Genomic DNA, 131,923 nt, shown 5'->3' on the forward strand with positions numbered 1-131,923 from the left:
CCCCCCAAGTTGCTCCTCTACTTTCATCTTGAAAAGGCAGTCTCTCTCTCTTTGTCTCTGTCTGAAATTTAAGGCACACATTTTATAGTGTTTTTCTTGTAACATGTGGTTGGAAAAGGTTGGAAAATAGGGACAGATGATGAAGGTGAGCGCTGGGGAAATGACATTTGTGTTATAATGAAGATGGATGAGTCTGTTTTTACCTGTTTCTAAGAGCAGATAGAGGGGTGTTGATAACTGCTCTAGTGTAGAGAAAACGGAGAGGATGAGAGTGACAGAACAAGTGTTTGAATGTTATTTTATCACCTCTTTCTAGGAAAAATCTGATAACATTCATGAAAGTCCCTCATTGACACTCTCAGGACCAGGTGTGTATAAAACGTGGTCAGATGCTGAATTTTTCATTGATCTGCTGCATGATTTTCAACACATTTGGCTGTTGTATTATCTGCAGCACTCTCTCTGTCCTAGTATTATCCATATCCTTGTGTCTCCTGCTGCTATGACCTAATATCCCCATAGGGATCATTAAAGTTTCATCCAGTGTAATTTAATCTAATTTATGGTAAAATGGAGAGAGAGGAACTCAGCCTGTGTGTCCTGTGGGAAAATCTGAATGGAACAAGTGCAACAACATCATAAGAACAAACCCCAACAACAAAAACATAATTCATTTCAATGACTATATTACCCAAAATGCCATTAGTGTCAATACATTAGCCAGGTGACCATGCGGTAATGGGGTCTATCATGCCATCCATCCAGTTTCTGGGTGCAGTATTTCAGATGCAGAACTAATTTGACAGCTCTCTTATAATAGCCGGTTTAATGAGATGCATGAAGTGAATTATCCACCAGCACACCACTGTTTCAGACAGAGTAGCACAGCAAACCTTTTGGAATCTCATAATAGTATGAAATGAATGAGGACGTGGTTTTTGAGCTTTTTTGGTGATATTGGAGCTGCAGCTGAGTAAAACAAAGAGTCTGTCCCATCCTTGCGACCTGAAATGCTGACAGGCACATATTATTCAACCACCTTTACTCCAGTTTTCGGCTCACATTATAATAGCCCTCTGTGGGAACATTTCTCCCCCACCATACTGGTAGTTTTCCTCTTCCCATTTATCAGGACAAATGGGTAGCGAGTCCAAATGCACAGGTATTCCATGTAGCTCACTGAACCCTTATTCCATATAGTCATGACTTCTTTAATAATGCAGGGGGAGCAAGCTAAGCCTGAGCATTTGAAATGCGTATAGGTGCACAGGGGGAATGGTATATAAACTATAGAGGCATCTCATTTACAATAGGTAATTTATCAAGACAGTGGGCTGCATGCTTGGACCCCAGGAGCCCTCAGCATTAAATACACGCACAGTGGAGCTGATTTACACACGCATACACATAGGTGTAGAGAAGTGCATAGACATGCTCACAATAGATGTACATGCTCTCAGATTTACACATACAAGCTTTAGGTCCTTTAATAGAGCGTAGGGTAATGATTTAGGGTGCTATGCTGTCTGCTTGCTGGCAGCACATAAAGAACTATTATCAATAATCCATATCTATTTCACGAATGGGTCGCCTACAAGCACGCACACACATGCCTATGCATGCACATTAACACTCACACATCTGTGCACACAATGGCAAACTAATGCAACACACACTCTCATACAAAGCTGTTGAGTGTGTCCATCCTGGGAGAAGGATCTCTCCTCTGTCGTTCTCCCAGAGGTTTCTTCCTTTTTTCTCCCTGTTAAAGGGTTTTTTTTAGGGGAGTTTTTCCTGTGCCGATGTGAGGGAAGGACAGAGGATGTCGCATGTGTACAGATTGTAAAGCCCTCTGAGGCTAATTTGTAATTTGTGATTCTGGGCTATACAAAATAAACTGAATTGAATTGAATTGAATATAAATGACTGTGTGTGTGTCTTAAGTATCTTATCTGGACCAAAGACCCACACTCACACATAAGCAACAAAATTTAAAATCTATCCCTACGTTCATATTGACAAGAAGCAGAGATAAGTAGATTTGGGACAAAAAAAAAAGTGCTTTGCTCTATATGTGTTTGTAACAAGGACGCATATCAATGTAATATATTTGCTAGATATCTAGATACATACACACAGTGCAAATAGATAGGAGGTGTCCAGTGGTCTAGTGGTTAAGGCATATTCCATATAATCACAATGTTCAACTTTGTACACTTCATACAGTATATATTTACAATATACCATACATCTGATGAAACAGTAACTCACACAGGCACAGCAAATTTAATTTCTTTGCAGTGTTATAAGTTAAGTGTTCTCTCTCTTTGTCCCCACTGTCCTTCTCCCCTGAATAGTATCTAATAAAAGACAAATGCCCTGAAGGATGATCCAATAATAAAGGAGAAATGTGAATAGCTTAAGGTGGCAGAGCAAAGGGGCAGAGAGAATGAAAATGAATGAGCAAATGATATAAAAAGTAAGAGAACAAAGGGTGAAAGAGAAGGCGGAGGCATTAGGTTAAATGAGGAAAAACTGAGACAGGAGGGTGTGTTTGTTTATTTGTATTTGTCTATGTGGGACCCAGACAACATTGTGCTGCTGGTCCACGAGAGAGTTTATCTGCTGTCTGTCTGCCAATAAGAACACAGACAAATCACACACATACACACACTTGAAATAAACATGAATAAAAAAAATCTCTTTACATAAGTGAACTATGCCATGTTGAAGATAAACGTTGTAGACAGTTAACATAAACTGTCCAAAAGTCACACTTTTTTCAAAATAATAAATCAATAAATATCAGAGAATAAAGGGAGGTTTGACAGTGTTGGAAGTCTTTTGAAAGATTGATGGGTAGTTGGTGAATTGTAAGTACTTCTGAAGCCAAAAACCCATCAGAATACACAAATGAATGGACATTCATTATTCTTAAATAGGAAGCTAAATGTGTGTGGGAAACCAACTCTGGTTTCTCATCTGACCATCTAGAAAGGAAAATGGGCAGAGATTTACTGATGTATACTGTAATGTGTGTGTGTGTGTGTGTGTGTGTGTGTGTGTGTGTGTGTGTGTGTGTGTGTGTGTGTGTGTGTGTGTGTGTGTGTGTGTGTGTGTGTGTGTGTGTGTGTGTGTGTGTGTGTGTGTGCGCGTGTCTTTCTTTCAAAAAAACACAGGCACACACAAAAAACATGTTATTTCCTGCGACTTCAGCAATAAACGTTTTTCATTTCTGTCTCTCATCAGATCTCCCAGATGATCTCTGAGGACTCCAGAGAAGGTTTGACCGAGGCGGCCCTGAACCGCTACAACACACACTCGCCATCACACACCAATTCAACCGCACACACAAACTCGCCCTCTCACACGCCAGCTGTAACCACAACTGCGCCGACCACCACCACGTCTGCTGCCGCGTCCTTCTTTGCAAGGTAAGAAGCATTCAGATCAGAGCACCACACAGGTAACCAATGTGACATGTGATGATGATCACCTGACTTCCTGTTTTATCTGATCTCAGCCACAAAGCACCAGCATGCTGGTCTGTTATTTGGCAATCTTTCTAATATTATTGGTCATGAGGTACAGTATATGCTATTCTGTATTATTTTGGGACTAATCTGAAGTGTCAACTGAGAACTCTACAATTTGAGTGAATGAAACAAAACCAGACTGAAAGGTTTCTAGAGAATCACAACATTGATATGAACACTGTGGCACTGTAGTTTGTTTAATCGTACAAAGGTTATTTTTTCGGATTTAGCTGCATTATGGGGACTAGAATAATCCTTATTACAGAGAATGTTATGCATGATAACTTCAGCAAAAACAAGGGTGTGAGATGTATTTTACCAGGTCCTTTGTGCCAGATTAATCTTTAGGTTTGGTTCATGGACATCCACACAGTCTGGCTGCTCACGCTGATGTCTTTTAAATTGTCTAAGCAAGCAGAAAGAATGAAAGAATGGGAATACAAACTAACAACTACATTGTAAAATGTTGTAAATGAAGTTGTTAGAAAAAATGAAATAGTGTTATATATTGAGCTTAAGCGTACTTACTTATTTTTTAGTGTGTTTATTCATAAATCACCTATCCAGTCAGCGGCCGTTGATGAGCCGTGTAATCGAAACTAGAGAAATGCAGAGTGACACGACATAAATAAGACACGGGTAATCTGGGTAAATTATTGATGAATAAACATGGCAAGCTCGAAATGAATGGGTAAATTATTAATGCGTAACACAAGACTATGAGTGTGTCACAGTGTCTGAAGTATTGCTGAGACGTCATATCTAATGAGCTGCTTTAAATCACATTTTGAATGATATCGTTTTTCCTCCTCACTTTCACACATACACTCTCCTCTCCTCTTCTCTCCTGGTCTGCACATTCCTGTGTTTTGTTCTTGTCTCTGTTCTCCAAATCTGAAGATAACTCAGTGTGTGTTTGATAGATGAGTGATGTGCTTCAGTGTGGCAGACAAAGTGCTGTCTGGCTTAGAAGCACCGGTGACCAGGCGCAACTCGTAAATTATATGGGAACGCACACAAACACTTGTGCGCACACTCTTTCTTTAGCTTTGTTTCTATGACCCCCTGAACTTCCAGGTACAAGGCCATTTCACACACAGACACACACACACACACCCTCCTCCACACATCTGGTTGACATTCCAAACATACAACCAGCTGTCTTTGGGACGATTTATGAGCATTAACCTTCTAAGTGAAAGCCCAGGGTTTCATGGTACAGGTGTCACTGTCTGTGGATATGTGTGTGTGCAATGTGTGTGAGTGTGTATGTGTGTGTGTCTGAGTGGCTGTCAGTCCAACTCTCCTGTTTCAGGCTGTATAATTACTGTAGATCTTCAACACTGTGGTATGTCATTTCCTCGTAAACCCACTTTAAAAAAGTGTCAGTGTGTTTGCTTTGTTTGCTTTTCAAAATTCACATACACAAATGCACAGTTTGTCTGCAATTGTTCTGACATTTGTGTGTGTGTGTGTGTGTATGTAGTGGGATTTCAGTTTAATTGGCAAATGGCAACAATGTACACTCTGTCACCTTTTGTGTGTGTGTTTATGGTCGATGGATTCAGCCATGCAGTGCTGGTAAATCCCATGGCTGTCTTGGTCTTTACTCTCAGACGTGGACTGCATACAGACATTCTTATTACGCACATGCACAATCTCCCTTTTGCTCACCGTCTGCACACAGCGGAATCCCTCTGTCCCCCACATTTCCTCTTACCTGATCCTTTTCTTCCTCCAGATCCTCCTCTTTCTATCCCTTCTCTTGTCTACATCTAATTGCTTTATGTTTTGCTCTCTACTTTCTTATACTCCTCTCCTCCTTCGCTTATATTCTTCTCGTCTCTTTTCCAGCAATTTCTTCGTCTCTACACTGACCTTTTCTTTACCTCTACTAATGTGCATGAGAGTAATATCTAGCATTAGTACCGATCTGTCTGTGAATATGTCACACTCACACGGTAAAGCTCCATTTTCCCTGTGCTGCAGTGGCCCTCTGGGGACGCCGGGCGAGAGGATAGAGACATGCTGTACGTGTGTGTGTGTGTGTGTGTGTGTGTGTGTGTGTGTGTGTGTGTGTGTGTGTGTGTGTGTGTGTGTGTGTGTGTGTGTGTGTGTGTGTGTGTGTGTGTGTGTGTGTGTGTGTGCATGTGTGCATGTGTAGGCTCTCCCTCACTGGGGGATGGGAGTTTCTATCAGTGCCGATTTTTTCCTGCATGCTCCAAGGATTTGATCTTTGGGGGATTTGGCGTGGTGTGTGTGTGTGTGTGTGTGTGTGTGTGTGTGTGTGTGTGTGTGTGTGTGTGTGTGTGTGTGTGTGTGTGTGTGTGTGTGTGTGTGTGTGTGTGTGTGTGTGTGTGTGTGTGTGTGTGTGTGTGTTTACAGAGGTAGCAGAGTAAATTAATATGTCCCAAGTGAATCGGTGGATTGGGAAGGCGTTGTTATTTTTATGGACACAGGGTGGCTGTGAAAATGCTGTCTCGTTCTCTGTTTACCTCTTGCTGCTTTGCTACAAAAATGGTGTACTCCATCAAAATGATAATTGGCCACTAAGGATGCACCACTCATAATGGATGATTGAGGATTTAAATATCAACTGCCCGATCACATCACAACCACATTTATTGTTGTTGTTGTTGTTTTGCTCATTTGTCAAATAAGCAAAAGCAAATTTAACTATTTTATCCATGCAATAAAAGTAAAAATACTGAAAGCTCACAAACTTTAGTTTCTGAAATGAGTAATTAGTTTAGTTAGAAACTGTTTTACACATCACACAAAAGGGGTGGGGCTTTATGCTGTAATGAAACACATTTGGTTCAGTCAGATTAGTGACCCGCTCGGTTATCTACAGTATCGCAGACCAACATGTGTATGTTAGAGCACACATGAGCCAGAAGTATCATGTGGCCATCGTAACCCCCATGTTGAACACAGACATGTATTAATATTTTAGTGCTCAGGCTTTGTGTTCCAGTATAGCATGTCAGATGGCATCTTAATAGGAAGCAGGAAATGTGTAAATTGGAGGCTATATGTGCATGTAGATACATAGATAGTGTCAGTCAAGCCAGTCTTCTGTCCATGCAAGCCTTGTTGACCCCCCACGACAAACACACACACACACAAACAAAGACAAAAACACACACACACCATCCACAAACACACCATTGCTCTCTGTCCCTTCCTATATCTCCCTCCACTGACGGTCTGTTAAATAGAATGTAATTAGCTACTGAGCCAACAATATATTCCAGAGACACCAGTCATAAATCAGCTGTGTGTGTGTTTCGAGTGAGTCTTGTATGTACGTGTCAAGTGAAAGTCTTTGTAGTTGTTTGGAAGGGAGAGTTAAACAAAGCATAAGCATGTTAGTAGCCGGACTGTCTTTGACCTGTGCTGTGTTCTAACAAGAGAGAGACACAGGAAGAGACAGAGGGTAAGAGAGGCGAGGATGGGTGAAGGGATCAATACGTATAAGAACGGCTGAATGGCCGGTGGGATGGATGGGTGGAGAAGAAGGCAAAGGATGAAGGGATAAAAATAATGAGGGGGAGAGGAATAAAATAGAGGGAAAGATAAGGGGATGATTGTTGAGATGGAGGGGGGAGAGTGGAGGAATTAAGGAAGGGAGGCTTGAGGGGACAGTGGAAGAGCTGATGGGTAGAGAGATGGAGAGGACGGATGGAAAACAAGCGCCCTTCACTTTAGGGTTAGATTGGAATAGGTCCACTCGACCAAATCCCAGGCCACTTGTCATTAAACGCTACCAATTAGGTGGCGTTTGTGTGTGTGTGTGTGTGTGTGTGTGTGTGTGTGTGTGTGTGTGTGTGTGTGTGTGTGTTGTGTGTGTGTGTGTGTGTGTGTGTCTACCATGCTTGAATTGTGCCATAGATTACACCAGTCAGGGTGAAAGAACAAAAATAGTAGAATAACAGCTCCCACACACATATGAATATATGCATGTAACGAAATTCATGTAGCTGATGGGTTTGAAGGATCTATCATAAAAACAATCACAAAAAAGCTATTGTTGCCCAGGGAGCAAGTGGGAATCTCCAGAAACAGAGTTACCGTGAAGGAATCCATCATAGTCATGTCTCATCCATCAAGCACCAGCACTGCAGCAGTTACAGCAGCCTGTTGTTTCCATTGTTACATAGAAACCAAATGTAGATTTTAATTCCAGCACATCTTTCTTAAACTTCTTGAGCCATTTTATGATGAAGATGAAGCCACTATTTTGACTCACACCAGTGTAATTTTTAAGATACAGTGAATTTGTGCACCTCATGTATCCTCATGCTACATGGGAGGATTTGAGCATTCAGGTTATACAATAAGAAACCCCGTAACTGCTTTTAATTTGCATTTGATGCAATATGTATGCACACATAGCTGGCACACAATGAAAAACCAATTAGTGGTCTTCTCGTGGAGCTTTGTTTCAAACAGTATGTGCATCCACACACACATCCACAGTCATAAACACGCACCTACACAGATTCACACACACAAATCTCTTGGGAGAGCTAGTCAAATGGTGAAATGCTTCGTCGTTCTCCGGGTCACTGAATCCACTTCTCCTCCCTTCTCCTCCCTTCTCCTCCTCCCTCCACTTGCATTGCCCCTCCCTCACTCTCTCTCACTCTCTCTGCCTTTCGCTGACTCCCCCCCTCACTCTCATTTCTGTAACCTGCTGCAGTTAATTGAAAGCCAATGGTGTGAGAATATGGCTCTTTGACAGAGAGTGTGTCAGGGCGCAAGGTCTTCTCTCTATCTCGCTCTCTTTATAATCAAAGAAATATATGTGAGGATAGATTAAAGTAGAACGGAGCAGAAAATCCTTGCCAGAGCAGTTTTAAAGGTCCTCTATTTCATCACGTCGTCAATACTGCTGCTGCGTGTAACTCGGTTTGTCAGCAAATCTGCTTGTTCGAATTGTGGCTTCATAAATTGTAGAAAAGGAATAACATCGACACATACAAATATTTTTTACTAATGACAATAAATCATGTTAGCTGAATAACTGCCTGCAGATTTACTGTCCCTGGGTTTCCCGCAAGATCACTCCCACTTAATCTTTATTCACCTCTCTGCACAACCATGGTCAATGTGGCCAATGCTTTTGTCAGAATAAAAACAATATATGATAAGCTATGCATCCATACACCTTATTATCTATATATGATTAACTACTCAACTTGGCTGCCTTTTTTAGATGGATTGAACCAAATAATGAAGTTTCCCAGGTTAAAACTGTTAAGTTCAGCAACATCTCTTCTGTCTGTTGCTCCAGTTGATACAGTAAACCTGTCTACCAGGTGTTGTATTTTTTTTTCTTACTGTACTGGTGTACTTTTGTTTTTTTATATTAGTTGGCCCTATTGCTCCATTAATTTGGCCAACAAAAATTTTCAAAGTTGAAGAAATCGGAGTTTCACTGCCATCATGAGAAACGTAAGGTTAACGTATTATTAAATAATTAAAAACAAATATAAAGTTTAGAGAGGAAATGTCTCTTTTGCGGAACTGAAACGTAACAGAGGGCTCCAGACGCTGCTGTTTTGCAACAGGTCACAGGTCTTGAACCATTGGAAAATCTTATACAATGCATTTTATTCAATACCTATATATTTTTAATTTTAAATCATAAACTCAAGATAAATGTAGAGGAGTGATATTTCCCTCTGAATTGAATTGAAATAGAAGCATAAAGTAGCATTAAATTGAAATATGCAAGTCAATTACAGGTACCAAATAAATCCTTAAGTTAAGCACTTGAGTAAATGTGTCTTCCTTCCACAGGTGCTTGGTAATAACTGTCGCCTGTTTACTATTTTTTTTCATTTGAATTCTGTCTATTATATGGATATGCAGGGTTTCTGCAGGGGAAGAGAGTTAAAAAAAGGGAGGAGAAAAAGTTATACACTAGAGATGATGTGAAGTATCTTTGTGCTGAGAGAGGCAGACAGGAAGAAATTGCTGTGTTGAAGTAAGAAATGAGGAAGGAGACAGACGCGAGACAGCGAATAAGGAGAATCTGAATGCAGAATAGATGGAGTATAAATATAATATCTAGTGGCTCTTTTTAAGCTGAATGCCGTAGGGAATTGAGCGGCAAGAAAGCAAAATGAACCACTCCCAATCCAGATGTTGCTACATCTGTAAACAGCAGTGTGTGCATGTGTATGTGTGTGCACATCAGTGTGTTGAAGGGAGTGTAATCGAGCTCAATTCTGCAATTAGCATATTTGCCAATTGCAGTGGTGGTACTGTGGCAAACTATGAGGATGTAATTATAGACCCATGTGTGCATGAAAATGTGCCACCATCCTCCCTGTCCCTCCTCATCTCCTTATATTTCTTTATTTAAACTACTGAGTGTGTGGAGTATTGTTTTACAGTGATAAAGTGCCATATATAGTTTAAACATATTCATTTAATTGACTGGCTTCTCTCCTTTCCTCTTTCTCTCTGCTTTCCTCTCTCAGAGCTGCACAAAAGTTGAACTTAGCATCCAAGAAGAAGAAGCAGAAGACCGCAGCAGTCGTGGCCCCAGTGACATCATCCTCCCCGTCATGTGACCCCCCTATGTTCCCCACCAATTTTAGCTCCGCCCTGTTGATGGCCCCTCCCCCGGCTCCACCCTGCCTTCTCCGTGCAGCCAACAAAATCAAAGATACCCCAGGGCTTGGAAAGGTAAAGGAAAAATACTTCCTTAAAGTCTTCCATAAAACATATAGTTAGTGTTTCTCTATGGTTGTCCAAATCACAGTTATATGTCACTTATTTCAGAAAATGGAGAATTAATATTCATTAGCTTATATATTTTTATCTTTGCTGGTTCGGAATGTAGTTTATTTCATATCACAAGTTGGAGGACAGTTTAACGTTTTAGATTAAATACATTTATTTTCATTTTTGAATTGTTCAGCACATGTCTTTTTTGTTGCCTTATTAGAGATAGATCCATTTTGTTGAGTATGCAGGTACTGGTGCTATGACAAGAAAGTGTTGATTTAGTTTATTAATTTAATTTAAACTATTTGTAAGTAGCCTGGGTTTCAGTGTCAGTACTTGGTGATTTCGTTTTATTCACTGGAAGGTTTAAAAATATTGAGCTGTAGTATCTCATCATGACTTGGCCAGTTTGTCTAAATATATGAACTGGTGTGTGTGTGTGTCCCCTCTGTACTATACTGGAATGCAGGCTAATGGTTACCACGGTAACACATCTCAGGCTGACAAAAGTCATCTGTCACCATTGCCAACGGTTGATGGAACACGCTTGTGTGTGGATGTTGTGGATGTGAGGGGGTTTCATGCTTCTCAAGTGTGTGCAATATTGATCGTCCATGTAATGAGTTTTTAGTGCCCCCTCCTCCACAGTTTGAGTGAGAGGCTCACTGATTCTGTGTGTGTGTGTGTGTGTGTGTGTGTGTGTGTGTGTGTGTGTGTGTGTGTGTGTGTGTGTGTGTGTGTGTGTGTGTGTGTGTGTGTGTGTGTGTGTGTGTGTCACTGCTAGAAAAAGAATGACTATGGAGGACAAAATCAAACAGACATCAAACAGCCGTGTGTCCATTACAGTACACAGAGAGTGAAAGGGACCCCACTGTTCTGTTGTGATTTTGAGTCTGAGTATGAAACTGTGAGAGCGCTTCACAGCTAGTTGTGCATATTGTGTCTGTGAGCCCTGTTGTGTCTATCTGTCTGTATTTGCTTGCATTCATGTGTGACAATGTTGGACTGTTGACAGTGAGGATGAAGACAGAAACCGGGGGAGAAAGAGGGGCACGACATGCAACAAAGGCTTGAATCAACCAGGGAAGTTGCAGTAATGTAGATGTACTGTAACCATTTGGTCTGTGGGGTCGAAAGTACCTTTACCTTACTAACGTACTTAAGTACAATTTTGAGGTACTTGTACTACCTATGAATTTCAATTGTCTGCTCCTTTATACTTCTAAACTTCTACAAGTCAGAGGCAATTATTATACTTATTTATTTGATAATTAAGTTACTAGTTACTGTCCAGATTCTGATAAAGAATAGAAAAATATAATCCACAAATACATCTTGGCATTTGATCCCCAGCTACACATTAGTATATGAAGTAATTTAAACTATGAAATGATATGAATACTTTGAAATTTATCAACTTCAAATTTATCACATTTATCAGCTACAGTGGACTAACTTTTGTTCCAAATCCCTCACAGACACAATAATGTGGGTTATGTCTGACTATAGACTGTCTATATGAAGTGGACGGAGTCACTGTGTCTACACCCATTGGTTTTTTTGCCTGCAGTTTTGAAACATCAAGTTCATAATTTTGGCCGTCTTCATCTTGGCTTTTTGCAACCAGAAGTTACACGGTAAGGTGGAGCTAAGTACAACCCAACACTAAATAAGTGACAAAAAATTCATGGCACTTCCGCAGAGGTTTTCACTTTTTCACCTTTCAGAACTGGAGGTTGATGCCTGGGTCCGACACATGATTGTTGCTACTTGTTTCCCATATTTTATGTCACTCGCCCCTGCCTGTTATCATACATAACATATTTCAGTAATAACAAATAGTCAAAATTCGTTATTTCTAACAATTAATTTATAGTCAAATACATTTTTAAAGTCGCAAAGATAAAGCCCCATTATATATAGACACGATAGCCATGTCGGCAGAAATGCTTTCACATGAGAAACATTTTTTACTTCTAGTCTAGAAATCTCAGTCATATTTAGTTCAGGCTTTTCATATTTTATTTGTATTTTTTGTGCAACTGATTATTTCATTTTTTTGTGGTAAGCTTCATCCCTCCTCAGAGTCTCTATCTCAGTTTCTGTCCATATGGAGGTGACAGATGTCCCCTCAGTTGCCACGGAGACAGATTCACACTCTCACATTTACAAGCACACTCACACACAAAGCAGCCAAATTATACTGACATTATACACCCCTACACTACACGCCCATATACAGTATACATTATAAACCACATACACACAAACCGTCTTCACCGTCTGTCTGTCTTTCATTCTGGCTTCTGTTTCATCCCACTATGATCTTCTGGGATCTTGTGATTGCAGTGATTAGCTTGTCTGGCCGGCCGTGCTGTGTACAAATACCTGCTGCTACTACTGTTTAATTACAACTGTCAGACAGCCCCCTTGTCACAGTCATGTGGACGTCTCACAGTAATCATTCTGGTGTGATCTGTGTTATGGTGAACCTTTGAATAAGGCGTCCAGTTGTTTTAGCTACGTACCCACTCTTCCTGTTGACCTACTGGCAGACGGCTCCTTTCCTAAATCAAATGCGACAAATGGAGAATTACAAAAAAAACAGGATCTGAAGAGCACATGTCTTTATGTCATTGTTAATGGAGGAGCTTTACATTTTGGGAAATGCGCTAATTCACTTTCATGATATGACTTTGCATGACAAGATGGATACTATTTTCATATTTGTCCGATACATATAAAGCAACGCCAAGAGAATGTTAGGTTATAAGAAGAAGCTTAATGAAAAAAGGGAGAAACCTTGGCTCCCATTCAAGAAATGTCTGTAACGTAACCTCCATTAAACCGCCACCTCTTTTTAGTTTTTGTACGGATTAAACAAACAACAAATTACTTGTTCATTTTGGATTCTTAATGCTAATCTTGGCAACGTGTTTTCTGGCCTTAACGTCTTGATTCTGGATATTCTTTTTTTTTTTTTAATAGACTATATTTAACCTGATGTTATCCTTACCAGCAACCATGCAGCAAACGCCTAGTAACAAAAATTTAAAGGGGCTGGACCAAGCTCCTAAACAACTTGCAGTGTTTAGGAGCTTGGATGACTTTTTGGTACGTGCACCATACAAACCAAGCTTTAGCTGGCTCACATTGCTGTGGTTTGGAAAGAAATGGGGAATAAAATAAGGACAGGACATTGTACCAAGTCAAGAAAATATTCTGGTATTTGGAACATAACAAGCCTCTCCTGTGAAATCAATTTTAGCTTGCCAAGACCTAACACACACACACACACACACACACACACACACACACACACACACACACACACACACACACACACACACACACACACACACACACAGACAGACACACAGACACACAGACACACAGACACAGAAAATGGATGTGGTGACATTTCTCCAGTAAAAATGTCACCTGCAGTGGGGGTCGGCTCCCTGCTGAAATGGCATTTGCACACATTCACAGTCACACACACACACACGCTCACAGGCTTGCATGCTCACCAATTTATAGGATTAGAGTGTACAATGAAAGATGTCAAGGAAGCGGCAAAGCCCCTGGTGGAAGAGTGTACGATACATCCTGCAGAATACATGGGCTTGTCTGCCAGTGTGATGGGGGTTTAGTGTTCTCCCAGATGTTAATATGGCAGAAAACAGATTGAGACATCACATGTAAAGCCAGGGGAAATCAACCTGCACAGGTCAGATGTACTGGCTGTGTCTGTGTGTGTTACAGAGAGAGAGAGAGAGAGAGAAAGAGAGGGATCAGCGTAGGATGTATGCCTCACTGGACCTCTCTGACTGGCGTCTGTATCTCAAACTCCCCTCTGTTATTTCTATACACAGTGCTTCTGTACATGTGTTGTTGGTAAGCTCGGTTTCACTTTAATCAAGTCAACCAGCTGGGAGCCTTCCATTCAGACCCCTGACTGCTGGGGGAGATTTGTATCAGTCGAGGAAATTAAGCTGTGTATATATTATCACTTAGAAAACCAACTGCAGAGTTACATACAGCAGAGACTGCAAATGACACTTTTTTTGAGCTGTCAGATGAAAACAAAATATATGAAAAATACAGAGGATGTCGAAAGATTGAATAAAGCCAATCCTTATCTGTAATTAAGAAAGACATCTCATTTTCTTTATGCTTTCAATGCATCTTTATCAGCTTTGGGCTTCAGCAAAGTTTGCAAACAGAATAAGTGAGTGTAATTTAGCAGCAATTGAGAGACTGGGGCGTTAGTGCATACTGTGTATGACTGCTGAACTTTGGAGTTATTATTTTTCCCTGTCCAAACTGCATTCACTGTCATTTAACTTTACAGAAAATATCTCTCTATGTCAGTCTGCCTGTCGGTCGGTTCACCACCGGTCCAGACTGATTCTCAATCTCGAATCCAATACATCTCATCAACTATTGGATGGATTATCATTCAATTTGGAAAATACATTTATGTCCCTTCAGGATTAATTGTAGTAACTCTGGTGATCCCTTAATTTAATCTAGGGCCATTGTAAGGTCAAATTTTCTATTTGTCAAATACTTGGTTTATGACAAAGTAGCTGCAAAAGGTGAATATGGGTATTGCTTTTAGCCAACTATTGAACAGATTGACATTTGAATGCCATTTATGTTCTCCACAGGTCAAATTATATATATATTAATTTATATTTGTATTATTTATTTATTTATATATTAAATACCACTTATGAGTGTTTAACTTAACCTCCAGCAACATCATCAGGTCAAATTCATCCAGTTCTTAGTTTTATGGCCAAATGCATGCAAAACCAATGACACTACCAGGGAGTTTCTGCTGTTCTTTATGTTTAGTGCTAATTGGCAAATATTAACACGTTAACATGTTAAATAGTTAATATTACCTGCTACACATTAGGTTGTTAACATTGTATTTATCAACACGCTAAACTAATGGTGGGTGAGTTGTTATCCTGAAGTCAGTATTTAATTCAAGGTTTCTTTCTTATTGTAAATCCATGAGAAAAACTGACCCAGAAGTTGTGATTCCACAGTTTGGCCACTATGTAAAATTTGCATCAAAGCCTGGCACTTTTCCAGGGGGCCTGCTGCAGCCTCACAGAGGCGCTGGCATGTCTTGTTCAAGGCTGGATCACAAATACATGAGCCATGTCACAGTTGCCCCGGGGCTTTCAAAGTCATCTGTAAGCTCTTTGCTGCACTTCACCCTCAGTTCTGTATCATCACTGATTTACATACAGTTTAAATATCTGAAAAAGGATGAGAAATATGATCAAAATGTAAAGAAAGCTAATATGGGGAGATCTGTCTTCTCTTCTCTCCCCTCATCTCTCCTATCTATGGTTAAGTCTTATCTTTTCCCTTTCCATCCCTTTATCCCCACCCTCTCTGCTCTTCTCCATATCTGAATGAGACTGTGGGAGATTTTTTCCAGCTCTTTTATCCCTGCAGCCAACATTTTTCTCACACACACACACACACACACACACACACACACACACACACACACACACACACACACACACACACACACACACACACACACACACACACACACACACACACACACACACACCACACACACCACACACCACACACAGACACACACACACTGCGACTTGACCTTGGGGGAAAATGATGCCATGACAGCTAATCAATTTTTAATAGCAGCAACGATCCCTCTCAGGCCACAAGCTGTGTGCATCTGTGTCGTGAGTGAGCATGTGCAAGTGCTTTTTCCACAGGCATTTGTGTGTCTTCATGCCTATTTGGGTGTCTGTGTGTCTTGTATCTAAATGAGGGAGTGAGTCTGTTATGGGTATCCAGTAGCCACTTTGTCCCACCTTGTAGCTGAAATATTAATGCTGTCAGCATTACACACCCACACACGCACAGACTTCACTGTTTCCTACTGTATTCTCTGTGTTTGCGTTGGTGTGTGTTAGTCTGTAAATGTAGGCGTATGTTGCTCACAATGCTGAAATTGTAAAGCCTTCTGAGATAAAGTTTTGATATATATAATAAAGGCTATTTATATTAAATGGACGTGAAATAGATTTCAATTTCTTTCTTCAATCAAAACAATAATTTGCTATGAAATGCTTTTGCCATTAACCATATTAAAAGACTGCAGGGGCGTAAAATAAGTTTGGTTTCAGAAGTGGGGGGACTATGTAAAAAAAGGAAAATATAAGTAAATAGCATATATTTAGGATTTAGTTTGTGGTGGTGTTGAACAGTATTGTGTTATACAGAGATAAGTTTCTGTTATTTAGCCTACCCTCACTGATATAAATAGAATATGAGAACAACGTTCAGAGAGACTTTATAGTCCAGTAATGACAATCAGCTTCCTTATTAAATTACTATAATGTACCAACAACATTGTGGACAATAATTTCAACTATTTGTCTCAGCCCTGGTTATGCTACTCCTGTGCCTCCCATCCCTCCAGCGGGATCAGCAATACGACCTCTGTCTCCAGCAACGTGGTGTTGGCTCCCATGGCAAGCATTAAGAATAACTATACAGAAATAGATGATCTTCTCGCTGATGGTCTTATTACTAATCATATAGAGGCATCAGTATTTCATTTAGACCAGTTATAAGGTCCTCACAGTAACCTAACAGCGATTGTCCAGCGAGATGTTATCCAAAATAACAAGGCTATGTTTTTTCACTATTTCCGTATAAAAGAGGCCTTTTAGGTGATATAGTGGCTCATCTTTGTTGAACTATACCATAATTCAAACCTCAGAGCTGTAAGATCTATGCAGTACTTCCATCTGAGGATACTGTTTTCTGAGCTGGAATGAATAAATTGCTTAAAATTAGAATTGATCTGAAGCCTAAACGTGCAATTCCCATATGGTATTTGTATCCATCTCTCTGTACATGTGTGTTTTCACAAATGTGTGTTTCTGCAGTCTTTTGGAACCAATTAGAGCTCAGTCTCAGTCTCTTATTGATTTTCCAGCCAATAGTAATGAAGCACCGCTGTGAGGGACTATTGAACAATCTTCTCTCAGCTCGGCCTTGTTTGTTGCTGTTTAGCTGAATTCCTTTACTTAAATTGGCTCAAAGACTTCATTGTGTCCGAGTGTGGTGTATAAAGTGGAGGAACAGGAAGTTATATCCAAGAGAGTGTATTAAGGGGTCAGGTTAGTTTCTCAGGGAAATAAAATAAGACTCCCTGGCTCAACATCTGTCATAGAATGTAACCTTTAGCATGGAAATGAACCTACAAGCAGTTCTAGGTGGGATCAGCAGACCTTTATGTCAGACACAGTGGTATAGTAGTTTAAAACACACACGCCTACACTTTAGTATGCTGAACACAGTAATCTTACCTGCTTAGCGCACATTACAGCAGAACAGAGATATCGATCGTTTCCCAAAAGCAAATGGAAGTTCAATATTCACACAGAGATTTGGGGAAAAAGTCAAAGAAAAACTCACTTCTCAAGCATCTCATCCTCAGCCCTTGTTTTTCTTGGTCTTCATTTCTGCAGCTCACCGCCCTTCATCAGTATTCACTGCAGCATGAAGTGTGAGAGAAGAGAGGAAAGTATAGAACGGAGAAAAAAAGGAGGCTGTGATACGTCTTGTCATTTGTTCTGAAGGGCAGGGAGGAAAAGAGAGACGGAGAGAGGAGGGAGATGAGACAAAGAGAGAACGGAGGGAGCAGTGGGAATGGAGTGGGTGGACAGTGCTATCGAGCGACACAAAGTTTCTCATACATAAAGAGAGACTGAAGAAGGGGAAGGTGTTTAGGTGTTGTGGAAGTGGGAGTTAGGGAGAGCAGCGACAACAAGAGAGGGATGAAGGTATCAGGGATCACACACTGTTAGTGTTGTGTTAGTATCTGGAGAGTTATGAGTGACCCATTTTTCATTTTAGTGTCATCTTTGGCTGTGTTCATGTAGGTGTTATCATTGTACTTTATTGTATTTAATGCAGGCAGGTGCTATTAGCCCCCATGTGTCCAAAGCCATCAATTTTATTTGCTCCAAACCCGGGCACACATTAGGTGGTATATGTGTGTATGTAGCCAACTGAAGGCTATGTATATTTTTGTTAAAACTAACCAAGTAGTTTTGTTGACTAACCTTACCAAACTGCCACTGAAACTGAAAATAATAATAATATTGAAAAAAACAGTAAATAATAAGTCAACTAAATTTAGGGTTCTCATAGGATTAGAACCCCAATCAGGTGACAAACTTAGCCTGACCTTTTCATAAGCCTTAACTTACTCCCTTCACATTGTTTGTCACTATTCAAAAAAGTATTACTGTTACTACTACTGCAACTACTACTAAATCTGTCAGTATTTCAGCTAGCTAACTATTGTTAAATTAAGTAGCACATTCAACGTGTACGGGTATAAATAGCCGAATGGCTGCCTTGCAACTGTTCTCACCTGGGTGTAAATAGACACTTTGTTTAAATAGACACTTTGTATCTGGGTGCAATGAATATTTAAGTTCCTTCCAGGGATTAATAAAGTCAACTATATCTATCTCTCAATATTGTCCTTTATCTTGCTTTTCTGAAACAAACACCACTAACTCCTTCTCTCTCTTCCGTTTTTTTCATTAGAAGAACAAAGAGTCCATTATCTTTGTGTTCCTCCTGCGTGTGTGTGCCTGTACGTCATAGTGGCTGCAGCACTTTGCCACATGTATTGATTCACCAGTGCATCGAGGCCAAAGGATCCTCTGATAATGTTGCTAATGTGGGTTTAATCACACTTGCAGACACACAATTGCACAATTGGGCTAAACTCAGGTTAAAACTTCCAGTTTGAACGTTCCAATGAAAAGCTGATTTTTTTTCTTCTGAAGACCAAAGGCAGTTTTCATAGCCAGAACAAGAAATTACATCTTAGTGCCAAAATTGTGCCGATGAATCAGTTTCCCAGATGTTGTTTGGTTGGTAATCACCTCATAGCTTTGATAGTTTGAAAAACAGCATAATATAAGTTTATGGACCCTTGAATTGGCCCCCCTTAATACTTTAAGAAGTGGATATGGAATTACATTATAGAGGCCATGATGTTATTTCTTGTCCATGTCAACATTTATACCTGAAACACACACACAAACACACACAAACACACACACACACACACACACACACACACACACACACACACACACACACACACACACACACACACACACACACACACACACACACACACACACACACACACACACACACACACACACACACACAACCCTCTTACCTTTCACACTCTTAGACATGAGGAGGAAATGGGCTCTCAGGGGGGATGACTTTATGAGTTACGCCTTGTAAAGTGTGCAACGGCAAAATCCTTCCCCCCAGGCTCAAACTGATGTGAAGGGCTCTTTTATTGGGGTCAGGAGGGGGCGTAGCACTGAATCTAAGTGCGAGTGTGTGAGTGTAAGTGTTTGTGTTATTCATGTGTGTGTTTTGGGAAATGCTCTTGACCTGACATTAATCCTTAGTATCCTAGGTTTCCCAGGTCACCGAGGTTACACATTTATTACATTCGGGTGCCATCTCAGTTTATCTTACAACTCATCTATGGACACACTTTTAAATTAGAAATTACCTTCATCTGAGAAAGACTTCAACACAAACACTCTCTAATACATTCTCACTCACACAATTTATTGAACCACCTCTCTTAAATGGCCTATGGTCATTAAATGATGCAACCAAAGGAAAGCCTGTTAATGTGCAATATTAGGGGTGTGTGTGTGTGTGTGTGTGTGTGTGTGTGTGTGTGTGTGTGTGTGTGTGTGTGTGTGTGTGTGTGTGTGTGTGTGTGTGTGTGTGTGTTAGTGTATGTGTGTGTTGCAAAAAGAGAGAGAGAAATGTGCATAAAAACAGCAACATTGTAAGAGCTCTTAGAATGTAATTTGCCTCTGTGCTTTATATATGGCAATATATTAGTTACCAGAAGGATTTTATGCTTACATTTTTTATAAAACACGTATCCTTCGAGGTGCGTTTGTTCAGTATAACATGACCTTGTTCTGGTTGCCTTTTTCTCTTTGCTCCAGTGCCATTAAATAAATGATAGCAAATAATTGGTACCAATTTTTTATCTCTTTTGTAGAAAATTGCTTCATATTAGTGATGTTATCTAGCAGAGTAATGCAGTGGAGGTTAATTAATTAATAGTCCAATTTATTTCAGAATGGGTCAGGCACAAACTGATGAATATATGAATGAATATACTATGCTGTACATTTTCCAACATTTGACAGACATTATATGATCCAAAGACTCAGCTAATGGGTCTGTAAGTAAAATGTATAGTTTAACTCACTGACTGTTCTCCGTTTATTCTGTGAATGCTTTAACTCAGAGTGCAGAGGGGTTGGAAGTGTTTTGGGATTACTGTGTGATGCGTTTACCCACGGTGCTGTTTAACTGGAAACGCAGTGTAGAATCACACTTCAGACGATGATTCATCTGTACTAACAAGCACAAACAGACGGAAGATCTCTCCTCCTCTCTTTCCTACCCTCTTAGGAGCCACATAAACACAGTTGTCTCTTTTCATCTGCCCTGCACCTCTGAGCCCTGTCGACGAAATCCTACCTAGTTTAGAAAACACTTGGTAAAATAAGATTAGAAAAAGATTTCATTTATTTTTTTAATTTGTCACAATGTATTATTAGGTAAGGTCACACAGCACACATTTACTAATGTAACAATTTAATAGAACTGAGAGTATCCTGTGTAATCTCAATCTATGATTCATGTCAGGAATTTTACTCCTGCAGACATATTTGAATATTATTATCCATCCAACCTTTGGTTTTTCTAAACCATATTATCCTTGTCTCTAGTCTACCCCACCCTGCACTGACAGGCAGGTACACAAAGATGCTGAATCCTCATTCATAGTTAGGATCTTTTGAAGCATGTAGTCCCAAAAATAATGTTATTTTGCAGTTTAGAGGGCCAACTGAACCTGCAATGCTTCCCAAAATGAAACAGTCTAGTCTCTATGAGGCCAAAACTAATGATGCATTCATTCAGTTTCACGACATCGAGAGTGTAAGGATGAGAAATTGCATATCTTCTGACTGTCTGTCTGTGTATTGTATACTGTCAGCTGACCCCCCACACACTTCATAATCCATCCACTGTAAATATCAAACATATTTGATGATCAGTCTCTGAGACAGTTGGTGTGATTAAGACTGAATCCATAAAGATGTCATTGCATCTGGCACTCTGCACCATACTTCTGCTTTAACCAAGCCTCTTTCCCAATTGTTAGAAGGGAAAATCTGAGGTAAATCTCATGGATAATCATGTAGCATGTTGCAGGAAGAAAAATTTAGTGACAAACATAGAGGGAAAAAAACCAGCTGTACTGATTCAGAGAGTATTATAGGCAGTGAGGATCAAAAGAGTGTGAGAGAGAAGTCTAATTCACCCAGATGAGCTAGAGGAGGATCAAGAGAGCAAAAATAAACTGCTAGAAAGTACCTCGAACTTTAAAACATCTTTAACTCACAGAGAAAAGGTTGTTTATATGGTAAAATGTTCTGGAGCTCACTCAGATTGGATGACGCAGCATTTTGCTTCCTCTGATGTCAAAGAAAACAACAGCAGCTGTCAGGCGGTAAATTGTGGCTGCTAACAGTTTATGACAGCAGTGGGAGGAAAGAAGAGTGTGAGGAGGAGAGAAAGCTAAAACCGGAATCTTGCACTTCAGGCTTTTGATATGTGGCATCAAGCTGAAGCTAGACAGGAGGGCTGAGGAGAAAAGGACAGGATTTAGAATAGAGGGAGACAGAGATAACGAAAGAGTGACAGGTAAAGGAGGGGTAGGTAGAAGAAGCACTTTGTGTGAATAAGGTGATAAGAGAACATGTACATAATTATGTAAGTCTTAAAAGAACCCAAAAGCTGCTCAAATCTGTTCATAGTTTCCAGTTTCGTAGGTTTTTTCTTTCAGTGCCCTGAAAGTGTTAGTGAGTAAGCAACACTTTCAATGTGGCTGAAGTGACAAAGAAAACCATCAGAAACAAAATCTTTTTCCCAGAGAAGCTCCACTCAGTAACACATTGATAGATGAGCTTAATCTAAAGGCATCACCAAAGTTTTAAAAAGGAAACATTTTGCTTGCTACAACTTTAAGCGCTCACTTCTCCTTTATTCTTTGTATTTTTGAATGTGTGCCATGTGCCTTTTGATTACAGTCTTATTTCACTGGTTTGTAAATAATCAGACCAGAAATTATTTCATTTTGAAGAAAATGACAAATCCAACCAATGCTACAGTGAAGGTTGCTTGAATAATTTTACAGGTAGGATTCTCTTTAACTTCTGTATCTGTATTGGGTTTTTGTGAGGGATAACGTTGCAGTTGTCTTTGTCCTTTTTTAATCTATAATAAGTATGTTTTCTGTGTCTTACCCTCAGGTGAAGGTCATGGTTCGTGTGTGCCCAGTGTCTCAGTCGGACGCAGCTGAATCCAGTTCTTTCCTTAAAGTGGATCCCAGAAAGAAACAAATCACCATCATGGACCCCTCAGCCAATCAGACACCAAGCGCTGCCTCCCAGAAAAAGGCGGGAGCCAATCAGGTCCCTCCAAAGATGTTCACCTTTGATGCTGCGTTCCCTCCTGATGCATCGCAGGTAAGAGAAAAGATTATGAGCTTAAAAATAAAAGGATTTGGATGTGATTTTTATAGAAAACCTGCCATGACCCTCACACAAAGACAGCTTTTAATAAAAATAATTAAAAATATACACAAAATGCTGGACCCCACATTGATGTCATACTAAGTGGCTGATTGGATTAGCCCTCAAGGTGTAGTTACAAGCAAGATATATTTGAAATTTCTGACTCTAAAATAGCTTACTTGGCTAAACAATCCCCAGAAGTGTCAACAGACTAGTACAAACTGGCTGCAAAGCCACCATCAGTGGCACTTCCATCTAAATAAAATCCAATATTGATGGAGCAGTTTTCCTTTTGGGGAATACACTTATTGACTCTCTTGTCGATAGTTAGATGAGAATATCGATAGGCTACCTCTCTCGTGTGTGTGAGCTAAGTATGAAGTTACAGCCTGTAGATGGTTAGCCTGGCTTTGCAGTTTCAAAGAAGGGGCAAACAGCAAATAGCTCTTTCCAAAGTTAAAGAAAATCCAGTTACCAGCACCAGGAAGACTGCGTTTCCAGCATGCAACATCCTGTTAAACCACAAGCTGTTGTTCTTACATTACTATTTGTTTACAGCTTAAACAAACAAGATGTGTAAGCTTCACTTGTGCTGATAGGTGTATTTTTGAAAGTTGGGTAGAGCCAGGCTAGCTAATTTTCCTCCCTGCTTCCAATTTTATGCTAACCTAAGCTAACTGTCAAATAAACATATTCACTAAAATATCAAACTATTTATTAAGGAGCTGAACAGTGTTTGTTGTATCTGGTTTCAATGGTCAATCAACTTTCACAAATGTGAAATGAAAATAGATATTTTTGGTTTAATAGTAATGTATGTGGTGTTAATAAAATGCTATCAGTAGGAGTAACTTGTATCTTGGAAAAAATGCACAAATGCTCACAAGTCCAAATAACAGAAGTCTTTCCTTCCCCATCTTTTATCCATTCAGGTATTTATATATTTTTTGACCCTCTTCCTTCATATCTCTTCTGTCTTCCTGTTGCTAGGCGGAGGTGTGCGCGGGAACGGTTGCCGAGGTGATTCAGTCGGTGGTGAACGGAGCAGATGGCTGTGTCTTCTGCTTTGGACACTCCAAACTGGGTAACTATCACACACATGCATATAGACTACAAAATCAGAGCATGTGTGGCTTGTGAGTCATCTTTAGTGTGTGTGTGTGTGTGTGTGTGTGTGTGTGTGTGTGTGTGTGTGTGTGTGTGTGTGTGTGTGTGTGTGTGTGTGTGTGTGTGTGTGTGTGTGTGTGTGTGTGTGTGTGTCTGACCGTCAGTGTGTCAGTCTTTCATTTGGCTGTCTCTCCACTCGTTCTCATCTATCAGAGAGAGAAGGAAGAGGATTAGTGTCTGCTGAAGCTGAAAGCATTCTCAGTCTGCGTGTCTGTGTTTCTGTCTTCTTTTCTCTCTCTGTAATCCTTCTGAAGCTGTTTTTTAGAGAAGTTGTCTTAAAAAGGTTCAGGACCCCTTACTGCGAACTGCAACATGCCTGAACACACACACATGCACTGGCACAAGCAAAGACCCACCACACACACACACACAGATGTTCTTCAAACCCTGGGTCAACCCCTTGTTGTGCTTATCCCTGTACATGCAAGCAGCATTACCCTTCTTGGCTTGTGATCTTCATACAGCCAGTTGGAGTCCCTAAGTCCTCTTGAACTGCTGGCAGAAGAAGAAAGCCAAGCATTTAAATGCTGCAGGCCAGCAGGGAACACTTCTCTGTTAACGACCAGCCATTTCCTGAAACAGACAGTAATGAATTTCTTCGTAAAAAACAACATGCAAACCGCTGTGTTTCCTCATTGTGCTGCAGGGATTTCATCCCTTGCCAAATCAGTTGTAAAAGTAAACTCATTTATAAATTAGTTATGAAGAAGTATTTTGGTAGTTAGTTGTAGATATTTGCATCATTAGAGTAGAAAGGGACCATGGAAACGAGTCCAATGGGGCAAGAAGCATGAGCAGTCAGACAGGATGTAAAAAAAAAAAGCCAGCAGTTTAGATAGATTAACTAGAGTTTAGATAACACCTCAGTTTTTCATCCAAACTAATTATTTTTATATTCTGAACCCCTTAATCAGGAGGTAAAACTGAAAGTGAAGTGAGAGCAAAATGTCACAAGGTACTACAATACTAAATGCAGCCACTATGCCAATATCACCTCACGACCCAGCGCTGTTCCTTGGAGCATGGTACACTGTAAAAAATAATAAAAAAGACAATAAAAAAGGCTTTAAACATATTTGTAATGTAGCCAACAAGGTAATTCAAAGCTTAACTAGGAATAATAAAGATGGCCACATATGAAAATAGGACATAAGTTGTAATAAATATATATGTAATAAATAGGTATTCTCCTTTAAATCAGGCTTCACGTATTTTTTGGCCTCATACATTTTAATACAAGAATGCTAAAGAGTGGGCAGAGAGCAGAACCTGCCCTTTTCTCCCCCAAAGAGGACAGATCAAACAAACAGATGCACACATAATCACCACAGCTCTCCCAAGACACTAACCCAACATGGCGTACACATCAGACAGCCTGTCTCGATCAATGTTATGCATCTCTCCATGTTTACATGTTGTCATTAAGCTCCTTAAATATTGACACGTGGAAATGTCTGTCATGATTCATGATGATGATTCATAGCATGTAAAATGACTGCTACCAATATGCCTAACACATCCCAAAGCAGACCTTTTACTGTCAGTGTATGATTGTGTTAGATGATAGGCATAACTGAATATTCTGGCTTTTGTGCTGGACGTGCTTTTATATGATCCATCACAGACTGTTTGCTCTTTCAATAAATTTTACTGTTATATTTATGCTGCAGAGAGGCTCTGACATTGCTGGTTTTGGCTTAAACGGTTGCTGTAGCAGCAGATGAGATAAGTCTTGGAGATAGAGCTCACCTATGAGGCCATAGATCTTAATGAGTCTGCATTATAACGGCATTACCTTCCCCCCCCCCATAAACAGGGAAAGTAACACAACAAGCATTTATCTTCGGTCCTGTGGCCCTTGGCTGTAGACACATATGGGTACTCAGACACACACAAGTCTACTCATCTACACACATGCACACTTTTAAAAAGAGGAACAAGGTTTTCATTGAAAAGGGAAAATTATACTGAATTAAATGGATGAACTTCAGGAATATAATTAAATCCTCTGATGGATTATGGTATTGGTAATGTGATTATTGGCTTTGGATGGCTCATCTTTGACTAATGAGGAGTGTGTATGTGTGTGTGCATGTGTGTTTGTAAGCTCAAGTGTGCAAGTCTTTGAATTGATGATACAGTCCTTCTCTCACACTTTCTCACACTGTTCACTTTCTCTCTGACAGCATCAGTAGCTCTGTTTGATGAGACCAATTGCAGGGGATATACATCAACTTCACAGACACACACACACACACACACACACACACACACACACACACACACACACACACACACACACACACACACACACACACACACACACACACACACACACACACACACACACACACACACACACACACACACACACACACACACACACACACACACACACACACACACACAGCTTCATCCCTTGTAGCATAGAGTCACTATGTTGCAGTGTTAGTCAGTGGAACAGTCCTGAAAGGCAAAAAAGGAGGTGCTTTGCAGTTATGTAGTGGTACTACATAGAGCCATCATGACTGAGGGAGTCAGATCTGTTAAATCAAAATAAATCAACTGGTAAATCGGTTAAATCAAAGTAAATTACACAGTGTTGCTATTCTGATACAGCTGAATTTAATGCAGTCTTTAACAATTCTTTAACAGCATTTTAAAGCTTTATCTAGAAGAGTCTTTCAATGTGCTTTAGGGAACTTAATAGGATTTAATTCAACACCATGTAAACAATACTATGGTACAACCCTTTTTGTTGATCATGTCAACTACTATTTTCTTCACCAGTTCTCCAAACATTTTCGTGACAAATCATGAAATGCATCTTCGTTTTGACAGTAAGTTTAAACGCTCCAGGAGACATTGAGGCTGAACAATGTTAAATTACAGTGTAGCTGACAGCCGACCCACATCGCTATCTCCATCGTGATCTGAGGACATTTGTTTCTCTACCCTGCATCACAATAGTCAGGTTTTTGATGTCTTCTATTTTTGTGTAAATGTTAGCGTCGGTGTGATTGTTAGCTGTGACATATGGCTTTGTTTAGGTGTGTGTTTGATCTCCAACTCCTGACAGTCAGAGCAGGTGTGTGTGTTTGTGTATGTGTGTGTGTGTGTGTGTGTGTGGAGCGGGAGTAATCATCGTCTTGCTGCTCAAAGGGACAGATCTGGAGGCTCTGTGTTCACATGCATGTTCAGGCACTCAAACACACACTCATCTTTTCAAACAAAGCACCTTTCTCCCTGGGAAGCCTTTTTGATTATGTCCTTTTTGATGTATCCACCTTTTTTCCATTCACCTGTCACCTGTTTTGTCTTTCTGTCCGTCTCTTCAAGGTAAATCCTACACCATGATTGGCCGTGATGACTCTCTCCAGACTCTGGGTATAATCCCCTGTGCCATCTCCTGGTTGTTTAAACTCATCAATGAGAGGAAGGAGAAAACAGGAGCACGCTTCTCTGTTCGTGTCTCTGCAGTCGAGGTCAGTGTTACTGGCAAGACCTCAATTTACGACATTGTTTTCAGTGTTTCACAGGTGCCATTACTGATACAGACATTTGGGAAAGGAGGTTACTAACAGTTTGTGGTAGTGGCAATAGATGGGGTGCTGACAGTGTTGTATCAACAGTTGGCTAAATTCTGTATTTTTAACTATTGATTTGCCATTATAAGTAAAGACTTCTTTCTGACAATGATTTAATAAAGACCGAACTCTCCTCGTTTAAATTTTTCTGACCAAACTTAGTCAAAATTAACTTGGGAAAGGATTTTGTGTGAAAATATAAAGACAATGTGATGTAAATGTGTGTGTGTGTGTGTGTGTGTGTGTGTGTGTGTGTGTGTGTGTGTGTGTGTGTGTGTGTGTGTGTGTGTGTGTGTGTGTGTGTGTGTGTGTGTGTGTGTGTGTGTTTGTGTGTGCAGGTTTATGGAAAAGAGGAGAACCTTAAGGACTTGCTGTCTGAAGTAGCCACAGGCAGTTTACAGGATGGACAGTCACCTGGAGTCTACCTTTTTGAGGACCCCATCTGTGGTATGCAGGTAATGAACGGACACACACGCACATAAAACATGCACACATTTAAACATTCTGCAGCTGACGGTAGCATTCGTATATGCAACGTGTCTGCTGTACATTCAATTCTGCAAGTGTTTATATGAACAGCCTTGGGCCTTGCTATCAATATGCTTTACTATGTTTTTTTTTTGCCTCAGCCATTTCTCTGTTGTCTGAGCTACTGTGGCTTGTGCACGCTTACTCATGCACACACTCACTTTAGAGCAGCAGATACATTACATTACATTACATTACATTACATTACAGTCATTTAGCAGACGCTTTTATCCAAAGCGACTTACAATCAGTAGTATATATATTACATATCATTCACCCATTCACACACTGATGACAGGGCTACCATGCAAGGTGCCACCATCAGACTTTAACTAACATTCATGCAACATCCAGTCCACACCGATGGCAAGCCTTCGGGAGCAACTTGGGGTTAAGTGTCTTGCCCAAGGACACATCGACTGCTGAAGCCGGGTATTGAACCACCGATCCTCTGATTGGAGAACTACCTTGCTCACAATACAATATGAGAGCTTAATAATTCTATTTCAGTCAAAATAAACCAGGCATCTTTGAAAACATCAGGATCAAAAATAGCTTTTTTGCTTAAAATAGGGTTACACTCTGACAGAATCAAAGATGAACAAGTGCAAAAGACTCAAGGAAGAACTTTTTTCTTAAATTGATTTTGCTTTTAGTGACATTTTTGAATTTACTGATTGCTAAACAATCCATTTGATGAGCGTGATTCAGACAACAAAAAGTTACTTACATGGCACTTAATCTTATTACCATTATGATTAATGTCATTGTTGTTCATTTTAAATTAGTAACTACATAGCAGTCTGAATAGTGTGTGTATGTAGAAGAGCGCCAAAAACAACTGAGTGACAGAGGGTGATCTGTGTGTGTGTGTGTGTGTGTGTGTGTGTGTGTGTGTGTGTGTGTGTGTGTGTGTGTGTGTGTGTGTGTGTGTGTGTGCACCTGCGTGCGTGTGTGTGTTGGGCTGTAGTTTTATGTTTATAGGATCATAGGGTCTGATCCAAGAACATCTGTGTAATCCTTAACTAATCTGACATAATCTCATCGGTAATGATATCCTGCAGTACCACACACACACAGACACAAACACACACTCTCCCTCTCTCTTACTCACCTCTGCATTCCCTCTGTCTCTGTCTCCCATACCTACTGACAAATTAGAAAATTCTTTATTGGAATATACCAATCAATCAGTGTATCAGTGTTATCAGTGTTTGGACACTTCTTGGTAGGTAAATTGTGCCTCAGCTAAGATTAAATTGTACGTTCCCTCTTGTCTGGCTCTTGGTCCTTTTTTATATTCAGACAACCTTTCTCCTCCCACACATCTTCCAGCTCCAGAACCAGTCTGAGCTGCGTGCTCCGACCCCTGAGAAGGCAGCCTGGTTTCTGGATGCAGCCATAGCAGCTCGCCACAGTAGCCCCAACACCACTGAAGAAGAAATCAGAAACTCACACATGCTGTTTACATTACACATATACCAGTACCGCATGGAAAAGACAGGCAAAGGAGGAAGTAAGTTCCATTTTGTTCTAATAATTGTTATTTGAATTCATATTATTAACATGAATACAACATTAAAACAACAAACAAACAAGCGCTACTTCTACTGCTGTAGATACTACAATATTTGTATTATTCAAATTACATCACACGTTGTCTGCTGTGAGTCCTACATCTGAAAATCATATCAGAATGAAAGCAGCCGCAAACATGCTGTTTACTATTGTAATATTGCTTCACATGTGTATACATCACACACAGGCAATGATGATGAAATAAACCACTAATGTGAGAACACAACATGTCTTCAGCTATGTTCATATACTTATTTTTTCACTGAATTAACCTTTAGAGAAAAAAGTTTTTACATTATATTGCTTCAGATTTAAGGGAAAAAAACAACACAAGCTACAACCGTTGGTCATGTTAGTACACATTATTGGGATTGTGAATAGTTTCACACTTTCAAACCAGTCTATACTCCTGAAAATACCAATACAGAAATTGTAGGTTGTTGATGCTATAGATAGGGGTAATATAGTTTTGTATCCGTAACTCTTACCCTCCTCAGTCTTTCCTCTTCCATTTTTGACTCATTTTCTCACTTTGCTAGTGTCAGGAGGTCGCAGTCGCCTCCACCTGCTGGACTTGGGCAGTTGTGACCTCAAAGTACTTGGAGGAGGAGGAGGAGGAGGAGGAGGAGGAGGAGGAGGAGGAGGAGGAGGAGGAGGAGGAGGAGGAGGAGGAGGAGTAGGAGGTGGAGGTGGAGGTGGGAAAAGCAGGGAGAGCTCTTTGCCCAGTTCTGCCCCTCTGTGCCTCTCTCTATCTGCTCTCGGCAACGTGATCCTGGCCCTGGTCAACGGGAGCAAGCACATCCCATACAAGTAAGGTGGTGTGTGCATGTGTATGTATGTGTGAGCTTATAATATATGTGATGCTTTTAATAAAGTAAGGAGAAGAAATTTAGGTAGAAAACAAAGAAGAGAATACAAGAGGACCAGTTAACAAAGTAGTGTGGAGAAGTGAAATGAGGAGAAAAGCAGGATATTTTGGTAAGGAAAGGTAGAGAGGAATGTAGACGAGGGATCTCTTAAGTTGCTTCAGGATTTGGGGACTTAATGCTATAAACAACAACAGCTGCTGTTGCATATTCATCATATTCATTTTGCTGGTTAACTGACTGCCAATGAGAGCAAAGGAGAGAAAGAGAGAGAGAGATAAGAGATGGAGAGATAGCACAGACAAAGACTGTAGCCAGACTAAAACATTAATAGAATAACAATACGTGTAACAGGGGAACAAAATCATAATGGCTGTAGTAACGTTTGGTATGCCCAGGCAGTGTACAGGTAATGGACCAAACTGTAAATGTCCTCATTTTACCTTTTCTTCCCACCTTTCCTGGTTCTCTTCTACTCTCCTTAAGGGCTTTGTAGCTCCGTGTCTTGCTGGGTTAATTAAATCACAAGCTTTTGCATTTACATTGCAAAACAACCTGCTACCTAACACTGAAGCTGCAAGCAAAGCTGTGCTGAGTCTGGTTTGGCACTGATGGCTCGAATGTTGTTGGATTGTCAGGGGATTTGGACTGGTTTAGCAATGCATGCAGTGTTACTGTCACCTTTCTAGAACCAAGGATCGTCAACATAATGTTCACCACAGAATCACAAATGACTTAGCAAAGGCTCTGGAGCACAAGCTAACGTGGATGTCAGTGGAGATCGTGGATATCTGTACCAAATTTCATGGCAATCCATCCGGTAGTTAGTAGCAACCAAAAACGCCAAGGATCACCAAAGTCAAAGGTTTTTAAACATCTGGCGATCATGAATGTCTTTTCAGAATTTCACGGTGATCCCTCTAATGGTTGCTGAGATATTTCTGTCTGGACCAAAGAAATGGGCCAATCAACTGACCAGCTGACTATCCGTCTGACAGTTACAAACAGTCTGTCTTGTGGTGTGACAATATTGGAAGATATGACAAAACTAAAAATGTGCCTAAGTCTAGTTTGACTCCAAGAAATCTGCTCCAATCCTTTCATCACAGTTACAGGCTGAGCACGTCTCCCAGTGCTTCATTACTTTTGGAATAAGGTCCCATCCCGTTCTTATAACGGGATGGGACTGTTCCAGTGCTGTTGCTAGGTAACCGCTGATTCCATCCCAGTTGATCATTAGACATTGTCATGTGTATATAGCTTCCCAGTTCAATTAAAAAGGGGAAAGACAGTTGTCTGTTATCACAAAATCAAGACTTTGGCTCTTGTCCAGACATGAATCCAAGCGTCTCAGCATGATGCCAGACAGACAGCGTTTCATGCTCATGTAGATTTAGAGGCTCTTCACACATTCACTAAATTTAAACCTTTCTCATCAGGGACCGTATACAGCTCCTTGTCCAAAATTGGACACTTCCATCTGGTTTGCTGTATCTCTCTCCTGGCAAAGAACCCCTTCAGTCATATAGCTCCCTAAATCCTTCCACTGAAACTCCCACTCTGTTTGGAGTCTATAAAGGCACTGCAGAAACACAGTCAGTTGTTCTATAATCCAATATCTCGTTTGACCATTGCAATAGCTAATATTGCCCATCTAAGCATAGAAATTCCAACATACTTCAGGAAAGTCTAGATTGCCTTAATTTATTAGCTCAGTCATTCATAAGTATAAAGCTGTGAGGGAACGTGTTTGCAATGTGGCTTCTTTATTTGTGCTGATTAATATAAGTTTCTTGTAAAAATGGTGATATGGGAATTTAGATGCTGCTTTCATTATAGGCTAGATTTCAATCAAAGGGAGCATCACGTTACATACAGTAGTCGCCCCTGGTAAAAAAAAAAGGGTAATATATTTAGCACAGCCTGAGATGTTAGATTTAATCCAAAGTCCCCACCACTTAACATGAATTAACATGCAAATGAAAACTTCATGAGTCATGAATTTACTTACATTAATCTCAGGGAGCGATATCGAGAGATAGATCTAGGCGGGAGAGAGACGAAGGTTTGTTGAAGCCTGAGGCAGCAAACATAGAAAGGAGAACAGAGAGGAGAGAGGAAAGGGGAGAGGAGAGGAGAGGAGAAGAACGTCAACGAGAAAGAGGAGGTCAAGATCGGAGTGTATACATACTTTAGTGTGTCTCTGCGTATCTGTGAAGAAGTGAGTGTACACATACGTGTGTGAGACATGCCTGCAGGCTGTGTTTCTAGAGAAAGGGGACAGCAGCGTGAGGTATTAGGCCACAGAGGAGCTTTACTCACCGTCAGCCTGCAGGCCTCCACACACACACACACGCACACACACACACACACACACAAGGCAATGAATGATTGCAGTAGCCCACCCAGGAGAAAGTCTTTTCTTAAACACACAGCCTACTTTTCCTCTCCCATCTGCTAGCATCATCTCTCTGGGAGATAGATCATCTCCCAATATTAGACTACATAAAACCCTGAGAGATTCTTTTTAGACTGTGTTAGCCTTAGCCTTGAATAGCAAACTTTCATGTGTTTAAGCAGCGCTGATCAATAGGCATAATCAATATGCACCATTAACTTTGCCTTTTGAATCACCACATCCTTTATATCAATATGCTAGCCTTGTGTTGCGTCTTTATTTCATAGACTGTAACAAAGCTGAGCTATTAAGAATCCTTTCTCAAGTGTCTTTCGTTTGTGGGTGTCTGTAAGAAAATCGACCAGTTTTGTCACATGTTTCAGTGACTGTGTGCATTTCCAACGTGCATTTAGTGCTCACATCCTGGCATATGTCTGTTACTAGGGACAGCAAGCTGACCATGTTGCTAAGGGAGTCGCTAGGCAACATGAACTGCCGGACCACCATGATTGCTCACATCTCTGCCTCACCCAGAGATTTCTCGGAAACCCTTTCAACCATCCAGATTGCTTCCCGTGTCCTCCGCATGAAAAAGAAGAAAACTAAAGTCACAGTGGTGAGTTTTAATCAAACCTTAACTCTTCATAAAAAATGGGAGATAATGTCTCTTAATCTCATAAAACTAAAACTTTAGGTACATTAAGTTCAAGATAAAGACAACAACGGTAACTGGCAGGATGCTTTAAACAGACAAAACATAACTGTCAATCAGTGTCCATGTCAATCTTACAATGAAACCCTGCTCACAATTCTGACATTGCACTGCTTAATGTTTTATTTATGGAGTTCATGTGCATTTTATCACCTCCTCTCGCTTTCCAACACATGCACCAGATGTGCTGCTGTAACCCTCTCTCACCTTTCACTTTCCATTCTCACTTATTTCAAAATGATTCAGCTAAAGAAAAAGGGATGAGGGTTTTAGAGCTCTACAAATATAAATTAAACTGAAGTAAGTAAATACATGCAATTGCCAGTCTGTGATAGAAACAGGAATAATTGAATACAATTAAAGTTCTTATCTGAAAATCTGTCCAGGATCCGAGTGGATGTCATCCTTTTCTCTCTCTTCTCCATCTTTCCCGTCTCTCTCCAGTGTGAACTGTCAATTAAAGGGAAAAAAAATAAATCATGCTCTGCAAATCTAAAAAGGGAACATTTCTCTCTCACCACCAACTCTGCCTCCTACTTGCTTATCTCTCTCCCTCTTCAGCAATACACGTCTAGCTCGTCTGGAGGAGAGAGCTCTTGTGAGGAGGGTCGCATGCGTCGTCCGACCCATCTGCGACCTTTCCATAACCGTGGTGACACTGACTCTGACCTTCCGTTGCTGCGACTGTCCAGTGACCCTGACGAATATTCGAGCAGCGAGCAGTCATGTGACACGGTGATCTATGTGGGCCCAAATGGGGCTGCGGTGTCAGATAGAGAGCTGACGGACAATGAGGGACCACCAGAATTTGTACCGATTATTCCTGCTTTGCTTCGAGGTAAAACGTCAGAGCAGCATCAACCACAAAGTCAAAGTCAGGCTGCTGGAGTCCAGAACAAGGTAATTTGAATATATTTACATTTTAGTGTAAATATAATATTTTGTTTAGACAATTAGCAGTATTCAGAATAATCTTCATGATTTCTGTTCCAACAGGTGCAGTGTCAGCCAGAGGACCCACTCAGCGTCTCCTCTCAGCCTCTGCCTCCGCCCTCTCAGTCACTGCTTGGGCAGCCGTTGGCCCCCGTCCCAGAGGAAGGAGCCGAGTGCCTGAAATGCAACACCTTTGCTGAGCTGCAGGAGAGACTGGACTGCATTGATGGCAGCGAGGAGGTGACGAGTTGTGTTTTCTGTCATTTGTTTTGTTATTATAAAAAAACCCAACCAAATATAGAGAAAAATATGCTGTTTTAAAGTTTGATGGGTTGTTTGACAAGTAAAACACATTCTATTCAAATGGTAAAAGGGTCTTGTTTGTATATGCTTGGTAATTCTGCATGTACAGTATCTGCATAACATTTTGCTTGCTGTCACAGCTTTTGTTTGTGGGGGTAGTTTTCTGTCCCTTTCAAAAGCTATATGCTTCCAACTGTGTTACAAAATAAGGCATTTGAAAAGGCATTACTTCACCTTATTGTTTAAGTATTTTGTACAGAAGACGGTTCTACTTCTCATTTTCATCAGCTCTGTCCTTTGATCAGGTGGCAAAGTTCCCATTTGAAGAAGTTCCAGCAAACAAACAAGGTGCCAAACAAGAGCCATGTCCATCCTCAGCTGTCCCAACCTCATCTCCTTCTGCTCCTGGCACTGCTGCTGCACTGGATATAGAAACTAAAACAGGTCAATTCATTGCCTACATATGCTGTATATAAATGTTGTACAACAGTGTCTTTTTCTTTTGGGACAAAAATAATTTGTGACCAAAAACTGTCTTTGAGGACTTCAGTAAACTCAGAATCAGGTCAAGTCCCATTTTATAGTGTCAGGGATTTAGAAAACATTGTTCTGTCCAACATCCTACAGACTCTGCATGTGCAGGAGGAGGTGCATTGCAGTTCTCCCCCTCAGCATCAGCAGCCTCCAGGAGGAGGACCAATGACCAGCAGCTGCAGGAGATCAAGGAGGTGGTGGAAGAGGCAGAGCTGGCTCATACAATGATCCATAACCTGGCTCAGAGTTCTGGTTCCCCCATAGTTACTAGTACCAGGAGCGTTACTGGAAGCAGCAGCATCACCTCTAATCCCCTGCACAGGGCAAGGAGCTCCATGAATGACGGGTGAGAAAAGGAGAAGTAAAGTATGATTGGTGTTAATTTTACTTTCATATGTTGCTATTAGCCATTGGAAAGGATCTGACTTTAATTAAGAAGATGTCTCCTTTATTGTCTCTCCAAACAGCCGTGAGGGTCTGAATGGCAACAGTAACACTGAGGGGAAGGCCCGCCCATTAGGATCACCACGCCTCGGCATCGCCAGCCTGACCAAAACCTCAGACTACAGGTGAAGTACTGTATGTGTGATCAATAATGTTGACTGTGAACCTTAGTTTTAGTGAAAACAACTTTTGGAAGATATCTAAAAAAGTTATATTTTTACTACATCAAACGTAAGCAGCAGTTAGATTTGGGTTAATAAACAGTCTAAATGTGTAAGAACACAGCAGCGCAAAAGACCAGCTCCATCATGTGCAATCCTTTTATTCCTCCTCAGGCCTCCGTCCTCCCCGTCCCAGCGGTGTAAAGTGTACACCCAGAAGTGTGTGATGCCGGCAACGCCCCCCTTGTCCTCACACACTCTGGCTCAAGACGGACAGGCCACAGAGGCTTTGACCTCAGACAGTATGCTTCTTTCTACATGTTTATGATTTAGAATGGAGTACTGTTATTGTACTGTACTGCTAGAGTCTTAATGTTGTATGAACGTTGTTGATAATGTTGTTATCATCATCATCTCCCTCTGGCAGGTTGTTGTTGCAGATATAGTCAATAACAGAGTCTACATGAATGCCTAATGCATTTCAAATATAGCCACATACTCACACCACAACATAGTCTATCAGTAAAATAACCAATGGTTCCAAATTGGCATCATAGAGTGAATCCAATTTCCTTGTATTCTGCACTTGGAAAACAAAATGATTTACAACGCCAAATGTTTCTGATTCTACAGACAGTTTGGCTGCAGACAGCGGACGATCTTCCACAGACTCCCTGCTGTCCAGGACTTCTCCGGTGGGCATGAGCCCACAAGTCCGAGAGCCAGCTCAGTCTCTGTCTGCCAGCCTTGGATCAGCAGAGACACTCTGTGACGATGATGTCCCACCGATTCCCCTGGACACGCACAGGGATTGTGAGTTGAACTAACACATTGCTATTTTTACACAAGGAAATGGGGTTGAGATGCAGGTCATATGAGTCATACACAAAGAAAGAGAATTACGATTCAATTCAATTCAGTTTATTTTGTATGGCCCAGAATCACAAATTACAAATTTGCCTCAGAGGGCTTTACAATCTGTGCACATGCGACATCCTCTGTCCTTCCCTCACATTGGCACAGGAAAAACTCCCCTAAAAACCCCTTTAACAGGGAGAAAAAAAGGAAGAAATCTCTGGGAGAGTGACAGAGGAGGGATCCTTCTCCCAGGATGGACAGAATGCAATAGATGTCATGTGTACAGAATGAACAGCATAACAGAGATACAACACATTCAATGTATATGACATAAATTATTCATATAATAAGACTACTTATAATAACAGCAGCAATTATTACAGTAGAATGAAAATAGATTATAGTTATGAAAATAGATTATTATGAGGACGAATATAAACATCTAGGAAATGAACAACAATTCCACAAATGTGGTAACCTGGTTCTCATACTCCACTTGCAGCCTCAGGACCAGCAGCATCTGTAGGAACAGTAGGACCTCTCTCGCTTGGGGAGGATGAACCAGTGTACACTGTAGCTTCTGGAGGTGAGGAGGACCTTGATGTTACAGCTCTTATGGAGACTCAAGGCCTCACCTGTCGTCCAACCAGCATCGTCAGCGTAAAAAGGGACTGTTGCTCCATCACTGCCCTTGCTTCAGGTTCTCAGGCAGCCTGCTTCATCAATACTGCCGAGGATGGAGCTGTGGAGGATTATCACATGCCTGCAAGTCCTGCAACAACCTCAGGGGTTACGGATGTGGCAGCCATGGCAGAGGTTAGTGTGACTGACTCACTTTGCATTTACAGTCATTAAGATAATTTGGCATGCGCAAATGTGTCCCCAAACTAAAGCAAATGTTCACACAAATGATGCTGATTTGATATTATTTGAGCCAAAACCAAATACAGGACAATAACCACCATAAGAAAGGCTGAGTCCATTATCACATGTAAACCTTTGATTGAAAGTTTTGATTAAAATCCCAACATGATTTACAGTAATTATTATCGTCGATAATACTTCATATGACAAAATAATCTTTTGCTGCCACCATTTGCAAAAAATATAATGGAGACGGAAGTCTTTTTTTACTACTTTACCAGCGCCTAACTCTTGTGTATTTAATTGTTCACAATTCATAGTGTAATCATTATGTAAATCATTGTTTTTGGAATTTCAAGATGACATACCCAATTGAATTGTGTCCTGTTGTAGGTGGCCATGGCCAAGCTGCGGATAGAAGGTGAAGCCTTTTCCACAGTGATGTCCAACTGTGGTTCGCCCATCTCCTCCTGGGTGAGTGATCTGAGCCTGGGCAGTGAAGCTGACCATTCTCTCCACAGCTTCAGTCAGTCCCAGAGCCAGCAAGGGGAGGCCCTGGCTGAACCTGAACCCAACCAGAGCCTTTCGTTCGGATCGGATGGTCTGGGTGGTTATGAGTGCGGTGGCAGAAGAGGGAGTCTGGAAGGAGATGTGGTGCTGTCAGAAAACGGAGGACATAAGGCTACTGCATCCAAAGACAGGCTGAGGAAAATGCCTCCCTCCATGGCTAAAACTAACATCCAAATCCTGGCAGGACCTGGTAACCTCTCTCCCTACAAGACCACCATCAGTATGCACCCATGTATGGTGGTCAAACCCATGGTTATACAGGAACCAACCATCCTCTCTTCACCTACCAAGACCAGCCTAATGAAAGACCCAGGCAAATTTAATGCACCGCTTTTAGCTTCCATTTCCAGTGAGATGAGGTTTGAAGACCCCTGGTTGAAGCGCGGCGTGGATGAGGGGAGGTCCAGGGAGCTTGTGTGTGAAGTGAAGCCGGAGATGAGGGACGTAGAGCATTCAAAAAGTCAGGCCGGAGGTGCGACCGGAGACCACTGGAGCTTCTGCAGGGATGGTAAGCGGGGTTGGACTGGGTTAATAAATCAGACCGTGAATCCTAAAGTCAGGCCAGGCAAATTTCAACAAATTCACAACAGACCAAGTATACTGTAACTGCTTTGTTGAAATATTTTTACTTTCTGACAGTAACATATCTTTTAACTTTATTAATAACCAATAATAGTGCCTTAAAAAAAGCCAAATGTCTTCAGTTTCAAGAGTTTGGGACTTCCATAATTAATGCTACAAGAATTAGTAGTTTTGAGCACTTATTTGTGTGTATTTTCTCAGAGTTTAACTGGACTTCTGTTGATCATCATGAATCTCTTGTTGCTCTGAGTAAGAGGGGGTATATCCACCTGACAGAACAGAGCAGGTCTTTATTATCAATATCTAAAAGCATAGACTCAACCTTGGAAGGGTATTTCTGCTTTTAAAACACTGACACTTCAGGCCAATCAGGCCAGTAAAAGTCTTTGTAAGAAACAGGGAAAATTCTTAAATTTATTCACTGTTCTTTTTTGTATTTGCTTTTCTTTCATCATCAGGTGGGGACCATGGAAGCTCTAGTTCAGGTGGTGAGATTGTGTCTTCTCCAGATTCCTTTAAGAGAGTGGTGGATGGCTGTGAGATGGTGGCCATTGTTGTCCAGGGAGAATGTCTGACGAGTATCTACAACCCAGATATCCACCGTACCGCCAGTCTTCCTCGCGGCTGGCACCGTCTCAACCGCCACGACGGCTTGGACAATGGAAACGAGTACCGGAATCTTGGCGTCACCTCTTCAACTCCCTGCAGTCCTCGAGCCACCCTTGACCGCCGGGGATCAACTGGAAAACTGGGCTTTTTCTCTCACAAGAAGGGGGGAATCCCACCTCTGCCACCGATACGGAAGTCCAGCCTTGACCAGCGGAACAGGGCAGCCAGCCTTCTCCACCAACCCAGCCACGGAGTGTCATTGCTGGGCATCTCGACAGATGATGCAGGGCTCGCCAGACAACGAGGCTCCAGCATAGACAGCAGCAGGCTCTTCAGCGCCAAGTTGGAACAGCTCGCAAACAGGACCAACTCTCTGGGTCGGGTCCATAGCTCCAACGGTGGTTCCCACCACTACGACTGCTTCTCTCTGGAGAGAGGGGGAGCCTGAAAGGTGGAGGAGGAGGAGTTAGGGGGGACAGCACCATGCCTCGAACTGGACGCAGCCTCACCCGTGCTGGATCAGTATCTTCTCCCACTGGAAATATCAGCCCTGGTTTCAGTGCCAGTCCCGGTCCAAGCAGCGCTCCACAGTCACCTGTCAAAACCAGCGGCCAGTCAAAGATCTCAGCAGTCAGTAAGCTGCTGATGACCAGCAGTCCCAAGTCCAGGAGTCTGTCTGCATCCAGCACCAAGACTCTGAGCTTCTCCACCAAGTCTTTAAGCCAAGCTTCCAGCCGCAGCTCCAGCCTTCCTCCTAATGGAAAGGTAGGAACAAATATTTCTTCAGTGTAAATGAACTAACTTTTAACAGAAGTAAACTACATGACTCAGCTCATCAGACAAAACTAGATAGACCACCCAGTTTCAACAATGACTCCGAGACCATCGTCACATTAGTCAATATACGTTAATGCAAGTAATTTAAGTCATCATGGCCTCCGTTTTCTGCTTACATCCACCTAAGCAATTCATCTGTTTCCTCAGCCCCAGACCTCAGTCCAGGGCCCTCTGCCGCAGCAGCAGGGACCCTCGCCTGGTTCATGGTCTACCCAGTCTTTGAGCCGCAGTCGAGGGGGAAGCCTGGCCGCCAAGCTGCCTCTCCGGGCTGTCAACGGTCGAATCTCAGAGCTCCTCCAGGGAAGTGCAGGCTCCCGTTCCAGAGGTCATGCCCAGGGAGGTGGAACAGATCCAGCAGAGGAAAGAGGAGTCGGAGGGGCAAGGTTAGTTAGTTTTTTTATTATTTAATTTTTACATTTCAGGCATTTAATAGGACATCCTAAACAAAGAGGACTATATATGAATTGAGTTCATTACATGACAATAAATACGATACGCCAGTAACAGTTTCTAGGCAGCAGTAGTACAGACACCATTCATTTGATATGTAGGCATATCATCAATAACAGCATGTATAACAAAATCCTGATGGTCTAAGATGCATCTTGCTAAATCTGCAGTTCAACTTCCATCAGGGCCGTCATTCCCTCTGCCTTACTGTGCATTATTAACTAAAACAGCCAAAATGGCATTCAAAAAATAATTTGTTCATTGGTTAATCCCTTTATCCTATTTTTCTGTTCTCAGTAGCGGAGCAACTGGAGCAGGTAGTGGTGGTGGTGGTAGTGGAGGTGGTAGTGGAGGTGGAAGTGGAGGTAGTAGTGGAGGTGGAAGTGGAGGTGGTAGTGGAGGTGGTTCGGGTGAGGAGAAGACAGCAGTGGTCCAAACGCTGCCTTCACCCTACAGCAAGATCACAGCTCCCAGAAAACCACATCGCTGCAGCAGCGGCCATGCTAGTGACAACAGGTATGATCTCAATTTCACTTGAGATTTTGAAATGTCAAAATCTAAATTTTTGCTGCTTAAAAATATTACATTTTTTGATTTTACCTTCAACTGTGATCTCATTCTGCCTCTAACAGCAGCGTACTGAGTGGCGAGCTCCCCCCAGCCATGGGGAAGACAGCCCTGTTTTACCACAGTGGAGGCAGCAGTGGCTATGAGAGCATGCTAAGAGACAGCAGCGAGAACACAGGAAGCACCTCCTCCGCTCAGGACTCCCTCAGTGAGCACAGCTCAGCCACCACCTCCTCCAGACGGAGCTCCAAGAGCAGCAAGAAGAGCAGGAGCAACACAGGTCACAGTCAAATTTATTTTCTAAATCCTGCTTAAATTATGTTTGAATGTAATTAGATTATGACAAAGCTATGAGTGTGATCTAATTTACACTTGTGAAAGTCATGAACCCACAAACATCCTGTGGCAACAAGAGCGCAAAGTCTACAAAAATCAAATGAGAAATGCATTGCCGTGAATGAATAATTAACTTCTCAATCACATAACATAATCCAACTATTTTTTGTATTATGAAATCTATAGAGATGAAAGCTTTGATAAAATGTGAGCAGAAGACTGCTAAATCTTTTCAAAAACAAAGCAAAAAGCTAAGAAATGAAGTATCGACATTAACAACAAGAAAGACCTAATTGAGGAGAATCCATTGGTGAAAAAGCAAAATGAGAAAGCAATGAACAGGGCAGGGGAAAGTGAAGGAAATTGAGGCTGCAGAAGGAGTTAGCAGGTAGGAAAGGTGACCCTGACCACCCATCTGTGAAATGGTAAAGGGAATCTGCTGGTGTGGGCTGTAATGAATATATATTCACCAGAACAGCACACAGAGAGGCTGCTAATGTGCCCGCCAAATTACACTCTACTGGTTCACCCCAAGGATGGATATGTGAATAAAATCAGATTGGACAGAGGCAGCTCTTCCTGGTGTGTCTCTGATTAATAATTCAAATTGGGGTAACCCTTTCCATACATGAGTATGTATGAGTATGCTACGCAGCATAAAGTCTGGATTTAATCTAATTTGCCTTAAACCACAAATTGATTCTGTGCTTCAAAGAGAGCATTCGCTGTCAAACTGTCACAAGAAGACTGAAAAAAATATCTGTGTTTGATGCACATGTTCAAGATGGATACAACAATTAAGTCCAAATTCGGGTGGACAGAATAAAAATACTAAGAACAGACAGATGTGCCATCTAAAAAGAATGTCTTACATGTCATTACCTCACCTCGTCTTTTTTATCTATTCCTCTATCAAAAAAAAACCCTGCACCTTCTCCATCCTGCAGACCCTTTTTCTTTCTCTGTCCTCTTATAGTCCGCTTCCTACTACGTAATGAAATACTAATGTCTCTGCTTGACCTTCCTGTGCCACAATGAGACCAAAAGACATCTGCAACCTTATTAAAATCACCACTCTCTCCCTCCTCCGTCTGTCACACACTTTATCTCTCAGTTCCTATGGAATCAGATAACGCTCATTCCTACATGGCTGGCAATTTCTATGCAAAGCGTGTGTGCATGTATGAATATGTGTATTCATTCTAGCGTAGTGTGCAGATTAGAGAGTGACCTGCTGCTTGTATCTGTGAGCCTCATGAACAGAGAAAGAACTTTTATCTGACACACTCCATTATCTGTTTCTAGTTCCCTTTCTGCTTTTTCAATCACTCAATACTTTTCCTCTGTCCTTTCATTTCTGCCTCTCTCCAGTTGTTCATCCATATCTCTCTCTTTCCTTTACCACCCATGATCTCTTTCCTCATCTTACACTATTATACTTTTATATCCATGCCCTATCTTCCTGTTTTCATCTGTGAGTGACTCACTCTGATGCAAATCAAATGGTAAAGAGTGAACAAGAAGGGTTCCCTGTTGAGTACAAGGACACTTTAGTTGTGCTGTATCTACTGTATGGCTGTAATAGATTTATTGATACATTCGCTGCTGAAAACATGTTTTTTTTGTGTGTTTACATTTTCATACTGAGTGGTCCTTTGTAACCACTAAGCCATGTAAGCCTCCTGTTAAATTAAAGGTATACTTTGACATTTTGCAAAATAAGCTCCCTTGCAGAGGGTTAGATGAGAGGATCAATAACACTCTCATATCTGTCGGTTCAATTTAAGGCAATAGCCAGCAGCCGTTAGCTTAGCTTAGCATAAAGACTGGCAACAGCTAGCCTGGCTCTGTCCAAAGACTGCAGCCTACGAGCAGCTTTAAAGGTTATTGATTAAGACGCTATATCCCATTTGATTAATCAGAACTGAAATGTAAAAATGTTGATTTGTTGTTTCACTGGAGGATATGTGAGTATATTTTGGCTGGGCACAAACTTATTCTGGAATAAGTTTGATTGTTTCATCAAATTTAAAGTTTAAATTTGATGAAGACTAACCATTGACAAAATCCACAACTTTCTACAATGCATCACTTGTAGAAACATTTAAGAGAGACACATTTTTTGACATGTATAGAGCATTGTTGGAATAAGCATTGAAAAATACTCAATAAATTAATAAAGAGCTTTATGATAAACTCTGGTGGTTTGTAACACTCTTTTTTGTCCTCCTCTTATGTTTCTTTCAGGCCTGCAGCGTCGTCGTCTGATCCCGGCACTGACCTTGGACTCCTCCTCATCCTCACCTTCTCACCGCTCCTCCAAACAGGCAACCACCTCCTCTTCCTCCTCCTCCTCCAGCCCAGGTGCATGCTGGGTAGATGGTCCACTGGGGCCCCCGACTCCCTCAAACCTCCGTGGAGCGACTGCAACGACAGAAACCTTTGAGATCAAGGTGTATGAGATAGATGATGTGGAGCGACTGCAGAAGAGGAGAGACAAAGGAGGGGGCAAGGTGAGAGAGAGATGGGAGGAGAAACAAACCTGAGCCACATGGCGGCTTCATTGATTATGGTGCAATTTAACAATATCAAGTTTCAACTGGAACACAATTAGGATTTTAGGGTTGAGTTTGTAAAGTGCTTCAAGTGCATTCATCCTATAAAAATAGAGGTAAAATTATAACATTCCCCTTGAAATATATTTTACACCATACCTTTCCCAACAATATTGTGGATGCCAATGGCTCTAGATTACCTGAAATTGTTTTCACCAGCTGTACAGGTAAAGGAGGATGTGACTCTTGGAGAATTTTAAATAAGGCGGGTACAGATTGAAATTCCCCAATCTCCACAGGTAAAATAATCTCATTAACATACAGTGGGGAAAGAGGGAGAAAGAGAGAGTAACAGTGTAGAAGTGTTTTTGGAAACAAGGGATCAAAGAAAGCAGGTAAGGGTTAAAAAAAAGTGTGTGAGGAGAATATACTGTATGGTTGTAGGGTGAAGGAGAATGAGGAATGGATGTGGGGAGAGAACTAAAGAAGGTGGAGAGCCAAAGATCAGAGAAAGAGGCCCAGAGGGCAGAAGACATATTGCACTTGATGTCAAATAAATTGATTTGATGAATAATACGTGCGGGACACATTAAAAAGTGTTCTTCTGTTGGACACTGCTGCTGGAGGAGAACGAGAGGAAGAAGCCATAAGTTACTGTATTGTACGTATTGAGGAGGAAAGGGACTTGAAAAAACAAGTAAGGATTTTTACAAAATGAATTAATCAACATTAGCACTACGTTCTGTATGAACAGTGAGCTTTTCTTTTAAATACATCTACTGTTTCTATCTGTGTTACTTCATTTAAGAATGTATTAAAAATTCCACAGATTTAGCAGAGTACAGAGTTTTACTGTGAAACTCATGAAATTGATGCAAATTAATGCATGGCGCAGGTTTTTAGGTTTCTACTCTTAAACCTTTATGTATTTAGGGAATGAAGCATTGTGAGCTTTGGAAGCGAGGGTTGGAGAGAAAACCATGAAATATAGATTTTCCCTACAGCAGAGCCTTAAGAAAGCCACTTAACCCCCGACTGCTCCAGTGAAGCTGCTCAGTGTCCGAAAGCACTCGGCTGTGTTCACACTGACGGGTCGATGAGGTGTGAATGTATGCAACTGTGTGAATGTTAAGCAGGCTGCTGCTGAAAGAGAGCCACATGTGTTTCACAACAGAGACCTCCAGATAAATAAAAGGTGAATAAAATCTGTATCTGCCTCTCTGTCCTCTGTGTGTGTGTGTGTGTGTGTGTGTGTGTGTGTGTGTGTGTGTGTGTGTGTGTGTGTGTGTGTGTGTGTGTGTGTGTGTGTGTGTGTGTGTGTGTGTGTGTGTGTGTGTGTGTTAGGAGGTGGTGTATGTCAGCGCCAAGCTCCGTCTGTTGGAAAACCGTCAGCAGAGAATCAGTGAAGTCAGAGCCAAGTACCAGTGTCTGAAGAAGGAGCTGGAACAAACCAAACAACACCTAATGCTGGAGCCACACAAATGGACCGCCGAGTGTAAGTACGACTCAACACATCAGGGAGTGTTTATGTGTGTGTGTGTTTTGCCTGATCATGTATTCTACACTTAATGTTCTCAACAGGTTAGACAATTATTTTTATGAGATAATTGACTGGATATGCTTTAATCCATATCATAAGTTATCAAGCATTTTAGCTCTGAGGTCTCATGCCTGTTGAAATTCAAGAGCACTCACATATTTAAGTGAGCGAGTGTATAGGCAATTTCATCCAAAGGCTTTCTTCCTGTTTGTTCATTTCTTCAAAAAGAATTAAGAATAATTGTTCACATCCATTCCTTAAGTACATGATTTGCTGTTTAAAAATAAGATATCTTAAGGTGAAGTGTGTAGGATTTGCCAAGCGTGTCTACGAGAACTATGTTGGCCGAAGCTAAAACATGAAAACGCAACTGGCCAATCAAGAGCCAGTGTTTGGTTTGCCTGTTCTGTGCTACTGTAGAAACATGGCGGCTGGTTCCATATGCAGATATAAATGGCTCATTCTAAGCTGATGAAAAACCCAATTCTTATTTTTAATTGATTGTACACTAAAGACGACATGCTTCTTAAAATTGTATTCCATTTCTGCAAATAGATCCCTTTAAATGCTATACACTGGTCGTTTAAAGAAAAGCAGGGCTCTAGACAAACATTTCTTTGGATTCATAATGTCACATCCTTAGTAGGATGAATGAATCGCTGGTTTTTGGTCTTTTAATGGAATTTGTATAGAAACATATTTTTCATTGTGTTTTATCCTGATAAACAAATGACATAGAATATTGTTTTAGCAAAGTGTGTGATCTTTATATCTGCCTGTCTGTCCATTTTCAGTTGAGCTACAACAGGCCTATGAAGTAGACTCACTGGAGTACCTGGAGGCTCTGGAGACAGTGACAGACAAACTGGAGACCCGAGTGAACTTCTGCAAAGCCCACCTCATGATGATCACCTGCTTCGATGTGTCCTCGAGACATCGGTAGACAGATTGAGGGATGGAGAGCTGGAGGAGAGAGAGGCCGACACACAGCTGGACTCAATTAGATGCCGACCTTTGGACCATATGCCCACCGATTAATCAAACACTTTTACAAAATATCTCCTAAACAAATACATCACATCAGATGACTGCAAGGAGGGATACAGGGATGACTGGCCACTCGATCCTGCATGTCATCCTCATGTCCCCTCCAGATGTAAGTAGGCAGAAGGACATGTGGACAGAGAGATGGAGGGATAAAATGGAGAATGGAGATATATTAACAGGCAAAGACGAGTCCTTATTTTTTTCTTGGGGCTTGGAAACAGCTTGAGAAAGAGATATTGAACAGCGTCTAATGAACGGGCCACTTTGAATCAGAAGAACATGGCTGCTCAAAGAGGCAGACAGACGATTTTGAGTCGGAAAAGAAACATCAAACATAACCAAGACACTGGTTTCCAGAGATTCAGAATAATTACACCGCTGAAACAACTCTTAGACTGAGTCAAACATTTAGGTATGTGGAGAAGAAAGGAGTGGAAAGCTGTCCATTTTTTAAACAAAGGTTAAAGGATAAAGTAGAGGTGCAAGAGAGGAGATGAACAATTTCTCATCTCCCATCATTTTAGAAAAGCACTTTTTAGAGTTTAAATACAGAGTGCTGACTACAGAATGGCCTGGTATTGTTGTGCAGTTAGTAAAAGAGACTGACCAAGAGAAAGACAGGAGGACAAAGAAAAAATGATTTAGATAAGTGCCTTTTGAACATTTCAACAATACCCAGACCAATTCTCTTTCTCTCTGAATTTGTGTACATTGCAGTAAGTATGGTGCTAGCATAGAACAAAAAAAGAAAACCACAAAAGATCAGTGTCCTTGGGAAATCTTTGAATTTATAGCCATTTCTGACTGTGATGTTTTACTGTGGGTCAATGTTTCACTATATCATAAACAAACTAATACTGTATGTTTGAATGGTCTTTGGTACACTGATGAGATGAGACTAGATTTAAAGTAAATAAAAAAAAGTTTAAGAAGACCCACAGAACATGGAACAACAAGTCCTCTGTAAAACAACAAAAATGTTGCAAGGACCAAATATCAATTTATAAAAAGGTACATGATTTTCAAGAAAACAAGACTAAAATGTGCTTTAACAAAGAAAAAAAATGGTGGTGATGATTTTGACTCTTCCCACAAACTGAATTTTGACCCTCTGGGGCATACATACAGCATGTTTCTCCTGATACAGATGTGATGGCTTTTTCATGTTCTCAAAGCAATGAAGCGTCTCAGTCTCACAGGAGTGGAAATGAAAATGTGTTTTCTCTGATCCATCGATTGACTTGACTGTCAGACTGACTGACAGGAAGACTGTCTGTTATTTGTATCCGTGTTGTTCTGCTCTATTCTAAAAGAAACTGAATGGTTTGTCAATGTGTGTGTTTTATATTAAGGTATCCTTTTTTATTTGAGTGCAATGGGACCATGTAGAGACTATGTATGATAGTAAGGGAATGGAAAAAGGTTGAAGTCATGTTTAAGAGTAAATTGTGAGGAACACACAAAACACAGGCACAAGATAAGCACATTGATATACAGTGTTAAATGTCCTTTTTTAAAAGGCCTGTATTATTTGAACAAAGTAGTGAATTTAGACTGGAAATACTTAACATGGGACTACAATTATAGTTATTTTATTAAAGGACATATACATGATAAAGGAAAAATTTAAAAGAAATATAAAGGAATGAAAGAGAACGAAAGAAATTAAAGGATGATGGCCAAATTAAGAGGCATAGATCTCTGCCTGGTTCCATTTTTGTTTTGGACAGATAGCAACACTTAAGATTTGTTAATATTATCAATGGTGCTTGAGATGTTTATGATCTAAATGTTTGTAAAAATATAAATATATGAAAGAGCCTGTTTCCCTCTGAATTACAGAACAATACCCTTTGAATGCTTCTTCTACATCGCGTCTGTCGTTCACCACCCTCCCCTCTGAATGTCTTCTACCCAGCAAGCAGAGAGCATTATGGGAGATCATGTTTGTTGTCTGAGAGGTAAAAGCAGGAATAGACACCGACTGTAATGATATTGGTATGATTTGTCAAAAGCGTCGAAGTGATAAATGTATCTTTATCCTAATAGAGCAAACTCAGTTTCATCTTTTCCACTTGACTGACACAAAAACAGGAATTTACTTTACATGTTTTGATCTTCTCATGTCTGTGTTAAGAGGTAACAGTCATTAATACCATGTGGTGTACACCTGCAGTGACAGCAACAAGATCATCTAGAAGGAAACTGAGATGCTTTTGACAGACTGGACCTAAGAAGTGTTTTCACAGTAGCAGTAGCTCTGCAACGCTTCCTGCTTTTATCTCCCAGGTCACCGTGCCAGTCATGAATGAAGGTTTATTTATTTGAGCTCCGGAGAGCAGAGTCAATTATTAATGTTCTTATTTATTTACAACTTATGATCTTAAAAAGTTACTATGCATTTAAGGAAAATAAAAAAATAACTGTACATATTTTGCTGAGCCCATGTCATATATAAATATATATACTGTACACATATCATATATACGCTCATTTTTATTTTATATATTTTCTGTTGATTTGGTTTGCTCCTGTTGTTCCTGTTGGAGATTTTAATGGGCTTTGGGTTTCCTAAAACATTCACTTCCAGGGTAGTTATGTGGCTCCAGATCAGAACTTAAAAATGATGGCTAATTTTTTTACATCTGAAATGAAAACAGTGTTGTTTTAAGTGAAATACCCTTTTATTCTACAGTACTAACTACAGCCTGGTGTCAATAGCAGTGGATGTTTTGGGAACCCCAACCTATGGATGAGCTAAATGGCCTGTACTTGTTTCCAGATGTAAGATGCTATGTGTGAGGTTTTGTCCTTGATGTGTCACTGCCAAATCTATTGTGGTAGCGCTTTATAATTCTAGCAATAATTGTGACAAAGACTTGAGGTTCTGATTGACCCTATTGTTTATAGCTAACATCATAGTCCATGTGAGCTAAATAAAGATACCTTTTTCATCAGAGGCAGCCATGCTAAAAGAGATGCACTTATTGTCAGGTGCTTTAAATACAATTATTCACAAAAATGACAGGTTGCAGAACAGAACAAACACACAGTCTAATGGACAAATTGACGAGTGTTCAAGAATTATAACGTGTTATCTGGAAATCTGACACATAGCATCTTTAGGTTCTTAAGCAGTATTATGTGTTGAAGTCTCAGACCACATGTTCAGAAACTGATTTTATCTGTAGCAGTAGGACAATTTGAATTCTCAACAGTTTTAAGGCAGCGGGTTGAAAAATCTCTATACAACTGATTAAAACCAGTTTGTGTGTCAGTTTAAAGTGCCAAGAAGGAGTCATTTCCTATTAGAATAACCTCGCAGTGTTAAGACACATGCTCAGTGTAAACCGGTAAAGATTTCACCGTGTGTCGTTTACATGTTTCAAAACTGAGATCATAATGTCCTCTGCGGATTAATTGTTTTTGAGAAATGTGGTCTGACACATTGTGTTAATGGAAGAGCAAGATGGAGGGATGTAAATAAAGAAATGTATCGAATGAGTTTCACATCTGAGTCTTCATTCATTGAACATAGTATAGTCAAAGGCATGCGGTCTTTAACATACACATGAAATGCCCACATTTTGCGTTATGACTCTAAAACACTATACATTTAAAAAGATCACGACGAACCAGCTGTCTGCAGAATATGGAGGCTCTATGCTCAGAGGATTTATTGCCAACTTCACAATTTCTGCTGGAAAACATCATGAGGTTTTATTACATTTATTTTCATCAAAATTTTGGTAATTTTTTCTACATCATATATTCTTTGTTTTTGCTTCCTCTGTGCATGTGCAGCAGCTAAAATGGATATGAGACTAACAAGAAGTCAGTGTTCATGTTGATAACTAGAACGTCAGTGGTTCAATTGTGTATTTCGGGATTTTTTAAATTTGTGATGATCCAGTTATTTCTACCAGATCAAGAAGAACCCTGTTGCTCCTGTGTTTTCGACAGAATTGGAAGAAAGACTGATCAGCTCAGAGAAACCATTTACACTGCAGCATCTTGCCTCAGTCAGCTGTCTCAGAGGCTAACAAGTGTGTGTGTGTGAGTGTGTATTTGTGTTTGTGTGTGCGTACCTTCACTAGCCTCTAGGCAGCTTCCTAGGTGACATATTGCCCTGTTGAGCCTGCTTTGATCAGTCACGCACAGCAGGGAACAGGAAGGAGGTTAAGGAAGGAATGAGGGAGAGCGGGAGAGAATAGATAGAGAGGAGAATAAAGGAAGCAAAAGGAAATGCAGGGCAAGAGGGAGACGTGAGAGAGATTTGGAGTAAAGGATTACCTTTAAGAAGAGTAGGAGAGGAGAGAGACGGTGAAGAAGAGCTGAAAAGGTGCAGGAGTAATAAGATGTGTGAGGTTAGGCAGGACAAAATACAGGGATAAGTGGATTGCTGGAATTTCAGAAAAACAAACAAAAAACATTCAATTTAGAAAATATATTAAGAGACTGATCTCCTGGGTAATTTTGGATAAATAATCTTACAATCATCGATCACCAAATGGTTTATTACTTTATTTTCTTAACTCACCTATCCACCGGCTGGAGTTAAGAGTTTAAATTCCTGCCTGAGATAGCGGGAGAAATTCTAATGCTAAATTATTCAATGTTGTTAGTGTTGCTGAGATTGGTGTCTACCTAACTGATAAGTAATGGATTTCAAAAGTATTTTTAAAAATGTAAACTCCAGCTAACTTGGTGAGTAAATGCTCTTCACCAGAAATACGTTGTAACTAAGCTTTTTTTATTAAGATGAAGATAATTGCAAAAAGCATTTTGAACCACTCTAATAAAAAGACCAGCTCTGTGAGGCGGTACAGCTGTGATAAATGCCAAGATCGGCATTGCCACATTTACCATTTCAGTTGTGTTCTTTAGATTGCTAATGTTGACTTATTAAAGTATATAAAGTGCTGCTGATATGGTAGAGCCGATGGAACTATTACGTGAAAAAACCAGACCTGATGATGGAGCTGGATGACAATTGAAGAGATAACGAATGTGATTACATTCATGCAGAGGGGAACGGTAATGTCATCATAGACATTTCACTTAAAACCACAAATGTCAACCACAATGTGACGTGAGATGTAAAGTTTGGGAAGAATCAAAGTCAGTATAGGGGTCATTTTCTGGGAACCATTAATGTCCAAATTAACAAATGTCATGGTAATCAACCAGTCTGGAGGAGTGTTGGACGGACTGACCGACCAACATCCCTAGAGACATGCCGCTATCATGGCTAAACTCACTACAGGAGAAAAAAGCGACTTTCAGTCCAACAAGAACTCATAGTAAAGTATAAATGTGTCCAGGAAGCTGCAATAGAGGCAGTACCCTTCAGCTCAACAGTCCTCTGGTTTTAAGAGCATTCTCTGATTATGAAGAAGCCCAATCAAAGATGAAAGATGTAGAGGTGATGAGGACATGGTAAAGATGTGGGGTTCACGTGGAGCTTTTTCATCTCTTTCTTAGGTGAGATTACTCATGAATATAAGGTAAAAATCCATCAACTCCTTATCACAGAACGCTGAAACATAATAAGATAACCGAGAAGTGATACCGGCGATAAAATCTACCGGCTCTGGCTGTTAATATACCTTGAAACAGCGACATCTCTTTGGAACAAGCAGATGAGAGGGGAGACGAAAAAGTCGACTGTCAACCATATTAAAGGCTCAATTTGTTATTTTATGAAGTGGCATTTTCATCCGTAACATTTAACATACAGATATTTTACAAAACCTTAAACAGAGTGAGCGAGATTTCGCTGTCATCTAATGTAAATCCTTTATGAAACCTGACAATCGATTTGGGAGTAACGGCAGGTTCAAATCATGTGTCTTAAATGTTTGGTGGTTGATTTACATTTGAACTAAAGATAGTAGAACTTAATAAGAATGGGCAGAGAAGTCGTAAAGATACAGAAGGTGCGAGAGGGAAAAAAAGAGATGATAGCAGGGAGAGTAAAGATAGCACAAAGGTGAGTTGGTGCAGGGGGAGACACTGTGAGAGTGAGTGTCTGAAATGAGAATGAAAATTGAAAATGGGGGAGAGCAAATGGCAGGAGGGTGAGTGAATGAAGATGGGTTAAAACCACTGGGTGTCCTTTTTGTGATTGGCTCCGGCTGCCTGCAGAGATGTGCAGCAAAAGAGAGAGAGATGCTGACGAATAGTGAATTTAATTTGAAAGCCTTCAGGGAGTGAGAGAGACGGAAAAAATGGGGGGGAGAGACAATGAGTGACAGAGAGGGAGAGACAGAGGGTTATGGTTAAGCAATAGTAAATCTAATTTAATGGCCGTTAAGATGTGCGAGTGGAGAAAGGGAGAGGGTGAGAGACGGAAAGCAGCAGAGCCAATGAAGTGAGTAATGGAGGAAGGAACAGCAGTATTGTTCAGCAGCACAGACTCTAACACAGACCATTCAGTCCACTAGTTTCAATATCACTCCATTCAATCTTCACTTTCATTTCATTTAGTCTCTTCAAGAGAAGAAATTTACTTTTGTCAATATTTAATTATTGTCAATTACAAAACAGAAAAACTAAATGGTTTTATACTGAATAACAGTGAACAGAGTAGAGTTTACTGCTGACTAACCCAGGACGGATGAAGGATTTGGGGTTTGTAACATGTTGACTAATCTAGTGCTGAGAGAGCAAGTTATAGAAAAGCAGAAACCTTTTAGAAACATAAATATCAAAACAAATTTCTAGACCCCCATAACCTGAGACACACACACACACACGGTTTCCCTCTCAGCGGAAATGCTGTCATCAGTTTGCAATGAGTAGTCTTTAGGGATTAAACTTGGGAAGTGTATGAGTGTGTGTGTGTGTGTTAGAGAGAGAAACCCACCACCACATTCCATCACACACACAGGGCTCAACTTTTAACACACAAAAACAGGGATTAACATGGGAAGTGTGTGTGATGGATATATATATAGAGGAAAGATGTCTGTTTTTTTTACTTTACTAACACACACACACACACCTAGATGGTATGTGAAGATTAAACGCAGGAGACAGAGGTCTACAAGTCTCCATTCGCTCTCTAACACACAAACAAACACACATAGGACCGCTTACTTTGTATTTAAATAAACTTGAACCGATATAAATAGGAAACGTTTTTATGTATCTTTAGGTTCAGATTAATTAATTAGTGAGTGGTAGATGTAGTTTTTAACTATGGACAGAGCTGTTTCCACCTACTTCGGTCTTTATGGCATGCTAAGCTTGGTTTATCGCCTCCCAGTTCTAACTCTGTAGTATTTACTCATCTCACTCTTAAAGCAAATAACCTCATTCACAAAATATTGAACTCATCCTTTAAAGGGATTTCCAGTGGGGGATTTATACATTGCTCCCTGTTAATGACCCTGGATCGTAATACTCCAATCCAAATATAATGACATTCCCATCATCCTCAGCTTTACTCTGTGTTAAGTACTTATCGCCACATATTAGCATGCTAAACTAGCTCATAGTTCAAAGCCCCGCTGTGACTGAGTACAGACTCACAGAGCCGCATTGCAGCAGACTTTGGTCTTGTTAATCTGAGTATAACAAATGTTAACTAATTTCACTCAGTTTTTACAAAATGAGGGGACAAAGCATTTTTCAACAAGACAATTTCTGATAAACAATGTAAGAAAATGAAAAAACAGACGGCAAACATACGGATTTCAATGTTTGACAAACATCAGATATTATTTACAGTGTATGTAAAAATTTAATCAAGACTTTAAGAAATTAAGACAGAAAGTGAAGTTAGTAAACTAAATGAAATGTACATGAGTCCATCATAGTTTATTTTCATTTGTTTAATATTAACTGGCTGCTTCTCAGTGACTGCTGGATGATTGTTGAACCATCTCAGTGCGACATTCCTCCATCTTCATCAGTAGATCGGTGGTCATCGGGTGATCGTCGCCGTGGGTGAGCTTTATGATCTGATAGGCCTGGAAAAGAGAAATGAACATGTTGAAAGAGTGCATTAGCTGTAATTTCTGCTGTTGCTATAGAACAATATGGGATAGTAATGTGCTGAAGTTGAAATTTGAGTCAGGATGTAGCTCTGCTAAATCTAATAAATCTTTAAAAAGGAAACTTGTGAACAAAAGTTACATTCAAATAATTACCCAACCCGTCTGATTACCTCTTTTGTTACATGTTTCCAGGCCGCGCCAATCAACTCAGTGAGGAAAATCTTATAACTGATAGGAGTGATGGACAAAACTATAAAAAGTAGATTATCGCTGTACAAAAGAGCTCTACGCTTTTTTCTTTTTTTTTACGCTTATTTCATCCCTCACACCTGTTTGAATGTCTCCAGTGCGTCCTCAATATGTTCCAGGTAGTGCTGCAGCTTTCCGACTCTCATCAGCTGGACCCCATGGACCGGATGAGGATCGGGGTAGTATTTGCTTTAGAGAGAAGAGAGAGAGGGAGGATGGAGAGACATCGGTGAAAGATGTTTTCTGTTGACTTGGTGCAACCTTTACACAGGCAAAACATTGTTTTTCATGCACTATTTTGCTTCCATAACATGTACGCACAATACGCATGCAAGTGTTTATTTTACTAAACTTTGCCTAATTGCGTCTGAACTCTTTTTTCTAAATTTACCAAAAGTTAACATTATATAATGTGTCATTTGCATACTTAAACTAAAATAAGTTTTGTGGCTATACCTATTGTGTGGTGACATCTCTTAATTTGAATAAATAATATTGTATTTAGTCCTTTTATGCTTTTTGTTCTTCTGGCATCTGCTTTGTTATTACAATTTTAATTCCCCTGTGCATACAACATACTATATATATACTGTTAATAAAAAAAAAATGTTCTGAGCTCATTCAAGTTGTTAATGCTTCTTGTAAAACCAAATTAATTATAAATGACAAACTATTGCAATACATCAGACTATCTTATTTTAGTGACTGTACTGTATTATCTATCAATTGTGCCATTCATTTTCTGACACTTATCCAGGCCCAGGTCATGGGGTGTCAGTAGGTATCCTTTCCTCGAGCACCTTCTTCCAGCTCCCCTGGAAGATCTATCATGATTTACTGCCAAAATGCATCCCTGCCTCTGGTTTTACACCACTGGAAGGCTTCTCCGCAAGTATCCTCAAAAGAGTAAAGACCTGGCTTGATGTTGCATGACCAGGTTATGAATTCCATTATACTCCTCATGAATCTGAGATTCAACAATCGTCCTTAATATCGTAACGAACACCTCAACATAAACTTTCCAGAGGAAGCTGAGCAGGGTGATGCCACGATAACTGGAGCACACTGTCTGGTGCTATTTTAAAAAATCAAGAACCCCCACAGGCAACGTACATGAACTCCACATGACATCGAAACGTTTTCTAGGCAGCCATAGAAAGCCAGTCAAAGCAAGGTACAGCATGCCTTATTTGATTACGTTTGATCAAGTCCACTTTTAAATGAAAGTGTGTATGATAAACTACTAAGGCAAGGTAGTTTAGCCTTTATTTCCCTGAAAGCTCATCCTCATGTGACAGAACAGGATGTGTATCCATGGTGACAGACAGAGTTCTGATCAGCCTAATCAATGACTTTGACACCAAGACACTCCCACAACCATCATAGACAGGACACACAAACCACACACACACACACACACACACACACACACACACACACACACACACACACACACACACACACACACACACACACACACACACATAATGTAAGACATTTTTATCAATCAATCCGTAATATATTTAGCCAGTTTTAAATTAGTTAATCAAAAATGATAATTAATGAGATAACTGAATTTGTATCCATTTGTATGCATTGATGAATGCAAAGGGAAACGCATTGATGCTTATTGATACACACTGATGTTTAATGATCTTTGTTGCGCACAGTGCACCCCACATACATGTATAGACACACATGCTTTTCAGACAGTTCACACACTAAGAGCTGGGACCGTCTTAGTCCTACAAAGATAAATACAGAGCAGGGACCTGCAGCTTTGTTGTCGGTAAACACCGGAGTTTTCAAAACACTCATTTACCTGACTCCACTTGTCATTTATCCTCTTTTCTTCTCCATCCTTCTGCCTTAATCTCTCCTTCCTTTTCCTATTTCCCATCCCTTTTGCTCTGCTCCTACTTGTTTATATTTGTGCTTTGTGCTCCGCTAGCTGCAGGGATTAAAGTCGGTGTCATCGCTCGGTCGGTTTCTTCCTCCTCTCTCCTCTACAGCACAAAATGTTTTTTTAAATCTTATATAACTGCATTAAGTTGGCATTTAAATGCTCGCTGACAAAGCACATTGAAACTAATTTACATTTCTTGACTGGCTCATTCTCTTTCTCTGACACTCACTCTCACACACACACACACACAAACAAACAAACAAACAAACGTACAAAGAGACCTGTAAGTAAACACAGACACATGAGTACACACACACGCACGCCAGCATTAATGTATGAGCATGCATGCACACTAAGATTAGGTCAATTTGAATCCACTTCACTCTGTTTAACCTGGTGTATTTCACAGATTTCACTTCTCTCCAGAGTAAACACACAACAACAGGGTTCAGTACGCTTTCAATTAATTTACATTTAAATAAATAACACTGCATCTATTAACAGAGCATTAATCTTAATTATTTCTTTATAGACTAAACCGAGCATATTTCTGACAGCAAAAGTTTTTTTCCTCTTTGATTTAAAAGGAAAATCTGTTATCTGAAGTGAGTGAAATCAAAGTTAATTAACTTGTAGTGGCCACAGCCCAAGTCATTTAAAACTCGATAGCTTCTTTTATAATTTTCCATCAGAGTTTTCACTCGCAATGCTAATTGCCCGTTTGTTCATACCTTCAAGCCTAATAACTAAACTACTAACTGGAAAGCCAACCAATTACAGTGATGGTCCACATTCTTGTGGTTAGAATTGAATCATCAAATAGGAAGTTCAAACAATAAACCAACAGCATTAGTCCTCCATGAATAACAGCAAGTTACAACATTGATTTAATTACAAAGCCAGTGATTCAAGCTTCTATGACATGCAAACACACACATCAACACCAAACTCCAATTATATTTCCTCTTTGCATATAGAACCACACAGCAATTAAAATAATTTCATTAACTTGCTGTCTCTTGAATTCTCCCCTCCTTTTTTCCCCCGGGGAGAGTCAATTGAAGGGAAAGACGGTCTTGCCGTATGCAGCTAGTTAGAAAGCCATAGCTCTGGGCTATGGGTAAGAGAAAGGGCAAGAAGGATAAATTAATAGTTGCGGAAAAGTCTAGCATTTCCATGCAAATGCAGTGGAACTAATGAGGCTCTCGTTTGGAACAAAAGATCCATGGCCTGCTGTTAGTGAGAAGGAAACATGGATTATCTTACTAAGTAGAAAATTGAAGGAGAACGAAAACATGGAGGAAAGATTAGCTGTGAGTTTTCTCCTTAATTGTATTTTGTTTTCGGTCCAATGGCAACAGTAATTTCGGTCCTACATTTCCACAGTTTAGCAAACTTAGTACCGCTGCGCATCTGCTGCTAAAACAAAGAACATCTACATAAGCTTTAAATCACAGTTTAACTACAGTGTTTAGTCGACCTTTCTTTACAGAGAAATGCGGATACACTTACTGTTCCTGAAATCCAGATAAAACCTTTTAACTGCAGGAGAGTGTCTCGAGGCACTGGTCAACCTTAACACAGTAATCAACAACAGCGGCTCTTTAACTTTATGGTTCATGCAAGGTTGCATATGTCTATGAGCTCTGAGCACTCCAACCAAAGAGTGATGGTCACCTCTCACATTGTTTCATTCTAATGATTTAAGGGTAAATATATCAAGACTTGAGAAAAGTCAGAATTTCTGTTATTGGAAATATATTTCTTCAGTATATTTCATAAACTGTCAATCATCTGGCAACCCTTTTGATCTACATTTTCAATGGCAATTTTGAAATCCAAACATAAGCAGATTACACCTCCGGGGCATTCTGCTACCAGACCCCTGGCATTACATATACGCTTACATGGTTCATCAGTTTGTGCTTTTCAAAGCAGTACTGGATATCGACTTCAGTCAGTAATTTACCCATAATACTTTGGTCTTCCTCAGAGAATGGTGTATGGTACTTAAAAGACTTTGTATTCTACACCACCAACAGATCCATGAAGACTGACAGCGTGGGTTCACTTCACTGGTCCTGCGTGGCCACTGTCTCTGCAGAAATCTTATACAACAAATTTCTCTCTACAAAAACTGCTGAATAGATGCAAATCGGAAATCCTTGCTTGCTGATTTCATGGGACTGACCAAAAAATGTAAATTAATGGAAGCTGAACATCATAGAAAAGTTGTAGCTGCTACTCTCTAGGAGTGCTGCCCTGCAAATCTCAATATTGAGAAACATCTTCTATGTTTCTGCAATTACTCAAAGAAATAAGTTAAGAAAACAACACACTGGACTCAACTAAATGTGTGTAAGCGGCCCCAGAATACACTTATTGATGTGCATACATGAACACAGGAACGTTCATGCATTCACGTATGTGTGTGTGAGCATGTGTCTATCAGTAAAATATGTGCAGCAAACCCTCTATACATCACAAACTGAATAGAGAAACTGAAAAAAGACCTGCAGAGAGTGAAAGAAGAAAGGAATACAGAATGAGGGGAAGGACAGAGAGAGAGAGAGAGAACTCCTGCAGCTATCTTTCTTCTCTGCCATCTGAAGAGCCCAGAGGAAGATAGGAGATGAATATGGAAGATCTTCCTCCTACTCTCTCTCTCTCTCACTGTTTTCTCCTGAACGCTTTTCTCTCCTTCCCTTTCATTCTCTCTTTCATGTTGTCTGCCTTCCTTCCCAGACTAATGCTCACTCCATTCCTCTAGTCCTCTTTTGGTCTCACGGACTCATTTTACACCTAACTTTTTCCAGTTTTTTCTATTTCACACCACTTTTTCCCCTCTCCCTTGTGATTCCGTCCCGTTTTACTCCCCCGCACCCCTCTCCCCCTCTCTCCTTTAACATTTATCACCTGCTTACATCCTCTCTCTCACTTCCATCCTCACTACCATGTCACCACTCTTTCATCCACTTCTCCTCATTACCATCTCTCTCTCTATGTGCTGCTCTGTGTTTGGTTATTTATTGATAGACTGTCCTACTGTTTCTCTCCTGCAGATAATTTGTCCTGTGTGTGTGTGTGTGTGTGTGTGTGTGTGTGTGTGTGTGTGTGTGTGTGTGTGTGTGTGTCAGAGAGAGAGAGAGTTTGGATATGCCACTAGAGCTCTGCCCTTCACACAAGATCATTAGTCTCACACAAACACACAGAAAAGTTGACGGGAATTATGTTGAGTTTGAGAGATAGAAAAACAAACTGCAGAGAAGAGGAGGTCAGGATGTGTGAGGGCTGGAGGACCTCATCTAGAAGACAATTAAAACTGTTGATGCAATTTATTGTAATCTGAAAACTTTGGATTTATTTTGATCTAGATTAAATCTTTTTTCAGTAACTTCCCTTTTTATTAAAACAACATATTTTGGAGATTTTTTATGTCTGCTAATTACAAGTGCTCTTATGGTCTCCCTTTCACCTACTCCTCTTCCCATGTATTTTCTTGTCTTCTTTTTCTTTGTACCTTTTAGTTTGCTGCATATTTTCTTCTTCACTCTATTTATACATCTTCTCCCTGTGTAACATCACTGCTTTGAATACTCCTCTCTATTCTTTCCCCCCTTTCCCACCACATCATAATCAAATCTTGTACTTTTAAACGTAAAATATTTCAGGTCCTGACTTAATCTGGAAGGCAATTAAACGAAATGATGTTGGCTTTCAATTACAGGTATCACATTGCATCTGGAGTTTTGAAGACATTGGCTTAAGAATAAAGCTCAATTTAAAGATTGTGTTTTCCAAATTCCACAAATAACACATGACACAAAACACGATGATCATGTATCTCTAAACAAACCCTGTTAAGTGTGTTTCCCCTCCACAGGAAATCCTAGAATGTAATCTTTGCCACTTTCATCAAGTCAAAGAGCCAAATCCAGCACACTGTGACATCTCTTCACTGTTGAGTCTTTCAACACTCAGTCGCTACTTTCAGTGGTAATTCTCGAGTTCAAACTCAAAAACAAGCCAAGGATGCCTTTATCTTAACAGGTTGGTATTTTCACATTATATTCTACGCTTGAAGTGCATCTTCCAAATGCATCAGTCTGAGAATCTGCCCTTCTCTTTCAGAGTGGTGAAAACGATGGAGCTAGGTCTAAAATACCATAAAATGCTGTGTGGAAGCCTTGTGATGACTATGAAGGCATCAAGGATAGAGTAGCAGCCAAATATTTGAAGTAGTAACTTTACAGTAATCTACATTGGTAAAGTTGGTTATGCATGTGAGCCTTAACTAAGGGAGTTGCCTTTCAGATGCACTCAGGATGAGTCACTCTTGTCCTTTTTGCACATTACTATTCAGACTGGAATCAGGAAGGAAAATACCCTCAATCCATGTAGTGGTTATCCAGATTTAAAGGCAGATGATGTTTTTTTTAGCCTTTAAATCTTATAACAATAAAGCCACCCTCTGGTAAAACAAACACACTCACCTATATATTGACTCACCTGTATACTGGAAGTGTTTTCTCTCCGTATCCCACAGCCTCCTCCCAGTGGCCCAGGTGAATGGAAGCATCTACAGCCATGTCTGTCATTCTGAGTTTATACAGATTCTCATCGGGCACGTCACCACCAACAGTCGATAACAGATGACTACAGCCCTCCAGTAACGCTTGCCAATCTGGAGGGTCATTAAGGAAAAGCAACAATTATACTGGAAGCCCCCAAATAAAAGTAAAAAAATTAACACTTGAAAATTAACAATAATGTATTTATATAGACTACTTTATAAGGCCTCGATTTATTTAATCATCATCCCACTATACAGTACATGATGGATTATGACAATGCTCAGTGTCCATTGGCTGTAGTGGATCTTGAAGGTAAAGGATACCTGATTCTGCTTTCAGTCCTTCCAGTCTGGGTAGAGCCTCCTTCAGCAGGCGCCATTTTGCTTCGTTCCCTGACAGCATGAGTCCGTCCTAGGGAAGAGTGGAGAGGGACCACCTGAAGATCCACACTGAACAAGTACACATTGATGTCTAAATAAACACACTCATGTACATACTTGACCTACAAACAGGCACACAAAAACACACACACACAGGCAAACAGAGCACCATTGTGAGGAGTGGATAGAGTGAGCATCAAAAGTGGATAGAATGGAGTGAGTTTATAAAAATGAATACAAATTTCCTGGCTGTTCTTTGTGTATCTCACCCAAGAGGACTGACAGCTGATGGCAAGACGATATTTATTACAGCACAGCCTGCTGCGTGTTTGAGAGCATTTGTGTGATGAAACATGGAAATTGCAACACACACAGAATACAGTGATGCTCATAAAAACTGCACCCAGTTCTTAAGTCAAGCAGCAAACTTGATTGAAGATGTTTACATGCCTGCAGAAAACAATTTTAAACTAAAGAAATATTTATTTATCAATGAAAACCCTTGTATTTCACACGTATGCACAGGGGGAGAAAAACAACACACAAACAAAATGTCCTGTGTTTGAAGTCAATGTCATTTGTCGCCATGACTACTTTAGGTCACAGCCCAGCAGCCTGTCATCATCATCTGAAGATTAAAGAGAAAGAAGGGGAACGACTGAAATTGTGTGTGCGTGTTGCTTGCAGAACAAAGGTGGATTGAATAAAATCAATGCAATTGTTCCAGAAAATCAACTGAGTGCTCTCTCTTACCTTATCTCAAACACACACACACACATTTCTGAGTGCCGCTGTGTTGTGCTAGAGTACGAACAAAGTGTCATATATGGAAAACAAAGCTGGAGGCAGAAGTGACGGCAGAAAAAAAAGAGAAGGAAAGAGAGGGAAATGAAAACGTACGGAGCGAGACAGCGAGATACTGAGAGAGTGAATTAAGATGGATGGAAAAGAAAACTGCAGCTGAAAGACAAGATAATATTTCTCATTTGTCAGTAGGTGGTCAGACAGAGAGAGAGAGATAGCGAGAGACAGAGGGAGCGAGAGAGAGAGAGACAGAGTGTGTGAAGAGGTGAAGCGTGGCAGAGTGACGGAGAGGACAGTAGGAGATAAGAGGGAGAGAGAAGGACGGAAAAGGAGGAGAAGAGGACAGGAAAGGGTAAACTGAAACACGTTATGCACAGATACACAGCCTGCAAACAGTGGCATGGCAGAAGAGAGTGTGTGTGTGTGTGTGTGTGTGTGTGTGTGTGTGTGTGTGTGTGTGTGTGTGTGTGTGAACGCTTTACCTGTCTTGTGGGGACATAAATGTGATTACACAGTCAAAACGTGGGGACTTGCCCTCTTTTTGGGGAAAAATCATTATATTTGAAGGTGAAGACTTGGTTTGAGGTTATGTAAGGTAAGGGCAGGTTAAAGTTAAAGTTACTGTTAAGTCTCCAGCCAATTAATAAAATGCAATGTCATGTCCCCAAAAGTCATGAAAACCCAACTACATGTTTGTGTTGTGTGTGTGTGTGTACATATGAGAAAGAGAGAATGTCTGTGTGTGTTTCAATGTAAACATTTCAAGCAAAAAACGTTTTTACAAAGTTGAAATATTAAAAAATGTGGTTAAGGTTTGGATTAGGGAATAACTAATTGTGCATGGGTGTGTGTGACTAACTGGGTTTTTGTGTAACCTGGGAGTGTAAAACCTATGATTGTTCAGGTCGAACAATCATAGGTCCAGGTAGTAATGCAGGAGAGTTTTCGTACAGTACGCTTCTCCACTGTGTCACATCTATTTTGTCAATTTGGAGAAGTGTATTCAGACATTCCTGGACTGTGCTCAACAACAAAAAGAAGATTGGGGAACATTGATGGGATAGTGGATGAGAAACATCTAAAATCAGATAAATGCCTTACTCTGAATATTACCCTAGGATCATCATTTTCATGAAAATGTAGAGATTCGCATAGTTTGTGTTTGGAAATGAAAGACAATTATGTAAGTAATTGAAACCCAGAAAAATCAGCAATGACTGCGACCATGTAATTTGTGTTCATGTTACTTTGTCTTGGGAGTCACAATGCTGGCAGTGGCACGTAAAATGGTATTGGTCCTCCAGCTGTCTCTGTCGATCTTCAGTCAGCGACAACGTCTCAATGTAACTTATAGTCAGCTGAAAACAGAGAGAACAGTTTAGTTTGCCTTTTTTTAATACTATAAATCATAGTTAAATGCAGTTTTGTGCAGGAGGATAAATCATTTTAAATCTAAATTGTGTAGATTGCTTTTGATGGAAAGAGATCGTGTAGGAGTAAAGTGTGCGTGTTTATCTTCCAGATGGCGTGAATGCATCTCATTACATAGTCAGGAGGGATGGTGAAGTATGGAAAATGAGGGAAGACAATGCCAAGTTAGGATGTGTCGCCTTGCTTGTGTTGCATTGATATTTCACTTGGATACAATTTTGAGGAATCCTCTAATAACATTAGGCTTATTGTTTTTCCGTCAATATGTTTTATTACTTCTACAATAAAATTCACACATAACCACAGTGATTTTATGACCATGTAAAATATGGTTTCAAGATTGTGTATCATTCCAAACAGCCTTGGGCATTTGCTGCTCCATCAATAACAGCAGCAAATAAAAACATTCAATAAATGTTGCTCACAATGAACATGAACATAAAATCAGAAGAAACATCACAGTCGATAAAATCAGAGTCATATTCCATGTTGTGAATGTTGTGAAGGTGAAGTGTGAGAATTTTTTCATGCAGTACCTCCTCTTCAGGGTTGATTTCCCGAATAGCTCTGAGCTGCAGTTCTGTTCCCACAAACACCATCACACAGTTTGGCCTACAGTCATGGTTTAGCAGAGATAAACTGGGAGATGGAGGGAGAGAGAGAATGGGAGGAAAAAACAGAGGGAGAATTGTTTCTGTGATTTAATTATTAACTTCCTGGCAAACAAAAAGACAGAGAGAACATGATAAAGGTTGAGAAAAGACAACTAGAGCCCAATCCTGCTGAGCCACCAACTGCCACATGTCCAACTGTTGAGGGGTTTGTCAAATCATTGAGACCGATGTTGGCTGAAATGGTAACTTGTTCCAACATATTCATGCGAGAGAAAACACATGCTGAGTGACACATCTCCCTCTAGATCAGCATCCATCTATCAGCCAGTTTGGTGTGACAGCTGCAGGATACCATATGTCTCTCATCCCGGTATCCAAGGTGCTGTTAGGGGGTTAAATATCATCTGGCAGCTTCTCATAATGGGAATCCGGCACATAGAAGTAAAGACTGAGTTGCTCAAATGAACCTCAGACAGAAAGTTACACACACGTGGACACACACACACACACACACACACACACACACACACACACACACACACACACACACACACACACACACACACACACACACACACACACACACACACACACACACACACACACACACACACACACACACAAACACAGATAATTCCCTGCACAGTGACAAAATGAGTACTCTGCTTCTGTCATAACAAATGTCATTCTTCATTTCTTTCTGAAGCTCCATCGGCCTCAGACACATATACGCAAATAGAAAATAAAACGATGGGTACTCCACTTCTGTCACAACAAAGACTAATTTCCTAATTTTCAAAACAGATACAGCCAATCCTCCTACTCATCCACAGGCACACTAACTGACAGTGTCGCCATCATAATACTGGTGCCACATATTATTGTTTTTATTTACACGTTGATTGAAAGCATGAAGAGCTTTTCCCTTGCGCTTAATAGTACCAGTAATATCTTCCTGGGTTTTATTAAAATCATAAAGAAGCAGCATTTTAAACAATATTAGAAAACACGTGTAAGCAGGGGTTAAATCGGGATTTATTATACGGCGGAGCTCGCTGGTTTCAGTAAAAGGGGTCTGAGGGGATCCTCCACTGAGATTTTTTAATAAACGTTAACCTTAATCATGAATTATGATGTATTATTATAGATTTTGGAATACTTCTTCCTGCACCATATGTTAACATTAGTTTATTGAAATGTTAAAAGGTTTTAGAAGAATGGGTGTAAGTATGATGTGTTTCCGAAATGATACTTCATTGTTGGGGCAGGATGTACTGCAACACAAGGAGGAATCATTTATCTGTAAAGGAGATTTAATGGGAGAGAGGTTGGATTCATCAAAATCAGTTTTATGTTGGCACAACATGACCTAATGAGTAAAATAGGTTAATTATTTGATATTCAATGAATGATGTCTTTGACTTATAGTACTGTAAAAAATAAGTATCCATGTATAAGATAGACTAACTACTACAAACACTTCTTAGTTCAACAGCACCACAGACCACAGCCTCCAACATGAACTAAACTAAGACCCCTGAACATTATGAACTCAATGAAAGCAGGATGTATGCAGGACTGTTGCATTAGACTGCATCAGTTTTAGCTAGGTGTGAGTAACTGTCATATAATTGACTTATATGTGCTCTTTGCTTCATGAATTTAAAAAAAGACCAAGGCTTAAAAACATAAAGAATGTTATTATATTGAATACTGGTGATTTGACTCGATTTTAAAGTCTTTGCTTGATGTGCTTTCCCATGCTGAGACTGTAATTGTTGATTCTTTTTTTAATTTAATAATTTCAAATCCTCCCTGACTCATAAAAGACATTAACTGTCACTGCGCACATGGCATGGAAAAAATACTGAAGAGGTTTGTCTGTTTTTATGATACCCTCCATTACCGCTGTTCTCGTTTATCATATTCATAGAACAAAACAATGGATGCAGAGATAAAGAGTGTGTGTGTGTGTGTGTGTGTGTGTGTGTGTGTGTGTGTGTGTGTGTGTGTGTGTGTGTGTGTGTGTGTGTGTGTGTGTGTGTGTGTGTGTTGTGTTAAGCCTTTGTAAAACAGTAACCCCCTGGCTTTGCTCTACAGTAGAGAAGTTGCGGGTTGAATATCAACTAAGAATCAAGCCCTCCAAACGATGCTTTTATCTGATGGAGAGCAGCTCATTAGCATACTAATTAGATAAATTAACTAAACCGCATCTCACATTAACAATATCTGCTCACAATAACAGAAACTAACTGTTGCTGAGTGCAGCAGGATAGAGAGCCAAATATTACTGAGACAGTAGATCTAATACTCACTTATTTTTCTTACTGTTTCCTGCAACTTTATTATTCAGAGACACTTTATCTCTGACTCTTTGTTGTGCAGAAGTGGTTCATTACTTCGATTCTGCTTCCAATTGACTTTTTGCATGTGTTGACTCCAGGGAAGTGAAATATAGTTAGATTGTAAAGTGTAGTGAGGTAAATGAGCCACTGTCAGCCCGCTCAAATTTACTAATATTGAACGTTTCACATGTCAAAATTGCACCAAATTCTACAAGGTGCTCCCCTAGTCCCTTAAATAAACACTCACTAAGTGTGAAGTAGATTGGATGAGCAGTTCTCATGATAATGCATGGACACACAGAGACACAGATAGACAGAGATTCCTTGCTTTAGAGTAAGACATTGTCCGCTCATCTCTTCTTCCTGTTGTCATTTCAGTGCATCTCCGTGAGGATTTGGCTGTGGCTACACATGGGTAGTTACTCTGAGTTGATATGAAGTGCAACCGTTATTAATTCTACTGTGAATCAATTTGCTCCCAATAAAGACCTCAGAAGATGGGATTTTTACATCATATTTTTAAATTGATTGATTAGCAAAGAGGGAGACAGAGAGAGAGAGAGAGATGATCTTAGAGGAGAAAAGAGGAGAGAGATGAGAAAGTCACCAAATGAGGAAAAAAGTTTTTGACGTACAGTAGAGAGATACAAATGAACAGAGGTGAACAGAGGTGTAGCCTCAGCAGAGCAATCCCCCTCTCTTCAGCTAACCCAGCTGTTGCTAGGCAACCCAAAATATGAATAGGCAGGGGACCATCCTGCGAACGGGCCCATCATTTATGGATGAGCTACGGTACAAATCGCAGACACACACTGACACAGGCACACGCGGTTTGGCTGAGCTTTGGTAAAGCCACTGTGACCATCTGACATTTCAACACGGGCCAGATAAACCGGCTGAGATACCTGGAGTGTGCGTGTGTGTGTGTGTGTGTGTGTGTGTGTGTGTGTGTGTGTGTGTGTGTGTGTGTGTGTGTGTGTGTGTGTGTAGCTCTAACTCTAACAACATGTGAACCACAGGCCAAATCCCAGCCTATTCACCCAGGACTCAATACAGGGATTACAGTGCATACCGCCTAGCTCTGTGCCTGTATTCTAGTGTGTGTGTGTGTGTGTGTGTGTGTGTGTGTGTGTGTTTCACTCACATATGCCAGACTAGAATCACAACACATCAGTTGTAGTCACCCCCGTGTTTCTCCATGCGTTCTCGCTTCTCTCTGCGTCCCCCCAGTCTTCCCAGAACAGCTTCATAATATTCTGTCAGAATTCATTTTCAAGTTTTCACCTCAAAACAAAAAGAAAATTACTTCCCCTTCCTCCCTTCTTCCTCGTACTTCAAAGAACTGTCAAGAAAATAGCGAGGGGGTTGGGGGGGGCTTTGGAAGTGAGCGGGTAAAGGATGGGTGGGGTTGGTTTGGGCGCGGTGATCTGGCAGGTATAACTCGAATTTTGTGGCATTTTTATTTTACAACTGAGAGAGAGGCACCATCGAACACTGATTATGAGCTAGATTGATATTAATGATGCTTTTTAGAGGTGTATGCTTCACACATTGCCCTTTGAGTCTGTGTGTGTGTGTGTGGGTGTGTGTGTGTGTGTTACCTAGGATACAGCCCAACTCCAATCTCTTGCAGCTCTCCGTCACTGATGGTGAAACAATTACATGTCACCTAAAGGAGAGAAAGAGGATATAAAGGGGAGACGAGAGAGAGAGATGATTTGTTAAATTGCCTCAGGGAACCCACAACACCTTTCATCATATGCTCTGAACATTTTTTCATATCTTTTGCACCTGCAAAACCCCACCGGCACTGCAACTGAAACATGACATGCAAGGTTTTTGCTTTGAGATGCAAGGGATTTGAATGTGTAAAATTACCACCTGGTTATGTTAGAGCCAGGGAAATTATTTCTTTGAGAGGAAAATAAAATATATATTTTTAAATAAAATACATGTCTGTAATATTTTTCATCAACTGAGTAAACACAGTGTTGTATCGTGTCAGGTGGTTTTAAATAGAGAACAAGTGGAATGTTTTTGTTTCCTTCAGGGCCTGCCAAAATAAGAAAGAGAAAACATTTGAGAGTAAATGTTTAAAGATCGTATTCCTTGAAAACTGCACTGAATAGACAGTCAAAAGAAGGAAACAACTAGCAATTCCTTTGGAAAAGAGCTGAAAGTAATTTACCACCTTCAACTTGATCAATGTTTGAGAGATGAAAGACTGGAGAAAAAAAAGTGTATCAGATTAAAAAACAACAACTGATGGAACATTGTAGACTGTAAAGCTAGTGACTGTTTAGATAAACTACTTTAAGGTATGAACATAACTTAAACTCTGTGCTAATCTGCATTAATTATTTTCTGTTAGCATAATTAAATAATAAAATACTTTTATTTCCTTTTTAAAAACATACAGATACACTGTATCCATGTATGAGTGTTTGTGTGTGTGAGCCTATGAGTGTATGTGTGTCTGTATGTATTTATGTGTGTGTGTGTGTGTGTGTGTGTATAAGTTTATGAGTGTATGTGTATATGTATGTCTATGTTGGTATCTATGTATGAGTTTATATGTATGAGTGTATGTGTGTCTGTATGTATTTGTGTGTGTGTGTGTGTGTGTGTGTGTGTGTGTGTGTGTGTGTGTGTGTGTGTGTGTGTGTGTGTGTGTGTGTGTGTGTATGTATATTTGTATGTAGTTGAATGTGATTACATCTTATAAACCTCCTTTTCATTAGCAGAAATTGATCAAATGGTACAAATTGTTGCCAAAATGATCACAACGTGCCCCAAAGTATAAAGATTCAGCGAGATGTTAGGTTATCAAATTAAGTTCATATACATATAAGTATATATATATATATATGTGTTTTAAACACAATCCTTACCAAAAAAAACAAATAGTCAACAGTGAGAAAACTACAAGCCAAAACTCAAACTTAGATCTATTTTCACTTTATTGTAAATCTTAATACTGAATATGCTTTAAAACTTATGTGTTTCAACCTCCCACAATGCAACTGGGTGGTCTGCATGATTTAAAGGACACATTTCAGAAACAAATTAATGAAAGAGTCCCAGCACTCAGGAGACAAAAGAGAGATTTCAAACGAGGGAGAGAGACGGTTTGTTTCTTTCATCTAACAGAGTTGGCGCAGAGAAGGTTTGAATAACAAAATGCTTGAAGAAGTTGTTTAAAAGAGAGGAACGATAAAAGGGAAAAAGCAATAAACACTAAAACATAAAATAAGTTAACAAAGAAGAGAAAGATTAAAAAAAAGAAACAATGGAGAAAAGGTCTTTGATGTGTCAATTACTGAGCTAGTGCTGGTAAACAAGTGTGTTTGTGTGTGCTGGTGGTCGTGGTGTGCATGTCTGCATGGGGTCAAAGCCAGTAAATAAATAATTTTAACTCTAGTAACATTAGTATTCAGACTGCCAGATAAAGAGGCAGACAGAGGTGTGCAGAGACAGAGTGTGGGATTTAAAGACAGCCACAGGCCATGTCCACACTACTACGTTTCCATTTTAAAACACATATCTTTTGCTACGTTTACACTGAGCGTCCACACTAGGCCGGAGTTTTAGAGCACCGTAAACAGATACGTTTAAAAAGGCTCCCGAGGACGGATGAGTTTGAAAACTCCTGGGCTACCTCCTAGTGTGGACAGCCGTGACAGCATAAGTTTTAAAACGATGACATAGACACCCGCGTTGGCTACTTGACTGGGTCTTAGCAGTAACGATGTGTCATTTCCTGATTCGTCACGGCCCTTTAACGTGACCCTTTTCAGGAATAAAACAAACAGCAGCAGCCTTGATTATCGATCGACTTCCAGTGGTTAATTCAACATGGATAAAAAAAAAAAACAATGCTGAAACGCCTGTGTGGATGGAGATCGTTTTAGTTTTAAAACCCCGGTATTAAACAAAAACGCATTAGTTTAGATGTACCCATAGTGATGTTACCCACAATAAAATTCTCAAAAATGATTAGATTTGAGTCTACATGGTATTAAACCCCATAAGTGTCGGGCCTCATGGGAAATCAAGCTTTTTACTCAACTTATTCATTATTAAGCCGACAGGAGAAAACGTGATTACATAGAAAAAACACACACAGATCGTTCTTTCTTCATCTCCCACACACTTCATAGTTATTTAGTTGTTCTCACGATCATCAATCATCTGTTCCATAAATCATACATTAAAGTGGGAGAGAAAAACCAAAACCAAAATCATTTAATAGAGCAATATATTATATATGAATTACAATAAAATTATATATATAAAAAGCACTTAAAGTATAACTCTGGTATTTTTTCAACAGGACCATATTTTCCCACGTTTATGTGTCTTGACTAATGGGGACAACATTCTCTGAAGTTGGTCCAGTACTGAGGGAGAACGCCACAAGTGACAGGCTCCGATTGTCATCAGAAGTGCCTGACAACATTATGGAAGGACCCTCCAGAGAAATAATACATTTTTCTTACCTTTAGCTTTCTGTTTGTTATTGGGTCATGTGACTCTTTGCAGGAATACAACAGGGAAATGTGAATAAGAGTTTTGTTGTGTTGAAGTACATAAAGTGTAGTTATCTAAAAAAAATTCAATGTCATGGCTGAGTGCAAAGAGTGGCAATTAAAGTTTAAAGAATGCAAATGAAACTGCAACTGCTGAAGCTTAAGGATTTTTTTTGTCATTTATTTATTTATTTTGACCACATCATACACCTGTCTCCTCTCAAGTAGTATTTGAGTCCACCGCAGTTTTCCCCTCACTAGTGAAAGGCATCATTGGTTAGTGACAGCGGGGATGAAGGGACGGCCGTGCAGAGAGAACAGAAAGGATGGTTTTGAGAGGAGGGATGGGGGTGATGAAGTGCAGAGGAAATCTAAACAAACAGTGGTAGGGCACTGAGCTGGGCATAGATCTCACTCTGTCACACACACAGCAACTCTCTCTCAGGGGATGAGAATCAATCTAGCAGAACATCCACATCTGCAGAGCTGGCTGGTGGACACCTTCTGCATCTCAAATACACACACACACACACACACACACACACACACACACACACACACACACACACACACACACACACACACACACACACACACACACACACACACACACACACACAGTACACACAAAGTAGGCCTTGCTGCTTTACACAAATGGTACACAAAAATGAACCTCATTCCTGTATGTTTCTTTTTGTCTCGTACAGCTTCCTCTCCTCTCTCCCTTACTCTCCTTCCTATTTTCTTCTGCCTCGTATTTTCTGGATGAAAGTAAAATGAAAATAATATTTCTACTGACTCAGGGCAGATCACATCAGCAAACGTAAAATGTGATCAGTTGCAGCTGGTGTCACCACGTTGAAAAATGTCCCTAGAAATTGTCAACAGACACATTAAACTGCTCTTTAATCTCAAGTCGCAGTAGTAGTATATATGCCTGGTGTGCACGAGAGGTACATGCACCAGGCTGCAGAAGTATAAATCAAGCATTACTGTGCTACAAGCCAGTCCAGTGTAGGTGTGACTACACTCTATTCAAACAATAATTCAGAAGTATAATATTAATCTTTTATCTTTGACTGTTTTTTGTTAGGGAGACAAGTGGATCAGCCAGAGCTAACAGCTTTCTTAAAAATATCTACCTGCCCATGGACCAGAGATGCAAATTAGCTATATCGTTAAATCTGGCTCATCCATTGTGTTGTGCCCTTGTTAAATAAACTAATAAACTAAAGATGAATCTGCAACAATCTATTGGATTGATTGCTTAAGTATTTTTAAGCAAAAGATATCTGGTTCAAGATCCTCATATGTAAAAATGCACAGTTTTTTTCTGGTCTTTTATCATAGTAAACTGAATATCTTCTGGACAGGAGTTTCAATATGTCACCTTCAGCTCAGGGAAATTATAATTCACTATTTTATTAAAACGATTGAGAGAACATTTTTGGCAGAATATTAGTAAAGATAGTGAAGTAGTCATTGTTTGCAGCACTACTTTAGATACACCTACAGAATGTGTGGTGAGGGTTAAACTTTTATTCAAAGTTTTTAAAACATGGACTCAAAAGTGTTTTTCCTTTAGGAAAAGCTTGCTGGTTTCAAGGCTTCATATCCATTTTAGGAGCAAATAATACAACGCCATATCTGGGCATCACCGAACATGTCATCCATCAGTAACCATGGTGACGGCTGTTTTCTTCATTGATGAGAGATGTTAAGAGTCTCCCACAGTTGACCTGTTTATTTATAACCTTCCCATTAATAAAGAGAGCCCTCCACAGCTTCGAGTGTGGGTTCAGATGAGGAGGGACCAGTTGTATGGAAAGCCAGAGAGCGATGTTACAGAGCCTGGAGGGCTACTTTCTTTCCTTCTTGAGTGAATGAGCTCCAGCAAAAAATAAAGCAGAAATTCTTAACAGCAGGTTCTTAATGGGGATTACAAGCCTGATATGATTCAGCTGCTGCCATTCCCACTGTGGAGAATTAAACAATTACTGCATCTCTACAAAAGATATCGAAGCGTGCATTTTGTCTAGAAGGCTTTTCTTCAGGATGGTGCAGAAAATGTCCGTCCCCGAATCCATTCACTTGTTTGCTCATTTATTTTTCTGCCTGTCACACACAATATTTCTGCTGATTAGATTTGGATGAAAAGTGTAGAAATGATGAATGTGGGACAGAGGAACAGAGGAAAAGACAGGCGAATGAGTGAAGGGTGTGGTGAACAGCCTGTGATGTGGAAAAAAAAAAAAAGATCAAAAAATATCATTTTCTTGGGGGAATAAAATACGAAAAATGTCACTTTTTCCCCACTCATGATACATTTTGGATGTCATACTGTCAGTTCGGAAAACACAATTGTAAGGTTTAGGGTAATACACAAAAAAAACCAAATACATGTTATTGCAAAGATACAGCGATAAGTACTACACTGAATTAACAGTATTCAACTAACAAAGCCCTCTAGTGACCATTATTGTTTTTTTGTTTAAACTTGGTGTTCTGTGTCTGTTAACCTTGATGCTACAAGCATGCACAAAATGTGCTTATGCTCAATGTGCTGTTCGTTGCATTATTCTAATAAACGTCAGAGGGCAGACAAACAAAATGTACGGTGAAGAAGCAAGAAGTCAACGAGTGTTAATGGCAAAACACCAAAAACAGGATGCCGAGGACGAATTGTAATTAAGTGTAAATGAGTTGTTTTTGTTCACTGATGATGTCACAGTTCAGATATAGTGCCCTAACCCTAACCATAACCCACGGCGAGTATATATCTAAAAATGATATGTACAATGTCTCCTTCATGCCAAGAACACAGTAGGCAGAACAATGATAGAGAAAAAGAAAGAACATTTTCAGACCGCTGGCTACAGGTCCTGACGGATGAGGTTCAAAAGCATTCATCAAAATTTCAGTCAAGGAATTTAAACGTGACTGAGAGAAACTATATTTGGGATTTAATATCCCAATCGGTCAGTATCATGCCCTTCAGTTACAGAACCACCAACTCTCTGACAACAGTAATAATTTCACTGTAACTGCATGTGGCTAATAGTGCTGATCTTTGTGGGCTGACTGTTTTTGCAATGAGGTTCATTTGCATATAGAAAAGATACAATTTTGCACCAAATGTACACATATTACCTATTTTAAATATGTGCATATAGAACAGGACCACCGAGACGCTTGGCAGTGCGGTCACGGGTGCATTTCACCCTTTGTGGGTGCTGTGAGAATTACATGGTCTCTGTCTCTGTCAATTTTTGGGTGAATTTACTGCTGAGACGGGTAAACTAACCCAAGTGGTAAACACAGCACTGTGCTGTGAATGCCTGTGCTCTCATTAGGTATTCAGCGAGGGAGGGGCAGATCAAAATGATTTCAGTGACATTTTGGAAACATACGGGTGGCACATCTCTAAGTGGATGGATGGGGGTTTGGGAGCTGGAGGTCCTGTCGTCTCGTATCAAAGGAATTGGATTGGTTTGCTTTGGCCCATCATGTCAGTTCAAAAAAAACTTGTGACTGGATGGTTTATGTCTTTAATGTTGCTGGAATTGGTTCAATTACTGTCACTCTGGAAAACACTACAAAGGCCATCAGACACAATCAAAGGCTGCATCTGTGTGTGGAATGTGTGCACTATTAATGCTTTGATAAAGTATTTATGACCTAACCATGGTTCTTTCATCTCTCAATAGACAAGTAGGCAACCAGACAGAATTACTGAGGAAATATAAGAAAAAATACAAGGCTAAACGTACACACGTACACACACACACTGTTGAATGCACGTACACAAATTCTTTCTTCATCTTTAATCATCATTACTAAGATATCTCTCTCTGTCTCTCTACCATTTTTGTAGACGTTCGTTTTACAAAATGTGCACATGATCACAATTAAGCCAAAAGTGAATAATGGACTTACATTCATCAACTGGCCAGAAACATGACAAAAAAAATGCTAATGTTGCTCCATATTTGCCGGTTAGGTAATATTTTGCCAGAGCAAAATTTTGACTACTTTGACAAAGATCTCTTTATTTGTCCTCCTTTTTGCCAGCATTGTTTTTCTCACAGTCTATGTGTATAAGAGTATGTATAAGAGCAAGCACGATAAGGAGGGCTACAAAGAGATGTAGTGTACATGAGTCAGTTCAAGTAGTTACAGCCCTAATATCTAAATAACACTGACGTGACCTAAACAAAACACTGATAGCAATCCCATTAAAGGACATTTTTATACCACTGATGGCTTACAATGCTTAACATCATACAGTGAACATAGCACACATGTATATAAATGTCTTAAACACTCTCTGTAATTAGGATGCATACACAGACATTTCATAAAGATGAAATGTATCTGTATTGGACTCTAAACTTCCATATATGCGGTAAACAGGGAGACATGACCTGCTGGTGCTGTTCCCTTCTGAATAAAAGGCTGCCTCACTTCAGTGCTGCAAACTGGTTGGCCTGTAGCTGACAGAGGTTATGTCCTGATGAGATGACCCCTCAGGAGCAGTCAACTAACTGTCCTGTGTGCACCTGCTGCCACAGAGTGCACCATGCATGTGCGGAAAGGCTGTTGGATGTGTGACACGGCAGGCAACAGCGACAGTAAATCCACAACATTATTTTATAGCCGGAGGCTTGAGCTTGAGCCACAGTACCATCTGAAGGACATTCTCAAACTAAATCAGTGTCCTACTCCACTTCTGACTGGACCGCTGACAGTGCAGTTTATCTTATCATCATCACAGAGCTCTGCCCTACACCTGTAGTACTAACTACATGCTCTCATTCAAGATTAAGTCAATGTATTTCTTTTTAATGTCATCCAGTTTGTGCATTTATGCTGTCACAAATTGGTAGCTTCATTATTTAACTGCAAGGCTTTTGTTTAGTTGTTGTCACTGTGGGGTGGGTATGTTTGCTGCATATCATTGCTTCTTTCTCTCTCCCCTCATTTTCTGTCACCTCTCAAATGTTAACTCACAAATAAAGACACAAAATAATAATTTGAAAGTTTTCTTCTAACTTCAAACAACAAATAATGATTCTTCTGCGTGGACACTCGTCATATACCTGCTTTCGGCTTTGTTTCAACCTTGTCCAACCTTCCCACCCCAAGACATGGATATAAATGTATGTATGAATTTATTATTTATATTATTGCTCTTCAAATTAAATGACCTGAGAATCAAGCAAATGTCACATGAAAATGACATTCCAATGCCAATCTAAGAACTGAAGAAAGGAGAAGAGCATAGCAGAGGAGAGGGACTCCCTTCGATACTTGAGTGTTTTTATGTTCTGTTTGATAAGAGAACAACACAAGGTACCCTTCTGTTTTTTTATTTATCTATATCCTCCCTTATTTTTCATTTCTTGCCACACACCCCAAGAGTCCGTCACTGTTTAAACAAGCGTAAAACAGCCAAACCCTCTCAGGGGGGATAAGAGGGAGAGTGCAAGAGGAAGACATGATCAGGGGGAAGAAAGGGAAGGAAAAGGTAGGAGAGGTAAGGAAGGAATAAGATGGGAAGATAAGGCTTGATAGAGGAGAGGGAGGGAAGGAGAGAGGAGCAGAAATGTGTTTAAACTCGTTAGTAAACTTGTTAGTGAAGTTGCTGAGCGTGAACGAGAGCTGGCGGGCTGAATTAGAGAGGTGCACCCTGGGAAAACATCGAGCAGAATATTGAGTGGAAGGCCACAGAAGGAGCAACAGCTAAAGCAACCGCTTTGAAAAGTGCAGCCCCGAAGCCAAGATTTTTCAGACTGAAATCTTTCAGGGGTTACACCTAGATTTTACCGTGACCAATCAGTGACGACAAAACGGACATCAAGATCTGTGTCGGTAGAAGACTGCTGCTACAACGCTCCAAGCTAACATGTTTTTCATTTCTTTGATTTGACATCAATCTGTGCAAATGACAGACAATACATTCAGAACAGTAGTGTGGTTCACTGGTGTGGTCAGAGACGTAAATACACCACAAACACTCAAATACACCTTCAAACCATTCACACACACACATATGCAGTGTTTGTGTCTATTCATACCAACGCACAGGTGTGTGTGTGTGTGTGTGTGTGTGTGTGTGTGTGTGTGTGTGTGTGTGTGTGTGTGTGTGTGTGTGTGTGTACACAATCACAAGCAAATGTTATGCTGCAAACTGAACTCAGATTTCTCATGCTCATACAGGCAGACACACACACACAAACACACACACACCATTAGCCCCGGGGGTTGTGTGTCTGTGTGTATGTAATCGAACACAAGATTGCCTCTTGCTCTCTAATGACTAATTTCCATGTTGATACCCAATCATCTCTGAGAGAAATATGAAAAGAAAGTCCACATGTGTTTTTGTCAAGTTGGCACATTTTCAGCTCATGAGCTGCTGGACCCATATGTTCACACACACACACACACACACACACACACACACACACACACACACACACACACACACACACACACACACACACACACACACACACACACACACACACACACACACACACACACACACACACACACACACACACTATACTCCTCCCAGACAAACTGTACACCACAAGCATGCATATAACGAGGCAGATTTATGGAACATACTGTAAATCGTTCACTCTCTCACAAACACAAACGCACGCACGAGCACGCGCACACGCACACACGAGTTGCATGTTTTGAATATGTTTAAATCATATCTGTAGATACAATCCCACAGTAAGCGCCTGGTCTAGTAAAGGTTGAATTTTAAATATCATGTGAAGCAGGTCTTTGATCAGTGAGCTATAAAGGTTACACACAACATTGATTTTCAACACAACATGCATGCAATCTCAAACGCATGCAGAGATAGCGGTGTTTATACAGTAAATCATAGCTGAGTATGGACTACAGCTGCAGCACATTCAGTATCACTGCTGCTTACGTACAGACATGACCGAGAGGTCGACTTAGTTTCTCTTTCCTTCCCCTCATCTCTTGCTTTTTCTGTTTCTCTCTCTACTTAGTTTCTGCATAGCAACAAAAAAAGAAAGAAAGAAAGAAAGAAAGAAAGAAAGAAAGAAAGAAAGAAAGAAAGACAGTTAAATAAAAAGGAAAACACAAAAAGAAGAGCAAAGTTTTGCAGAGTCTGTGCAGGTTAAACCAATAGAATAAGGTTTGGTAGATATGAAAAGAGCAGGTTATTGTTTTCAGAGCAGTATTCTTTATAGGAAATCGTTTTTTACTGCTTGACTGCTCTGCTGTAGTTTGATTCAAAGGGTGTTTCCCAGGGGAAAAGCTTTTCCTCCTCCCACTCGGAGCTCTGAATTTCTTTCTTTTTTTTCTGCGCATTTGCAGCATCCATAACATTCATCTCACAACTAAGACAACCTTTTCATGCTTAACCCTGGGTGACACAAAGGCAATAGCAAGATACTGAGCACAAACTGTCACCCATCCATCCCAGCATTTCAATGTTGTGTTGGATTTGATTGTGGCTGAGTTATGAAATATAAACACTAGTCTTAATTTATTCATTTATGCACAGTATAATACACACTCCTCTCCTTTTGCTTTTAAATTGTGCTCCCATGAAGCACCTGCATATTCACTGGATTTTGAGTAAATTGTTTATTTTCTCAATCATAAAAGATGCAAGTTGCAAAAACAACCCACTGCACATATGTGTGTCTTTGAACTTGGGCTGCCCCCTTTTAGGAGATAAATCGATTTATTGGTCGTTTTGGTTTTAGACGATTAGTCCTTTTTAGGGCTTTTTCATGCTTAAAGACCTGTTTCAAAGAAACTAACACCTTGGTAAACGCAAGCTTTAAATTGGACTATTTAGCATAGTTCTTTGTTGAGAAACTCAGTTTTATAAATGTCGATTAAATCAATTCATTGATTAATTGACAAAACGTATGAGATTAAGCATTCAACTAAGAATTTCTTTGTTTGAGGACTGTCCTACTTTGAACACACATAATGCAAAAAGTATGCGTAAGTTGGATGAGAGTTTAAAGATCGCTAAAGAACACACGTGTCTCTGTGTGATGAATACTAAACTGTGTGTGAGGTAAGTACTTTTGTTCTGAAAAGAAAATTTGTAATATATTATATTTCAAAAATTTGAATGGCAACATTGAACATAAAACATGGCAACAAATATGGAAAATCACAATTTTTGTTAAAAATCTGAGCAAAAACAAAAAAAGCACTATATTTATGTTGGTTTTGGAAAAGTAAGGTGAAGAGATCAAGCAATATTCTGCACTACATCTTTTCAAATCAAAAACTGATTCATGTTTCAATCTATGCACCATCTCTTCCCTCTCTTGAAACTGGTAAATGGAGAACTATGAGTGCTGTTACTTTGGGATGTTTGATTGACATGTGTGGCCTCAGGAGACTCTGACACTCGTGACAGAGATGTTAGCAGTGCACTGGGATTCAGCTGTATTTTCCAGAGAGTAAGCCCCAAGGTATACAAATGGTGAGTTTGGACACGGTTTTGGGGGCAAACATTCATTCCGGCACTCTGGTGGTTGCCAAGTAACGGATGATCCCCACTCATACATTTTCAGTACCTCTTATCAGTCAAGGTCGCGGGGCAATTGAGGAACTGCTGATCTCATCCCAATTAATTTTCAACTACTGGCAAATTCATAATGACATGGTACACTGACACAACTGCCCATGACTTGGTGTAACTTTAATTCTTTAAGCCAGAATCTTTTACTTTCTTCACATCATCACTGTATTTTTATATATATTGTAAGGTCTTCTGTCGAGGCCTGCTGTTTAATTGTCTCAGCACAGTCAGGTGCCACAGGGCTCATGCTTGTTTTTAACTTGAGAAAATAACAACATGCTTCCCTTTAATTTTCAGAGCAGACCTTAATTGCATTGTCAGGCAGGACAGATGTACAGAGAGCATCTCCATGGCAACTACAGTAATCTGGCCTGTGTTTTTTGATATGTTACCACACAAATGGCTTTTATTAATGATTTATAATTAGATTTTTTGAATATCTGAGATACCAGATACAAGATACATTTTTACTATTAATTTAACTATTATTGCTATGAATGCCTCTCTCTTCCTTTCTTACTTACTTCCTAAAGACATAATATAGTCTTCTCTCTAGATAACCCTGTATCATTACAGGCACGCATGCCGATGAGTGTTTTAACACACATAATCCTCTTCCATCGATGGGTTTTATTCTCTCACACACACACATAATCCCTGAGGTTGTAAAACGACAATTATCTCCCACTCCAGGAAGACCGTCAGGTTAAAGGTCAAAAGCTTCATCCAATTATCTGTGTGCAAAGACCTCTGTGTGTGTGTGTGTGTGTGTGTGTGTGTGTGTGTGTGTGTGTGTGTGTGTGTGTGTGTGTGTGTGTGTGTGTGTGTGTGTGTGTGTGTGTGTGTTGTATGTTTATGAGTTTAGGCATGTCTAAATGCTTACACATTACAATCATACCCTCATAAGCGTGTACATTTATAGGCTACATGTGTGTTCCTGCATGTTTTGAGCGAACCATGTTGTCATGATAATGGTGTTTTAATGGCAGAGATACTGTTTAATCAATACTCATTCTCTTCTTATAATGACACCATGCCCATTACAACTGTGTTTAAGAGGGAGATAAATTCCAGTTTTCTGAGTGCAGGCATGAAAACCTAGAACCAAAAAACATCAACAAACAATTGGTCTCCTTAGTTTTATATCTTCTCAGCAGACAGTGTTTTTGGCTTCACTTATGAATAAATAAATAAAAGAAAATGGGCTTTCAGGCATTACCTGTGCTTAGCAACTCTTTGATACAGAAGGTCTTTTCAATCCTTGTGTTTATCTGAAAGTATCTTTAATCTAGCATGAAATCCTTGTTCACACTATACATATGCTGAATAAATATGCCATCAACACAGAAATATATATTCTGTGCCAACCCAAAATGCACACTGCAGTTCTCACTTTTCTACTGTGAACATGAAAACCTGCCATGATAAGTTTACCATTATTTACGTTTACTGCAGAGGCCAAAGCAAAGAGGTAACTAGATACATCATGCTAACAACATGTAAATGCGGTTTAATGTAACAGTGTGTGATATTTAGGGGGATTAATTGGCAGCAATGGAATATAATATTAATTAACTATGTTTTAATCAGAGTATAATAACCCAAATTTAAGTTTTCCTTTGCTTAGAAAAAGCCATTTATATCTACACAGGGAGCAGGTCATCTTCCACGGAGTCCGCCATGTTGCACTGCCATGTATCGACAGCAGCCCATAAAGGACTCTAGTGAGAGCCTTTTGGTGTATTTTACGTCATCTGAAGGTAGGGATGGGTTCCGAAACCCGGTATTAAATGGGCCTGGTGCTAAATATTTAAATAATGTAGTATTGATAAGCCCCAACGTTGTGGTTTTTATCATTACTTTTTAATTTTTTGGTGTCATTCATATTCCAGCTGCATCACCCATCTGCTCTGCTATCTCTGTCGGGCTGAGCTCCTCCAACTACACACACACATAGACAAAAAAACAAACCACACATGCAGATAGGCCGCTGTGGTGAAGTGAACCAGGTGACCACGACGATTACATAAATCATATGACAAACAACAACTTTTATGTAAAATGTCAAATTCCAATGTGTGCTTGTGCATGTGAATGCCAGACTACATATATCAGCATGTGCATGACATGTATAGGGGTTTAATGCAATCTGCTTTTGATTTAAAACCCCATGTTTATTTCTTATAGTGATAAAATAGTGCCTTAGGCTGTGCAGTATGTGTGTGTGCGTGTACATTATTGTGATAAAGTAGTGCCTTGGTCAATGGAAATTACCCTCATCCATCTCCTACAGTGAACATGCATGTGTGCGCACACACACACGCACACAAACACAGAACAAGACAGACAACAGAATGAGGAGACGAGGAGACACTGATATATTGGTATTCACTGAATGGAGAAGAGCACTTTGAAAGATTCCTGGTGGATTAAAAGGCCTCTAAAACAACACGTTCAGCATGAATTTAAGCTATCAACTGAAACACTAATGAAGCTCATTGAGACAACATTTAACACACATGTCACAGAAGCTCTGCATGTTAAACCAGTGCAGATAAAACTACTGTAAATGTCAAAGCCTGTGTTTGTATTAATTAAGATGAACACAACACAAAAACAATAAATCTAACTATAAAGTAAGAGTTCTCTGTCTGTCTGTCTATGTGTTCTTTGGATATCTGGCTCCTTTAATCTACTTCATATTTGGTGGGTTTATTGCAACAATGATTTTTTTTATCAATATATATCTTGATTATTTCCTCATTTAATCACATCCAGGTAAAAATGAGTCCAAACACAAGAGATGTTGGTGACAAGACACATCAGAGTGAGCAGATTATGATTATTGGGTGAACTTTTCCTTGAGGTTGCAAAAACCTTAACATTTAAGTTCATGCTTTACATATAAAAACAGTAACAGTCCCTTTAAATTTTCCTAAACTTGTCCTGAAATTGTCCACAGTCATTGAAATACTTTTCTTTGCTCCCTAGATGAACCACAGGCCTATTTATTTTTCTATTTTTCGACTTATTGTTGTGTAACTATGGAGTTAAGCAACAGTTAATTATTCATTCACCGTGTGTGTTGTCTATAGAAACACTGTCCCATTGATAATTCATATTATTCAATAATTCATTTATTTATTCCCATTTATTTATTAAACTCCAAAGAACAAATACAACAAATAGAACTAACCTCTTACTGATTGTTACCCTGGGAAAGAGAGAGAGAGTCACGTCAGCACAACACACGCACTCACACACAAACACACACACACTTGAAGTAGTTCATTAGCGAAACTCAATGGGTGATATTTTTGTCTCAGGAACAAACCAAGAGCCCCAAGGGCAGAGAAGAGAGTTGGGGTAGACAGAGAATATTACAAAAGAAAGATGTGGGGAGAGAAGAAAAAACAGGCATCGATGAGAGAGCAGAGAGAACGAAGTGTGGGAAACTGCACCGAACGATTTATTCATGAAACAGAGTTCTCAGAGCTTTGTGAACCATTTTCTGAACATTGAAGGGCTCTGCTCACCCACACTGCCCAAAAGCCATCAATCTGCACACAAGTCTGGTCATGGTAACCACATCGTAAATCAACATGAACACTAAACTAACCACACAAACACTAGAACCTTCATTACATAAATGCACAACCAAAACACGAATCGATCATTATCAACATACACTAACAGGCACAGGCCATAATACAGTCCCATGAGCCTATGCAGGCCTTCAGCATGATACAGTTTATAATAGAGACTGATGCCCAGAAAGGAAAGCAGCACGAGTAACAGTAAAGAGGAAAAACTTAATAATCAAAGAAAGAAAAAGAAGGAGGAGGATTGCAGAGGTAGGAAATGAAAGTGGAGCAGAAGTTTTGCTGGATATCTTTAGCCAATAATTGATTGCTGAGTTTAACAAGGATAACATTTATCTAATGATTCTCATTTTTAAACAAGACTTTGCTTACATTAAATAGTAACTCTCAAAATAAAGGATACATTTTCCATCGGTAAAGGATTTATTCCACTTTGAGTGTCAGCTTCTCTTAAGCAAATGATTAACCAGCTACAGAAAAAAAAAAAATACAAATGAAAAAAAAACATGTTGTGCTACTTGTTCACTTTTCAAGAAGGTATACCACATTTTCAAAAAGTAACTGCTTAAAGAATATCCAACCCATCAACTACACCATAAATATAGTGTAAAAAGGGTCACCAATGCTGGCAAACTTTATCAACTCAAAATACATTTCTGCTTGAGACATATATCAACAAAAACGGCCTTGCTATCGTGAACATTTACTTTATGAGTCCATCACTCAACAAAGGCAGCTGCAGAAACGTGGGCATCGCTAGAGGGAGAGATGAAGGAGACACACAGAAAGAGAAGATAGAGTGACTAGAGAGGGAAACAGGAAGTGAAAGGGGAAAGACAAAGAAAAATTCAAAGAATGAACACGCACGCACGCACACACACACACACACACACACACACACACAAAAAGGTCTGTGGGTAGAAGTCAACAACAGCAGGTGACTGTCTGGAGGCTAGCTTCTACCAGCAGCTTCAAACAGCATGATGGAAATATGACACACACACACACACACACACACACACACACACACACACACACACACACACACACACACACACACACACACACACACACACACACACACACACACACACACACACACACACACACACACAGTCATTTCTGCAGGGAGGGTTGGGTCTACACCTTTCACTCGCAGTGGTCAGACAAATAACCCTTCAGTCTCAGCATCACAGTCGCAGCTTCCATCCTCTTTCAGAAAATAAGGCTATACATCTCTCCCTCCCTAGCATGGAGAGAGTTGTTTAGGCGAGTTATGTAGAAGCCTATTATGTCAGAAAATATATGATTTATAATTATTGACCTCCCCCACCCCCCAAACCTCTCAAACCTCAACAGCAAAGCCATTAAACGCAGAGCACACACTATAGCACATGACTTCAGGCTCCCCCTCAACCCATTCTTCACACCGCTTCCATCTGGTTGTAGATACAGATCCATGGACGCTGTGGCACGAGTTTTATCCGCTCTGCCATAGTATCACTCATCCAAACACCTCAGTAATGTTGCATTCACATGGAATCAGGCACACGGCAAACCGGATATCATTTTAGTAGACGAGGGCATGACGGTCATATTTGGTTGGCTGTGAGAGAATACTAGCAACAGTAATGGTAGACGGCTTCTTTTTGTCTTTTTGTCGTCCTCCGTGACGTAATTTACAATCAGATGTCCGTAAGTCCCTCACACAAGAAGAGAGCTTTAAATATAATATCAAGAGAAGCTGCATTTTGTTGCTACATGCATTATTAAAATAATTACATGATATAGTAGAGACAAAATAATTCAATATAATTAATATATAGCAGCATATCATCATGCGTCTTTCATTTTGCATTCCGGCAATTCAGTCACACTGTTGTTTTTCCCGTGCCTTACAGAAGATGTTGTCTGTCTATTGCCTGCCTGATACCATGTGAATGCAACATATCTGGCATGAGTGTAGGTGCTTTAAGCATAGGTATGTGTGCATGCATCTTTTTGATGTCTTTCTTGTAGTTGTGTTGTGGTGTGTAACATATCTTTCGTTCTATAATAATAATAACAATATGTATATCTATAATGCACTGTCTGCTGTGTTATTGGCTAAGTTTCACAGTGCAGAGTTCCTAGAAATAGAAAACACAGAGGAGCCTGTCAGCATTGGAGCAACCAGTGTGTGTGTGTGTGTGTGTGTGTGTGTGTGTGTGTGTGTGTGTGTGTGTGTGTGTGTGTGTTGTGCAGTGTCCTGGAAGAGCTTTTTTCTGCTTAGTGGAGCTCACACACACCAGCTGTACATGACACTGAGGTAGCGGCTCTGGCTAACTCTGTCATTACTAGTGATGTTGGGAAAGCGTGTGTGTGTGTGTGTGTGTGTGTGTGTGTGTGTGTGTGTGTGTGTGTGTGTGCAATCTTATTGATTCATAGATCCCCTAAAGGTATAGGATATTAATGATGACCTCCACAGAAAAGGAGACAGGAAGAGAAAAATAGTGCATGGGAAATGAAGGAGTATGTGTGGAGGAGATATAGCTTGATGGATTATGAGAGGTTGAGACAAACCCACCTAATATTTATATACTCAATGCCAACGCAATAAGTATAAAGCACCATTCCTGCTCCACAACGTCACAATGGACGTACTCAAATGCAAAACATGTAAGCTTACTACGGGGGGCTGAAATTTGAAAATGGACCATGTGGACAGTTAGGAAATAGAAACGTAGAAAATGTTAGTTATCATTAAGTGCAGAATCACAATAATTGTGGATTTTTTAATTACACTTCCATCAAACAAAAAGACAAGACAGAATGGAATGATGGAGGGAAAACAAGCGAGAAGACAGTTTCTAAATTTAGGTTTTATGATTTCCTGTTCCAACTTTACAAACGAGAAAGATTTGGGAAATATGGAGTGAGGGAGAGGTGAAGGAAGGGGCAGACATATTCAAAGTAGTGAATACAAGGTGGAAAAAATAACCAGCGGCCTCTGTATCATGTTGGATTCATGTCTGAAAGTGTCTGAAAAAAATATACAAAGCAGGAAAAGAGAAGGCCGGATGTCAAGTGAGAGGAGTAGCAGTGGTAGATAAAGGTTTGGAAGCTACAATTGTAAATGATTTATACAACTTAGAAAAAATACTTTAAAAACTGACTTTTTTACGGTCCTAACCTCTCCCCTTCTGTCTCCCCCCTTCCTAAATCTAATCATGTTATATTTCTCTCATCTTCCTCATTCTCCTTCTTCTCCTCCCTCCTTCCTTGTTCTTTACTCTCCTCTCCCCATCCCTTTTTCCTCTGCTCTTCATTAGCTCATTGCCCATTCCTTCAGAGAGGTGTAGGCCTACAGTAAGTGCTATCTGATGGTACAACCATGGGATGATGAAAGGATGAGGGAGTAAAGAGGAGATGGGGGTGGAAACATAAAAAAAAGGGTGTGGTGAGCAGAGATTTTGATGTGGAATCACAGATCAAAAACTTCTAATATCTGAAATGTCAGCTAAATGGGGGGATGGGGGAAACCCACCCACTGACACAGAGATGGGGAGCTCTTTTTTCACACCGACTATGAGGGAATTTTATCCCGCAGGTTTAGAACTGGTTTTAATGATGTCCAGCGTTACAGATATTCTAATACTGCATTTAAATCAGGAAAGAAGTCAGCAAAGACAATTATCTGTTCGTTTGTTTGTGTGCAAAATCTTGGATACTGATTCGACAATCAATTTCCTTGATTGGCCCAAGCAGGGGTTACTCTGACTGTTTGCCCATCTGTTACAGCTGAAAGTAGGACGCTCATTTCAGCTCAACAGCAAGGTGGCTAATTTGTAAGTGATTGGCCCATATGGGAATTTATTATTTGTATGATATGTTATTTTCTCCTCTTCCTCCTACTCTTTCTTTTCACCTACCACCCTCTTCTTCTTTCCCCTGCCCTCTTACTCTCTACCATGCTCTTTTTTTTTCATCCCTCGCAGAAATAGTCTGTGTTCCCTCACCTGTGAAACTAGAGGATGTCCTTGACTTACAAGGACAATACTGCACCATGTGTGTGTGTGTGTGTGTGTGTGTGTACATGAAAAACAGTACAACACACCTTTGTCTCCTTCTCTCATGTCGCTCACAATCTCTCAGACCAATCAGTCAATATCAGTGTGAATGTCATTATGAGGCATCTTTGCCGTGTGTTAAAATTGGATTACAAGTGGCCTGAAGCTAATGACATTTAAACGACTGATGAATGCACTTGAATACCACACACACACACACACACACACACACACACACACACACACACACACACACACACACACACACACACACACACACACACACACACACACACACACACACACTGCTTGTTTTCTTTCTTTTTTACATCTTGTTGTCCATATAGATGGTCACTACACCTTCAGTTTTTCTCACATGGCACTCACTACCCATACATTGTTCTCCATTTTCCTGCAATATGTAAAACTAGTGGCAACTTTATTTCCTTAAATTTGAAAAGCCTCACACACACGTTGCACAAACTGGAATAATAGTTAAATCAGAATTAAATATGAAATCAGAACAGGGTTAAGGGTTTGAAATAATCCAAAATGGACGCGGACACCAAATTTTGATGTCAAAATGTACATCGCATGGACCCGTGCAGCCTTCAGGTTAGGGGGAGACAAGTCAGGCTGAACTAAATCAAATATACAAAGTGTGACCAAATACTAAACCAGGTTTCGCTATTTCATTAATATACAGAAAATAGAATACCTTTAAGGAGGAGAGCTGTATGAAAATTACTTCACAAAATATATTCTCATAGCAATAAACATGACATTGTTTATTAAAGCATTTCTCTCTATGACATACATACACACAAACACAAACACACACACACACACACACACACACACACACACACACACACACACACACACACACACACACACACACAGGGGGTTTGCAGTAGGAGTCAATTAATGGAGATCCCCATTGTAATTACACTGTGTTGGATACACTGGCCTATTGGGACATTAGTGTTTGTATGTTTGTCCTTCCTCCTTCTGTCATCTTCCCCTCCCACTCTTTTACTCTCTTTAAACTCTACCTGGGGGTGTTTCCAGGGAGGGGCTCATTAAATCCTCAATCCCCCTTTTGTCTTCCTAACTGAGAGGTGAAATATAGGCATCGTTATATCGCTATGATCCTTTTAAGTGCGCTAGAAATAAAATGAGTGAATGTAGAACAAAAGAAAAAAAATCTCTGAAGTAGACCCACTATAAAGGAGACCAAGCAGAGGAAATAATTTAAGTAATTTATCATATTAACCAGTCATGGTTATCATGTGTGCTCTGAAACATGAAGGAAAAAACTGTTCGAACGCTAACCATGCACCTCCTCTCCATCCATCTGTCTCATCCTCTGCTTGTCTCATCTCCTTATTATCCTGTTCACTTTGGGTCAGAAAAAACTCCTGACACGACAAAACCTGCCAGATTCAATCAATACAAGAGCACTATTTCACACCCACATACACACACAGAAACACATGGAGACTGGGAAAGAGAGTGCTGATTGACAGATGTTTTTATGTGTTAGCTTTGGTACCCGAGAAGCAATTCCTACAGGGTTACAGGGTTGAAGTGGAAAGTTAGGACAGTTAAGGAAAGCCTTAGGTGTTAATAAGTGCTGGATAGCAGCTGTAGTTTGGTATAGAGGTGACCTGTGATGACCAAATTCAGTCCATCAAAATATATAATTAATTTATCACATTCATTCACATCTCTCACTGACCCTCCAGCCTCTTTCTTTTGCACAGTTTTGATGCTTATGTTGCATTATGTATCAGCGCTTCTTCTTTACTCATCGGTGGTCAGCCCACACATGCTGCTTTTCACAAAGTGCAAAATAAAAGGGAAAATTTCTTAGGTCATGGACAATCTAAATGGGCCTCTTTTTATTTTGAAGTGAGATATAAGGATATACTTTGCTTGCTATATTCACTCTTCAACATATCTATAGCAACAGACTGTTCTCTCTTGATTTATTAATTATTAATTCAAGCGAAGCAATTTGTGAGGGTGTATTAGCGATATTGCGGCAAAAAAAGAAGTAATTAGGGAGCTGGGGGAGAGGAAAAAATACGAATTTCAAAGATTAATGTCCTTAATTAATTAGAAAAAGACCCCTGATATTCTCTGAGATTTAAGTGGCAAATTTAGGAGAAAACACTCACAAAGTTGCAAAATTATAAAGTAATATACATATAACTCTCTCTCTATATATATAGAGATATATAGAGTTTGGTTTTTTTAAACTACAATAGCCCGATACACTGTTGTAGAATTAACACATTTTTCAGTAAGAAAGGCTTTAAGACAACCTGAACTGAAGTTTGATGGTTAACAGGTACTGTTCCATCTCCATGGTAACACTGGCTAGCAGCCAACGTGAGATGAGCCAAGAGAGCACTTGTTCAACCTTCATATGGTGAGTTTTGTGTTATTGTTGAGGCAAACACACACACTAATACACTATATTACTGTACACAAACAAATACATACATGTAGGGAGGTTATCATTTATAGAGCAATATAATACCCACAAATGAAAAATGTACATAATAAACATTCTTTCCAGAAACTTTTTTTTTTTTTTTTTTTTTTTTTTAAATTGTATGAATGTTGTTTTACCAATCAATCTTCCAAAAAGTAACATGGTAGTATCAATAAATTATTAGTATTCTGCTCAAGCTAAATGGGTAACTCATTATTTCAGCAATCATATGATTACATTCAACTCAGTTACATTCAACAACTACAGCTTCCATGAGTCTTTTGCACAAGTGAGTTGTTACATCTCATGAAAGCTTGTAGAACTTGAAAACCCCCAAAAAGATAGAAAAAAGCTCTATTTCAAAATAGGTAATACATTAATTAGCACAAGAAAAGCTATGTATTACATTAGTTTTGAATATTAAGAAAATATCTTAGCAACAAAGACAGCTTTTCAATTGAGGGTAGAAGAGAGGCAGAGAGTGAGGACGGTGAGCAGTAATGATGACAAATTTTTTGACATTACAGAGAACAGCAAACGTGCAGTTTCCACACCGAGGCTGACTGAGTGTGTTTGCTTTTTCTATCTCTTTTTTGTTCTCTTCACACCACTTTGCTACATTTCCATCTTTCTGAATTATCAAAAGCTGACATTTTTCATTCATTGCATAAAATTGACAGAAACTATAAAATTTCATTAAAGGAATGCTTTGCCGATTTTCAACCAGCTTTGTATGATTTCAATGTGAGCAGAACATGAACAACCCTCCATGTTGTCAGCACCCAAAGGCGCCCTCTCATTTTACAGCTACAGTTTGTTCAAACTACAGATTGTACTTCTGCATTTTTTGTATGCTCACCCCCACTGCTCTTAACTGCTTTTTAATCAAATCAACCACTGGAAGACTATGGCAGAAGGCAATTTTCCTGTAGATATGGAAGACAGCGATTATAATATTGTAATGCTGGAATTGGACATTTGGGGCTACTTTGGCTAGATGAGCCAGAATACAGTGTGGAGGAATTACTGCGTTTGGAGGAGGAAGACGCCCAGGCCGTTTCTTTTGGGATGAAGTTGCTGAATCCATCGTTACAGAGGAAGGAGCACAAGACTGTGTAACCTTACAGCCAAGCTTTGGGCCACATATGGACAGGGAAGTGCTGGAGACACATTTCAGGATCCCAAAAAGAAACAACCTAAACCAGCGGGGAAAAACTAACGACTGAGCAGAGAGTGAGTGCAATTGGAAGTGAGTGGAAGTAACAGAATCACTGAAAATAGTATTGCATTTTGTCTACTAGATCGCCCTTATTAAAGATGTTATAAGGGTGCAATACCTTTCTGGAATATTTTCATCACCATGAGGTTGGTAGGCAACCAGCACAGTAGGTACCTAGTCCAAACCAAGAAAAAGTTCAGCAGGTAACACCCCCTGTAAAAAAAAAATTGCCTATTTTTATACTTGGTTGTTGTAGAAATTAAACAAATTAGATATAAGAAGCTGATTTTCAACCTTTTAAATGTGCTGATAGATTGTTTTTTTTAAATTAAAGATTACTATACAATTAATCTTTTTTGGGGGGTCTTTACAGGGGGCAAGGAAATTACGTAATGGAGAGAGTTAACGTGTGTGTGTGTGTGTGTGTGTGTGTGTGTGTGTGTGTGTGTGTGTGTGTGTGTGTGTGTGTGTGTGTGTGTGTGTGTTTATGCACCAACATTCACACAGTCTAATTTGTGTTCCTGATGAGCTGCTGATGTTTAACAAGAGCACGCACAGCATGGATGCCCATTAAGAAGGGAAGAGCTGAAACCACAACTACGAAACACAACTGAGCTCTCATCTCTGCAGCCACTGCGGGACAATAATTTAACGTACATAGAACTCAAGCAGACACACTAAACTTGTGCTGGACTCTAATAATAATCCTCTTTATAATGAGGTGCAGCAAATAAGCACTTTGGGTTTCCAAGTTTTGTGAGAACTTTAAACGATGGCAAAAACACAAATGTCGCAAATTCACAACTTGAAAGCCGGCAAGGTGTGTCTCACTGTCCCTGAATAGAACTGAGGGTTCAGTGTTTGGCTGTGGTTTAGGAAGAGGAGACGGAGAGAGGAAGATGAGAGACAGATGAAGGGGAGAACGAGGGTGTGAAGCCTGAGGAAACTCATTTATATTCAGGATGGAAATAAAAGGATTGATGGTTAAGCATCTCTCAGCTGAATACTTTACAGCCTTCAGTGTCTTTGTTTCACGAGGCAGCATTCATGGAAGCTTTACATAACTCGTTAATGACCCACAGAGACAGACAGGAGGACACTGAGAGGAGATGTGTGGGTGAACGAGTGCACACTTGAACCTGTGATAACATGGACACCTTTTCTGTAGCTCATTGAGGCTCTGAGACTGACAGCCAAGCTAACTCTTTTTAAAACCTCAGACTCAGATCCTGTGTTCTGACCTCACTGTGGAAGAAAGGCAAAAAAAAAATGTCACTCAAAGTATCACATTACTGCGACTTGCATTTGTCAAGGACATTATCTAGTATATCATTACTGGCTTATAATGTTAAGCACAGTGAAGGGTAATTTTGTTCCTCCTTATCAGGCAAATTAAACACTGAAAAAACATCTGTTCTGTAAAACGTTCAGTGAAATAATTTAGAAAAATATGTACACATGCCAAACTTTGTGTTTAACTGGAATGTGCGCACACACACACACACACACACACACACACACACACACACACACACACACACACACACACACACACACACACACACACACACACACACACACACACACACACACACACACACACACACACACAATCAGGCTCCACTGTAAGATTTTAAGGTGCAGCATGTATTGAAAACAAATGTATCTTGAGACATGCATCATCAGCATAAACAATTTAAACCAACACTAACAGAATGGAATTTCTTTTCCAGCATCTTTGCTGCATTTTTCAATTTCTGAGGGTCAGATTTCATGGGAAATATTCTTTAGGCTTATGCTTACAAGGTTGATAAAGTGACTTTCCTGGAGCCAATAGTAGGGCAATGGGCAAATACATTTTTTTTGTGTTTTGTTTCTTTGGAGTGAGCATACTGCAGGGATTTCTGCAAGAATAAACAGCACACTGTGTTTGTTTTGCTCTTGTTTGGAGTTCCAAACAGACTACAAGATGAAAAAAACAGTCTGGTAATTATTCTGGTAATATATAATCATACAGGGAAAAAAAGGATAAATCTCAGCTGATAAAGGAACACCTGCATCATAGATATCTAGTTATACTGTCCAATACAAAAAAAGAATGGACATATGCAAATCCACCCATACAAAGGGTTAAGAAGACCTTTAATCTAGGTCAACAATAAAATCTTAACGGCCAAAGCGAGTTTAACAGCAAAACATATGCATTTTTGCCTCTGCACAGTAAATGCAGAAATGCCCATGCAAAAAACAACATTAGCGTGTGAACAATATTCAAGCAAAAACCAAATCATAAGCTGTGAAATATAACAAATAAGTGCTGCTATCAGAGGCAGGCTGGCCATCTGGAGTAAGTGCACTTTTCCCAATGGGCCAGTCTAACTGTTAAAAGATTAAAAAATGTCCCATGCTGTTTGATCTTGCATTAGTCTGGCCAGCCGGCTCCAGACAGGTGTGCGTGCATGTGTGTGTGTGTGTGTGTGTGTGTTGCAAGGATACAAACTCATAACATCTCATGAGTCCATCTCTCCACCCAGTGCAGATTTAAAATATGCATGTTGGTAATAACTTAATTACAATTTTAGCGAGCATTATAAAAAATGGAATGAATAAGGGCACAGGCAGAATTTGTATATTGGAAATATGTACATGCTGGAAACCTTCCTTTTCAATGCTCTTAGAAAACATTGTGTTTTATACAGGAGTGACAATATAATGTGAGCAAATATATGTATGTCTAAAAGGTAAGAACTATTACAGAGCTGTTTAAATAGATTATCCAAGATATTGTTTCCATCTCTCTACCTGTAGTGGTATCTGTAGGTTTATATTGTAAGAATTTGAACCTTTGGATTTGTATAACTACCTAATTAAAATTCAAGATGTCAAATGTGAATGAAAATAATTAACCTCTTAAAGCATAATTTGTGTGACATCAGTATTTGCAATGGAAAGGGTAATATGGTCCTTCATTCACTGTGAGCCGGAGCCTTAATTCCACAGCCCTTTATTTGTCCTTTGTGAGCAGACTGATAAGAGGATCATGGGGACAGCAGCTGATAACCCACAGGGCTGAGAAATGATAAACTCGATGGCTAATATGGCAGGTGAGTGAGCGACCAATGCAAGCAAGAAACACTGGAGATTCAACATTGTGGGCGATGCAGATGAAATGCTGTGACTTAATTGGATTTCTTTATTTTATCTCGACAACTTGTTAGTAGTTAATGGGAAAACAAACACTCCATAATTATGTTTAAATATCTTTTCAATTAAAGGGTGGACCGTTTAATGTATGACTCAGAAGGCAAAATCCACAGTCAGTATCTCCTATACAGTCACAGTAAATCTATAATAATCCTACTGTTGCTACAAGGGCCATGTTAAACCCTTTATCAGCTGAGCAGTTTTTAGGCTCTTGTTTTTGTTAAGGTTCATGATCAAAGATTGGAACACATGTGCAGACCGTTTCACCCAAACAGCAGAGAGCACATCTTTCCCCGGTCATAAAGTCGGGGTGAAGTAAATTTGTTAGATAAAACTGGTTTAGGAATTTCAATTTCTGCGACATCCCTCTGGAGGACATTCAGGAAATTAGACAAAATACGCAAACACTCGGCTATGTTATCAGCCTCCATCCCGGTTTCCATCCCTCTGAACCACCAAAGAACAGTAATTACTGTAAATGTTGGAGCAAAAGAGGAGAGAGAGCAGAGAGAGCAGAGGGAGCGCGAGGGAGGATAAAGGAGACGACAGAGATAGTGGCTGTCGCAGCTGGAGCCAAAAGCTGTTCATTAAGCCAACCCAACCCCCAACACACATACATACACACACATACACACACCACTAAGTAATACACATCAGAACATACTAACAACACGCATAAAGGCTGTATATGCCTATCTCCGGCAACATATTGCTGCTCAAATCACTTTCACAGAATTAAACGACGAATCCAGATTGGTATTCAAAATTATTCTAATTTTCAGCCGCTCCTCCTCCAAACTCTTCTGCGCCAAACCTTTCCGAGGTTTCTTTTTTCCTGCCATCTCGCTATCCCCTCTTCTTTTCTCACTCATGTCCTTCTCTGGTCTTGGTAACCTCCTGTCATTTCCATCTCTTTCAGTTCCTTCCTCACTTCTCTCCTCCTCTCTCTCTATACCTCCCACTGAGCCCACACACATGCAGCCAATATAAGCCAATTAAACAAATGCTTTTATTCCCTCTTCCTATTACACTGTCTGTGACTCCATTCATGATAGACTTAAAGTCATTACACTAAGCTGTGTGATTGTGTGTGTGTGTGTGTGTGTGTGTGTGTGTGTGTGTGTGTGTGTGTGTGTGTGTGTGTGTGTGTGTGTGTGTGTGTGTGTGTCTGTGTGATTTTGCAAAGCTTAAGCTAATTAGGTAGCGCCCATGGCACTGCCAGTGACAATGGCAGACCAGTGAAATGTTAGAGAGATAAGGCTGAACATACTAACACATACACACAAGGATTATAGTAATGGCTTAACACACCACTGACAGGCAAACACACATGCTCCAAGATGCAGGAACATGCTAATGTAGGAGGGCAAAACATGCAACCACAACATATTTTGTACTTGATCTCATTGAAATCTTTAGATTATATTTATAAATCTTTATTCAAAAACTTTGCCTTAATTTCCTATCTCCCTCTTTCTTTGACTTCTTCCCTTATTCAGAAAAATATGATGGACTTTCTGCTACATAACAAAGTTAGAAGTTGATAACTTTTACATTCGTTAAGGTACGCTAGTTTGACGGTGTCTGCATCTCGTTTAGCTGCTCAACAGATGGCCAATAAATATAAGGAAAGTAAAGCCATGAGAATAAATTACTCCTACACACAAACAAGAAGTTACACTCACACATCCACAACACACATCTGTACACACAGAGAATCACACCTACACACAGATATACACAAGTTATATTACAACAAGCCCGACACACACTAACACACAGAAAATTATAACAACCACAAAATGAGAGTCAACACACACACACACACACACACAGACAGACACACACACACACACACAGAAAATTACACCTACACACACTCATTTCTGCTCGCGTAATTGAAGCCAAAACTGTTTTCAGCAGGGGTGTAAATTTATTGGCTGCACCATCACACATGACATCACGAAGTGTGTGTGTGTGTGTGTGTGTGTGTGTGTGTGTCTGAGTGCAGCCTATCTGTGATAAATCGTCTCTATACATAGGTAATAAACAATACAACATACTTTTCCATAGGGAGTCGCCTAGCTTCCAGCATGCTCAGATGAGAGGTGTAAGTGTGTGTGTGTAAGTGTGTGTGTGTGAATGTGTACGTGTGTGTGTGTGTGTGTGTGTGTGTGTGTGTGTGTGTGTGTGTGTTTCCCAAGAGCCCCTTACAGCCTCATACAAACAGAACCATAAATACAGCTACTTCAAACCTTTTATTGAGCAGAGTATGTACTCCCTGTTCCTTCATCCACTTGTTTCTTCACTCTTTTACTGCATCCTCTATTTCTCTGCTATTGTCCATTTTCCATCTTTGGCCTTTATTCTTCCCCTAACCCCTCTGTGTCTCTGATTTTACCTTCTGTCCTCCGTTGTGAGACTTTTCCCTCTGCACTCCCTCATCCATTTTCTCTTATCATCCCTCTCCTCTTCCCTCTTGTCTTCTGCTTCTCCTACTTTCTGTTACTCCACATCTCAGCCTGTTCCTCCCACAACACTTTCTGTCAAGCCATTTCTTCCTACAGACTTTATGCAAAACATTTTTGCATTTTATGATGCATAGCCTCTCAATCTATCCTTCTTCCAGGCTTCTCTTCGTCCTTCAATCCCGCATCTCTTCTCCTCTCCACTCTAAAGTTAAATGTTCTGCCAACAAAAACTATAATAATCAATTGGTTGCAGTAAGCTTGCAGAGTCATATTTATTTTTGATTAATTAAGAACCAACATTCAGCCTGTTTTACATATCAGGCATTCGAGATAACTTCAAAAAAATACTGTAATTAGCACTTCAAGAAGTTTTCATTTATAAATAAATTGTACAGTGCGATTTTGGGACCTGTCCCAGGCTCAGAAAAACACAGCTAGAGACAAAGACAGTGTTTCCTCTCAGATAAGACTTAACAGTTGAGATTTTATGCAAAGTCATAAAAACGTCTTTTTCCTGAACTGTACCTATTTCGTTCTATCACAGACATTATCTGGAACCATTGTTCATGTCTTGATGAGTTCTCAGATAGAAAAAATCTGAGTCACAATGAACATCTCGTTGGGTTCTGTACTGTAGATGAGGCATGTTATTTAGCTCAAGTGGCAGCCCTGCTTTCAGCTTCTTGATTTGCTTTTATGTTTTTTTTTCTTCTTTTTCTTTAAAAAGCCCACTCTGTTACATTCTCAAACTGTTTATCTACTAACTACTTGCCATAGCATAAAAGTACGCAGGAGCTTTCTACAGTATGGATTTTATGAAACAGTATATCACCATCTTACAGTACATACCGTGTTATAAAATTCAAATTCTGACATTGGCCTGTCATAAAACTACGTCCTTCAGGTATCTCTAAAAAGCTATATTTATAACTCTCATATCAAAAGCTTCAGTTTAAGAGACTTGTACTCAGAGTGAATGAGAAGAGGGGATGTCAGTGAAGTAGAGAAGTGATAGTCAGGCAGGAGAGAGAAAATGAAGGAGGCTGAGAGAGCGAGAACAAGACACAGTGGAGCAGGTTTAGAGCAGATAGTGAGGTGTGTGTGTGTGTGTGTGTAAGTGTGTGTTTAATTGGGTAACATGACATGTAAGGGGTGTTGGTGAGAAATGGGTCTCAATGCAGCAAGGGCATGATTCAAGTTTTCACATGCACTCGCAGGCTGATAAGTTCATACAAACACACACAAACACAGAAAAATATACATACAGTGATGATATGATAGGAAGGACCAATACACTGTTTGTAATTGGACATTAACATGCTGGCTTAAAGGTGCACTGTGTCAGCTCAGGCCACATGCTCCAAACAAATAATGGGCAGCATTTCAACTCCATAAATTGTAAATGTATAGGCATCGGTTATTTAAAAAAATGTCAAATACTAACTAACAGCAGGGCAAGAATACGCAAATTCTAATAAAATTGCTGCATTGCCGTGCAGGGAGCATGAGGCGGCTCCAGGAGAAAGATCTTCAGTTAGCAGTTGTGGCGACTCGGATTCAGCCGGGGAAAAAAACAGCACCAGAGTCACAGCGGGATGGTGGAGCATTGGATCTAATCTGTGTAACGACATCAGCAGAAAGTTTACTGATCCAGCGGACTAGGCAGTCTCCAAGGATCAGACTGCCAGTGCACTTCTGGCTGAATTCAAGCTGACTGCTAAAGAAAATCTGTCTGTTTCCCCTAGCTGCAGCCCCCTTGACTACCGGCAGACTAGTCTCATAACGGCAAATAAAAAGAGGTGTGAGCCATTTTTTATATTTTTTGCCACTTTGGATTTAATTAAATAAACAAACTACCACACCACGCGCAGACCATGGATATGCAGCTCTACTTCTTCGTCCTCTCATGTTGGACTGAGGGCAGTGACTCACTATCGCCTCTCGAGGATCAAATGGTTTTACAAGCTGTTTAGCATTGCAGTAGATATCTCTGCATAGGAAATGCATCGACACTTATGACATAACGTTAACACGGTAAGCTCTTCACATTAGGTTGATAATGTTAGTACTCTTTAACTTTTTCAACAAAAATGCCATCCAGATCTTATGCATTGCATCTCTAAACTAATGTACACACCCAAACACACACACACACACACACACACACACACACACACACACACAGTCCCCCAAGAGAGGGGAAGTTGCTCGAGGGAAGCAATAAAATGTGCTGCAGCCAACTCTCATCTGACCGTAACCTGGTGCCGGAACACACACACACACCCCACCGCAGTCTATCTGCTTCACATAGCTACATGCACACACACACACACACACACACACACACACACACACACACACACACACACACACACACACACACACACACACACACACACACACACACACAGTGCGTGATAGGTCATAATACACACAAACCTACACACTCCCTCCTTCGTTGCATCCCTTGGGTATATTAAGAGCAGTAATGATACTGTGCCATGACTTCATTGTGTGTGTCTGTGTGCATGCATGTATGTGTAACACCATTAGTGATCTGTGAAGGGAGTAGTTATTAGCATAAAGGATGGCTTTATATAGCACCAAAAACTCCCCCACTGTGAAAGACCCCCAGCACGTGCACGTCACGTACACGAACACACACTTATAGTAATGACCTATATTGTTAAGCACACCGAACATTCCAAGTACACAATAATAAACTCCTAATTTGTTATATACTGGATACATTTAGGGGGGACATAAGGGGAGGAGGAGAGAGAGGAGAAAGAAAGAGGGAAGAAGAAAAAGAGCCGCATACGTAGAGAAAAACTAATGAGGAGAGAAACATGGAACGAGATTTAAGGCCAGACAGAGACACACAAGGACAAAGGACAGAGAGGCTCATGGACAGTTAAAGCAGATGAGGGAGAAACAGAAAACAATACAGATCACCAGAAACAGAGAAGAGACAAGAGGATAAAGACAGAGAGGAAGCGACAAGAAGGAGTTCTCCACTCCTGTACAGCCAATACAGGATGCTGTCCATGAAATCACAGTGCCCCCTATTGGTTGTCTAGGAAACAACATTCTGGATACTGGCATTTTTATTTGCGTTTTATTTTGTGTTTTGTGTGTGTGTGTGTGTGTGTGTGTGTGTGTGTGTGTGTGTGTGTGTGTGTGTGTGTGTGTGTGTGTGTGTGTGTGTGTGTGTGTGTGTCTGATAACAGCACACTATCAGATACATGTAAATACTGCTTTCTGTGTCATCTCTTTCTCATTTGATACACAGTTCATAATGTAACGTATTAGGAAGGTGGTTGCTGTTTCTGAATATAGGAGTTAACCAGATCCTTACACACTTCAATCACATATGCTCACATCACAACATGTGTGAAATAATACACCCGCAAGGTGCAATGTTTTAATGCCTCAGATGTAGCACCGAGGTAAACAGGTGTTCACCAGAAGGACTCATATGAGAACCACTACCTTCACAAACAAGCTGAAATTGTAAACACACATCCATGCATATGACAAAAAACATGGCTTCAGTGTAATACGTGACTGTGGTATGTGGGTGAAATGTAAAGCGGGATTTGCTTCTTTGTCATGGTGTTCCTGCATAATAGATTATTCCATTATGGGAGATAATTCATAGCTCACCTAAACTGCAGCTGCAGATTTATAAATGTAAAGTGTGGTATGTGGATTGTATGTTACAGATAATATTTCACATATGAATATAGTCATTTAATAGCTCTGACCCAGAATCAGAGACAGGTTTTAAAGTGTTTTCTCAACCAAATCACCTAATGAATGCTTATTGACATTTATTAATTCTAAATGTGTCACATTATTTTTGTTAAAGGTTGATTTACTGTTAGAATAGCCCAATTTTAAACTACAATTGAAAGTTCTTTACAGCCAAGTAAAATCCACCAAGACTCTTCTGTTAAGGAAGCAAAGCACAACTACTGCTGCTGAATAAATAAATCAATAAATGAATAAGAGAACCAGTCACACTTCTTGCGGTCTCCGCGTTGCCTTTCCATAGCAGCTGAAGTGAAATGGTTCTTTCACTATAAGCTCAAAATGGGATTTGAAGGGTTTAAACCAAAATCTATGATAAACATCAATACAATAAAAAACAGGACAGCGTGAAACAGAGTGAAAGAGGAAGAGACAGAATCAGATGGTGAGTTGGAAACCCATGGTGTGCCATCAGCTTAAACATAATTTCCGAGTCACTACATCGTCTAGTATTTTATACACAAACACAAACACACACCAGTCTAACAGTAATATATTCCGTATAAACACTGCAGACAAGTTGTTTCTGATAGGTATCACCCAGTGACAATTCATGACAACTGACAAATTCATTTTCAGAGTGACTTTCATAAAGTGGCTTAATCAGCCCTCCAATTTCTGTTTACGTTTCATGTTCTGCTACACTTTCTACATTTCCTGCTCCCTTAAAGTCTCATTATCTGTGTTACTTCCTCCTCTCTTCTTCCTCCCTCATCTCTCACTGGTCCGTTCTCATTTTTCTCTCATACTCTTTGTCCCTCTCTACTTCTCTCCGATCCACACAGTGTTGTTCGCTCTTCACCTCCTTCAGATTGGAGCAGAATTCCCATCGGAATCCTGAACTGCATTTAATCAGCAGCTTTCCAGTTTTCCAGGCTTCACAATCCAATCTCAATCCCCCGCACGCAAACACACACATTCCTCTCTCATTTAAGATATTACTCTCTCTCGCTTACTTCCTCACTCCACCAACTCCATAATTCTTAATAAATTATGCACAAACACACACACACACAAATATGTGAGTGTGTTTGAGAAATGAAATTCTCCAGAACTGCAGAGATTCTGCTGTCACATAAAAGAGTCTACAGCAACGCAAGCAGCTCTGTGAGGCTGCGATGTCCACTGTAAAGCACATTGTAAGTGCCAAAGTTTGTGGTTTATCCTCAGCAGTTGTGGTGAAGAAAATGTTAAAATTGTAGCATTTGAAATTGCAGTGGCTCTCAGTCTTACACTCTTGAAATTACCTTGATAAAATGCTGATGCTATCAAATATTGTATAACTGTAAATGTTGATATTTTGTAGGTGTTTGATCATAAACCAAAGTAATACACACATTTTGACCCAATGATGATGGTTGAAAAATCAGGGGATCACCAAAGTTCTTATTACACTTCATCCTGTGGGGAACATGAATGTCTGTACCAAGATTCATGGCAATAACTCCAGTGTTTATTGAAATATTTTAGCGTGGATCAAAACCTTGTCATCAGGGAGGCTGAAAAACATATAACATCATTTTGTAAAATTTTACTCTGTATAACGATCTTTTTGAATGCCGAAACTAAAGTCAAGAGAAAATTACATTTTGGATGTTGAAAAATCATTAGATGAAACAAGCAGCTCTGAGTGTAGAACATCCATGTAACCTAGTGTACGGGTGCTGGCTGCTTTTCATTAATACTCTCACATACTCATACAATTATTGTGATGGGACGAACAAAATTAACACACCCCCTCACACACACACACACACACACACACACACACACACACACACACACACACACACACACACACACACACACACACACACACACACACACACACACACACACACACACACACACACACACACACACTGGAATTCAAACACCTTGGAGCAATCTCAAAGAGGAGTCATACAACAGATGACAGAGGTAGGGTAAAATCCAGACATCCTTGCATACATAATGATTTGCGGTTTAAATTCTAGTGAAGGCAGATGGTGTGTTTTAATGGAATAAGACCTGAGGTTGTTCTGGGAACACACACATACACACACACACACACACACATTCACACACATACATACAAAAGGACATAATCACAGATGCTGGGAAGATCATAGACATATGTTGGGGTCCATCCAAACGCAGCAGGGGACGCTAGAAGCATCAAACAGTTGCTTGTATTTGTCTTTTTGTGCACGGGTCAAGTAGGCCTGTTTGTACTTGTCTGTGCATGAAAGTGCCAATGTGTGTGTGTAACTACGTACTATAAACAAATGCAAACGTAATTATATATCAATATAATAAAGTGTTAAATGCATTTAGCCCACCTTTGCAATAAGGCTGAAGGGATCTCGGCAGGAAGGCGGCAGTGCTGATGTCACTTCCTGTGCCATGTCCGGTACTTCCTGTTGTAGATACAGCTCTAACATGGATGCCAGCTGAGACAGACCTTCTTTCTTGTGCTCAGACATGGAATTCAGATCTGTAAAAAAAATGTTTATAAAAAAACAAGAATTAGAGTCGTATACCTCAATCAAGCAGTCAAAATGTCTTCACTTCATCAATTTATCTATTTTGACTTTTGTGTGAAATTGGCATAATTGGCATTTGAATTCTTGAGTTATGGCCCAAAATGTGTTTTGTGAGGTTTTGACCACCAAATTCTAACAGGTCATCCTTGAGTCCAGGTCAGTGTTTGTGCCATATTCTCAGGCAGACAACCCGCAGACATTATGCCTCCGACCACAGCTGTTCTCGGCGTTGATGCATAAAAAAAAACATCTCTCTGTCCCTGCACGCACACACACACACACACACACACACACACACACACACACACACTCTTGGAGGAGAGACTTACGTGATTCATGCTCCTCCAAAGTGTAGAGCTCCTCACTCCTGCTCTTAGATGGACTTAACTAGAAAGAGAAAGAAGAGTGGGTATTAGTTATTATAGTTTTACAGAAGTATTTTTCTGCAATTGTTACACATTATAAGTGGCACTCACTGAAGCATATTGTTGCTGTTGAATAAAGCAGCTTTGTTTTGTTGCACAGCTTTTTTTTAATCTATGCATTGATTTTCAAGGAGAGCAAGAGCAAGTGGAATTTCCCTAAACCAACTTCGGTGCTTTTAATACGTTAGCGGTAGTAAACACATGACTAACCTGATAAATAAATCTTAAGTTAAAAGTTTTCATAATAAAGGAGTAACGTACAGTACCAATCAAAAGTTTGGACACACCTTCTCATTCAACTACTTTGAAGAATCTAAAATATAAAACATATTCTGGTTTGTTGAGCATTTGTTTGTTTACCACATAATTCCATGTGTGTTCCTTCATAGTTTGGATGTCTTCAATATTAATCTACAATGTAGAAAAAAAGAAAGAAAGAAAGAAAGAAAAACAATTGAATGAGAAGGTGTGTCCAAACTTTTGACTGGTACTGTACATTCCACCACTACTATCAAAAGTAGAAGTACAACTAGCCATTTTTGTATCTTTCGTCAACAGTGAGAAACATACCAAGGAAAAGATGAGTCTAGCAGCCAGACGGACTGAGTCAGTGGGAACTCTGGGTAGGAGGCTTTGCAGACATTTACACTCTCTCTTATGGCCAGACCATGCTTGTTTCTGTGGGAGGAGGGAATTTCAACAAATTGAATAACAAACCCACACACACACACACACACACACACACACACACACACACACACACACACACACACACACACACACACACACACACACACACACACACACACACACACACACACACACACACACACACACTTACTTTTGATATGCACACATACCTGGCAAGTGATATTGCAGTAGCGAGCCATCTTGCACTGGGAACACCGCAACAAGGTCTCACGTCTAGACAGAAGCAGAAAAAAAACCATTAGTAAATTCTTCACAGATATTCAACTGAGCTTCCACAAAGAGAAACCTGTCTGTCACTACAGCATCAAAGAAAACAAAATGATTCAAAAGCTGATTCCCTGTTAGGCCGGAGGTAGAAACATGTTAAAGCTTCTCTCAACGAAAGAAAGACTCAGTGAGCTGGAATGGGACCAGCACTTTGGATTTCAAAGAATCACTGATGTCAAAATTTCATTGCTGTTACACCATTTTTGAGTTTGGATAAAAACTGTTCCACTGCTCAGTTTCGTTCATATTTGATCTGCTACACTACCAAACATATGCACATATCTGCTCAAGCATCCTTTATGTTCCTGCCATTTTCTTGACCTTTTCCCAACAACATTTGCCTTTTATAACCACCTTTTATATTTGCTGTATCAAGATGACCGTATGCATCCATTATCTAGTTTATCTACCTACCCATCTTCTTTTAGATTGTCTCAGATCAATACATTAGCATACACTCTCCTCACTGTCGCAGCCTGTTAGTATCACAGCACTTGCATACGTCTGAGCGCCTGTGTGAGTTTTGCTGTGTGTGTCCACTTGTGGTGTTTGTGTCCGTTTTTGTGAGTGAGTGTATGTGTGTGTTTCCTGCCTCCGAGGTCTGCTGTGTTTCTCGGAGTGACACTACTGTCCTTTCCAGTCTGCTTGTCAGACTGATAACAAGCCGTAGCACAGCAGTGACTGTCTGCTTCACACAGCCAATTACAGTCAGCAGTGAAAGCAACACTAAGAACGCACACACAAGACACAATGTGAGTCAGGGGAACTCTTCAGTGAGTTTGAGTGTGTTTGCACATGGGTCGATATGATCCATACAGATTATATACATAAGTATTGCACTCGCAAAACATAATAATAATGTAGCAGTGGGTTTTTTTGACAATTAGATGGGGAGAGAGAGAGAGAGAGAGAGAGAGAGAGAGAGAGAGAGAGAGGAGAAATAGAGAGAGGGAGAGACAGAGACAGAAAGAGAGAGGGAGAGAGAGAGTGAGAGAGAAAGAGAGAGAGAGAGAGAAAGAGAGAAATAGAGAGGGGAAGGAAAAGAGGGAGAAAGAGAGACAGGGGAGAAGGAGAGAGAGGGGAGAAAGAGAGAGAGAGACAGAGAGAAAGAGAGAGAGAGAGAGAGCACCTTGTCCAAATCCCTTTGACATTTGTAATAACACTAATAATATGACAGCAAGATATCAGGCATGAAACATGCAGACTGAGGGTGGATGACATGAAATATAAGCGCAAGCTGAAATCAAACCAGGAACGTTGCATGATCTGCCTCTGCGACCACCAGATGACAAAGACGGCCCATGTAGCAGGTTTCTCCAAGACAATAACCTCTAATCTCCCCTCCGTAACAACAGATTTTTGGACCGTGTGTGTCTGCGCAGCTTGATAATCTAATTTTTCATGGTGTTTCTGGGCCTCAGTGAGGTACAGCTGCCAGATGCTCGGTCTCACTACTATGATTTCATGTTATTAAACACACTCATTTTGGAAGTCTCTGCAATTTACACGCACAACTACTGACGACTGGCAACCCAGAATGCTTGGCATCTTGCATTCAATTTTGTGTGTGTGAAGGATTTCTCTGCATTACTAGTGTCATTCCAACATTGGAGCAAAAGCGCAGGGGAGCCGGGGCTCAGCAGAGGAGCCTGAGGCTCGTTTGGCATGAGCTGACATACAGTAAGAAGTCGCTCTGTGTGGTTTATCACATGATGAGAGAGAGGGAGAGAAAATGATAAAATTCAGCTAATTAGATCTGACAATGGATGGTATTATGAGCTAACCCACACAAAATGAGGTAATGGAGAACATGCTATGATGGATTATAATACATTAGCCCAGGGCTTATCGTACTGAATATGGGACATTTGATTAGATTGGACATACTTATGAATGCCGTAGATGACATTATGAGGACCTTAAAGGCAAAGTCAGACCCATAATATGAACACACACTCACTCACACAGCGCGTGTCTGACAGAAGGCTGTTGCCTGTTAATGTTAGCGTCAAAAGTTAAGTGTTTCCTCGGACCGTTTATCAGTGCGCCACCAGATTAGACTGTTGTATTTGGCTCAGGGCCCCCATTCAACAAGTTTCAAAAACACCATTTTTTTATTTTGTTCTCTCCTCCTCGCCCTTTTAGTTTCTGTGATTAAAAGCTTTCCTCTCCATCAGTCTTCTGCTTTACCGCTTCTTACCCTGCTCTTGTTGAGCTGATGTGTCTTATTTGAAATGACCTTTTCAGCCTGGGACCCAATGGTTAAATTTATAGTGTCGCCCTGGTACAGAGGTTCATGAAACAAAGTTATTCTTGTCACGTTAAGACTTACCAGAAACATGGAAGCCACCCACAGTTTAAGAAACACATGCCTGCAGTATGAGACACAATGCATAACAACAGATAGGGGCAGGCCAGACCTAAACACAGCCAGGTTCTGTGCAGCTTCAACAGATGAACTGAGAACACAACTCAGACACTAAGAGTTCGGTCACATCACAAGCTGCCAACCGCAGGAAGTCCATCCATCTTCATGAACCCAAACAGCAAGGCTGACGCTGACCATGACACCATTCTTAGTTATCAACTTGTTCTCTGCAGCTTAACTTTGTGGGAAATGTTGCCCTTAAGAAGGCAATCACATGCTGAAAGAGTTATACCGTGTTCATGTATAGGTCGTTTTGATATCAGATACAGTAGATTCCCATTACTTTTACTATGCGGTAAACCTTTTAAAACCTGTATAATAACATCATAAACATGGAATCCTTCAGAAATTCCATTATAATTTATTGGAAAAGCATATCTTTCGATATGTCAAAGAGCTAAAATTCTCACCTACTGTAATGATGCTTGACTTTAACATTCATAAACATATGATCTGTGGGGATCGATGCTGATTTAGTGGTTGTAAATAATGTTCTGAAGTAAAAAAAAAAGAGCTGGAAACAACACAACTTTAAACACAGTGCAGCTTAAATCCATGTCTGTCAAAATGGGCACCTGTGGATATATGCCAAAAGATGATGGAAATGTTATTCTACTAAACTGTATATAATAATGGACTTAACCCCAGGCCACTGTAGGAAATGTTCAATGTTGAAATCAATGAGCAGGACAGTTTTTTGGCAACTTTGAGTGCTTCTGTGTCAGTGCGATGAAGTAACTTGATTTGACAGATATCCATTTCACTGGATCGGTCAAAAAAAGGCTGTCCCATATGGTTATTTTATTTGTATAATTTCTCAAATTGAGTTACCAGAAAATGTACTATATCAAGATATGGATATCAATACCATTGTCATTTCTGATATTATTGAAATACAGATGCAACAACTAAGTCACTGAGAGGAGAGAGAGAGAGAGAGAGAGAGAGAGAGACACGGAATATCAGTCAAATACTGTATATGTAGTTACTGAGCCACATTAATGCACAGTTGCACCGCAGCAACTGTTGTTATGGTGACCGCCTCCAAGCTGATAAGCTCTCAGCATTTTCAAGGTATCCACTTAGAGACAGACTCGCGTAGTATATGCGTACATAACTGTATAGATATCGGTCACATGATTCAGGTATATCAGGTTGTATCTTGGCTAAACATAATTGAATATTTCCTGTATTCTTTCCTGACACTCATGAAAACAGATATTTTTGCATTTTTCTCATTTCAAGTGGGAGAGTGGGACAACAGAAATGTATTTGCTGTTGACTCTCTCTGAGATTCTCTCCAATTGCCAATGTGATTTCCATCTGAAATATTGAATTTTAGCTCCATCATAAGTACGCAAGATGATATCGGCACGTCATTTCCTCCGATATGACAGAGAAAGAAGACGCCGTAGTGCTCGGCAGGACGGCCGACAACTCCTCGGGACGGGCAAGTTCGAATAAGCGTACTAGAAAATATCAAAGGTTTGGGCAGGCGGGTTTATCCCTAAACAATATCGCCAATAAAAAAAATGTTTTTTATAGTAACATCTTGTAGTTCAACAGTTCAGCCAACTGTTCTTCCAAATGACACCCACGTACATTCTGTACAATTCACACACATTATTCCTTGATTCAAATACACAGAGACGACTCTGTTCTGGCCTCGAGGCGATCACCAACAAGAACATACGCTGCTACATACAGTACAAACAGTATGATACGCACACTGATTCGACGCAGTCCAAATATAGATGCGGATAATGACAACAGAACAAGACGGATCAAAATAAACTGGAAAAGACGGCAAGAAAAGTATAAACATCCTTATATAGTTCCTGTCAGTTCATTAGTATTCAACGGAGCCATGCCTTCTTAATAAGAAGAATCATTTTCATACTGAGATTATGATTTCTACCATGAAGCACATCGGCCTCCTCCTCAGCCATATTCTCTCATTATGTTCTCCATTTCCCTCTATCATCTCCTTCCCTCTCTTCATCCCTTTCTTCCCACTGCCTTTTCTCTGGCCCTTCTTCTTCCTGCATGTCAGATGTTGTGTGAAGTGATGGTGTTGTGGATGGCAGGTCCATGGTTGGACTGCAGGAAGAGTAGGAAAACTCATGAATAACATTAGATGGGTTTCATGAGGAACATGTAGAAGACTGAATTAAAAAGTAGACGCCTACCCTCTCTCTGCAGCCCCTCCTCATCTCAATGTAATACTCTCTTATTTTGTTCCTCATTCCTTCATTAACATAATAATTGTGTCGTTCTCTCTGCCATGCCTCATTTTATTGCTCATAAACTACACACTAAGGGTGTGATACTAACAAACTTGTGTTATCAGACCACCACAAACTATTTAAAATATTAATTAATGACTTAAGTTGTGTACCTAGCAAAAATGGACCTGCTGCTTTATTCTGTTTTATACAGTACCAGTCAAAAGTTTGGACACACCTTCTCATTCAACTACTTTGAAGAAACATATTCTGGTTTGTTGAGCATTTGTTTGTTTACCATATAATTCCATATGTGTTCTTTCATAGTTTGGATGTCTTCAATATTAATCTACAATGCAGAATTTAAAAAATAAAGAACAAACCATTGAATGAGAAGGTGTGTCCAAACCTTTGACGGGTATTGTATGATTTTAAACGTAGTATCTTGGATCGTTGACTGTTGTTTGGACAAAACAATAACTATGAACATGTCACCTTGGGTTCCAGAATAATTGTCATATAAATTGGCAAAAGGTTTTAAGGAAGACAACTAAGATAGGCAAGTCACTGAAGTAATAAGACAATCCATATGTATTCATTTGTATATATCATATAGTATGTATATTGTGCCTGCTTTATTCATGTTTTCCTACTCAAAACAACAGCAGTATATTTTTTTGACCTTGCAAATTAGCCAATTCTGAAGTTGTGCAAGATGTCCAACATGCAGTCATCATCAACTCCTGAAAAGTAGATTGTTTGCAAACAGGGCAGGGACACAGAGAGGAAAGACACACAAAAAGAATGAAGGATATACATCTGTCCCCGGACAGTAGAGGAAGTGACTGAAAAATGCTGGTTTTCCTCATTGATATTCAACAGCATAGTTGTGTGCACCCACATGTGTGTATATGTTGTCAATTTTGTTAAATCTATGCTATCAGACACCTAATTAGGCCTACCTCAGCATGTCTCTGTTGGTGTGTGTGTGTGTGTGTAGCATGGTAATTAATTTCCCATGAGTATTGGCTGCTGTGTTGCAGTCATGAGAGAGATTTAGTCCGTTGTTGTGTTCGTGGGTGCGTGCTTGTGTATGTTAATAATTAGCGGGGTCCTCTTCTCTGGGCTGTCCGGCCGTGCCTGAGTGAATTTTCTCATTTCCAGGCTGGGTGGCCAACACAGATTGGTATGACTCACTCCCCCACATGACAGGTAGTGGTGTGCGAGTGTATGAATGAAGGTAAATGACTCACAAATATGAACATATATCAGCAACTATCCAGATGCATTCAAAGTGGTTGAAGAATATTAGAAAACTAGAACATTACGTCATGTTTTACATTCAGAAACCTGGCTCTGGTCTGCTTGAGCCTGTCTTGTTTATTTGATAGTGGAGAAGATTGACTTGATTGAGCTCTTCCTCATGCAGCAAAATCAATCCTCCCTTTGCCAGCACTTCTTCTGCCGTAGATTCTAAAAGCAAATGTGAGAGAATGTAAGCATGAGAATTTAACAAATGAGCTTCCTGAATGGACACTACTGCCATCCAGTGTCGCCTCTGTGCTACGATAGTCCAGCCTACACGGATGTGAACCACTCAGTACACTGCAGGCATCCACAGCTCAGCTACACATCAACACATCAGTTTAGTGTAGACTGGTGACTGGCTGGCATGTAAAGCACTGCTGCCAGTGTGTGTGTGTGTGTGTGTGTGTGTGTGTGTGTTTTTGAGAGGGAGAGACGCCAAATGTGTTGCATCCACAGCATCCTGGAGCCTTGCTGGGTTTTTAATGGTTATTTAGAGGTTGATTCATTGACACCAGAGGGGACTCTTATGAGACGAGACTCCTCATGGCTTTATTGTCGTGATGATGAGAGAGCATATGCATGTACACACATGCAAACGCCCACAAAATATGGCCTTAAGGGAACCTTATTCTTTTTGTTAAAGTACTTTTTGTGTTTTTGTACAGCCTTAAGACCTAAAAGGTTAGGAAATGTCTTTGGTAGGTAGCTAATCCAATGTAACAATGTGCTGAAGGTGATAACAAGAAATGTATAAGCTTTTCTAAAACATACTACAAGCCGGAGTAAAGAAAGAGAATACACCTGGAGAATATGAGCACTGATTTGGTTTGATCACAGTTAAAAGCCTGACAGTTGAATTTCTGAACAACCAGAATTTAAATATGAGTTATGTAGGTAAAAAGGGGATTAATCGTCTGAGTCGGCTGTGAAAAAGGCATGAATTACTTGTGTGATATGCTGATTGAACTGCAAACAAAAATCTTATTAATCAATATCTTATCAATATTTAACTGAGGGGAAAAACCTCCAGATTGGTCACGGAAAACAGCAAATTATAGTGAAAAATCTTGTTGATACTTTTGTCCCAGACGTCATTCAGAAAACGTATCCTTTCCACAGAGAGCTTAAATTATGTTTTCTTTTAGGTTTTTTTTTTGCCTTTGGGTTTGAGACACAAGCATATACAAGTATCAGATGAACTATCAGTGTTTAAGATCAGTGGAATAATGTGAATCCACATGGATCCCTTTGATTTTATTCACATTTCTACTGGGAACAAACAAACACTTATAAACACTGATGGTTCTGCACTAAGCTGAACCACCCCAGAAAAAAGAAATGTTCATCGTCGTTAGGGCCAAAGTAAGAAATTCTGTTGGTCCATGTGGTCCTCACAAGAACCGTTAAGACGATACACGCAGGTGTTTTACTTTATGAATACTAAGCATGTACACCCATGGGGAGGAGGCAAATCACTTGGTTCGCAAATAATACAGCTGTGTGTGTGTGTGTGTGTGTGTGTGTGTGTGTGTGTGTGTTTTGCCAACACCAAGATGTTGTGAGACACCTGGGTATCTAACTGCAGGAGGCTGGGAAAACTAGAGGGAGATCGAGAACATGGGGGGGGGGGGAGTAGAGGAAAGCAGATGCAAGCAAAATAATCTACATCAGGAATGAGGAAGGGAGAAAGAGCCGAAGCAGGTGGGACAAAAAATGTTCCTGAGGGACGAGGAGATGAGGAGATGGTGGAAGAGAAGGATGAGGAAAAAAAGGGTGAATGAGAAGAGAAGGAAAGCCGATGGAAAGGAAAACTGTGGAAGGAGGAGAGGAAGATATAGATGTCAGAAGTAGCAGATGGGAGGATAAACCGAGGGGGGATACGGGGGAAAGAGGAGGAAGAGGAGTGCTGACTCGCCTTTTGAACCTTTTCTCTCCTCTCATCTGCTCCAGCTCCTCTTTATGACGGCTCGTCTAACTGTATCTAAAGTAGTAATCTGTATGCTTCATATACCACTGCATCCATATACCTGTGTGTGTGTGTGTGTGTGTGTGTGTGTGTGTGTGTGTGTGTGTGTGTGTGTGTGTGTGTGTGTGTGTGTGTGTGTGTAAGATAGATGGGAAAGAGGGGGGGAAGAAGGTGTATGCATAAGCATGAGATAAAATGTATGAAAAAGTGGGCGTGAGTAAGAGAGACGGGGCCTATGTTTGACAAAGAGACGGTTGGTGCCAGAAGGTAGAATGAAAACAGAGAATAAACTGAGAAAAGAACATAATACAGTGTAGGAGAGTGTAAAGTACAGAGCTCTCTCTTAAATGTAAATGCAAAATCAATGAAAAGATGAGCAAATGAGAGGATGTATGTATGTATGTATGTATGTATGTATGTATGTATGTATGTATGTATGTATGTATGTATGTATTTATACACAGTACAGGTCATAAATCTGCAGTACAGGTCATAAATCCCACCCCCTCTATGTTAGCTGATGGGACATCAAACTAAAAAATTGTCAAGTATTTTCCCAAAGATGGTTTCTTTCATTTTAGATAGTTCTTGTCATACAAATGTATCAAGAGTTCATTTTTTTGATAGGTTTGTTTTTAATAATTTTTTGATGGTATAAAAACGGTGTGTGACTTTATGATTGACAGCTGCTCTGAGTGAATTAGTAGTTTAATTGTACGAGAGAGATGTATTTAACTTTCCATAATCGTTGCGAGTATGTGGGCGAGAACGTGCATCAAATTGATCAGAAATGTATTTATAGAAACATTATGGTGAGTTCTTGTGTTTTTCTAGCCAAACAGGCACTGTTGTGTTACCGTGCTCGGCCTGTGATTAGCTCAGGCGGGTGTGTGGGCGGGACCTCGGTAGTGTAGCTACTGTGTAGAATCTGTCTCTGAATGACGTCAAAATATCAAGATGGCAGCTCCCATATCAGGGACATTTCGGCTTTACGTTCGGTCATTGGGAGGAAGTGGAGACTGCATGGAAATCTGGTGTTTTCATATGACAGAAGATGAACAAAGGCATAAAAACATGTGTTCTACAGGTTACAAATGAGACTCGTGTAGGCTACAGGAGTGGCATATAATGCATTGAAGAAAACACATCAGTAATGAATCATTTTGAGTATCTACACGGTCAATGTGTATGTTGTTTCCTACAGAAAAAGTCTGTTTAGTTGGGACATTGGCTGTTTGTGGAGAGTGAACACTGGCTGCATCAACAATCCAGGAGTCGAATGCACACGAATAACACGAGGCAGAATCTTTCTACACGTTCAGTCTGGACCACATCAATGCTTATTTAACACAACACACTTCGATCAGTTTTAGGTTCTCACTGGAGGAAAAGACATGTTACATAATCTCCGTCATTTATCAGTTTGTTTATCTCAAATACTGACAAGGATTTGTTTTTTGCCCTTTGTTGTATTCGCATTAGTTGAGCTTCCAACAGGCATTTACATTCAGCTGAAATTAGAACAAAACTCTCGAGTCAACCGGCTGTCAATATTTCTTATGTTCTTTGAAATAAAAATGAAGAACCCTTTAGTTTATCCAACTTTCAATCAAAAGTTTCTCGCAATAAATAAGACAAAACTTCTAGATGTTTTGTTTTTGTTGTTTGCACTGTTCGGCAATGTGTGTGTGTGTGTGTGTGTGTGTGTGTGTGTGTGTGTGTGTGTGTGTGTGTGTGTGTGTGTGTGTGTGTGTGTGTGTGTGTGTGTGTGTGTGTGTTTCTGTGTGGTCCAAAGAGACAGTGAGTGAGAGATTGGTGTCAAATAAAAAGACTTCATCTGACAGAAATAATGTTGCCCTGCTCCCCTTGCCGAACACACAAATACACACACAACCTGACAGCTGAGAGTAACCCATCTAAGTTCTTCTTTGGTCTGTCAAAACCAGAGGAAAACCCATCAAAGCGTGTGTGTGTGTGTGTGATGTGTTATCTGTCCAACAGAGACTGTGTGGTGTGTCGACTCTCTTCTACCGCCATCTTTCTCTTGAACTTCCTTCTCTCACTCTCATAGTTTCGATGCACATATTTAACGGTCACTGTGACTTCAGTATCTCCGTTTATATGGAGACATTTTTTAGCTGAAACAGTTTTCAAGCCAGTTAATCAATTAAATGGCTTTCATCTGAACTGTAAAAACAACATGCCTAAACGTGGCTCAGTGTTTCAGCTGGATGACGGAACACAAAAACGCATCTTTCTCCGTCTTTCTCATTTCGTTGCAGCGATGCAACTTACCAATCATGAACAAGAACTAATAGAAAATGATGGAATCAGGGCTAGAATACAATCCTCCACCTTCATCTGATTAACAGTGGACATGCATTGTTATTTCATTTTCACTACAGCTGCTTTGATGTTTAGTTTACAACAAGTTTGGGCCATAAATGAAGCTCAAACCTCAAAGTGACCTCGTTATGTTTCATATGAACTTCATGGCCTGACGCCTTAGTGACCACATGTACAACAATAACATAAAACAACATGATTAACACAGTTAGATATTAATATAAATACATTCATAACACAGAGCTTCATTCACCAATGATTAACTTCAAACGGACTTCAGGGAAACACAATTAACACACTGACGTCGGAGAAATTGTTACACCACGTTTTTGAATTAATTAGCAAGCAATGCAAAAGGATTTCAAAAACAACCCGACTTTGTATTTGTGCCTTTTGAAATGTTAGGAGATTGTCCTCTCCTTTTCTTTTTTCCCCCGCTTTGTTCATCTATTATCTCTCCTCACCGCCTCCCGCTCTCTGAGTCTGAGAACCTCTAATAGTTGTTTGTTTGTTTGTTGACCTCTGGCGATTTGAATCCTGCTGAGATGTGTGTGTGTGTGTGTGTGTACTCCCTCAGCGTTTATCAGTCATTACTTACATACAGCCTTCAAGGCCTGTAATTAACTTCAGCTTTGATCCCCCCACCCCACCTGCTCATTTCCACACACACACAGAGAGAGAGAGAGAGAGAGAGAGAGAGAGAGAGAGAGAGAGAGAGAGAGAGAGAGAGAGAGAGAGAGAGAGAGAGAGAGAGAGAGAGAGAGAGAGAGAGAGAGAGAGAGAGAGAGAGAGAGAGAGAGAGAGAAACCCATGTGTATTCAAACATCCAGTAAATCTCTCTGTTGTTCTTGCAATAAGATACAGGCAAACACAAAAAAAAAAAGCACACTCACAGATCCGCACACATTCTTCAACACTCAGTCACACTGTGATGCTAATTGTGTTTTAGTGAAAACAGGAAAACACACTTAACATCTCTGAGACCAATCTCTGCCCTGGGCTGCTTGTTCATGTGTGTGTGTGTGTGTGTGTGTGTGTGTGTGTGTGTGTGTGTGTGTGTGTGTGTGTGTGTGTGTGTGTGTGTGTGTGTGTGTGTGTGTGTGTAATGTTCTACAACTGTTTTTGTGACACCAATACAATTCACAGACCTCTCACTGATATCAAATCAATAAAAGATGTGTAAAAGTCAATCTGACTCTCAGGTTGATAAGTGTCGGCCACAAGGCGAGCAGATGAAGCCATGACACATATTCAATATCTCAAAAACATGATCTTACTCTGCACAACATGGCCTCCGTCTCATTCCACACTAAACCCTCAGTTTACCCCAAGCACAAAGAAAAATAATGGTATTCAGTGGAGGCACAAACACTTTCATTTATTTATGGATTTCTGTTGTTATAACTTTATCTTCCTGTGTGAGAGGGTGAATATGTTCTTTGAGATATTGAATTAATGTCAAGTTATGATGTTAGGTTTTGTAGCCAGCAGTCATAAAACAGTGTGTGTGAGGTATTTCAGTCTCGACCAAAGTGGTAGACTGACTGACAGACCAGCAGTCATCCCTAGAGTCATGATGCTGATTGCTTTTTTGTGGTGGAATTATCAGTGAACAAAAGTCATCTGCATGTTAATAATGTGGGACATACTTTTATAAACCATGTCACCACAACAAAGAGCATTATGACGACTAAGCATCATAGTAATAGTGAGAACTTCAGTCCATACAGAATAGTCTCTACTGGGAGTATGTGAACAATTGCTGCCCTTAAACAATTAATATTCAAGACTATTTGAGAAACACGGATCAGAAATGTCATAAAAATTAAAAGATGCAAACCCAAGCCTGCTGACTGATACATTTTCATGTTGCCTCACACTATATTTAAATGATCGGCAGTCTGTTTCAGGAACAGCTGGAAGAATAAACTCAAATTACACAGAATAAACAATACTGCCCTGCTGTTATTTCATGTAGCAGCAATTCTCCACATTTACATCCCCGCAGGGCTTTTGTTAGCTATTCTTTAGCCAGTAAAAATGACTAAGCTTAGGTTCCAATGATTGAGAGAGGAAACGCGCTCAACAGTCTTCTTCTACTGTCCACACAGCAGCTGAGGGTGAAGCATCTTTATCACTGGACATTCAGAATGAACCGTCAGGACATTACAGCTCTGGATGCTGTGCAGTGTGCCCAATAATGAGAAAAGTGTGTTGATGTGCGCTTGTTCTTTATATTTACCCAGTGCACAATCCGCTCCGACATAATGTATATGAACGAACACCTAACAAAACACATGCAGTCAATAAACAATATGAGATGCTCTCAGGATACACAAACGAAGCTAATGCATATTAGCTTTTGAGTCCCATGGCAAAGATTCAGTCAATAAAAGGCCACTGTCGATTATTTTCATTTCTTCTATTTAAATAATAAAGTGCCAAATTATTGAGACCTTATTAAAAACAAAACAAATGTAGGCCTGAATCCTATATTTTCCTAAACCCAGTTATAAAATATCAAAAACAATGGAATCCTCATATTTGAGAAGCTGTTACCAGAAAATGTTTAATATATTTACTCAATAAATGAGTAAATAACACACTTATTATAGTATATCTGTCGTGCTGCTGACTGTAAGTCCATTTTTTTGTATCCTCACCATCACTCTGTCTCGTCAAACAACCATCATCACAAATGTCTGGTTTCTGTCATGTCTCTTAAAGCAAAGATTATTAAACACCTGAAATCACACTCAAACTTAGAATCTGATATCTGACATCTACATCATCAGAGACTGTACTGATACATCTTAACTTTGAGCTCAATCACATTGATCTTTTTTCATTGCTACAAGTCACGCCACACTGCACTCAGTGTAAGAAGTGAACGGATTCTCCTCTCAAATGGAGAACATGGAGAAATTACAGAGTGAGCAGTTGCTGCTGAAGTGATCGTGCTCTCGAATACATTTTACCTTCAGGTGGAAATCAAAACTGGACATGCGCTTCATCTTTTATTCTCCCAGAGGTTATCTGCATTAACTGCTCTCATTAATCATCTTCCATTTGCTACAAAGGCTCATATACATACTATATATAACCCAGAGTATTTCACCCTTCATTCACCTTGTACTCTCTGCACCAGAAATCAGCTGTACACTCTGGCACACTACAACTCTCCTTACCAGTCTCGTTAAATTCCCATACATCTATTTGGCTTGATGAAGTGGGTTTGGCCACAGCAGTGCTATTAAGCATCCAGCTGGACAAATATCACAAGCAAATGAGATGAAACGGAGGACGAATCATCACATCAGGCAGAAAACGGTTACACTGGACATCTGTGCAACATTCAGAGTGTCTACACTGAGGAAGAATGGGCGACAAGGATAAAACCCTCGGCTCTATTTCATTTCATATAAAATCACATAAGCGGTATTGTAAACTTTCTTGAAAAAGAATTAGGAAAATGTTTATCAATTAAATAACCACACAAGAACATCTGGGTAATCCAACTAAATAAGGACCTAACAAATACTGTTCTTTCATCACAATGATGTATCAAAAAAAGATATGAAACTTCATATAAAAATCCAATATTGCCAGAATTAAGTCCTAACCAGATCAGGTAATAAAGCATGACCCAACTGAAGTCCTGTATTAGTTTATAGTGGGTTTAGATTAATAGAGCATAACATAATCCAATGCAATGTAAGCTTTATGATATTAGCCATGCACCCAGCCTTTCAACATAAAATAACCTAAATTGAGAAGCATTCTTTCCACATTAATATTAATAATATACAGTTTCATTAGAGCCACTCTTTTACCACAATAAGCCTGCCACTCATGTTTGTGCAGAAGAAACTGTTCACATCTGCAGGTTGTCATCTGCAATCATCACATTTACATTTTACAGTTGGATTTTTATAATTGAGGTAACAGTTTCAAACATGTCTCTTTTGCCTTTTTTGCCGCCTCTGAAACCATTAAAGAGCATTGGTGCCATCTAGTGAGCAGTTAAAGAACTTAGATACATCTACCACTGTATGATGATGTGTGTGCTTATGTAGCTAGAAATTAAAAAAACTTAACTTTAGGAACGCCTTGGCTGGTCCCGGCCCACAGAGCCTATCACGTACAGACTGTATAATATACAAGAGCATGGTCCACATACACACTGTCAGAGGAGAGGAGTGTGACACCAGGTGAATGTAGTATGACATTGCTCCCAGTAGACCACATGACACTAAAATACTCTGCAATACAAATACACTGTGCAATACAATAGTTATAATAGTTTCTGTCTGTATATATAATATTTCAGTTACTGTGGATTCTTTACTGTTTTTTTTATTGCTCATTTATAATACTTATTTTTGATCTTGTTTTTTATACTATGTCTCTTGTTTGCACTATCCTCTATGCTGCTGTAATCCTATAAATGTCCCCGCTGCGGGACTAATAAAGGATTATCTTATCTTTTATCTTATTCTATTACAATGATCTAACGTTACTCAGACATGGGCCATAAACATGCGTCCTCATTCCCCACACCGCCTCCACATACCTGCCCTCAGGGGCGCCGCTAGGGATTTTGGGCCCCATGAAAAGAATCTTTACAGGGCCCCCAACACAGCGGCAAAAATTTTTGATGCTATTTTACATACAATTATGCATTTTAATGGTATTTTTGACTATCATTACCATATTTGTGAAAGAAGAACAGCATGACAGTTGACATGTACAGTAGGGGAAGAACTGAGCACTCTGAATACTAACTCACTAACTCTGAATTTTTTCTGTATTATAATTTCATCATCATTAGGGGCCTCTCTGGGCCCCCCTCCATCATGGGCCCCTAGAATCCGTCTCCTTTACCCCCCCTTTTCGGCGCCCCTGCCTGCCCTACCTGCACAACATCCCAGTACAGAGCGCAGCCTTTACTTCCGTGCCGCTGGTGCAGCAGAGGAGCGGCTCTCACCGTGAGAAGCAGTGGTGACAGACGTCTCTGGACCGTTTGTTGGACACGCAGCTCGCCCGCGGCTCGGAGGAGAACACCGGCTCTCCTCTCCGGGTCCTGGCTGTCGCCCGCAGACCGTTCCCCTTCCCTGGACTAACAAACCGCTCCAGCTTCGTCGCCATGGTCAGAGTTTCCCGGTTTTCCCCTCCACGTGTGAGCTGAGCAGTGTTTACATCCGCAACGTAAGAGACGCACACGGTGCGTCATGACGTCACATGTGATTGCGGCACTTTGGAAGCCCATTTCTGACACTGTGATGGAAAAAATAAAGATCCTGTAAGTCATTATGATGAGGAACTTTCTGATGATTATGACTTACTATCTCGTAATTATGAGATACTATAGTAAGTCATATTTAACTAATTCAGTTTCTAATAATAATGAATATTTTTGTTCATCACAGTGTCGGAAATGGGCTTCCATAATGATCCATCCATGGACTTTTCATATCAGTTACATTATTAATGTTCTACGTGGAATTTCTGTCAATACATAAATAATTGAGAGGAAGATTGATATTAAAGATCCAAAAAACAATATATTTTGTTCACCCAATTCCTCTTAAGCTAAAAAACACATCCCTGTATAAAGAAATGAAGTGTAACCACACCAGATAATAAAGAATGTTCTCCTACTCAAGTTTAAAAATATTTTTAAATTCACTTGCTACAAATATGTTGATCATATAGAATATGATACACAGCTGTGAATTAAGTTACCCAATATACCCAACAGTATATTGAGGTGGTCAAATTTACACAATCATAAACAAGAGCAGTAAAATGCAACATATACATTAACACACTGGTAATATTTATTTAAAAGTATGGTACTAACTAACTGACATACTTTTACTTTTGCTGATAACACTTATATACTTTCACATAAGTAATGCTTTTAGGACTTTTACTTGTACTGTAGTAATTTCCCAGTTGGGTTAATGCTACTTTTACTTAAGTAAATGATCTGAATACTTCTTCCACCACTGAAGAAGGTACATGAATTAATGTTATTTTCAATGAAATTAAAAAGGGTGCTCTTACACCTTAGTATCATGAATACAAACATCCTCTTTCATCTGATCTCAATGAATCATACTACTTCCATTGTGTCTCTCAAAGCATCTGTTGTTATTTTGATACCACAATGAATTAATTCCCAAACCCACACACTTTATTTCAGTCAATATGAACAGTATTCTTGTGAAGATATATTTTAACATGAGGAAATTATCGCTATCAATATCAATACCCTAAATGGCCAAAGAATAAACTATTATAATCAGATTTAAGTAGGTAACTGGCAACATAAAAATTAGAATGAACAAACACTTGGTTACAGTTAATTTAATATAATCTAATGGTATATCTAATTGTAGGTTAGCTCAGACTCATAAGGTTGCTTTATTTTCCAGCAAATCTCAACATGCATCCTTTGTCAGAGAAGACTTATTATACTATTGAGATACATGGAAATGAAAAGCAGGATGTTTTTTAAAGGACAATATAAAAGTGTGTGACCACAGTCTGAAAGTTTCTCCATTTGACAGTCTATTCATTATGTCCTCCACGTGTTGGTTTGGATTAGCACATTGCCTGTACGTAAAAAGTTTTTTTCCTCACAGCAAATCAACTTGGCTACTGTTCGTAAGGCACAAGTCTTATTTGCTAAATTATGTCAACCCAGCTAAATGTATTGCTACTGTGGCTGAGACAATCACATCCATAGTGTGACTTACAGTCTACTTTAACCATTTTCTAAGCTCTGCACAGTGAAAAAGTTCTCACAAAAGGTGCAAAATGTCTGAATACGACTACTTTCTAAATGTTTGAACAAGAACAGTGGCCATTATGTTGCAGGACAGACAGATTGGAGACTCACAAACAACTTTTTCAATGGCTTTAACGGGAAACATAACAGGAGAGAAAATAAAAAAAACTCATCTCCTTATTAAAATCTTTAAGAACAAAGGGAAAGAGTTTTTCAAACTATTCATAAAACACCTTTCTTCAGGCTAATAACAGTGGTACACAGTACTGAATCATACACAAAAACCATGACTTTTCATTCAATGAATTATGAATGTTCCATTAAAAAACAATTGGGAAAACAAATTTAAATAAATATCCAATGCTTACATTTGGAAGAATCATGAATATTTTAGCAATCTGTGTGTGAAGAAGATGATGATGACAACAGTAGCACAAACTCACCAGAAATGTAATTCTCTGTCAAAGCCTCCTTAAGAACAATGGTGACTCTCGATGAAAAACCAAAATCTAATGCATAATGACAATAATCAAGCACAGGAAACAAATGCATCTTTTTTTTTTCTTAACTGCCTGCACCAGACTTCCCTCATATTATAAATAATTAAAATCATCTAGAAGATTAAATAAAAGTTTTTCTGAGTTATGGTCATCTGAACCAGCCAGACGACATGTGCAAATAAAAACAAAAATCAATCTACTACCGATCACATCTCGAAAGACTTCACATCTCAAACAAATGTTCTGGTTTTTGTTAGTGACACACCATGAGAGAAAGATAACATGGTTTCATTTTTAACCATTATAAATGCATAAGTAAGACACTTGAATATCTTTTTTTTGTCTTTACATCCTGACAATTAAGACCTTTGTGAGATATGTGGTTCTTCTAGGGTTTCATGGCATCCAAAGGAAAGATAATTAACAGGACACCAAACATTGCAATTCGTTGAATTGACACATAAAAAGTATGGATGCCTGACAAGACAAAAAGTTAGATTAAGCAGTAAAATGACCCAAATCGACTTAACTTTAAAATGACTAGAAATAAGAGTTATAGCATTGGTGTTAGAATAAAGGATTGGTTTCATAGACAAAGTGTTTACCTCTTTCCAGAACAGTCTTTTCTCCGTCTCATGAGGAAATCAGTTTTCCACCCAGAAAAAGTACTTCTCTCTCTATCAAACCAGGACTCAGCAGATGTAACACATTAGGCTCATTTAGAAAGAAATGGCAAATGTTAACTACATGAGTCTTTAAGGAGACAAAGTGGTGGCAAAAATCATTGCCTTTAAGATGCAAAAAATTGTTTAAAAAAAAAAAAAAAAAAAAAAAAAAAAAAAAAGGTAAACACTGAGAATCACACACTGAGGGTGATGCCCATGATCCCTAAGAACAGCAAACACACAGACAGACAGAGCTTCAAATGATCCCATCAACAACAAGGCCCGTACTGATCTAGAGTACACTGAATAATGATTGGTTTATAAACTAATTCTCATGTATCTTTTTTTACCAAGTTATCTGTGCATAACTGATGTTCATCGGCATGAACTTTTCAAGATGAACCTGAAAACAGTTTGTGGATATGAATATTTTTTGTTTTCGATCAAATCATGTAAAGCCTACATTTAGTCCAGGACCGACCCAACAATTCCTGTAGAAATATTGCAATATCTTTAAAAAAAACGTACCAGTCTTATGTGCAACATGTTAAACATTCTTCTGACAATATATACAGAGGTGCACTGTGTTTCTGTACATTTTGCATATGCTACACAAAGCTAAATCTACCTCACTGAAACCCATAAAGGACTTTTAGTCTCCAGTGGCAGCCATGTCAGCTCACTGCAAAAAGTAAATCACAAAAGGGCAGCGACAGGAGACCCATGTTAAATTTAGATAATACATAAATGCCCCACAAGTGACACAAAGAAGAGTTTAACATTAAAATCCAAACATTCATTCAAAAGTTGATTAAGACATAATGATTTCATTCCAAGTAGTAGACCACAGAATGGTATTTTCATTTAAAAATGTCATTTGTGATTTAAAAAAGTCAACAATAAAAGCAACACTAGTGGTTGCAGCAATTTGTAAAATCCCCATTGGGCAGCTTACCATGTGTGAGGTGTGTAGAGAGCATCTCGGTGCCGCCTAGTTAACAAACTATACATTATACATATTCTTTTTTTTTTTTTTTTTTACATCTCTGTGGGTTGCAGCTGATATTACTTTTCTTATTATTCTTAAATTGTGGAGCTGAGTCTCGGAGAAGTCAGTGAAAGCTTGTATCCAGTCACGGTGGATTAATCTGCCAGTGACTTTAGGAACATCACTGGCTGACAGTGAACGCATGTGTGGAGACAGCTCTCAGCTAGTTCAACAGGACACTTAAGAGTCACGTTGTAAATTTCTAAACCTAGCTTGAGAATTTATAACCTATTTAATCTGGAGAGGGTTGAGAGGAGTGTAGGTAACTTCTTCCTCTGCTGTTTTATAGTCTCCATTGTCCAGTCATGCTCTTTCTCCCTCTGCTTTACCTTCCCTTTCCCTTTCAAACTAGGTTTCTAAAGGGACATGTGACCTATGACTTTTAAGCTCAGTGAACCCTGGGATTGGATTCAAAGAGCATTAAAAATGCAGTAGAGCAGGCTTTCAAATGCCAATCATAACTGTTTAGCCAATTAGGCAGCATAATAGCCACTTGCCCCACATAGCGGCGAGATTGCAGTAGCTGCCCGGCACCATTACCTCATGGAGCATTGTCCCAGGAAGTAGCAGGGACTGCTGGAGCCTACAGTGATAAACAGCAAGGCCGGTGGCTCCACACTGTTAACATACTGTATGCTGCTATGACCCGTGGGCAAACCAGTGTTGGATGTGAGTTATCCCGCTCTGTATCTGGCCAATGTAGAAGTCTGCATTTCTGGAGAAGTCCTGACAGACTGAGGAGTGGGCATCTCCCAGGGCACAGTAAAGGGCGGTGCCACCTACACTGATCACTACAGTAACCAGACAAAGCAGGAAGAGAAGCAGGCAGGAGTCTCCACCGCCGACTTCTACAGAGAAAGAGAGACATAGTTTAATGGAAGTTAAAGAGCAGTAAATTAATAATAAAGACTAGATACATTTCATCTGCTATTTTTGACAATAGTGTTGTTGCAAAGAGTTTGTACATTCGGTTAAGTCACCTCGCCTTAAATTGAACCATGCCAACGTTACAAATTAGCTAACTTATAATGAGGTAAAACATTAGTTCATGCTCCGTGTTAATGGAGAGAAACGAATCTCTGACTCGTAGTCAATAAACACACAAACACACCCTGCTCATAGCCATCATCAGGGACTTTGAAGCGGACCCGTCTTTTGGCAGGGATTTTCTCAGGCTGGCTCTCTGAGCTGGCAGACACACTCATGTTGTCCACACAAATGGGTCGCCTCTTTAATATGGAGACAAGGCCGGAAGCAGGGGACAACTGATAAGCAAAAAAAAACAAAAACAAAAAAACAATTAGATTTTGGAATGCTTAGACACAAACTTCAACAAAACTGATTTTATTCTTTTCTCTAATTTATACCAAAATACAGTTTGTTCATCTTCATATACAAACAATAGCAGCAATGTGTATGTTTTACAAAGGGTGCACTTCACCAGCCATGTCCACCAGGTGTCAGTGTGTCAGATTATCAGCAGTATTCTACTTTAAATCTCACTATCAACAGACCCTCCAACAGATTCAACATACAGTCAGTATATTTACAGTCAGTATAAAGTCAGTATATAGTCATATGGTATCCTATGAGAAAAGTTGCACATTAGACCTCCAACGATCATCTCACACTGCACCAGTGGTGGTAACCTAACAAGGGCAGGCAGAGACTTGTCACATTTTTTAAATACTCCAGCTTTACATTACAGCACGTTGTCATAATGTTGTTATCCACCAGCTGCCTGACACAGACCGTGTGTGATGTATATTATTCCCTATCAACTGATTTTGTCCAAAATCAAGTCATCTGAAAGTGTGCCCAGAGCTGGATAACAAATGTTACAACTGAATGACTGATCACTGATTAGCACTAACTTCCATATTGGTGACGAAACCTAGTTTATGAACCTTTTAACTGGAAGAAAGAGTGATAAATACATCCAGACACAATAAGCACCCAGTTTCTAGTTAGTTTCAACAATAGAATTTTTTTTATAAAAGAGTGCTAGACCAACAACAAAGTTTTTTGTTTACAATAAGACCAACATTAGTTCTGCACCTTGTTCAGACCCATCCCAACCCCAAATATCCTGCTACGTCCAAGTACTACAGGTACCACTGCTTCAAAAATGTCTCCCTGGCTGCTCTGCACCCTGTCTCTGATAAAAGCAGGCCACTTCTCTAGTTACCATTGTGCCTCAGCTCTCTCTGTCTCTGCTCCATGTACTTAGCATCTCCATGCAGCTACCTCGCTTTCATTTATGTCTGTCCCTGTTCCTGTCTTTCACAGAGATTTAACTCGTATTCATCCATTCTGAATTAATTATATCGGAGTAATAACACAGTAATCCTGCATCGCACACTGCATCACATTTTCAGTTCTCTACTTTTCTCTAAATGTTTATTTTTCTTAGTATAGAAGGTTTTAATGTCTGCATATCTGCAAAACGAATCCATAGTCTGAGGTATCACGGTAATGGCTACTTAATGCCATTAGGCCTCCTCAGCAGGGCACCCTGCTGTCCATTATAAACGGGCTTGATGGGCAGGTACAGACAGAAACATTAAAATGGTTGTCAAATCGCCAATTTCAAATGAACATTTTTTGTAAATGTGTTTGTGACTACAAAATGAAACAAACTGTGCCGGGTTATATGCATACTTGAATAAGTATTCCTGATGCTACATACACACAAATAGCCATAAATACCCAAAACATTAAATCAATGTAACATAACTTACTAAACATTTGAGAAGTCTGACAAGGTTACTCTTTCTTACTCATCCACAACAAAGAATGAAAGTGTACACACCTCCTCTACAGTGATGAGTTTAGCCATGTTGTCCAGTGAGGAAGCTTCTTTGATGATGTCAACTTGCTCTACTTCGTCGTCGTACTCCTCCTCCTCCTCCTCTTCCTCCTCCTCCTCCTCCTCTCTCCCGTCCTCACCTTGCTCCTGCTGCTTCATGTGAGCCTCTTGAGGAAGGCTGGCCTCCTGGTGCAGGCAGGTTCCAGCGCTCTCCTGCAGTGATGATGAAATGCAATTATAACTTGCATAACAATATAGAGCAAATGGGACAGCAATCCAATTAGTCGCTCTACTCTCTATTTTGATAACAAAATTCGAACTGAAGCCATTAAAACCTATGCATGTTAGTGAAAGCTGTTAAATGATGGGAAGGTTGTTGCCAGGAAATAGTCATCTGGAACAGAGGAAGTAATACGTTTTATATTTCCGGCAATAGCAACAATGACATACAGAGGAACTGAGTAGTTAGCATGAGCTGTAATCACCATCATGGTTTCAGAAACCTAAGGCAATGCTAACCTAATAAACAGAAGAAAACAAACATGATACAGGATACTGACAGTTCAACTGGCAAGTCATTTCAGAAGAAACAAAACAAACTAAAATAACTAACTACAAACTCACAGATAACGTAAACAACAGACATATTTCTCCATTTTTATTTGGATTTACAAATAAACATATGTACCTGGATCTCATCATGTAGCTTCTCGTCAGCTAGAGCTTCCTGGTGGAGCTGTTGGTCCTCCACATCTGCCCCGCTGGCCAGAGTCTCCACTGGGAGAGCTTTCTGACATAGAGCAGAGTCCTTTTTCTTCTGCCTCTCCTCCTCTTCCTCCTCTCCCTCATCCTCCATCTCCAAAGCCTCGGCTGCCTCCCCCACCTCCCCCTCTTCTTCGTCCCTTTTTGCCTCCTTTTCCTGTGTGGGACCTAAATCTCCTCCCTGCTGCTCTGCGGGCTTGGACTCTTCCATTTCTCCAGCTGTAGAGGGGTGTAGTCCATTTCCTACGACTGAAGCAGTGTATTCTACCCCTCCTCCTGCCTCTCCTCCCTCTCTGTTGCTGCCGTGCTTGTCAGTCAGCTGATCTCCAAGGAAACAGTCCCTGCCCTCTACTTCCCTGTGCGGGTCTTCCCCGTGCCTTTCTGAGATCTCAGGGGAATAAAGCCTATCGGTCAAATTAATGGAGGGTGTGACTGGATGGCTGCTCTGATAACGGGCAGGGTCTTGAGATCTCTGCTCCATCCCTTCGTCTACCTGATGGACTGGATGAAAAAGAGACACACAGAGTAGAAAAGGAGAGTGTATTGTTTTTTAAGCCATTAGTCCATTTGGGCCTTCCTTTCTTAGTTGATGTCACTAGAATCATCAATAAATGGTCTACATTGACAGTGATTTCATTGCTATATGCAGGGAGAACTGCTCTCAAATACAAACTCAAGGGGCTAAACAGACCGACATAAAACCTTAAAAAATTAAAATCTTTTCAGCAGTTACACTCAAAGTGACCATTGCAGTGGGAGCTGCTTGTATCTCATTTCCCATGTATTCATTGCCTGAAACTTGTGTATGTGTCAGTCTAAGATTCTCTTAAAGGTGCAGGATCCGAGATGATTGCCTGTCAACGGCTCTAAACATGGCAAAGACGAGCAGGCGGATCACAGCTAACGGTGCAAAAAAGTATTTCACAGGATCCCTTAGTCTGCATGTGGTATCACAAACTTCTTAAATCAAAATAAAACCATAACAAGGAATGCTACATGTGGCAACAAAAATAACAAACAAAAAAGCAGACAGTATATAGCAGGTCTTTAGTGGATGCCAGCAAAGGAAACAAAGCAAGTCTGAACAACACTAAAGTGTCAAGTAAACCCTCAAAGTCAAATTAATTTGATGTGATAATTAGAGTATACAGAAGTGTGTAAAAGCAGTTTGAGAGCTATTGTGTTGACAAAACAGGTTTATTTTTATTTTAGTGAGACCGTTGATTGCACCGTCCCTTCAGTGAGTATGGAGAGCAGCACCACCAGTGAACAGGTACAAGTTTTCTTGATCTGATAACAAGATACTTATCCTTGCATTCTATCAGCCGTCCCAATGTTTAGAGCCATATGAAGGCAATCACTCAATCATACATTGCATATAAAGCTCATTTAAGGTCCATCCACCAACTTTTTCTGAAACTTTCAACTGAATCAGGAGATGCGACTGAAAACTCTCATCTCTTTTCAGTTGAAAGCTAATAAAAGCCAGTAAGTACACTTCCTATTTTGACATGAATACACCCACTCACTCACCTGATGTACACAAAGGTCCTTCTTCAAATGTAGGCCTCAAAAGGTCCAGAGACGCACACTGTACACACACACACAAAAAATATATATATATATTATAAATGTACATACACTAAACAGTTTAGTTATCATTTAAAATGTTATTCTATTGGGTACATGCACACTAAACTAACAGAGGTGTAAACCATGCACACTTAATAGATCTTTTAAATGCAACATGTTATCATGACATCAGTGAAATCTCATTCTTTCTGCTTGTATCTCATATGTATACAATATCTCTGTCATACACACAGACGCACACAAAAATGATAAATGGCTTACCACAGCATCTCTCGCTCCTGGTCTATGAACAGAAGAGAGAGAGAGAGAGAGAGAGTTAGATGGTGAAAGTATTGAAGGTCTGTTCTTGGTTTGAAGAAGGGAGAGATGGGTGACCCCTCTCTACTCTTCCAATCTAATATTAGCTGGAGCACATTTCCCTGGCTACTACAACACGTGTGTGTTTTTGTGTGCGTGTGTGCGCGTGTGTGTGTGTGTGTTAAGAAGTGAAACCTTAGCAGTTTGATGGCTCAAATGTCTGAAAGTGCAGCAACAGCAGAGGGCCATATGTTTAAACTATCACTGCAGTGCTCACCACACACACAGATATATATGCTTACACACACACACACTTACACACACACACACACACACACACACACACACACACACACACACACACACACACACACACACACACACACACACACACACACACACACACACACACACACACACACACACACACACACACACACCTGTGTGGGAAAATACAGATAAACAGAGTGTGTTGTGTATCTGACAGGCATACTTTTTGAAGTCACTTAATAGTGCTTCCTATTAAATATTGAAAAATGCCAAGGTGGGCTTCCCTTGATTCATTTGTTCCACTTGCATGAGCACACTCCACAACAGACACACGTCACACACTCCTCACCAAACAACACACGCACATGCTGACACAAAAAACTTTTTATTACAGAAGCATAATAGATATGAAAATGCAAAGTTGCAATCAACTGATAATTGTTTTGTGAATTCAACATTTTCTGGATTATTGAATCAGAATCAGACGCTGTTTATTGCCAAGTACGTTACACATACAAGGAATTTGGCTAGGTGATTGATTGGTGCGTACATGGTGAAACAACTTGTAAATACACCTGTTGTAGTTAACCTAACAATACTGTATATTCTAAGGAAACAGTCTGACATGTGGGTCACTATGCTTGTAAACAATCTTAAAGATGAGAACATCACCATCCATTTGATCCATTTTCCTTACAGAGATTAAGGTGAAGGAAGAGTAAAAAAGCCAATAGGGGAAACAACACGGCTCAGTTTTAGGTGAGTAAGTAAATCCAAAGCTGAACCATTTACACTTATCTTGTTTATTTTACTCACAAAGGAACGGTCACAAAGTTGTTAGTAATTTCATGGTGACATGTTGCTATGTGGAGTGACTGTGTGCAGCGTCTCATAGTGGAAATGCCAAATTGGTTGACTGTCACAATTTAGTATCAAGCCTCTGTTCTTTCGTGTGTTAGTTAGTTGACTAGTTTGCTAATTAACACTGAAATAAAACATGTATCTTGTCTACATTTAAATGTTTGATAAAGCTAGGTTATCTGACCCACTTTTTAAAACTAAGCCAAACACATCCAAGACACATTTCTGCAAAAAAATTGATATTGATATTCTTGTCTGACTCTGGTTCACAAAATGTTGAACTGGTTTGTTGTTTAAAATAGCTCCTCATACTGTTTTTAATAGAATAATATGAAGCACATATTACAAGTTCCTCTTGTTGTTTTTATTTTACCAGCAACAAAAAATATTTTCACTGTATCATTTGGTTTGGTTATTTTTGTCCTCCTTTCTTGGCAGCTCCACCGCGTTTCACAGTCTGCCAACTTTTCAATTTAGTTTGGAGTCAGATAATAAAATCACTTCAAATTTGACATGGTCATATGAATGTGTTCAAATTTTGTTTGCTTGTCTAGCGCTCGTTTCAGTTCATCGTCCTCTACATGGATACCCTTGTGAGCTTTGAATCTGTAGAGGGCGAAGGGTGACAACGCTCTCCAATATTGTGAATTTGGCCTCCAGGATCCATTTTATACAGTAGCCATCAGTGTTACATATTGTCCCTTTAAATATGGAGTCAAACTACTATAGTCGAACTACTTATGGTCATAGTCTTTTGAACATAAATCCATTGCTACCAATCTTTTT

The 131,923-nt window shown here is 39.9% G+C and overlaps 3 protein-coding genes across 3 annotated transcripts in view; 1 reads left to right on the forward strand and 2 right to left on the reverse strand.

Moving 5' to 3' along the window:
• The window catches only part of kif26ba (kinesin family member 26Ba), a 77,487-nt gene extending 30,554 nt beyond the window's left edge, over positions 1-46,933 (forward strand). The window contains 27 exon segments of the mRNA XM_054616999.1: positions 3,250-3,434; positions 10,031-10,238; positions 22,748-22,963; positions 24,002-24,095; positions 27,518-27,663; positions 28,104-28,220; positions 29,629-29,809; positions 30,411-30,474; positions 30,550-30,681; positions 33,580-33,751; positions 34,409-34,747; positions 34,844-35,020; positions 35,389-35,527; positions 35,711-35,963; positions 36,085-36,186; positions 36,397-36,524; positions 36,856-37,035; positions 37,589-37,896; positions 38,338-39,022; positions 39,555-40,145; positions 40,148-40,470; positions 40,690-40,925; positions 41,353-41,508; positions 41,625-41,839; positions 44,143-44,408; positions 45,795-45,945; positions 46,785-46,933. Of these exon segments, the coding sequence (XP_054472974.1) occupies positions 3,250-3,434; positions 10,031-10,238; positions 22,748-22,963; positions 24,002-24,095; positions 27,518-27,663; positions 28,104-28,220; positions 29,629-29,809; positions 30,411-30,474; positions 30,550-30,681; positions 33,580-33,751; positions 34,409-34,747; positions 34,844-35,020; positions 35,389-35,527; positions 35,711-35,963; positions 36,085-36,186; positions 36,397-36,524; positions 36,856-37,035; positions 37,589-37,896; positions 38,338-39,022; positions 39,555-40,145; positions 40,148-40,470; positions 40,690-40,925; positions 41,353-41,508; positions 41,625-41,839; positions 44,143-44,408; positions 45,795-45,945; positions 46,785-46,933 (5,913 nt within the window).
• Positions 46,934-54,039: 7,106 nt separating this feature from the next.
• smyd3 (SET and MYND domain containing 3) lies at positions 54,040-120,730 on the reverse strand. The gene is made up of 12 exons (XM_054612371.1): positions 120,524-120,730; positions 105,146-105,209; positions 104,856-104,963; positions 104,190-104,247; positions 103,657-103,811; positions 68,945-69,012; positions 64,921-65,023; positions 64,201-64,311; positions 62,093-62,180; positions 61,705-61,879; positions 55,370-55,478; positions 54,040-55,013 (listed from the first exon to the last, which is right to left on the reverse strand). Exons 1-12 carry the CDS (start codon positions 120,682-120,684, stop codon positions 54,897-54,899), a joined length of 1,317 nt encoding a protein of 438 aa, XP_054468346.1. The 5' UTR covers positions 120,685-120,730; the 3' UTR covers positions 54,040-54,896.
• A 2,934-nt stretch (positions 120,731-123,664) lies between these two features.
• The window catches only part of cnsta (consortin, connexin sorting protein a), a 20,021-nt gene continuing 11,762 nt past the window's right edge, over positions 123,665-131,923 (reverse strand). The window contains exons 8-13 of the mRNA XM_054617826.1: positions 129,971-129,992; positions 129,650-129,707; positions 128,043-128,617; positions 127,358-127,567; positions 125,657-125,810; positions 123,665-125,393 (exon numbers count right to left, since the gene is read on the reverse strand). Of these exons, the coding sequence (XP_054473801.1) occupies positions 125,185-125,393; positions 125,657-125,810; positions 127,358-127,567; positions 128,043-128,617; positions 129,650-129,707; positions 129,971-129,992 (1,228 nt within the window). The 3' untranslated portion in view covers positions 123,665-125,184. The remainder of the gene's footprint in view (positions 125,394-125,656; positions 125,811-127,357; positions 127,568-128,042; positions 128,618-129,649; positions 129,708-129,970; positions 129,993-131,923) is intronic.

Source organism: Anoplopoma fimbria, chromosome 2 (genome assembly GCF_027596085.1).
Source record: "Anoplopoma fimbria isolate UVic2021 breed Golden Eagle Sablefish chromosome 2, Afim_UVic_2022, whole genome shotgun sequence".
NCBI classification, from domain to species: Eukaryota; Metazoa; Chordata; class Actinopteri; order Perciformes; family Anoplopomatidae; genus Anoplopoma; species Anoplopoma fimbria.

What these genes read in the sequence shown, in the direction of transcription:
- smyd3 (XM_054612371.1), bottom strand. Translation starts at nt 120,684, where the DNA reads ATGGCGACGAAGCTGGAGCGGTTTGTTAGTCCAGGGAAGGGGAACGGT. An exon ending in TGTCACCACTGCTTCTCACG is followed by an intron (nt 105,210 to 120,523) that starts GTGAGAGCCGCT and finishes GCTTCTGTCTAG; the next exon opens with ACGTGAGACCTTGTTGCGGT. An exon ending in AGGACTGAAAGCAGAATCAG is followed by an intron (nt 61,880 to 62,092) that starts GTATCCTTTACC and finishes ATGACCCTCCAG; the next exon opens with ATTGGCAAGCGTTACTGGAG.